Genomic DNA, 135,730 nt, shown 5'->3' with positions numbered 1-135,730 from the left:
TGTATTTTGCATCTCTTCTTGTTTAAGTTTTATATCTTGTATCTCTTTGGTCACTGTTTCCTGTAAGGTATCCATCTTTGCCTCCAGTTTATTTCCAATGTCTTGCATCATCTTCAGCATCAACAATCTAAAGTCTTTTTCCTGGTTGCTGAGAATCTCCTCATCACTTAGCTGTTTTTCTGGGGTTTTTCCTTTCTCCCTCATCTGAGTTATAGTTCTCTGTCTTTTCATTTTTATAGGTTTTTGGTGTGGTGACCTTTTTACAGATAATAGAGTTATAGCCTCTCTTACTTCTGGTGTCTGCCCCCCTTGTGGCTGAAGTCAGTGTAGGGGCTTGCTGTAGGCTTCCTGATGGGAGGGGCTGATGCCTGCCCCCTGGTAGGTGGAGCTGATTCTAATCACTCTGGTGGGTGGGGCTTTGTCTGTGGATGGGATTAGAGGCAGCTGTGGCCTGAGGGGTCTTTAGGCAGCCTGTTTACTGAGGGGTGGAGCTGTGATCCCACCTGGATTATTGTTTGCCTTGGGGCTTCTCAGCACTGACTGATGGGTGGGGCCAGATTTTCCCAAAATGGCCACCTCCAGAGAAAGGCACAGCTGCTGAATACTCCTGAGAGCGTTGCTTTCAATGTCTGTCCCTCACAATAAGCCACCTTCACCCCTGTTTTCCCAGGATGTCCTCCAAGAACAGTCAGGTTTGACCCAGATTCCTATGGAGACCTTGCTTTGCCCTGGGACCCAGTGCACGTGAAAGTCCATGTGCACCTTTTAAGAATGGGGGTCTCAGGAGTTCCCATCGTGGCGCAGTGGTTAACGAATCCGACTAGGAACCATGAGGTTGCGGGTTCGGTCCCTGCCCTTGCTCAGTGGGTTAACGATCTGGCGTTGCCGTGAGCTGTGGTGTAGGTTGCAGACACGGCTCGGATCCCGCGTTGCTGTGGCTCTGGCGTAGGCTGGCAGCTACAGCTCTGATTCGACCCCTAGCCTGGGAATCTCCATATGCCGCAGGAGCGGCCCAAGAAATAGCAAATAGACAAAAAAAAAAAAAAAAAGAATGGGGTCTCCGTTTCCCCCAGTCCTGTGGAGCTCTTGCTCACAAGCCCCACTGGCCTTCAATGCCAGATGCTCCAGGGGCTCTTTCTCCCAGTGCCAGATCCCCGCATGCGAGGATTTGATGTGAGGCTCAGAACTCTCACTCCTGTAGGTGAGTTTCTGTGAACCAGTTAGTTTTCAGTCTGTGGAGCTTCCCACCCGGAGGTATGGGGTTGTTTATATCACAAAATCACCCCTCCTACCTCTTGATGTGGCCTCCTCTTTTTCTTCCGGAGTAGGGTATCTTTTTTAAGGTTTCCAGTCCATTTGGGTTGAGATTGCTCAGCCTTTAGTTGTGAATTTTGTTGTTTTTAGGAGAGAAGTTGAGTTCCAGTCCTTCTATTCCGCCATCTTAATCCTCTCCTGGTCTATTTTCTTAATGGTGTCTTTTGAAACACAAAGCTTTTAAATTTTAAATCCAATTAATCAGTTTTTAAATTTTATGGATTGTGCTTTTGGTATCATCTAAAAAGTTGCTGAAACCCAAATCATCAAGATTTCCTCCTATGTTTTCTTTGAAAAATTGTATTTTTAGTTCTTATATCTAGATCTGTGCTCTATTTTAAGCTAATTTTTGTGTGTGATGGAAACGGTCTAAATTTATCTTTTGGTATGTGGCTAATTATCTTAGTTCCATTTGTTGAAAAGATAATCCTTTCCCCAGTGAATTGCTTTAGTACTTTTGTCAAAAATGAATTGACCATGGAGTTCTCTTATGGTGCAGTGGGTTAAGGATCTTGTGGTGTCACTGAGGTGGCTTGGGTTTCTAGTGCAGGTTCAGTCCCTGGCCTGGGAACTTCCACATGCCATGAGTGTGGCCAAAAAAAAAAAAAAAAAAAGAATCGTCTGTATATGTAAGCATTTATTTCTAGACTCTCAGTTCCATTCCATTTATCTACATGACTACATTTAAGCCAGCACCACACTGCCTTGATTACTGTAGCTTCACATTATGTTTTGAAATAGAAAATTGTAAAGCCTTCAGCTTTGTTCCTTTTCAAAATTGTTTTGGCTGGATATTTTGCAGTTCCACATAAATTTTAGATTAACTTATCAGTTTGTTCAAAAGAGACAATTGGTATTTAAAAAAATTTTTTTGTATCCAATCATACCTTTTTAAAAATTTTAAATTTTATTCAAGTATAGTTGATTTATAATGTTGTGTTAGTTTGAGGCTTACAAAGTGATTCAGTTATATATTCTATTTAGAGATATATATTTTCAGATTCTTTCTCTTATAGGTTATTATAGAAATATGGAGTATAGTTCCCTGAGCTATACAGTAGGTCCTTAGTGATGATAGTTGCTATTCTGATAGGGATTTCGTTGAAGCTATAAATCAGTTTGGGGAGTTTCCCTGTGGCACAGCGAGTTAAGGATATGGTGTTGTCACTGCAGCAGCTTGTGCAGCCATGGCATGGGTTTGATCCTTGGCCTGGGAACTTCCACGTGCTGTGGGCATAACCAAAAAATAAAAATAAATACGTAAATAAATTTGAGGTGAATTGTCTTCTTAGCAGTCTTGACTCTTTCAATTCATGAACTTGGAATCTCCCTCTATATATTTCAGTCTTTTAAAATATCAGCCATGCTTTATAGTTTCTAGTGAACAGGTCCGATACTTCTTTTGTTAAATTTATTCCTAAGTATTTTATTGTTTATGATGGTCTAATGAATGCAATTGTTTTCTTAAATGTATTTTCAGTACTGCTGGAAATAAATAGTATATAGAGATACTATATACCTAAATAGTATGTAGAGATATAACTGATTTTTCTCTGTTGGTCTTGTATCCTATAACCTTGCTGAACTCACTTATTAGTTTTGGTAGCTGGGTTTTCTTTTCTGTGTCTCAGTTCTTTTTTTTGTTGTTGTTGTTGTTCCTTTCTTCCTCCTTTATGGCTTTCTTTTGTGCAAAATAGATAAGTTATAGTGTACCATTTTATCCCTTTCTTTGTTTTTACTATTTTCTTGAAAAAAAACAATTTTTTTTCAAGAGCAGTTTTAGATGCACAGCAAAATCAGGAGGTATAGAGATTTCCCATAGACCCCCATCTCCATACATGCACAGCCTCCCCCATTATCAACATCTCCCACCAGAGTGGTACATTTGTTACTCTCAATGAACCTGCATCAACACACCTTTACCACACAACATGCATAATTTACGTTAGGGTTCACTCCAGATATTGTACATTCTATGGGTTTGGACAAATGTATAATAACATGTATCCATCATTATGTTGCCATACAGAGTATTTTCACTGTCCTAAAAGTCCTTCGTGCTCCATCTTTTCACATGTTCCCTCCCTTCAACACCTGGCAACCACCGATGTTTTCATTTCCATACTTTTGCCTTTTCCAGAATGTCAAATAGTTGGAATCATATTATGTGTCAGGTTGGCTTCATTAACTTAGTAATATCCAATTAAGTCTCCTCTGTGTCTTTTTTGAGGCTTACGCTCTCATTTTTTTTTTTAAGCACTAAATAATATTCCACTGACTGGATGTACCACAGTTTATTGATCCATTCACCTACTAAAGGATATCTTGGTTGCCTCCAAGTTTTGGCAGTTATGAATAAAGCTGCTATAAATATCCACCTGCAGGTTTTTGCATGTACGTAAGTTTTCAGCTCCTTTTAGTAAATACCAAGGAGCGTTACTGCTGGATCATTTGGTAAGGGTATCATTTGTACACTGAAACGTCTTCCAAAGTGACTACTGTTTTGTATTCCTACCAGCAGTGACGGTGTGTTCTTTTTGCCCCATACTCTCAACAGCATTTGGTGTTGCCAGTGTTTCAGATTTTGGCCAATGTAATAGGTGTGTAGTGGTATCTTGTTTTTTTTTTTTTTTTGTCTTTTGTTGTTGTTGTTGTTGTTGTTGCTATTTCTTGGGCCGCTCCCATGGCATATGGAGGTTCCCAGGCTAGGGGTTGAATCGGAGCTGTAGCCACCGGCCTACGCCAGAGCCACAGCAACGCGGGATCCGAGCCGCGTCTACAACCTACACCACAGCTCATGGCAACGCCGGATCGTTAACCTACTGAGCAAGGGCAGGGACCGAACCCGCAACCTCATGGTTTCTAGTCGGATTCGTTAACCACTGCGCCACGACGGGAACTCCGTATCTTGTTTTAATTTGCATTCCTCTGATGACACAGTGCTGTGGAGCATCTTTGCATATTCCTATTTTTCATATATAATCTTTGATGACGTGTTTGAGGTCTTTGGCTCATTTTAATATCAGATTGTTTTCTTATCACTGAGTTTTAAAGAGTTCTTTGTATATTTTGCATAACAATCCTTTGTCAAATGGGGATTTTGCACATATTTTTTCCCATTCTTTAGCTTGTCTTCTCATTCTCTTGACTTTGTCTTTTAGAGGTAAAAATTTTTAATTTTAGGCCTTCCCACTGTGGCACAATGGGATCAGCAGTGTCTCTGGAGTGCTGGGATGCAAGTTTGATCCCTGGCCCAGCACAGTGGGTTAAGGATCCTGCATTGCCACAGCTATGGTGTAGGTTGCAACTGTGGTTCAGATCTGTCCCTGGCCTGGGAACTCTGTATGCCATGGGGTGGCCAAAAAAAAAAAATTTTTTTTTAATTTTAATGAAGTCCAGCTTATCAATTATTTCTTTTATGGATTGTGTCTTCGGTGTTATATATAAAACCCACAATACCTAAGGTCACCTAAGGTTTTCTCCTGTGTTACCTTCTAGGAATTTTATAGCTGTGTGTTTTATGTGTTTTGTAGTTTAGGTCTGTGATCTATTTTGAGTTCATTTGCTGTGAAAGGTGTAAGGTCTCTGCCTAGATTCTTCTTTTCTTCACATGTGGTTTTTTAATTGGTCTGGCACTATTTGTTAAAAAGACTGTCTTTACGTCATTGTATTGCTTTTGCTCCTTTGTCAAAGACATGGTTGACTATATGTGTCTATTTCTGGGCTCTCTGTTCTCTTCCAGTGACCTGTTTATCTGTTCTTTTGCCAGTATCACTCTGTCTTGATGACTCTAACTTTATAGTAAGTCTTGGGATTCCCATCGTGGTGCAGTGGAAAAGAATCCAATTAGGAACCATGAGGTTGCTGGTTCATCCCTGTCCTCGCTTAGTGGGTTAAGGATCTGGCATTGCTGTGAGCTGTGGTACAGGTCAAAATTTTGGCTTGGATCTGGCATTGCTGTGGTTGTGGTGTAGGCCGGCAGCTGTGGCTCCAGTTGGACCCCTAGCCTGGGAACCTCCATATGCTATGGGGTGCGGCCACAAAAAACAAAAACAAAAACAAAAACAAAAAAACAACCAAAAAATAAAACCTTAAAAACCAAAAAACTTTATACTAAGTCTAGAAGTCAGGTAGTGCCAGTCCTACAACTTTGTTCTTCTTGTTCTTCATTACTGGGTTGACTATTTTTCTGTGGCCTTTCCCTGTCAATTTTAGGATCAGTTTGACAATGTCCACAAAATAACTTACTGAGATTTTGATTGGGATTGTCTTGAATCTATTGAACAAGTAGGAAGAACTGACATCTTGTCAGTATAGAGGCTTATCCATGAACATGGATTATCTATTTATTTAGTTTATTTATTTATTTATTTTTTTGGTCCTTTTTTAGGTCCGCACCTGCGGCATATGGAGGTTCCCAGGCTAGGGGTCTAATCGGAGCTGTAGCTGCTGGCCTACGCCAGAGCTTTAGCAACGCCAGATCCAAGCTGCGTCTGCAACCTACACCACAGCTTACGGCAACACCAGATCCTTAACCCACTGAGCAAGGCCAGAGATCGAACCTGCAACCTCATGGTTCCTAGTCGGATTTGTTTCTGCTGGGCCACAACGGGGTCTCCTAGTTCTCTGATTTTTTTCATCAGCTTTGTAGTTTTCCTTATATGTGTTTTATACATATTTTCTTGTATTTATACGTAAAATTTCATTTTGAGGTGCTAATACATGGTATGGTGATTTTCTTTTTTGCTTTTCAGGCCTCACCTGCAGCATATGGAGGTTCCCAGGCTAGGGGTCCAATTGGAGCTACAGCTGCCGGCCTACACCACAACCACAGCAATGCCAGATCCAAGCCAAATCTTTGACTTGCACCACAGCTCAATGTACTCATGCAGTGAGACCAGAAAAACGGATGAAAGGTATACAGATTGGAAAGGGAAAAATAAAACTGTGTTTGTTTGCATGTGACATGATTATCTGTGTAGAAAATCTGAAAGAAGTGACAATGACAACAAATCTTTTTACTTCTAGTACATTGTTGAAAAGGAGCAGTGAATGGGGGCATCCTAGTGGAAAGCTCTTCCTCTTCTTCTTTTTCTTTTTCTTTTTTTTTTTCTGTCTCTTGTCTTTTTAGGGCCGCATCTGTGGCATGTGCAGGTTCCCAGGCCAGGGGTCGAATTGGAGCTGGAGCTGCTGGGCCTACACGTACACAGCCACAGCAATGCCGGATCTGAACTGCATCTTCGACCTACACCATAGCTCATGGCAACACCGGATCCTTAACCCTCTGAGCAAGGCCAGGGATTGAACCTGCAACCTCAAGGTTTCTAGTCGGGTTCATTTCCGCTGTGCCACGATGGGAATTCCATTCCTCTTCTATCTTAATGATAGAAAACTTCATGTTTCTGATAATTAAGTATGATGCGAGCTGTAGAGTTTTTTGTAGATTTAAAAAAAAAATCTAGTTGAAAAAGTCCTCCCTCTCTTCCTAGTTTACTGAAAGTTTTTACCATGAATGTGTAATATTTTTTCAAATGCTTTTTCTGCATCTATTGATATGATCATGTGATTTTTCTTTTTTAGCTTGTCGAAGTGATGGATTACTTTAATTTTCAAATGTTGAACCATCCTTGCATTGGATAAATCGCAATTTGTTGTGGTGTGTAATTCTTTTATATATTGTTGGACTTGATTTTCTAATATTTTATCAAAGATTTTTGCATCTGTATTAAGAGAGATAGTGGTCTGTAGTTTTCTTGTAATGCCTTTGTTTTGCTTTGGTACTAGGATAATGCTGTCCTTATAAAAAGAGTTAGGAAATATTCTTTCTTCTTGCCCCTTTCCTCTTCCCTCTCCCCACTGGTGACTATTAGTTTGTTTTTTGTATCTGTGAGTCTCCTTCATTTTTGTTGTATTAACCAGTTTATTTTTCATATTCTACCTGTAACTGGTAACATGCAGTATTTGTCATTCTCTGACTCATTTCAGTAAGCATAACTCTCTCCAGGTCCATCCATGTTGTTACAAATGGAAAAATTTCATTCTTCTTTATGGCTGAGTACTAATTCGCTGTATATATACCACATCTTCTTTATCCATTCCTCTGTTGGCAGACATTTAGATTGCTTACATAACTTTGTTATTGTGAATAATGCTGCTGTGAACGTTGGAGTGAGTGTATCTTTTTGAATTAGTGTTTTCATTTTATTTAGCTATATACCCAGGAGTGAAATTACTGGATCATATGGTAGTCCTATTTTTAGTTTTTTGAGGACCCACCATACTTTTTTCCACAGTGGCTGTACCAGTTTACATTCCCACTAACAGTGTACAAGAGTTCCCTTCTCTCCATGTTCTCACCAACATTTGTTATTTATGTTATTTTTTAAATTTTTTTATTTTTTGTCTTTGGAGCTGAACTGGCAGCATATGGAGGTTCCCAGGCTATGGGTCGAATCGGAGCTGTAGCTGCTGGCCTACACCACAGCCACAGCAACGCCAGATCCAAGCTGCATCTTTGACCTACACCACAGCTCACGGCAATGCCAGATCCTTAACCCACTGAGCGAGGCCAGGGATTGAACCTGCAACCTCATGGTTCCTAATCGTATTTGTTTCTGCTGCACCACAATGGACTCCTGATAGTTTGTTATTAATGTATAGAAGTGCAACAGATTTTTGTAGACTAATTTTGTATTGTGCAACTTTACTGAATTCATTGATGAGCTCCAGTCGTGTTTTGGTGAAATCTTTAGGATTTCCTATGTATAATATTATGTCATCTGCCCAGAGGGTCAGTTTTACTTTTTCCTTTCCAATTTGAATTTGTTTTACTTCTTTTCCTTGTCTGATTGCTGTGGCTAGGACTTCTAATACTATTTTAAATAGGAGTGGACATCCTTGTCTGGTTCCTGATCTTAGAGGAAATGCTTTCAGTTTTTCACCATTGAGTATGGTGCTATTTGTGGGCTTATCATATATGGCATTTGTTATGTTGAGGTATGTTCCCTCTGTACCCATTTTTTTTTTTTGGAGAATTTGTCTTATAAATGGGTGTTGAACTTTGTCAAAAGCTTTTATGCATCTATTGAAATGATCATATGGTTTTTATTCACTTTGTGGATGTGGTATATCCTATGATTGATTTGCAGTTATTGAACTGTCCTTACATTCCTGAGGTAAATCCCACTCGATCATGGTGTATGATCCTTTTAATGTATTGTTGGGTTCAATTTGCTAATATTTTGTTGAGGATTTTGGCATCTATGTTCATGAGTGGTATTGGCCTATTAATTTTCTCTTTTTTGTGTGGTGTTTTTGTCTGGTTTTGGTATTAGGGTGATGCTGGCCTAACTGAATGTGTTCAGAAGTGGCAGAAGTGTGGATCAAACCCTTCCTCTGCAGTTTTATTGGAATAATTTGAGGATAAGTGTTAACTCATCTCTAAATGTTCAGCATTATTCACCTGTGAAGCAATCTGGTCCTCGACTTTTTATTTGTTGGGAAGCTTTTAGCTTCTGTTTTTTTGTCTTTTTGCCTTTTCTAGGGCCGCTCCCATGGCATATGGAGGTTCCCAGGCCAGGGGTCTAATCGGAGCTGTAGCCCCTGGCCTACGCCACAGCCACAGCAACATGGGATCCAAGCCTCATCTGCAACCTACACCACAGCTCACAGCAACGCCGGATCCTTAACCCACTGAGCGAGGCCATGGATCAAACCCACAACCTCATGGTTCCTAGTCTGATCCATTAACCACTGAGCCACTACCAGAACTCCTAGCTTCTGTTTTTTAATTATTACTTATTCATTACTGGTAATAGGTCTTTTCATATTTTCTACTTCCTTCTGGTTCAGCCTTGGGAGATTGTACATTTCTAGGAATTTGTCCATCCTTTCTAGGTTGTCCATTTTATTGGCATATGGTTGTTCATAGTAATCTCTTATGACCCTTTGTATCATGTGGTATTGGTTGTAACTTCTTTTTCATTTCTGATTTTATTGATTTGGGCCCTTTCTCCTTTTTTTCTTGATGAGGCTCACCAAAGATTTATCAATTTTGTTTATCTTTTCAAAGACCCAGCTCTTTTCTCATTTATTTCGGCTCTGATCTTTATGATTTCCTTCCTTCTATTGATTTTGGGTTTTGTCTTTTTCTAGTTCCCTGAGGTGTAAGGTTAGGTTGTTTATTTGAAGTAAGCTTGTATCACTACAGACTTTCCTCATAGAACTTTTTTGTTATTTTGGATCGTTTTCATTTTCGTTTGTTTCCAGGTTTTTGTGGGGTTTTTTCTTATTTGATTTTTTTCAGTGATCCATTGTAATATAGTTGCATATTGTATAGCCTCCATGTTTGTGGTTTTTATAGTCCCTCTCCCACCCGCACCTGCATCTGCATGGATGCTAGTCAGGTTCTTAACTATTCTGCTAAGTCACAACAGGAACTCCAGAATTCTGCTTTTTAAACATTCATCTGGTTCTGTGTTATATGGGGATGGGCACTTTTAATATTAAGACTTTTCAGAACAACAACAAAAAAGTCCAATCTACTCAACATTGTCTCTCTACATTCTATCTCCTGTTTAGTTATATGTTGGAATATTTGGACATATCCCTGTATCTTTTAGCTTTCCTTGATACTTTCTCCATCTGTACTTCTAGGCTGAGTAATGGGAAGCATGACTTGCGATCATCCCGCTCACAGCTTTGCTCTTAAGCTGTTAATTTTTTAATTTAATGGCTATAATATCTACTGTGTCCTTGGGATATCAGACACACTTGCTTGTTATATCTTTTTTTTTTTTTTTTGTCTTTTTGCTATTTCTTGGGCCGCTCCCTCGGCATATGGAGGTTCCCAGACTAGGGGTCGAATCGGAGCTGTAGCCACCGGCCTACGCCAGAGCCACAGCAATTCGGGATCCAAGCCGCGTCTGCAACCTACACCACAGCTCGTGGTAACGCCGGATCGTTAACCCACTGAGCAAGGGCAGGGACCGAACCCGCAACTTCATGGTTCCTAGTCGGATTTGTTAACCACTGTGCCACGACGGGAACTCCTTTTTTTTTTTTTTTTTTTTGGTCAATGTTATATCTTTCTTATGTGGATTTTTTTCTTTTGAAAATTTTCTTTGGGTTTTTCTTGAAATATTTTGGTGATTCATACTTGTAATTTGTTTAGTTGCTCATTTTTGTATTTGAGAGCCTATTTTTGTGGATGTTGTTCTGTTTATCGAATCCAGTGATGGGAGGGGCGGGCTATGCTACCAGGTAAGGATATGTCATTATTTTTGATTCTGGGTATAGGCGTCTCTTCCCTGGTGGGGGCACTGCCCTGCTTCTCCAGCTCCAGTGGCTTCATGCAGTGTTACATTATAGACTGTATATAGACACCCTATCTGCCCCCAAGTCAGCCCATGGGTGGGGGGTGGGACTTGCCTAGCTATTCCGTCAGCTCCTTAATGAGTCACCCTGCCCAAAAAGAGTCCCTGAGCCCCCAGCATCCATGGGTATCCTGCTCTTTGCATCTATTAATTCTGGGTTCCAACACATTCCTTCCTTTGCAGTAGTCTACCTGTTTTGTGTTGTGATTTCCTCCCATTTTATTTGCCTATATCTTAGATCCCATCTGCTCTCTATCTTTCTGGCATTCCCCAAAATTTCAATTCCATTGCCAGCCCTCTCATTTCTTAGTGCCAAGGCAGATTTTCATATTTTTCCTCTACTTTAGCCCCTTATGGAATTTAGGTTTGAGTGAGATTGTAGATGTTTCAGTTCCATATGCCATCTTGATTCATTCTCACTAATACCGTGTTAAAATAACAGAACAAAAATGTTTGTAGCCTTCTTCTTATTTCAGTTAATTTTCTTGAAGAGAACTAGTGTTGCAGTGGCTCCTGGGCTGGTCCTGTAGTTACAAAATGTGCTGTACTACTAGCCATAAACAGGATTCTTTACAAGGAATTATTGAAATAGCAGCTCTTTTCTCTGCTTCCTAGTATGCAAAATTTTGTAATGAACTTACTGAAGAGCAAATCCTAGCATTGAATACTCTTAACGGTCACAAAACAATATTCAGTAATAACCGATTTTGTTGGCATTAAAAGATTAGGGACAAGAGAATTATTTTTAAAACTACTCAGTTGGGTAGCATCGTGGCAGTGGAAGATGTTCCTCCTGTTGTCCACCCTTTAAAACAATGAATTAGACATCAATCCACAAACGAAAGCACTGTTGTGGGAACAAGCACCATATGCCAAGGGACCCATGAGGAGTCTCACCTACCTGTTAATCCAGTCACAGGCTCTTGAATGAGCAGAACTGTTCCAAATCCTCATGTCCCATTCCGAAAAAAACTCTGGAGAGTGCTGACAGGTAAACATGGGCAGGTAAACATGGATAGGAGAAAATATGCAGAAATCCAGACTTCCCACTGGGAGATACCAGCCCACTATCAAGAGAAGAAAAACAAAAACAAAAAAAACCCCGAGTTTGTTGACAGTAAGAGGTACGTTCCTAGTGCTGTCCCCTACCTTCAAGGCAACACCATGGAGGGCTGAACTATCCAGGAGTGGGAGCATCTCCTATTGGGGAAAAGGGGAGCAGTGAGTGAGTGCCCAGCTACCTCAGTGATAGGGGACACAGCTTAAGAAACTCATTTCTCTCCAGCAGTACCCAAAGTACTGAGCAGGACCTCTATGACTAAGGGTTTATCAGGAAAATGGCAGGTGTGAATATCAAAAGGCATTAAAGGAATGCAATTTCTTTAGACTTTAGCAAAAAAGTCTACCCACAAGCCCCTGGGAGTGCCACAACCAACAATCACCCCACTGGGTCCACAGGTATCCATTCCCATTGTTCCGGGTGCTAAACTCAAACTTCCCCCTACTCTGTGGCCAGCTCCTTGTGCACTCTTGGGGTGCAGCTGCAAGAGCAAGTCCAATGAACACTATCAGAGAAAAAGACTAGGATCAGTGAACAAGGGAGAAACGACAAACCTGAGCTATCATGCCACCTTCTGGAAACCAAAAGAGAGATTTCCAGTGGCCAGTCTGGTGAGTGGTAAGAACCAGAGAGGACATAAAAGCTTATCAATTTTGCCACAAGAGGGAGCAAGAAGAGGGCAGCAGGTATTCCTATAAAGGCAAAAAAATCCTTAGATATAACAGTACCAATGAATATTATACCCCATCTGAAGCCAACCTCTAAAGATTTAAGATGTCAGCTACATCAAATGTGAAAGCAGTAATGCCAAACTATAAAGAACATGAAAAAAATTAAAGAAAATTTGTTGTCATCAACAGATAACAATGATTTTTCTAATAACTGAGCTCAAAGGTATGGAATTTTGTGATCTAGCCGATAAAGAATTCAAAATAGCTATTTTGAAGAAATTCACTGAGCCACAAGAAAACTCAAGACAATTCAATGAGATGGGGGAAAATATACGAACAAGATGAGATACTCACCCAAAGGATAGATATTATAAAAATAAATTCTGGAGCTGAAGAAATTCAATGAAAAGTGAAAAATGCAATAGAGAGCATCTGCGTCAGAGTGGAGCAAATTGAAGACAGGATATATGACCTAGAGGACAGAAACTTTGAAATAACAGCAAAATAATAATAATAATAATGATGAAAAAGAGTAAAGAAAGCATATGTTATCTATGGGATTCCATCAAAAGAACAAATAAAGGACTAATCGGGTTTCTAGAAGAAGAAGAGAAGGAGAGGGGGCAGAAAATATATTTTAAAAAGTAATAGTTGAGGAGTTCCCGTCGTGGTGCAGTGGTTAACGAATCTGACTAGGAACCATGAGGTTGCAGGTTCGATCCCTGCCCTTGCTCAGTGGGTTAACGATCCGGCATTGCCGTGAGCTGTGGTGTAGGTCGCAGACGCGGCTCGGATCCCACGTTGCTGTGGCTCTGCTGTAGGCCGGCAGCTACAGCTCTGATTAGACCCCTAGCCTGGGAATCTCCATATGCCATGGGAGTGGCCCTAGAAAAGGCAAAAAGACAACAAAAACAAACCAAAAAAAGTAATAGTTGAGCATAAACCTGGGGAAGATTTGGATATCCAAGTTCACGAAGATAACAAGTCAGTCTATGATCTCAGTGCAAAAAGACCTTAAGACACATTATAATAGAACTATAAAAGAAAATCAGAGAATTTTTTTTGTCTTTTTTTAAAAAAGGGCTGCACCTATGGCATATGGAATTTCCCAGGCTAGGGGTCAAATTGGAGCTGTAGCTGCCGGCCTACACCACAGCCACAGCAACGTGGGATCTGAGCCATGTCTACGACCTACTCTACAGCTCATGGCAGCTCTGGATCCTTAACCCACTGAGCAAGGCAAGGGATTGAATCTGTGTCCTCACAGATACTAGTTGGTTCGTTACCACTAAGCCATTACAGGAACTCCAGAAATCAGAAAATTCTAAAAGCATCCAGGGATAAAAAAGATTGTAACCTACAAAGGAACCTGCACAAGGCTATTAGCAGATTTCTCAGGAGAAATCCTCCAGATTACGAAGAGTGAAATGACATATTCAAAGTGTTCATTGAAAGAAAAAAATTGTCAGTCAAGAATTCTCTATCTGGCAAAGTTAGCCCTGAGAGATGAAGGAAAAATACTTTCCCAGATGAAAGCTGAGGGAGTCATTGCCACAGAACTGCCTTGCAATAAATACTGAAAAGAATTCTTCAAAACTGACATGAAAAGATACTAGTCAGTGTTATGAAAACATAGGAAAGTACATAACACACTGGTAAAGACAAATACAGTGTCAGGAAATCCTAGTTCTGTAAAAGGATAATTTGTTAACCATATAATTACAGCATAAAGGTTAAAGGAGACAAGCATGAAAAAGAACTATAGTTATTATAATTTTTAAGTAAATATACAATATAAAAAGGTAAATAGCATCAAAACTATAAAAGGTGGAAGAGGGAGTAAAAGAGTAAAGCCTTTGAAGGTGATTGAAGTTGCTGTCAGCTTAAAATAGACTTGCATCTATGAGATGTTTAATGTAAGCCTCATGGTAACCACAAAGTTAAGCAAAAACTTAGCAGCAGATTCACAAAAGACAGTGAAAGGGGTAATAGAGCATACTGCCCTGGAAAATTACCACTTTACAAAGGTAGACAGTAACAGAGGGAAAAAGAAACAGTGGAAATACAAAACAACCAGAAAACAATGAATAAGATGGCATCAGTAAACCTTTACATATCAATAATAACTAAATATAAATGGATTGAATTCACCAATTAAAAGGTACAAAGCAGCTAGACGGATAGGAAAAAACAACAAAAAAAAGGACCTAACTATATGCTGCCTACAAGAGACTCACTTCAGCTTGACGGACACAAAGGTTCAAAGTTGCAGGATATAAGGTAATAAAATCAACATGTAGAATGAGTTGCATTTATGTATACCAACAACAAACATCTGCAAAAGAAAGAAAACGATCCCATTTACAATAGCATCAAAAACAATAAAACATTCAGGAATAAATTTAACCAAGGAAGTGAAAGATCAATGAAAACTACAAGACATTAATGAAAGAAACTGAAGAAGTCACAAATAAATGGAAAGATAGCCTGTGTCTACGCATTAGGAGAATATTATTGTTGAAATATCCATATTATATAAAGCCATCTATAGACTCAATGTAATCTCTTATCAAAATTTCTGTGGCATTGTCCATAGAAATAAACAAATCCTGAATACTATATGGGATCAAAAAAGACCCCAAATAGCCAAAGCAACCCTGAGAAAGAAAAGCCAGAGTTATAACACTTCCTGATTTTAAAATATACTACAAAGCTATAGTAATTAAAATAGTAGAGTAAAACAATACGGTAATTTTTACTGGCATAAAAAACAGACACATAGACCAATAGAACAGAATAGCCTAGAAATAACCCCCTGCATATGTGTTCAACTAATATTGGACAAGGGAGCCAAGAACACTCAATGAGGAAAGGATACTTTCTTCAACAAATGGTGTTGGAAAAACTGGATAACCACATGCAGAAAAATGCAATCTTATACCATTCACAAAAATTAACTTGAAAGGGTTCAAAGACTTAAATATAAGACCTGATCCCATAAAGCTCCTAGAAGAAAACACTCAGAAGAAGCTCCTTTATATTGGTCTGCACAATGATATTTTGGATGTGACATCAAAGGCACAAGAGGAATTCCTGTTGTGGTTCAGTGGTAATGAACCGACTAGTATCCATGAGGATGCAGGTTTGATCCCTGGCCTTGCTTAGTGGGTTAAGGATCTGGTGTTGCCACGGGCTGTGGTGTACATCACAGATGTGGCTTGATCTGATGTTGCTGTGGTGTAGGCTGGCAGCTACAGCTCCAATTCAACCACTAGCCCAGAAACTTCCATATGCCACAGGTATGGCTCTAAAAAGAACCCCCCCAAAAAAAGGACAAGCAGCGAAAGAAAAATCAACAAGTGGGACTATATCAAACTAAAAAGGTTTTGCACAGCAAGATAATAAAAAAAGAAAGAAAGAAAAACAAGGAAAGAAAAAGAAAAGGCAATATATGGAATAGGAAATAGTATTTGCAAACCCTTTATTGAATAAGAGGTTAATATCCAAAATATATAAAGAAATCATACAACTTAATGACAAAAAGTCAAATAATTTGATTTTAAAAATGGGTATAGGAACCAAATACACATTTTTTGAAAGAAATCACGGCCAATAGGTGCATAAAAAGGTGCTCAACATCACTAATCAACACAAAAATGCAAAACACTTTCTGAAGGGTTTTTATCAGAAATGGGTGTTGGATTTTTGTCAAAGTCTTTTTCTGCATCTATTGAGAGATTCATATGGTTTTTATTCTTCAGTTTGTTAATGTGGTGTATCACCTTACACCAGCCAGAATGGCCATCATCAAAAAGTCTACGAACACTAAGTGCTGGAGAGGGTGTGGAGAAAAAGGAACCCAGTACACTGTTGGTGGGATTGTTAACTGGTGCAACCCTGTGGAAAACAGCATGGAGATTCCTCAGAAAACTAAAAACAGAACTACCATTTGATCCAGTAATCCCACTCCTGGGCATCTATCCAGAGAAAACCACGACTCGCAAAGACACATGTACTCTGATGTTCATTGCAGCACTGTTTGCAATAGCCAAGACATGGAAACAACCTAAATGTCCATTGACAGAGGAGTGGATCAAGAAGATGTGGTACATATACATGATAGAATATTATTCAGCCATTAAAAGGAACAAAATACCAGCATTTTTAGCAACATGGATGGACCTAGAAGTTATCATACTAAGTGAAGTCAGCCATACGAGACACCAACATCAAATGCTTTTGTTGTCATGTGGAATCTGAAAAAAGGACAGAATGAACTTCTTTGCAGAAAAGATACTGACTCACAGACTTTGAAAAACTTCTGGCTTCCAAAGGAGACGGTTTGGGGGGTGGGGGGATGCGCTGGGGTTGTGGGGTGGAAATCCTATAAAATTGGATGGTGATGATCATTGTACAACTACAAATGTAATAAATTCATTGAGTAATAAAAAAAACCCCTCATAACTGTTAGAATAGGTGTTAACAGGAAGACAAATGATAAGTTTGTGAGCATGTGAAGATAAGGGAACCTTTGTACACTGTTGGTGGGAATGTAAATTAGAGCAGCCATTATAGAAAAAAGTATGACAGTTCTTCAAAAAATTTAAAATAGTCCTACCGTACAACCCAGCAATTCCACTTATGGGTATATATCCAAAGAAATGAAAACAGGATACTGAAGAATTATATACACTTTTATGTTCATTGCAGCATTATTCACAATAGCCAAGATATGGAAGCAACCTATATATAATACGTATTACATGTAATAATATATACCTATTTATATAATATGTACTTGTACTGTATATATTATATATGTAATATATGTATTATATATACACATACACAATGGGACATTATTCTGCCATGAGAAACAAGGAAATCCTGCCTTCTGTGACATGTAGCAACTGCTACACTTATTTGGAACAGAGGACTTTGCTGTACAGTAGATGGGACTCCTAACTGGTCAAGCAGAAAGCCTCGTGTAGTAAAGCAGAAGTGTCAGCTTGTTTTTAACCTCTAGCAGCCAAGAGATAGAGCCTATAAACTTGGAGCTAGTGAAAAACAGTTGGCGGAACTCTGGGAAGTTATCATCACTTCCCCTTATAGCAGTGCCTCATAATTGCACAGTGCTTCATTTTCACAAATATTCTGGGTTAATTCTATAGCAGCCTTGTGACATGGTAGATGAGGAAATAAGCTTACATAGATGAAGGCATTTTTTTCAGAGGTAGGGTTAACTGAGTTTCAACAGAGTTGACTCCAAGATGCTTTGAATTAGACATCTCAGGACCCCCATGTTTTGAAAAGGATTATCTACCAACCAAATATTAGGATTTACTAGTCAGTGGTTACCTGTGAGGTAATATAATTCCAACTAAAACATAACATCCTGATATTCAATTAATCTTTTTCTATTTCTTTCTTTTTTTTTTTTTGTCTTTTTGTCTTTCTAGGTCCACACCCACGGCATATGGAGATTCCCAGGCCAGGGGTCTAATCAGATCTGTAGCTGCCAGCCTACACCACAGCCACAGCAATGTGGGATCTGAGCCATGTCTGCGACCTATACCACAGCTCATGGCAACGCCGGATCCTTAACCCACTGAGCAAGACCAGGAATTGAACCCGAAACCTCATTGTTCCTAGTCGGATTCGTTAACCACTAAGCCACGATGGGAACTCCTCGATCTTTTGATTTATGTGGATGTATTATCCTGGTTACTCTCCTATAATGATGATATTACAGATACCATACCCAAATTTGCTCTGCTTGCTGCACAACAGGCTAGTAATTCTGGAGTCGAGTTGTTGGCCTACCATGTAGCAAGTAGAGTGAACCTAAGTTCAGTATCAATTTTTGGTGAGCCATCCAGGAGCCTTGCTGCTTGTGGCCAGTTGGCCCTGGTTGGGGAATTTTGGGGTAAGGTCCTAGGAGCTGCCAGGACCAACTGACATGAGGAGCTTCCCTTCAAAATTCCCTGAATCAGCATCAGCTGCCCCCGTGCTTGACAGTTGAAGCAAGGAATCAACATTTGGGAGCCAATGGGCTCCTTAGAATAGGGTAAGTGGCTCTAATGTGTATAACCAGGAACATTCTCCTGCATTCTTGAAAGGGAAAGCCAATTTGTTTTGCATTTGATTAGGGTAACTTCTTGGAGAGGGGAATTGTTGTTGGATTCTGCCTGATTTGATTTGTGAACTGGTTCATTTGCTTTTATTTTGCATTCATCCACAATGGAATCTCTTTGTGCTTTTGGTATTGCAGTTTGTGCTTTTTGTTTTTCATTGTTCTTGAATTTATAAATATGGGAAATACTCTGACCGTAAGGAAAGCCCTTTGGGGCATACCTTAAATAAATGGGCAAAATATAGCTATGGTTAAGAAAGATTATATTCTATTGCAATGGTGTGTGACTCCAATATATGTTAGGATCAGGAGAGAAAAATGCCCTTGAATGGCTCAATTATTATATGATCTGACAGTGAGAACTGGGTAAACATGATGAGATTCAACATGTAGAAGCATTTATGCTATTGCATCAGGAGGAAAAGAAGTCAGATGGCTGCTGCCTCATGGTACAGCAGTCTGAAGGGAAAACCTGCTCTACAAGAGGGAGAGGGAGAAAATGAGAGTGAGGATGCTGGCTGAGTAGGCTGCACCAGCGACTGTTCCAACCACCCCCACGCCACTAGCTTATGTACCATCTCTTGTTTTCCCTCCCTATGGGGATCAATTAGAAAGTTCTATGCTAACCCCCGGGGCACAGGGGCCTGGTTTGGTGTCACCATCTAAGATCTGACTGGGTACACAATTTGGACTGGGAACCACTTTCGGAGCAGGGCAGTTTCCCTAGTGCCAATATCCTGTAGGAGGCCTTAATGCAGATGGCCAACGAGCTAGGTTTCTATGGATGCACGAGCCATTCTCAACTTCAGATTTGTTTAAATGGAGAAATCATAATCCTGTTTACCAAGAGGATCCCCTCCACAGGACTGAACTTTTCATACCTATCTTTGCCACTCACCATCCCTCCTGGGAGGCCATGCACACTCTCATAAACATGATGCTTGCTGGGGATGAAAGGAGGATGGCCATTGACAAGGCTAGAGAGGAAGCATACCAGTTTCATCTAGCAGATCCAGATGGAACACCAGAAGCAAATCTGGCAGTTCCCACTGCTGAGCCTGATTGGAATCCTAATAATGGAGATACGTAACCCCTACAGCACTATAGAAAGTGTATCTTAGTGGGTCTTCGAAAGGGGGTATGTGGTCAAAAGAGCTTAAGCAAAATTCAGGAGATACACCAAGAACCCAATGGGGATCCATCAGAGTTTCTAGAGAAAATTTATCAAGCTTATAGGCACTAAACTGATGCAGACCCTGAGGCCCTCAGAAAATTGACAATGTAAATATGACTTTCATTGGGAAAGTGCACCAGATATAAGAAGGAATTACAGAAGTTAGATCTTGCATGTGGAATGATGCCTTCTAAATTGGTAGATGTTGCTTTTAAAGGGTTTGACAACAAAGAACAACAATAGAAGCAAGAGAATGCAAGACAGAGCACTACTTTTCTGGCAGCAACATTCGATTCCTGGAAGGCAAGTAACCTGAAGAGCGGTAGTCCACCATTAGGGAGAGTTTTAAAAAGTGCTTACTGTGAGGAAGGGCACTGGGGGAGAAAGAAGTGCTTATGCTAAAGAATAAGACAAAAATTAACCCAGACACCTATGGTCAATTAATCTTCAACAAAGGAGGCAAGAATATAAAATGGGGAAAAGACAGTCTTTTCAGCAAGTGGTGCTGGGAAAACTGGACAGCTGCATGCAATTCAGTGAAACTGGAATACACTCTCACACCATGCACAAAAATAAACTCAAAATGGCTTAAAGACTTAAACATAAGACACTGTCAAACTCCTAGAAGAGAACATAGGCAAAACATTCTCTAACATCAACCTTACAAATGTTTTCTCAGGTCAGTCTCCCAAAGCAACAGAAATAAAAGCAAAAATAAACCAATGGGACCTCATCAAACTGAAAAGATTTTGCACAGCAAAGGAAACCATAAAAAAAAAAACAACAACCAAAAAGACAACTTACGGAATGGGAGAAAATAGTTTCAAACAATGCAACTGACAAGGGCTTTATCTCTAAAATATACAAACAACTTATGCAACTCAACAGCAAAAAAGTCAACAACCCAAATGAAAAATGGGCAAAAGACCTGAATAGACATTTCTCCAAAGAAGATCTACATATGGCAACAAGCGGATGAAAAAATGCTCAACATCACTGATTATTAGAGAAATGCAGATCAAAACTACCATAGGTACCACCTCACACCAGTCAGGATGGCCATCATTAAGAAGTCCACAAATAACAAATGCTGGAGGGGGTGTGGAGAAAAGGGAACCCTCCTACACTGTTGGTGGGAATGTAAATTGGTACAACCACTATGGAAAACAGTATGGAGGTACCTCAGAAAACTATACATAGAACTACCATATGATCCAGCAATCCCACTCTTGGGCATATATGTGAACAAAACTTTTCCTGGAAAAAGACACATGCACTCATGTGTTCATTGCAACAGGATTTACAATAGCTAAGACATGGAAACAACAACAAACATGTCCATCGAGAGATGAATGGATTAGGAAGATGTGGTATATACACAATGGAATACTACTCAGCCATAAAAAACCAAAATAGTGCCACAACACAATAATTGCAGCAACATGGATGGAACTAGAGACTCTCATACTAAGTGAAGTCAGTCAAAAAGAGAAAGACAAATACCATATGATATTACTTATATCTGGAATCTAATATAGGACACAAATGAACCTTTCTACAGAAAAGAAAATCATGGACATGGAGAAGAGACTTGTGATTGCAAGGGGGAAGGGAAGGGAGTGGGATGGACTGGGAATTTGCGGTTAATAGAGGGAGACTATTGCCTTTGGAATGGATAAGCAATGGGATCCTGCTGTACAGCACTGGGAACTATATCTAGTCACTTATGATAGGACATGATATGTGAGAACTATAATGGAAAAGAAAATCATAAAAAAAGACAAAAATCAATAAAAGAATCAGGGAAAAAGTTAACAGACATTCTCCAAGAGCTGGAAACACCCCTTCTTATGTAAATATATTCTCATGTTTGTCCTTCCTCAATCTGTAATTTTCAATATGAAGTATGTTTGGAAAGTTGCTCTGTTTCTCTCACATAATTAATTTTATTATACTGCAAGTAATAATATGTGGTAATGAGATTCAATTCCTGAAATAAAATTTTGACAATGTACTGCAAAAAAAAAAAAATCAATAAAAGACAGGAGCCTCTCATATGGTAGAAAATAAGGAACACTCTTCTGATCAATGAAGAGGCCCAAGGCTGCCCTTGGACTTGAGGCTCCCAATTCCAGTTTCCCCACAGGAGAAATTGATTGATTTTCTGATAGATATGGGTGCAACATACTCTGTGGTATATACCAAGGTGGCACAGAAAACATCCCAATCCATCTTGGTTATAGGAGTTGCTGGAGAAGTACAAAGTTGTCCTTTCTTAACCTCTAAAATGTCAATTAGGGGACCTCATCCTGAAACACAGTTTCTTTTTTTTGTCTCTTTGCCTTTTCTAGGGCCACTCCTGCAGCATATGGAGGTTCCCAGGCTAGGGGTCGAATCGGAGCTGTAGCTGCCGGCCTACATCACAGCCACAGCAATGTGGGATCTGAGCCACGTATGCGACCTACACCACAGCTCACGGCAACACTGGATCCTTAATCCACTGAGCAAAGCCAGGGATCGAACCTGAAACCTCATGGTTCCTAGTCGGATCCGTTAACCACTGAGCCACAACGGGAACTCCTGCAGTTTCTTATATATGCCAGCATGTCCAATTCCTCTTTGGTGCTGAGATCTCCTTTGTAAATTATATGCTTCAATGCTTAAATTTTTTTGCCAGAAGAGCCTGACATCAGAGCCCCACCAAGGACTAGCAAATAGACATTACTCAAATGCCTCAAACCACAAGAAATTTCAGATACCTGGTGCAGTTGTGGACACTTTTTTTAGGATGGGTGGAGGCATATCTTGACCAGGACAGAAAAAGCCTCCAAAGTGGTTAAAGCCCTCCTTAAGGAAATTATCCCCTGATGTGGACTGTCTAACTCCCTTCAAAGTGATAAAGAGCCTGCTTTTGTCTCTAACATAACCCAACAAGAGTTTAAAGCACTGCAGATTAACTGGAAGTCATCTTCGTTCTGGAGACCACAATCCACAGGACAGACTGAGAAAATGAATCATACATTAAAGAGGAGCAATACTGAAATACGTCAAGAGATTTAATTTAACTTGGGGTAAGGTGTTGTCAGTTGCCCGGCTACAGGGTCTGAGTGGCTTCCAGAAGCAGGCTTGTATTAAACCCCTTTGAAATATCATATGGTAGGCCATTCCAGGTGTCTGCCCATATGGGGAAATCTATAAATGCTCTAGCGGTTGCCAATTATGTTAACACTCTGGCCACTATACTAACTTCTGTTCATGAGTTTGCTTCCAACAGTTGTGTCTATTCAACTGAGGTACCCTTACGCATCCTTTCCCATTTGAAGTCCGAGTCTTCCTTGAAATCTAAAGAGCTGACTTCAAGGCGGTTAGGACCACATGTGGTATTACTCACCATGCACTCATCTGTCAAATTAGCTGGAGTAAAGCCAGGGATTCATCACACACGGGTAAAAGCAGCCCCACTGACACCAGAAAACGACCCAACTCCTGAGAGGCCTAGAGAGCCATGGGTTTGTGAACTCTTAGGAGACTTAAGTTTGCTCTTTAAAAAGATAAGTATTGAGACTAAAATTTCATTACAGAAGGAATTTCACCAAATTTAAATAGCTGTAGATAAAGATACGTATTACTTCATATTGCTGGCCCGAGCCTGCTCAATTCTGTTTTATGATCACCCCGTCATCGCCCACTTTCAGCAGGAAGTAGCCAGAAAGATTGTTGCCCCTTTTGTCACAAGGTTGTGGAATGTATACAGACCATGGGGGCTGTGAGTGAGCAAGCATTAGTGAGTGCCCTTTAATGGTCCTGCTCAGCACTGCAGCGGGCCCTTCCCCCAAGCAAGCAACAGTGAGTAACCACTGACCCTGTCCTTCCCCTTCCCCTGTATAAAAGGAGCCTGAATGTGGACTGAGGGAAGATGGGGTTTTTTGACACACTAGTCTGCCATCTTCTCAGTTGGCTAGCTTTCCTATTAAAGTCCTTATTGCTTGCTTCAACAACTCGTCACTGGAATTACTGGCATGCTGTGCGACCAGCAGCGTGAACTTGGGTTTGGTATCATTACCGCAGCATCTACTGTACAAGAGGATGAAGGTATAGAGAAATAAAGGACTTGCCTAAAATAAGGAACAGGTAAATCCAGAGTAAACCCATAGTCTTCTATGAATCACACTGTACCCCTTATCTGATTTTTAGCACAAAACACAAGAGTCCTTTTTTTCAACTGATACAGATTCTACTCAAGCTTCTGAGTTTCAGTGGGGCTAAAGCCATTTCTTTTCCCTTTGGAAGATGAAGGTCCTCCAGATCCATCTAATGACCCTCAATGTACAAATTCATGACTGTATCAAACATTATTGGAAATGAGGCCCATTAGGAAGGACCTAGTCATTTTACTAAGTCTCTCGCTCAATCGGTGTTCATTAACACGTCAGGTTTTGCCTTACTTCTGGAGATCACGTTTTAGCTATGATGAAACAGCAGAGATCTGCCAATCTAGACATGAGTTAGATAAAAACTATTCCTCCAAGACTAATTTTAGGGCTTTCTTTAAGCCTGGCAACCACACAGAGGTCAAGGACTGAAGCGCCTCTTTTTAGTGACCATCTTCCTACAATAAGCATGTATCGTTTCCAAGGGAACTGACCCTATGGAAGAAAGATGGGTACTTTGTAAGTTTTAACAGTTGAGTAAATGCTGTTCCCTAGAATTTTGTATAAATGACCGATTCCAGTTCTGCTACTGCTTAGCTGGGTACTCTTTGAATCAAGTCTGTTCTCTCATTGATTTGAAAAAGAAAAAGAGGTTCCTCCTCCTCTTTTCTAAGGCTTCAGGTATTGCAATCTATGCATGTAATTAACATAAGAGCAACAGCTGAGTATAGGTTGGAAATTGAGTGGGTCATTTTTTCCCCTACTTATGTAATTTATAATTTTACTAGAGAATATGATGAGAAAACATTCCCACGAAAAGTAGCATTGATTAAGAGAAATTACTATTTTCCCCTCAGTTCACTGCTATTCCCAAACATCTTGAGGGTTCAAATTGAGATTTCTTAGAATTAAAAAAGAATTTTTTTTCTTGAACACAAAGCCACTTAATCCTTAGAGGAATTAGCTTTTGTTACATTGCGCAGATGGCTGCACAAAATGGTTTCTGTCCATTCTTGTATTCTTTAAAAAAAAAAAAAAGAAAATCCCTTATTTGTATGGTACTTCATAATTTACACATCTTCACATACGCAATATCTCATGTAACCATCACAGCAAGCAAATATTTTCATTACGTAACAGATGAGAACATTGATCCTTGTCCCAGAGAATATAATGGGTAATGAGGAGTACCATAAATACAACTTGGGACTTTAAAGCCCAGTGTTTCCCCCCCCCCCATATTATACCAAGCCACTCAAATATAAAAGATTTTGTTCTAAAGCATTTCTACTACTTTGGGGGGAAAAAAGTTTTGTTTTTTTTTTTAATCTAGTACAAAAATTCACAGAAGAAAAAATTACTTGCCATCAAAGCCTTCCCGTTGGTATACTGATTTCCAGAGTCACAGAGTCGAGTCTCTGCATGTTCAGCACCATGTAGCTGTGTTCTACACCCTACACAATCACTGTCCCTCAGCCTCCCAACCAAATCAAGTACATTAAAAGAGAAGGATAATACAGTACCACAGACATGAATAAATGACCTCACAAAGTGAAACAGACCTTTCTGAAAGCTTACCTGAGTGCAAGCTGTTCCATCCTCTCACTGAGAACTGGTAATGGAATATTAAGAAGCCAAAACTGAGATTCCTGCTATGAAACTAACAACACAAAATACTGTAATTTTAGAAAAGTTTGTAAAAGATTGCTGATTGGCTATGTTGAAGCTATCAGTGGCTAGAAGCTACATATTGAAAACTTAAATACCACCAACTCCATTTGAACTTTAAGAAGTTTAGGGACTGTGAACATGGCAGGCAGAAAGAGAATCTATATATTTAAAGTCCAATAAAAGGTCTGAGAGCATTGGCCTATTGAGAAAGGCATTACAATGTGAAGACTATTCAGTCTTCCAGTTGGCAATCTAGATCCTTCTCTAAAATGTGTTTCTTTTTGGTTTTTCTTTTCTTTTTTCTTTTTTTTGGCTGTGTCTGCAGCATGCAAATGTTCCTGGGCTAGGGATTGAACCCAAGCTACAGCAGTTACAATGCTGAATTCTTAACCGCCAGCTAGGCCACCAGGGAACTCCTAAAATGTGTTTCTTCTATGTGAAAAGGACTTTAAAATTGTAAGTGCAAGGAAATTATTACCTTCTTAGGGCATTAAAATTGAAGAAATTGGAAGTTCCCTGGTGGTCTAGCAGTAAAGGATTTGGCATTGTCACTCCTGTGGCTTGGGTTACTGCTGTGATTCTGGTTCCATCCCTGGCCCGGGAACTTTTGTATGCCGCAGGCACAGCCAAACGACAAAAAAAAAAAATTGAAATTGGTTCAAAGAATGGTAGTTGTAATCCTCTATTTCAAAAGAAATAATGAATATGGGTGTTCTTTTCCTCTTGCCTTTTGAGCAACTTTCCTATTCTTTGGTAGCACTAGAAGCCCTCAGAATCTGTAAACCAGACTTCTCTGTAATTGCCCAGTTTTTTTTTTTTTTTTTTTTTTGGCCTTTTAAAGCCACACCTGTGGCATATTGGAAGTTCCCAGGCTCGGAGTCGAATTGGAGCTAGAGCTGCCAGCCTACGCCACAGCCACAGCAACGCAGGATCTGAGCTGCATCTGCAACCTACACCACAGCGCACAGCAACACCGGATCCCCAAACCACTGAGCGAAGCCAGGGATCAAACTCGCACCCTCATGGATACCAGTCGTATTTGTTTCTGCTGCCCCACGACAGGAACTCCTCCCAGAATTTTTTAATGAGTCAAAAATAAGATTCCCAGGTATTTCCCCCAAACCTATGAAGTCCCTACAGCTGCTGAGAAATCAGAAAGATGATAGCAGGAAAGCAAGAACTCCATTCCAGCCTCTATGTAGCTTGGGGGAAAAAAAACCCCAATGGGAATGCCATCACTAAATCATCAAATGAGGCAAAGCCGATGGCTTTTTACCTAAACTTATGCCCAATATTCAGGCATAACACCACCCTGGCTGTTATGTCATGTTTGAAACAATCCTCACAGCCACCAAGCAGCTTTAATTGGGGCTCCATTCCCTCCAATATATTTAATTGTATATAAAGCTTTTTCCTAGTTATAAAATATCACAATGCCAATGTTGAAATAGAAGGGTTGTAGGAAGGACATTTAAAAAGCATTGCCTGACAGAATGCAAAATCATGTACTTCACACCAGATTTTTACTCACTCACTCAGGCCCCTCCTTTCCATATGGTTCAAGTGGTAGAGGTTACTGTCTATCAGTACTGGTAGAAAACAGAATCAACATTTGTACAGTATTAAAAATCTACGATCATCCCTAGTACTACTTTCCTTTAGTTCATTCTCTTAAATTTTAAGTCATCCGGAGTTCTCGTCGTGGCTCAGTGGTTAATGAATCTGCTAGGAACCATGAAGTTGAGGGTTTGATCCCTGGCCTTGCTCAGTGGGTTAAGGATCCGGTGTTGCCGTGAGCTGTGGTGTGTAGGTCGCAGACAAGGCTTGGATCCTGCATTGCTGTGGCTCTGGTGTAGGCTGGTGGCTAAAGCTCTGATTAGACCCCTAGCCTGGGAACCTCCATATGCTGCAGGAGTGGCCCTAGAAAAAGAAAAAAAAAAAAAAATTAAGTCATCCATTCTTTCAATATACAATATCTCAGCATTATTACAATATTTTATACCTAGAAATTTTCTAAACTTTGTAGGGAACTGCATCTATAAACTGGAAGATGTCTTCTACCAATTAATTTTTTTGGTTCAAATAACAAAAAAATGATCATTTGAGATTTATTGCAAGTTAATTATTGTCTGCAAAACTGAGTATTCTTCCTAAACACAGACAAGGATAACCAATAGTCTTTAACTTCTCATTCAAAAAGAAAATAACCAAACAATAAACACAAAGTCAGAAATTAGCCAGAAAACTGGCTTGTTTCCAACTAAAAAAAAAAAAGTGTAACTGGGAACAAATAAGGTACAATTTCTATAAGCAGATTTTTTTTTTTTTAAATTATAAGGTTTTCCATTTTCAAAAGACTGAAGAGCTGTGCTACACTTTTCTAGTCAGCTTAATCTTTCAGATGAGTTCATATCAACATTGACGGCACAGTCCTTTCTTTCCTGCGGTCAATGTTAAAAGGCAATTCCTCACGTTAAATTCATGTCTTCCTAAAAATGTACATTACAGTTCAAGGGGCAAAGGCGAAGAACCACACTGCATTTTGGGGTGGAAGAGGGAAAGTTATCTCCAAAAAGCATAAACTCTTTTGTGATAAGTTTTTTACTTACCAATTTTATTCTTTCACAATCGGATACATCAACTTGAGTCCAACAAGCCATCTGAATTTGCCACATCTCATGATTTCCAATGTTCTGTTTTCCCTTTATCTAGTCATTTTTACAAACAGAAGGCAAGAATAAATGTTTTAGTGATTACATGAATTTTTCTATACTAAGACGTGGGATCCTGCTGAAATTGAATTCTTTACTCAGACATTGCTACCATGCGATAACGTATTTGCCTGCTGATATAAAAAGTTATCTTCAGTATAAAATATGTGATTGTGGGATGTCAACTTATGAAAACCAAATCTGTAAAAATAGAGATTTTCCTTAAGTAATTATAATGAATAAATTTTAGAGCTGAAAGATAATTTAGAAATCATCTAATCCAAGCTTAATTCTCAGATAAAAAAACATGGAAAGACTTGGTTGGCTAAAATCACACTTCTCTTGTGTTCCAGGGCAGAGTGAGAATTTGGGTCTATTACTCCAGGTCAATTATCCTTTACACTATATGGTACTCTTAGTTTACAATAAATTACTTGGAAATTTATTTCCCAATGGATTTTTGTTAGATTAAAAAAAAAAAAAAATCAGGGAATTCCCTGGTGGCCTAGTGGTAAAGAATTCAATGTTGTCACTGCTGTGGCTCAGGTGCGACCCTGCAACCCTGGCCTGGGAACTTTCGCATGCTGTGGGCAAGATCACCAAAAAAAAAAAAAAGGCAAACCAAATTGCTCAAAATATGATATGTAGCCTCCCTTCCTAGTTCATGTTGTCGAATAAATGAGAGCTAAACTTGAGAAGGACAAAAGGTCAGGATCAAGGAAATGGATAATTTAAGGATAAAATCAGTATCTGAGCATAATTCTTTCCTCTAGTCCTGAAATAGGTTCAACACAAATTCTTTTTGGGGGGGTGGAGGTGTCAGATGTGGGGGTCATTACAAATTTTTAGATATTTACCACTTACCTTTCAGACTTGTAGACAAAGTTGTGGTAACATGTCCTTTGAGAACTTTCCATCATGGCTACTGCAACCATGAAATCAATTTCTCTCAAAGGAGGTTTTTATCTCAGAGGGCTCATATATATAGTAATCTCAATCAGTGAAAATGAGAGGCAGATTTCTGCTTATTCTTTAAACTAACTATATCTTAGATAGAAAGAAAATACGGAGGTAAAACAACAGTTAACCTAGGAGTAATCTGTTCACTGGCAGAAAGTATCTAAACATCAGCTCATAACGTCTTGGGCGATCTAAAGTATACTGTATGGTATATGTAAGGCACACAGCTTTACAAGATTTGAGGTGGCTGCTTACAAAAGAAGCTTAAAGATATAAAATAAAGACACTTTATAGATGAGACAGAATTTAATAAAATTTTAATTGTAAGCAGTAAGTCAAAATGGAAATTCAAAAAGTTAAAGCATATTTGTTTTTTATTTATAGATAGTTACCACATGACTTATAAAGAACAAAATATCAGAATGGAATTGAATAGATGTATGCATGCTATGACTAAGAATAAACAATGTTCCTACATAGTATGGTTAGTGAGAACATTATCAGTATAACAGTGAATTGTGATTATTTAAAAATAAGCAGAACTTATCTAATCTGTGCTTTAGAAATAACTGTATATAGTGTTATAAATTGAAAAGAATTCGAAAGAATAATACCAAATATACACCTGTGTATAAGAATTCAGAAAAGGTTGCATTCTTTTAAGTAAATTAGCTGTATTAAAAATGACACAAATCCGAAATAAGATGTGTTATATAAAAAAGGACACTGTAAGATTTGCTTGCTGCATTAAATCCACAGTTTAATCCACGAAACTTCCTTTTAATTATTTAGACAGAAGCATGCAAATAGTCTCAGGATCTATGTAGAGTCTTCTTCCCCAAATCCACTAAGGCTACACATTCCCTTTTCAGGAGCTAAGCAGGTATTCGGGTAGCTGCTTCCTCCTCTGCATCTGCTCGGTTTGCGTTAATTTCTGCAAGTGTTCGGCCGAACCGTGCCCATTCATCATTTCGAGGGACAGCAATCTGCTGTTAAAAGAACACAATGTTTTATGTACACTGAAAGAAAAGATCACTTTGCCCACTATTAGTTTGTTTTCAAATAATTTCTCTGTTAAAAAGTAATAATTGACCTCAATGGCCTTTCCATAATTACAGAGAATATACCAATGATTTATAACATTTCAAAACAAAAGACAGTGTTTGTGAAGTACGTTGTGACAGCCTCAGAAATGAGTTTGCTATTATCATCATCCATGCAAAAGAGAATGACAATAATCCTTCTGTAAATATAACTCCTATGCACCATCTCATGGATATTGCTGGTGGGCAGGAATTCCTTCAATTTTTAAAATTCTTGCACCATTCCTAGTATGAACAGTTTTTGAAGGACAGCTAGTAAGGGCTGGTTTCTTATAAATGGGCTGGTTTCTTATAAATGTACTTATTTTTGTTTGGAGCATAAAGAGAACCTTTCTTGATAATCCCTTCATCAAAAGGTATGCTACTTCTTACCCCTTTAGTGATGTACCAATAGCAAAAGAGGAAAAGAAGATCGTGATGCTTTTGCCTCACTAAAGCAGTCAAATGGCCAACAGTTTTTAACAGCTGTCATTATCATACTAGAGAAATCTGACAGTGCCATATTAGAGCACAAAGAAGTCAGTGTGGCAAATGGATGCGTCTACCTCTTAATCTATTGTATGACTTCAGACTAGACTAGACAGTGATATCCAATATGGGAGCTTTCAAACAGATATCACTATTTACATTTAAATTACTTAAAATTAAATAAAATTGAAAATTCAGTTTTTCGGATGTTCTAGCCACATTTTAAGTGTTTAATAGCCAAATGTGGACAGTGCAGATACCATCTGTAGAGATCGTTCAACTGGCTGTTCGAAGTGATTCAATCTACCTCTCTCCAGACCCAATTGCTAAAGGCTGTGGGGTTTCTAGAGAGGATGGGGAATCATAAGGCACTAGCCAGGGCTAAAACAGAGGAAATCATTCCTGGGGACTGTGTTCAGTCAACCCAAGCAGTAAAGATGACAGAGCTATAACTAAACCTGTTGGGTTTAATGACGATGGCTTTGCAACAAGGCTCAAGGAGTCCACATTCACATTTCACACAGTCATCAAATAACTCTCAAAAGATACTACTTTTGATTTCTACTACCAGGCCCAAACAAATCTATAAATATAGAAAAATAAAATCTTATCTCAATATCAATTCTGTAAAGCCCCAAAGTCTAACTGTAAGTTTCTCCCCCTGCCTGAAGAATTTCTAATTTCTAGTGATGAATGCTTGACGATACTTCCAACATATGATATGACCCTCGAAATCTGTTGCATGGGGATGCAGGACACCCAGTTTAGAAAGAAAATTAATCTCAAGAGTTGCTTCTGTGGTAAAAAGTAAGTTTTATCTTTACAACCATACGGTTTATACAATTCATGAACCTCAAAGACTAGTTTTAGCCACGAAGATACTGCCATACGATGCTGGGGAAGTTAAAGAGATGTGTCAAAATTACAGGCGGTGAGCCCCATACCTCTCCCACATCATATATAACAATCTGCCCTTCCGAATCACCCACGGCAATCTCTCTTCCAGAATGGGTCCATCTTACACGATTAAGAGCGGGATTACCCTCCACAGAAATGCTGGCTGTTGGCACCTGGAGTCATTTAAAATATAGCGCAGTGTTAAAAGTTTCATCAGGATTTCTATAAACATGTAAAACAGTAATTCTTCTTTCTTCCAATCTGGCTACATTTTTTAAAACAAAGGTGAAAACAGATAAAGAATTTTCCCAACTTTCTTCCTGTTCAGTGATATATTCTGAATGACATTATAGCAATCCTTGAAAATGGTTTTGGAAAATAACTTTAGCCCTTATATAAGAAATTTTCACATGACTGAATACATCATTTTGAAAGATCCTCTCTCTAATAAAGGATTCTTTGTTGTTTTAACTTCTTTAAGAAGTCAAGCTGTTTGAAAACAGATGGCCAAAACCTTATTTAAAGAAACAACTCAAAAAGCCCTCATAAACTAGATTATGGTTCAAATTTTAGAGGATAGGAATTACTTCTTGCATCTCTGTCAGTCAAAGCCTGTTACAGATCCACAGTTCCTAGAAACAATCCACACTAAAGGTGCAGTGTGGGTCTTTCAAAGGCTCCTGTTCCTATGAACCATCTGGAGCAGGTTCTGGACGAGGGCACCAATATAGGGCCCCAGTTCTTGGAGTCGGACCATACCCTTTCCTGGGCTGAGGGAAATGCAGAACAAACCTTCAGTGTTTCACTCAGACTAGAATCACAGTAACATTTAAAAATGTTGGAGACCTGATTAAAAATAATCCTTATAGTTGACATCAGTCATCCCAAATGATTAATTTAACCCTCTAGAATGCCAAAATTGTTATTATAAGAGAAAAACTGTAACTTATATATAGTCTTTGAGTTAGTGGTTACAGGAGAGATCCAAATTTAATTGTAACCACAAATATCTAACATTAAAATCCAAATTAAGAAAATAAAATTGGTACCACTGGAGGTAACTAGAAATGTCCAATCATCTTGCGAGGGCTTAATACCTTTCCCTAGCAGTATCTGAATGTTCCCTCTCAAACTAATATACCAATAGCTAGCACAGTGTTAAAATTTTTACATTTCCAATATGTAATTTCTTTGTCCTGCGCAGTCAACAATTTTACTTCAAGGAATACTGAATGCTTGTGACTGGAAATATGAAGAGATCAGGGAAAGACAGGACTGTGGGGGAAAGCACCAAGAGACTTTCTCAACAACTTTTACTGATAGAACTGCTAACGCTACTTCTTATCCATACATAGCAATACAGAAGTCTAAGAACACTTTAAACCTTTCTACATTGGTAAAGATAAACATGGTTAAAAATAAATAATAGCTGCGGTTAAATTTCACTGCCCTCAAGTGAGTGATTTTAGTGTAACAATTAGGAAATTTGATGGTTTCTATGTTCATTTTACAAGCAACACTCTGTTTTCAGTCTTTCACAGAACAAGTCACTAAAACACATTTTGCTTCATTCAAATAAGTCAGGTTAAGATTAATATTTATGGATAACATACAATTCTATCAAGGTTAAGAGATAATTCAGAAATTCAGAATTAAGGTTAACATACATCAATAGTCTGAAACTATCTGCCTTCTAGCCTATGAATGAAAACTATCCCAGTTGCCTTATGAATGAAACTTTGCCAGGACATTAGAGACATGATAGTGCTTTTTAGAAGTAAAAGAAAATGTGCCAGTGCTTTTGGCAACATTATTTCTCCCTTCAGTTCTGCACAGCATGCTGTTTATCATTTAGGGTACAAAGCTTATTTAGTTTCTTTGTGATGAAGCTACAATCACAGAGTCCTTTTACATTCCTTGGGATAAAAGGAATTTCACAAATTATTCAATAAATCTCCAATTTTCTATTTTTCAGTGCAATTTTTGTTATTTTCTGGCTCACCTCTGTGTCATTGTTGAGATTCCACAAATCCAGCCTACCCATGCCATCCACACAGGCAAACAGGGCCGGGTGGGTGGGTGACCACATGACATCATAAACATAGTCCGAATTATCTTCAAATGAGTACAAAGGCTTGTTATTCTGAAAGGGAAAAGTTGATTTTTAGCACAGTCAAAATATGACACACATTCAACATGTATGATAATATTTTATGATACTTAACCTAGAAAAAGTTCCCGTAATTTGTTTCACTACAGAATTACCTAGAGCTATGAAGTAAGAATCAACAACTAGATTGCATTTTCTTTTTAACTTGTAGACACCATACTGCTTTTAATAAGGAACAAAATGTGCTTTACAAATATTTCAATGAGAGAACTCTGGGAAGATGAGGTAAAGGGCAGGATACTTTTTGAATCTCCACTAAATCTCCCCATAAACCCAAACAAAGCAATGAGGATAGCAAAATCAAAGATTCACAGGCAACATCTACAACAAAATTGGGAGACAGAGCTCCAAATATAAGCAGTGGAAATAAACCTCTGGCCACTATGAGACAGGCCAGTACATCTGTGTGGGAAGAAGTACAGGAAGGCATGAGAGCTTCTGACAGCCGGAGAACAGAACGGAAGGGCCCACAGTCAACAGCGGATGCTCCCTGCACAGAGCAGGGGTCAGACTGAGAACAGCAGCAGAAACTAGGAGGGAGTTGAACACAATTCCATTTATACGTAACTGTAAGCAGACTCCAGTGTGATATAAGTGAGGAATAATAGGGCTGTCTGAGCCTGATAAACTCACAAAAGCAACAAACCAAAACTCACAAAGTCTCATCAAAAGATACTGCTGGGAGTAGAATCTAAGTTCTAGAATGTGGCATAATAGGGATGAAGGAAAGAGAAGGTTCAGATAAAGCTGGTGGAGAGGATGGAAAAGGTACATCTCAAAAAGCACAAGACAGAGAGAGACATACCCACTCGGCAAAGAACATGGAAGAGAGAGCCTTAACCTTGACTATGAAACTAGAAAAACTATCCTCGCCCATTCCCTCCCTCCTAAAAGTAGAGAAAAACTCCTTTCACTACTAGACAATAAGTAACAAAAAAGGATCTCAGTCAAATCTCACACAAAATTATTGCAGCAATTCTTTAATAAGGGAGTCATGACAATTAGATGGGAAAAGAATAGTCTCTTCAACAAATGATGCTGGGACAACTGGATATGCACATGCAAAAGAATTAAGCTGAACCCCTTCTTCCTCACACCATACACAGAAATTAACTAAAAATACATCTCAGATCTAAAGAGAAGAGCTAAAACTATGAAACTTAGGAGAAACATTGGAGTAAATCATTGCGACTTTGGACTTGACAATGATTTCTTAGATAACAAAAGCACAACTGACAAAAAAAAAAGGTAGATAAACTGGGTTAAATCAAAATTAAATACCCCTGCGCTTCAAACAATACCTTCAAGAAAGTGAAAAGACTACCTATGTGATGGGAGAAAATGTTTGGAAATAATATATCTGATAAGTGATGTGTATCTAAAATTCTTACAACATTTTAATAAAAAGGTAAATAACCCAATTAAAACTTGGGCAAAGTTTTAACAGACATTTTTCCAAAGGAGATCCTCAAATACAAATAAGCACTTGAAAAGATGGCTGACATCATTATCCATAAGGGCAATACAATCAAAATCACAACGAGATATCATTTCATACCACTAGAAAGACTATAATAAAAACCCCAAACCACTGATTTGTACATGTTATAAGGGTGGATCTTATGTACATGAATTATATCTCAATAACATTGTTATTCCAAAAAAAGGAGATAAAATGAATTTTTAAAAAGTGACAAAGAAGATTAATAAATATATATCTATAATGAAAGACACTAAAAAAGAAAACCAAAGCAATACTACTGAAAAAATATAAAAATAATAATTTAAGAGAACTCTACTAAATAAAAGATAGCTTGAAACTTCACATTAAAAAATATCCTGTGGGAGTTCCTGCTGTGGTTCAGCGATTAACAAATTTGACTGGCATCCATGAGGATGCAGGTTCCATCCCCGGCCTTGCTCAGTGGGTTAAGGATCCGGCGTTGCCGTGAGCTGTGGTGTAGGCTGCAGACTCGGCTTGGGTCCTGCATTGCTATGGCTGTGGCACAGGCCAACAGCTCCAGCTCCAATTCCACCCCTAGCCCAGGAACCTACACATGCTGGAGTGCGGCCCTAAAAAGAAAAAAGGAAAAAAAAAATTCCTGTGTATCTAGGACAATCGACCCTTTAAATGGGGGGGGAAAAAGATTTGATCACCTAGATTTTTAAAAATCAAGTCATGAGTAAAGAAAAACATCAGTTTTCATCAGACTTTCTGGCAATGCTTCTGCCAGAAAACAAAAGAGTAACATATGTAAGGTAATCAAAAAATGTATACTGTGGGTTTTATTATATACAACCAAACTGACATTCATAAACATACTCTTGTGAATATGGGCACCTCCTGGGTATCACCACAGAATATGCTTCAGATGACCAGAAAGACTGAAGAGCTGTCAACATGGACTGAGTGACACCAAGTGATTCATAAAGCTAAGTGTCTCTTTACAGAATTATAAACGATCTACGACTATATACAATAAATAGTACAAACACACCATAAAAATGCAAAATCCACACTGTGGGAAACTAACAGGACAATGAACCTGGTTTCTTCTTCAACAGCAGTCAGCATCAGAATGGATAAACACATTATGGTATATTTATATAAAGGGATAGTATACAGCTGAGATTCTGAACAATCTACAACTATATTCAACAATATGACCCTCACAAATATAATGTTGAACAAAAGATGCCAGATACAAAATACGTTCATAATGACTGTTTCTTTATAAAATATGAAAAATGTTACACATTAAAACTTACATAAAATTATATTTAAAATGAAAAAGACTGATAAATATCTCAGGAAATTATTAAATGTTTCATTGATTCAGTGGACTATGCATCATGCAGCCAGAGAAAAAAGCAGAATGTATTCTATCTGGGTAAAAGATTATATTAAAAATAAAAATACAATCAATAGTAACATGTTCATGCTCCCAAATTTTAAAAATGTGATTAGAAACCTTTTGTAATTTTTTCCAAGTTTAATAAACATACTATCCAAGGAGTAACAATTTTTCTTCCTCAAAGAGAAAGAAGCATACATACAATACTAAACATTGTTTCATAATATATTAAATTTTTTTGGCTATGTCCACAACATATGAAAGTTCCTGGGCCAGGGTTCAAACCTGTGCCAAAGCAGTGTCAATGACAGATCCTTAACCCATGAGACCACACGGGAACTCCCATATTAATTTTATATATGACGCGTCACGTTAAAATCCCAAAGGGATCATTTAAAGTGCTTTTTTTTTTTTGTGGCCGCACCTGCCGCACATGGAAGTTCCCGAGCCAGAGGTCAAGCCACAGCCACTGCAGAAGGAATGCTGAGCAGCCATGCTGTGAGCCACATGGGAAGTCCTAAAACGCTTTTTTTTTTGGTCTTTTTTTGTCTTTGTTGTTGTTGTTGTTGCTATTTCTTGGGCTGCTCCCGCGGCATATGGAGGTTCCCAGGCTAGGGGTTGAATTGGAGCTGTAGCCACTGGCCTACGCCAGAGCCACAGCAACGCGGGATCCGAGCCGCATCTGCAACCTACACCACAGCTCACGGCAACGCCGGATCGTTAACCCACTGAGCAAGGGCAGGGACCGAACCCGCAACCTCATGGTTCCTAGTCGGATTCGTTAACCACTGCGCCACGACGGGAACTCTGTAAAACGTTTTTTAATAGTAGTATTTTTCTTAACTTGAAGAGAACTTCTGTCTAGATAGCAGAAAGGAAGTGGGAAAAAGTTGGAGAGGGGCACACGATCACATGATCTGGACTTTTTTTTTGGTCTTTTTGTTTTTTAGGGGTGTACCTGCAGCATATGGAGGTTCCCAGGCTAAGGGTCCACTGGGAGCTGTAGCTGTCAGCCTATGCCACAGCCACAGCAACTCGGGATCTGAGCAGCGCCTGCAATCTACACCACAGCTCACAGCAACGCCAGATCCTTAACCCACTAAGCGAGGTCAGAGATCAAACCTGCATCCTCATGGATGCTAGTCAGGTTTGTCAACCACTGAGCTAAGACGGGAACTCTGACGATCTAGACTGTTATCTCAGGGCTACCAATAATTTAGCTTAAAGGCTTTAGAAAAGTCACTTTATTGTTTTGGGCCCCTATTTCCTTACTTATAAAAAAAGGTTTTGTATTAGTGATTCTGAACCTTTATTTGCAGTCCCCCTAACCTTGGAGGTATTTTCAAAATCATGTTGTTACCTAGGTCTCCTTAGGTATTCTGATTTAATCAGTCTGGGATGCCAAGTAAGCACTAAGTTTTAATAACTGCTGCGGTGATTCTAATGTGACCCAAACTGAGAACTACCAAACTAGGTGCCATCTAAAGGTCACTGCAGCTCTAAAATCCTTACAAAAAGGAGTTCCCATTGTGGCGCAACGGAAACAAATCTGACTGGGAACCACGAGGTTGCAGGTTCAATCTCTGGCCTCACTTAGTAGGTTTAAGGATCTGATGTTGCCGTGAGCTGTGGTATAGGTCGCAGACGTGGCTCAGATCCTGCATTGCTGTGGCTGTGGTGTTGGCTGGCAGCTGTAGCTCCCTCCAATTCAACCGCTAGGCTGAGAACCTCCATGTGCTGCGGGTGCAGCTCTAACAAGCAAAAAAATAAATAAAATAAAATTCTTACAAATGAAAGGGTTGCAAACATAACTGCCAAAAAAAAAAAAATGAATCAAAACAAAGGGCTTCTTTGAATGACAGACAGCATTTGAATAATCAAAGGTAGCTCATTCTAGTACAGTGGTGAAAATAAACACTGTGTGGTTGAGGGACAAACTATATTTTTTTCTGGGTTCTTTACAATTATCCAGTGTCTGCCCCTCCTCAACCCTTCCACCAAATTCAAGCCCATCTGGAACCTGTAAATGTGACAATATTGGGAAAAGGGTCTTTGCGGATATAATTAAATTAAGCTGAGGTTATACCACTTAGAATAGGCCCTAAGTCTAGCATGACTGCTGTCTTAAAAGATGAGAAGAATCTGGACTGAGACCAAGAGGGAGAATACCACGTGACGACAGAAGCAGAGACTGGAGGGATGCAGCTGGAAGCCAAACAGCACCAAGACTGTTGGCAACCATCAGCAACTAGGAAAGAGCTACAAGAAGAGGAACAGATTTGTCCTCAGAGTCTCCAAAAGTAGCCAACCTTACCAACACCTTGATTTCAGATATCTAGCCTCCTGTGAGAGCATAAATTTCTGTTGTTGTAAATTACCCAGTTTGTGGCAATTTGTTATGGCAGCCCCAGGAAACTAATACAGTAATTCTGTATTTTTCTGAGGAAATTGAGGAGTTCTAGATTAACAACCAAAAGAGTCTCTACAATAAATTCATGAACGTAACAGTGAGGTGCTTTCCAGTGAACTGGGAAATAATTATGACCTCAATTGGATGAGAACAGAAATAAACAGATTCTCATTAAAAAGAAATGATTCCAGGAGTTCCCATTGTGCTCAGTGTGTTAAGAACTCGACATAGTGCCTATGAGGATGCAGATTTGACCCCTGGCCTCACTCAGTGGGTTAAGGATCTGGCGCTGCCACGAGCTGTGGTGTAGGTCACAGACGCAGCTCAGATGTTGTCACTGTGGCGTAGGCTGGCAACTGCAGCTCCAATTCGACCCCTAGCTGGGGGACTTTCATATGCCCCAGGTGCAGCTCCAAAAAGAAGAGAAAAAAAATGGCTCAGCGGATTAAGGATCTGGCATTGCTGTGAGCTGTGCTGTAGGTCACGGACGCAGCTTGGATCCTGAGTTGCTATGGCTATGGCAAGGGCCAGCAGCTACAGCTCTGATTTGACCCCTAGTCTGGGAATCGCCATATGCCACAGGTGTGGCCAAAACAGATAAAAAAAAAATTATTCCAGAGTTTCCTGGTGGTCTAGTGGCTAAGGACCTGGTGTTGCAGCTGCTGTGGCCTGCTGGGCCAAAAAAAAAAAAAAAGATTTCCAGCTCAGAAATACCTTCCTATATAACCTGACAGAAAATATTAACTTTCTGAGAAGGATTGTATCTATTAAAAGCAATAGAAATATAGGAGTTCCCGTCATGGCTCAGTGGAAACAAATCCGACTAGGAGCCATGAGGTTGTGGGTTTGATCCCTGGCCTCGGTCTGTGGGTTAAGGATCTGGCATTTGCTGTGAGCTGTGGTATAGGTTGCAGACGTGGCTTGGATCTGGTGTTGCTGTGGCTGTGGTGTAGGCCGGCGGCTACTGCTCCGATTAGACCCCTAGCCTGGGAAACTCCATATGCCCCAGGTATAGCCCTCAAAAAAACAAAAGGCAAAAAAAAAGGGCAATAGAAATATAAAGAAGCAGTCTTACAAGAAAAATGAAGACAGAGCCAAATTCAAGTACTGTTCAGAAGAGAGAATCTCAGGCAATGGATTCTGAGGACTACCACCCATGGCAAGGTTATCTCTATGTGAAGATGAATAAATCAGGATATCTTTCCTTGATGCCATTAAACATTCAAATTAGAAAGCTTCTTTTGTTCCAATTCCTTGCTCACCGAGCAACCTTCTGATTATAATTTGGCTTCCCATGTGGGTTGTCTACAGGGAAACAATGAGCTGGTCAGGCAAGCATGAGTATCTAGGCCCTCTGGCAATTGTTTCTCATTGTAAATTAATAAATTGACCTTCTCCAAAGTATCAGTGTCTTGGAGGCCTGTGAGTTCCAGTCAGCACTCCCTGGTTAATCAACTCAAGTAGACTGACAAAACTGAGTTCTGAATATGCAAAGGACACGCTAGACACTGGCCAGTAAGTTACCACGGTAAATACTGCCATGGAGGATTCAGTCTTAATGGTCAGTCAGCATTTCTCAAGAGACATCCAAACTTCAAAGCATTTTTTTTCATTTTAGTTAGTCTAAGATCTGCACAGTTGCTAGTATAAGCATATAGTAAAATCTCTTTAACCCTGTTGTGATGCTGGTATTCTCTAAGAGTTAAATAGAATAAAGCTGTGTAAATAAGGGAATTTAAGACATCGGAGATTGTGAAAAACTTTTAAGGTGTATATGGACTACTAGAGTTTGAGAACTACCTATTCTAAGAAATATATTAAGGCGTTCCCACTGCGGCTCAGCGGTTAACAAATCTGACTAGCATCCATAAGGACACAGGTTCGATCCCTGGCCTTGCTCAGTGGGTTAAGGATCCAGCGTTGCCATGAGGTGTAGTGTAGGCTGCAGACATGGCTCGGATCTGGCATTGTTATGGCTGTGGTATAAGCTGGCTATGGCTCCAATTCGACCCCTGTCCTGGGAACCTCCATATTCTGCAGGTGCAGCCCTAAAAAGACAAAAAAGACAAACAAAAAGAGAAAATTAATGAAAACAATTTGATGATCCAGAACTCTATCACTGCATTATAAATTGCTGACTAGGCAAAAATTAGAAGCAGACAATAGAAGTAGATTACTTTAAATTTGAGGCAGAACCATACTGAGATTTTTTCAGCAACTTTTTTAGAGGACTTACAGAAAGGGAGAAAAAGAAATAATCTTGTTTCACTATTTTGGCAGAGGGAGATCTTAAAGATAACAGCAATATCTAATGATTCATTTATCTAGTTTGTGAGGGCTCAATTCCTAGAGGCAGAAAACACTTAAAAAGTAGAGGCAGAGAAAAATATTTAAAGTCTGTTAAATTAATGAATGTAAAGATATTGGTTTTAAAAGCGTAAAATCTAATTGGAACAATGTTTTTAAGAAGAGATTGTTTTTTAATACAACACTGTAAGTCAACTATACTCCAGTAAAATTTAAAAAAAAATTAAAAAAAGAGATTATTTTAAAACCTTGCCTATTACTCACTACCACTGTGTTGGAGAACACAGAGGCTCTACCAAGTTTTCAGGTTAGAAATGAATACCGGCAACTGAATTACTATAAAGTATAAATCCAAGATCAAAACAATGACACTGGGAGCCAAAATACGGCTAAATAAAAAAAATATTTATCGGTAGACTGTTGCTGTTTCATTCTTGATAGTATATCTATTTGTAAGAAGAAAAGTTAAAATAAAAGGTATCTTTTCTGATCAAGTTTTAGAGAGGCCTTGGGCATGTACAAAAACACCCTGTTCTGTGTTGGCCAACCAGCTGGCCACTAACATTGGAGAGGTATGCATGTGTCTTAGAAGGAGTGGAGAGCTCTGTATCTTGGTTGAGTGAATAAATGGGTCTTCTATATGAAGCTCACGAAAGGAAGCAATGCCTAGTTCAATTAGCAAAGAGATATGCCTGCCTGTCATTCTTATTCAGCAGGCAGTTCTATGTTGAAATACAGCAAAATACAAGAACAAAAAATATCAACCACTAATCAACCAGCTGTGTAGTACCACAAAAGCAAGCATCAATTAGTGTGCTATCACAGATATAAATTCTGTTCTTGTTTAGGCAAGATGAAATCTTCATTTTTCAATCCTATTTGGTAATATATATATAAGAATGGAAGCCTCAAATTTAAAGATAAAAGAAGGATGGCAAGCAAAGCCCTGAGATACTAAAAATAATAATAAATCTACAAATAGATAAAAGATTCAATTGCCAAAAAAGGAAGCTGACCAACAATCTAAGAAAGATGTAAAGTCTCCTGTGTCTATGTAAAGGATTACTAAGGTGAAAGCATATTCAGAAATCTAGCCACTTAGATGGCTGCCTGCAGCCTAGAGAGAATCGTTGGCTTCCAATTCTGTGTCTTGCTTTGGTTTTACTAGCTGCATTACATATTTCTTTGCTTGTGGTTGTGAGGATCTTCTACCTCTCTACTTTTTTTCCACTGAATAAATCTCAAAGAACAGAAATTCAAGAATAGTCCAGGCAAGAAAATAGATAAATGGCTAAATGCATTCAGGCGCTGTCTGATCCCCATGAAGGGAAAAGGAGGAAGTGAATGAACATTAAGTGCTTATCATGCTAAACATGGTGTCAGGCACTTTTTAAACATGTTTCCTTCATTAGACTTAAGTGCTATTTTTACGCCTGCTAATTAACCCCAAACCTGAAAATGCTCAATTTTAAGAGGCAAAGTTTTCTAACTCACTTCCTATTAGACTAAAAAAAGGCATCGAGAAGGACATGAGTTGGAGTTCCTGTCATGGCGAAGCGGAAACAAGTCCGGCTAAGAACCATGAGGCTGCGGGTTTGATCCCTGGCCTCGCTCAGTGGGTTAAGGATCTGGCGTTGCCATGAGATGTGGTGTAGGTTGCAGACACAGCTCAGATCTGGCGTTGCTGTGTCTGTGGTATAGGCCAGCGACTACAGCTCTGATTAGACCCCTAGCCTGGGAACCTCCATATGCCGCTGGTGTGGCCCTAAAAGGACAAAAAGACAAAAAAAAAAAAAAAAAGACACGAGTGAATAGTGAGTTCATCCCTGATTTCTGAGGCCAGCATTTGATTAAAATATATATATATGAGTTCCACTGTAATAATGACAAATATCTCTTAAGAGCACCAAGTTTTCTCAAAGAAACTGAAGAATCAAAAAAAAAGTTAGAATTAAGGCAGATGGAAACATTAAAAAAAAAGAGCTTAAAATTTAACTTAAATAAAATCTGATATTCCAAGTATACAGCTTTGCCAGCAACAATGTAATACTGTAGAAAAGCCATACAGCAGTCAAGGCACTTTCATTTTTTAGATGGGGTCATAGGAAACTACAAGGTCTATCCCAGGAAGAAACATTCTTTAACTGGATTTGCCTTGAGACTATTAATGAGGCAGGGCATCGTCACACTTACCTGGAATTGCTGGAAGATCAGGAAGCACTTTATAACATAAATGGCTTTCTTGACATTTACTGAAGCCCAAACAATTTAAATTATGTATTGTGGACAGCAAAAAATTTATATGCATCCATATATATTTATATAGATTTACACAATACTTTCTTTTTTTTGTTTTTTGTTTTTGTCTTTTTTTTTTTTTTACTATTTCTTGGGCCGCTCCCGCGGCATATGGAGGTTCCCAGGCTAGGGGTCCAATTGGAGCTGTAGCCACCGGCCTACGCCAGAGCCACAGCAACGCGGGATCCGAGCCGCATCTGCAACCTACACCACAGCTCACGGCAACCCCGGATCGTTAACCCACTGAGCAAGGGCAGGGACCGAACCCGCAACCTCATGGTTCCTAGTCGGATTCGTTAACCACTGAGCCACGACGGGAACTCCCAATACTTTCTTAATTCAAGTTTATGATGTATATAGCCTTAATGTATAAGACTTAATATACATCAGTTTTTGTCTTTTCTCCAGTGTCCATCAGCTCTGTGGGCCACTGTGATCTGAACAGCCTCTAAAAACCCTCCAAAGAGCAAATGCACGGCTTTTGCACTGGGCTGTATGGCAGCTACATGACTGCTGCCATGGGAGATCTTCAGGGGCTTCTTCCCCAACTCAGTTCAGGGTAAGCAGTTCTGTGCTTGAAAAGCCTAAAGTGTTGGGAAGACTGGTCTTGGTTATGTGTGGGGTTACCATATCTGTCAGCCTACTTTTAAGAAAACTTCAACATCTAGTTGCTCCCTCACGCTCTATGTAACTTATTAGATATGCTCTATCAGTAAATCATTCTATGCCATTAGAAGGCGTTTCGTCTTTCTTATGTAGTATTAGAGCACCACCTTGTGTCAGAAACCTGAGCACATGATCAGACATCTGTTTTTGGATACCTTAGTTGTCCAAAGTTTTACTGTCCAGTCAAATGATGAAGTGACAAAAAGATGTGAGAAGTCCACTGCTCCAACAGCTGCATGACAATGGATGCCAGTAATTGGTCCTTGATGTCCTTCAAACATCTCACTGATTCCAGCTTTGCTGTTTCAGAAGAGTGAAACAGGAAAATCTCTTAAGTAGATCACTTATAAATGTTATTACACGTTTATTTACTATACTTTGACATAATTTCAACAATCTCTGTGCTCATAACACATCAGAATAATTATGTTGAGTATTACTCCAGATTTGATAAACACTACTAAAGCAGTAAGTACATTTTGGAACCATAAACATCATGCTATTGATGAAAGACCTCAAAGCCCAATATCTGAGGTTCTGAGTTGGTGGAATAGAGACAAAGGGAAGCTACAAGTAAGAGACACAATCTGGGCTACTTTTAAATCAAAGGCTTTGAAGTGAAGGTGATCTGTATTTGAGACAAAATCTGAAAACAATTTTTTTTTTAAGGAAGCAATTGATAAGGTACAGCTAGACAATTTCAAAACAGATTGAACAGCAGGAGAAATACTAGCCAATTTAAAATGTGTACGTGACATTACTGTACAATTATCAGGAGGACTGAACTAAGGCTCAAAGTCCAAATAAATCGAAATGGGAAAACAGCTGAAAATCTTATTTATAAATTTAAAGGTCAGTATGTGGCATGTGCATTTTGTATTTGTAATTGCTGAGTGCTACTTCCTACTATTAACTTCTGTGAGCATGTCCACATATACAAAAATCAAAACACACTGTAACCCTCAAAATCCTAAACATATTATGATCCAAAATAACCTTTTATTTTATTTATTTATTTATTTATTTATTTTTGTCTTTTTGCCTTTTCTAGGGCCACACCCTCAGCATACGGAGGTTCCCAGGCTGGGGGTTGGATCGGAGCTACAGCTGCTGTCCTATGCCAGAGCCACAGCAATGGGGGATTCGAGCTACGTCTGCCACCTACACCACAGCTCACGGCAACACCGGATCCTTAACCCACTGAGCAAGGGCAGGGATCGAACCCGCAACCTCATGGTTCCTAGTCGGATTTGTTAACCACTGAGCCACGACGGGAACTCCAATAACCTTTTATTTTTTAAACTATTTACTTTAATTTTATATACTTATCGTAAATAATTTGTCACAAATAATGAGTAGCTCTAGGACAGATTTCTACTTGAACAAGTGGCAATTTGTTTTAATAAGATTATTCAAGGAGGAATTCTAAATAACTGCAAACTCCAGTTTAGGCTTACCTGCCGTGGCGACACGCTGTGTACACAGAACCTTCTTCACTCCCAACAACAAAGTTGTTGACATCTCCAACAGGGAAGGACATAGATGTCACAGCTACTGCCTTTGACTGTTTATGAACCAATTCCATGCTATCCTACACAGGAAAAATTGAGATTATTTTGTAAACATGTAATTTTAATTTTTTAAAGAAAAACTTCTAGTATTAATTGCTAATAAACAATTCTTTTACTATACTACTTAACATAAGTTTAGTTTGATAAGCCAGTTTGAAAATAAAGTATAGAGGGAGTTCCCTTGTGGTGCAGCAGGTTAAGGATTTGGTGATGTAACTGCAGCAGCTTGTGTTGCTGCTGTGGTACGGTTTGATTACTGGCCTGAAAACTTCCACTTGCTGTGGGCACAGACAAAAAAAAAAAACCAGTGTATACACCACAAACTATATTTAATACATGTTTAGGATTATAGACTATTACCATAATGCTATTATAGAACATTTATAAAAACATAAGCTGGGGTTTATATAGACTTAAAAAAAAAATCAGTATTTGTCTCAAAATTTCAGTTTTCCAACTTTAACCTACCTGTGGATGGGAAAGCATGTCCAGACTCCATGAACAAATTTTTCCATCAGTAGAGATACTAATCAGATTGTGAGCATTCTGTGTTCCAACAACATTTACACAATATACAGGATGCTAAAAAAGGAGATATTAAAGAACATTTTCTGTGATTATTTTGCCAAAAAAAAAAAAGAAACAATTTTTACTGGATAATCACAGGTATTCTGTTTCATATCCAAATAGTCTCATATCTTGAGGGTATTTTCAATGTGAAGTTTGATGCTATTCTGTTGACTAACAAAAGATTATCTCAGAAGGGATGAGTTTCTAATAAAAGAGTTTTCAAAAACAAACAAAGAAAAAAAAACAATCAGCCTTCATTCTTGGTGGCTAAATGATGAATTCATAAATCAAAGGAAACACATTTTAAGACTACTCTGAGGGACACTACTAAGTATTTAATGGTGAAGGAGTCGATCTAATGGAAATAGCCTCTTTACTTACTGTGTGTGCTGCAGCTGACAGTGGAGTTCTTTGCACTGGAGTTCTTTTATTGCTACGGTTATCCCACAGCACAATTTGGCCTGAATATGTACCACCAACAACTAGATTTGGATGAAATTTTGCAAATGTAGCAGACATAACAGCTGACTGCAAATAAGCAAGATTTTTTATATATAAGGTTCAAATGAAAGGAAGAAGTGTGACAAGTTAAAAAAATAAATCTAAACATTTTCCCCTTTATTGTAAACTATCAGAAATTATAAAAACCAGTAAGTATGCAAAAATTTCATTTCATTTTAAAATATAAAAATACAGCTTGAGAATAGTTTTGCTTAAAAGTCAAATGTAACAACTGTTTACATAAATGTTGAAGTAATTTATTGAAGAAAGCAAAAAACTGATTTGATTACAGTATTAAATCAAAAGATAACTTGGCTCTGCATTAGCTGCTGATAGTAATCTGACAATTAGAGTCTATGCTAGTTTTGATTCTGTTACGTGTTTTTTGCAGAATTATGATATTAAAAGATTGAACATGCAACTAGAAAGGCTTGTAAATTCTAACTTTCCACTAAATCTACTTTAAAAATCTGCATCTGTTTCCTACTTCAAACATATGTTTCTACTTAAAACTATCTAGTTCCAGCTCCTCAGGCTATGTATAAGTAATTCAGTGGGCCAACCATCTAATTGTATATTCAGCAAATAAGTTCCTGAGAAACTCCCTGTAGAAAAGACATTTTATAAAAGATTCCTTTCATACAATCAATCACAATAACATAAAATCACAACTGCAAAGGACTTTAGGTGTGATTAAACATAAGAGATGTCAGAAAAGCTAGAAAAGGCAGATCACGTTGACCTGAGAAGTCTGCACTTTTCTGTTAACATCTGTTTGCAAATATGAGGTGGTTTAGTAAATGCCAATCCAATGAAATCATTATGTTGACAAGAAAAGAAAAAAGGCACTTGTCTAAAGTCATTAGTGAATTCTTAAACTTGGGGAGGACTGCTAAAAGACCATCTTACCTGGCAGTGGAAGACATACTCTGGAGTAGTTTTTTTGTATTTCATATTCCATACAAGGGCCACACCATCAGGCTCATGGGGAGCATCTTCATTGTTATTGTAGGAAGCCACAAGTAACTCTGGATACTGTTTGCAAGAATCAAGTGGGACAAAAAATGCTATGCATGATTAAGAAGTGTTTTACATTCCTAGTTACTCAACTGTCTTTATCAAATTATTCTGAAAATACAAATTCCTATCACTTCAAGAAATATATCTCTACAGTCACGCTCACAGGGATATTAGTAAAACGTTAAATCAGTACAGTTGCTTATTTTAAATGTTTAACATTAAAACATTTTGTTAAACTATGTATTGTAATTCTATCCAAAGGATTTGGCAAACAACTGAAATTAGTAAAACCGGGCTATGGCATAAATAAAATCTTGAGTTTTAAATATAGTGCTTACAATCCTTTCTTCTTAAGTACATAATTATAACATTAGAACCATCATCCATTGTTATTTTAAATAATATATTGATTTAATTACAGTTTCCATAATTAAATTAAAACTACCTTATTATAATTAAAAAATGAGTTAACAGCAACCAATTTTGTTACAATTTACCTGAGATGACCAATCCAAACAACTAACAACTCGATGCTTTGACCAACGTTCATCAAAAAATTGTCGATTTAATGATAGTTTAGCACCTGCTTGAATCTCTCTACAGAAAGAGGCCAAACAAAAAAAAAAAAGAAAAAAACCTGTGTTATAACTTCCTGCTCTGAAGTAATTTAACAATGCAGAAGCCATAATTTTAACAATTAAACATTACCCTTCTTTGTCTTCCAAATCTCTTCCACTGTAGTCAAAGAATATGTTGATCTGCTCAGAAAGAGCTCTTTCTACAATTCTTGTAGAATGGTCAAAGAAACTTAAAAATTCCTCAGAGTGCAAGATTTGCTGCTTTTCTTCTTCAGTCAGCTCATGAGGGGGTGCTAGAAAACAGACTTTTTTTGAAGTTTGATTTATGCCATTCAAATCATGTCACCTCACTATTACAATTTGGATCAATGAATGCTGCTCTTTTTTTTTTTCAAGCAGATTAGACTCTGATTTAGAACATTTTGTTCTACTTTAATACATAATAATAAAGGCAATATTAACAGGAATCAATAAAATTTTCAAAGTTAAATTCTTTAGGATACCTTTACTATCACTTTCCTCATCTTTCTTTAAAGTTTTCTCTTCTTCAGGTTCAATAGGTGGTTTAGGAGTCACTACGTCATCTTCTTCCTCTTCATCTGAAAAAAATTAAATTATTTTTCTGAAACTGATGGCTCAAAGTAATATTTCAGAAAGCATCACAGCTCTTCAGCTAAAAGCAAAAATGAACCACTGATAAGACAGACGAAGTAAAAATAAATTTTATCATCACAATTTTAAAGAAAGAATTATTATAAGGGAACTTCTTGGTTTTTATACATACCTATGGGGTAACTCAGCAATAGTCACATCAAATTCTGTAGCTACATAAACTGAAAGATATATAAGCAACTATGATGAATTCCTCATGGAAATCTCTAAAAGCTTGCAAGCATTTATCACTCCAGACAGAACAACATGCAACTCCGACACAGTTTTACGTAGCATGCTGACACATTAATGCTATAAAATGAAGAAAATCAAATGTCTAAAATAGCCTATAGAGCTGGCTGCTTACTTGTGATCTGAAACCATCAGTGTCTAATGGGTCTTCATATGGCATAAAGATGGCTTACATTAACTCTCAGGTTGCTATTTGAGAGGCAGATTTTAAAGATAATAGCTATGAGACCACATTTTCTATTCTGTCATTTTAAATGCAAGCCTCATTATCTACAGTTATATGATGTGGCAATAAGCTCTTAATGTTTTCTTAACTTGAATAAAAATATATATTGAGATAATATACACTGTTTATAAGACTTTTAAAAAATTACTAAATCTTCTCTTATACCCCAAACCAGGAAATACCTTTAGATACGTATTTTAGAATATTACAGAATAGACAACTCTGCCTACCTTTTCTTTCACTAGGTACTGTGATAGATTTTTATGAAGAAAGCGCTTATTTTTATTGCCTAAACAGATGTGTCATTAGTCTATGAGGAAAAGGCAGCAGGCGTCTGCAGCAGAGTGCATCTCAAGTAATGAGAGCCCATTCAATGACGGGACTTTACTTGTTAGTTATAGTCATTTCCCTGACCCATGTTCAAAATTACCTAAAACACACATACATACGACATACACAAAAGAATGGTCAAGGATGGGAACCAGCTGCCAAGTCATGGTCCCAGCAGCCAGGCCAGCTGACTAGATAGCAACAACCAGATGGCACTGCTGGGATTGTGTCTTTCTGCTACAAGGTGGCAATGGGATGGCATAACATTCTTCCGCTTGACTGCTTCCAATCCTGTCTCTCCCCAATGGCGAGCTGGTGCAATTACTCGCACTCCAGGAGGCCTACAGATAAGCCTTTACCCTGCAAACAAAATGCAGCTTGTAGGCCACACCAGCTGCCAAACCACACACATAGTGTTAGGTTTGGAGAGCTATGAAAATCTTTCTAACTCCAGAGTATAAGCAATAAAAATATAACTGTACCTGTAGGAAAGAAAGCTTTAAATGACACTGTATAATGCATACAATGATACAACCTCCAACTTAATCAAAATGATAATGACGTATGCCAATCCTACATTACTTGAAATTGAGCGATTTTTACGTTCTGACAAGTTTACAGAACTAGGATAAATGGCAAGAATGATTTCAATATATGCTCATACTTTTGAACCAAATGGTGAAGGTTAAAATTTTTCCTTTCAAGGGCCTCAATCAGCCACAAAGGAAAACAGTAATCACTGTCTTTTCAGCCAGCCCAACCGCATTTGTCAGCCCTTTCTCCGTCAATGCAGCCAGAGCAATCAACCTGCCAAACATTCAGAATGGAAAAACAATCTGAAAATACAGGGTATAATGCACCTGCCAGTGAAAATGGCCATTTCAAGAAAAGCTAGTGATCTCAGTGACCCCGCTGAGGAGGCGGTGGTGCAAAGGGGAAAGAACACGTAAAAGAATTCTTAGTGATCGCCACTCTCTTGCACATTGACACTTCCTTACAAAGCATGCCAATTACAGCTTTTGTGCTACTTAAAAAAATGAAAGCTTTTTTTTGGGGGGCAAAATAATCACACAGAGAAACAGAAAGACAGTACTTCTTTTTAGATGAATTCTCATATACAATGGATTATTAATCTGAAAACAGTATAACTGGTAACAATTCTATATGGCACTGCTCAAACATTACAATAAAATTCTACCATAAAGTCACCTTCTGGTGTAATGTAATAAAATAATTTGATTATCCTTAACTTAAAAATTGACTTCTAGAATAATAAGATTTATCTCAACTAAAAATTAAAACTAAAAATGTGTATGTTTCCATTTTCTGCTAATACTGTCAGTTATTCTAATCAATTTTGTTTACCAGTAGGGCTCACTGTATGTAAATCCTAAAATCAAAGATAGAGAATTTCAGTCACCCTGGATAGGTCATTCTTAAGCACTGTGAATTATAAATTACAGCCTCCCATCCACATCATATTTTCCTCCCTCAACTTTGTTGCATTATACGGCTTCTAAGTACCATTTCCAATGACAGGTGTCAAATTCCTGTCATAATGCATATGGTCAGTACTTTAGTGCTAAGTGACCTCATAATCTACATATTTAACAGAAAAGATCATGCTTATAGACAATCTTTTCCTTTTAAAATTTAAAATGTAGATGAAGTATGGTAGACAGTGATCTATATCTGCCTACTTATACAGCATCTGCCACGCTTATTTGCTCATTTAGACTATTTTAATTGTAGGTGAATGATGAGTATAATCTATTTAAACACTTGTTTTCAGGATTTTATTTTAGAATTTGTGTACACACCTCTCTACATGAATTAAAAACTGATTTAAAAACTATGATAGATACTTAAACCCAAGCTTCATAAAAATAAAGCTAAATAAAAATTCAAGGAACATTAAAAAAATCTGTTCTTAAAAAGTACAAAACATAGTATTTTTATTATAAATCTGATTATCTTTATATATCAAATATTTGGCAAAAAAAAATGCCTAACATCAGTAATATCAGATTAGAGAATTTTCCTCTGAAACAAATACACTTCTCTCATAAAAAACTAATAGAATTAGCTACTAAAAAAACTATTAATATGACCAAAAATACAGTCTTCCAATTCTAAAGATTTTCTAAGCTAGTAACTATTACATGATAAACTATAACATATTTAAAACTGAAAAAGACTGCAACAGAGCAGGAAGACTGAAAAATGGGACAGCCATGTCACATCAATTTATTGATGAATATTCATTGCAATATGCTAAGTGGTTAACTCCATGCTTTCTCTGACAGGGAATTTAAGGTTATAAACTGAGCAGTAAAGAATGCATAAAAGTAGCAGTTACTTTTAAAATGACAAATCTCTTGCCAATGAACGCTAAAACTAGGTTTAATGAACCATTGAATTTTTACTGAGTTAACATCAAGATTGTGATGTATTTTGGTGAGATGGAAAGAAAAGCAGTCCCGTAAATTAAGCTACACCTAGAAATAACACCAAAGAATGAAATTCCAGTTGTTGGAATAATCTGTTAGAATGGAGTAGGTTAATCAAAGTTAAATCATCTGTGAAATGGGTGGCTTTTGTTAAGCTGAGGGAAGGAGTCTTCAGAGCAAGTTTTCTCATCTGTATGTCATATTACCTTTATAAGACCTCTAAGCTAAGAAATGAGACAAAGTACACTCTGAATTATTTTAAAATATTACAACACATTTAACAGGTAATATGCAAGATCCTAGAAAATTCTCCCTAAACATCAATACCTGAACCCTTATCACAATTCCCAATATAAAGTGAAAAATAAATCTCATCATTAGTGCCTTAATGTTTTTAGGAAATACATTTGTTGTCTATAAATTTATTAACTAGTTTCACCATACTGGTGTGCTACATTTTAAGGAAGTTAAATAACCTATGAAGAATTTACAAAGTAGTCTGATTACTCATGGTACAAAACAACTCACTACTGAGTTCTAAACATCAGGAAATGTGTTGCATATAAAAATATGACTTAATTTATAAAAATTCAACTTACAAATAACTTCACAAACAAAATGAGATTATTAGAGGGAAATGATTCAATCATCAGTTTAAAAATACATGTTAGAGATGAATGATTTTCCTTCAATATCTTCAAAATAATTTTCTTTTTTGGATCAACATCATTTTGAATTACTTCATTTCAATCAATTTGTCCATAATTTCATCTTCTTATACCTTACTCTTTAAAATCAATATTAAGAAAATCTTATCTATTAGGACAAAGATTCATGTATGTATCAATGGAATCCAATCCTTTTATTTTTTTACATATCTAGAATAAGATGCAAGGTCACCTGGATTTCCTTAAAAATTTAGATCTTAGACAAAAGAAAATCTTAATCAGGAATATTTTGAATACAGATCTAATGCTAATTTGGGGGTCAAATAAAAAAGGAGTGATACTTTAATTATACCATTTACCTTAACAGGGAATTTGCCTCTCTACATTGTCTCTTTGTATGTAAAATTCATATTTTATTTAGGCAGTATTGGCATCATTAACATAGATCCATTTATCTGCGATCTCATAAATATTACATTTTTCTGAGCCCACAATTTCCGATATGGTGATTAAAGTCTTTCAATCAAGGTTAAGAACAAATCCTTCAATTTTCAATTATATTTATATTCTCACAGATTCTCTGAGTTAAAACTAATTTATTAACTGTGTTATTTATCCTAGAATTTTTTTAAAAATCCAGTTTAGATGAGGGTAATGAAGGCCCACAGATTTAGTCTACTTGAGAAATGTGGATGCCAGATGTTAAGATCATGCAATAAGAAATCAAGAGCTATTTATATGTAACAGTTTTCTATACATTATAACTGCTAATCAACCTGTACCTGAGGTAAAATATCTGACTACTAAATCAATACCAAAAATAAATATAAAACACCACACATAAGAAAATGGAATGATATGAGAAACAGCACTTCACTGGAAATCAAAAGCTAGGTTTCTGGTTGTAGCTCTGATATTCTGTCATACTGTGACCGTAAGGTCAGCAATGAACTTCCCTGGGCCTCAGTTGCCTCAGATGTAAACAAGTTGATTGAACTTTGGAATTTCTTCCCCTTTAAAAATCTGTGTCTAAAAACTGCAACAACAACAAAAATCCATACTGATGGGATGAAAACAAAACACCATTTTCAAAAGCCTTAAAAACTTAAAAGATAAGAGAAAGAAGTAACTTTTCCAGGAGTATATCTATGGACACCACACTCCTGCCATGAGAAGTTTTTTTCCTGGGGAGACTGAAATTGACTGAGGTCATATGTTCCTAGTCAATTTCATTCACAGTAGGTGCTTTAAGACAGCAAAGCACCTCAGTTCAGAATTGGTACTACCAACTTACAGAGTAAACTTGAAAGCAAAAAGATGGCTAGAATGGGGGGTGGGGAAGCAGAATAAAAACTCCTTTTTACAAGAATAGATTCAGCTACTTAAAAAAAAAAAATGAAAGGAGTTCCTGCTATGGTGCAATGGACTAAGAATCTGACTGCAGCAGCTTGGGTTGCAGTGGGTTAAAGGATCCAGTGTAGGTCACAGCTGCGGCTTGGATTCAATCTCTGGCCCAAATATATTCATAAGCCACAGGTGCAGCCATTAAAAAAAAAGAAGAAGAAAAGAGTTAAGTCTGAGGCCAAATTTTCTTTTCAATTTGGTAACTCACATTACTTCTGCACTAATCACACTGCCTACCCAAGTTTAATTTACTGCCTGTTACACTCAAACTGATTTCAGCAATTTTGTTTCATGGTGAGTTTTGGAATTTGTTACATAATTCTTAAATGAGAGCCAATCAGGCTAAGTTTGAGAACCACTGTAATAGACCAATGAATATGCAGAAGTACAGTTAAACACTAATTGTTTTCATTATAAAAACTTAAGTTCAGAGTTTCTTTCTTTCCCTCTAAGACCTCCACAAATTGGGAAAAGAAACAATGTAAGAACCCTAGACATGAAAACAATTATGACATGGAAAGGAAATGATCTCATTTTTATAAACAGTTCCAAAGGCTAAGGAAGGCCCCATGGTACTGGGGTATGTTTCTTATTCTCCCTCACGTACATATCTCAACCTGAAACTACAAGAGCAAAGAAATAACCTGGTATATAGCATATATACTCATAAACGTGTTGAATGAATGAATACTTGTTAGGCTGCAAATGAAAAAATGTGGACCTTTATAAAACATCTAAGTCTAGTCCACACAGGAAAATTTTATTTATTTTATTTTTTTTTTGTCTTTTTGCCTTTTCCATGTGCCCTCCCACGGCACATGGAGGTTCCCAGGCTAGGGGTCTAATTGGAGCTGTAGCTGCCAGCTGACACCACAGCCACAGCAAAACGGGATCCGAGCCTCATCTGCGACCTACACCACAAGCTCACAGCAATGCTGGATCCTTAACCCACTGAGGAAGGGCAGGGATCGAACCTGCAACCTCATGGTTCCTAATCAAATTCGTTAACCACTGCACCACAACGGGAACTCCCTACACAGGAAAATTTTAAAGGTGGTCGTGCTGACACAGACATACTCAGCAAAAACTGGGCTCAGTTCACCCATCTTGCCACTTTCACTTTCATCAGGGAAGATAAAAAAAAATTTTATTTAAGACCATGGAAGATCAAAGGCATTTATTCATTACTCTTAGCCAATCACTATAAAATGCTATCCTGATGCAAATTTACCAATAAATAATTTAGCTAAGCCATGCTATCCTTTAGTGAAGTGTTTTTCAAACTACAGATCTAAACCAATAAATTTAGTGTGTTATGGTCAACACTGGAAAAAATGAAATACAGAGCTCTTATATACAAGAGCAGAGAAGCTGTTATTTCATAAAACTTTTGGGTCAGTTATAAGTTTCCCCCACTATCTGAAAGTAGAGAAATCCTACGAAGACTTTCTTAAGTTGAAATGGTGTGAAGTGGAGAAGTAATTACTTTAGGATACATCTTGTTAAACAGACACACAAAATAAATTGAGATATAGTGCAGATGCTCACAGACACAGTTCAAAGCTATGGTGGCTTTCTGCTGGGATGCTGAATGTAGTTTTCAGGGAAGGAGACTGGCAGTGCCACTCTCTACTCTGGGTGCTTGCCACCTCTATAACAGCTGGCTGTAAGACACATTGAATGCTTTTTTTTCCTGTATTCATCTTTTTTTGGTAAAATCGAAAATCCTCTATAGATTTCTTTTGATTAGCAAAAAACAGGTACTGATGTAGGTCTTTCATAAAAGCAAAATGGCATAAATTGAATTTCTAAAAATTGAGGGATATCTGGAGTTCCAGTGTGGCTCAGCAGGTTTAAGATCCTGCTTTATCAATGCAGCAGCTTGGGTTGCTGTTGTGATGCAGGTTCAGTCCCTGGCCCTTGAACTTCAACATGCCGTGGGTGCAGCCAAAAAAAAAAAAAAAAAACAGGGATACTTATATGTATTTGTATCTATGTTTGTGCTGGATTATAAAGTAAATTTGACTTTCTTACCATAGGTGACTACCCTAAAAGTCTGAAAGTGCTGCTTCAGTGGCAGCATAAGAGACAACAAACCTTGTAATCAGTCAGACTTAGTTTAGAATCTTGATAAACTCTTTCGGCTTCAGCTCCTTCATGTGTAGATAGAACCAATACTTAACTCTCAGGGTTGGGGTAAGAGCATTAGCAATAACACAAAGTGCCTTACACTATACCTGATATGTAGTAGGCACTCTTTGCTGTTAAAATTTTCAGCCGTCAATCTGAACATGAAGTTCAAAGAATTGTTACAAACAGCTAAGATAATTCACTTGAAAGATGCCAACAGGTTCGATGTTTTTCATGGCATTCAAAGGGATATATAGACAAAATAACAGCACATGTTTGTATCTACATACCATATCATCACAGAATTCAAGAAGGCTACAAAGGAGAATATATGTTTCACTTATGGATCTAAGAGCAAATAATGATTACAATATGATACGGGGAGTTCCTGTTGTGGCTCAGCGGAAACCAATCTGACTAGCATACATGAGGACATAGGTTCAATCCCTGGCCTCACTCAGTGGGTTAAGGATCTGGCATTTCTGTGAGCTGTGCTGTAGTTAAAGACATGGTTCAGATCCCGTGTTGCTGTGGCTGTGGTGTAGGCCGGCAGCTGTAGCTCTGATTTGACCTCTGGCTTGGGATCTTCCATATGCTGCGAGTGCTGCCCTAAAAAGTCAAAAGAAAAAAAAAAGGAATATGATACAGTCATATTAAAACAAAAAACTAAGACTACACTTTGTCACCCAATTTCATTACTAATTATATTGTAGCATTAACACTTGAAAATAACCTATTTTCTTAGTAGTTACCTCCAGAGTAAAGGCATGGAAAAAAAAAATCCCAAGTAAGTAACTCATTCTCCTCAGAAGGTAAAAGCAATTAATTCCTTAACCAAATATTTACTGAGTTCACACTTACTACACGCCATGCACTATTCAGGCATTATAGCAATGAGGAAGAAACAGTCCCTATACTCACGGAAAATTTGGCAAAGATGCGGAAGTGCAATGATCCAAGAGCCCTGTCCTCAATAATTTCAAACTAAAAAGAATACAGTTTATCTTGAACTTTTGGGTCAACAGCTTAGCTAACAAATCACAATCTTTTAAATTTTCCAATTACTTGGAAAATAAAAATGAGAAAAAGAATTTTTTGAAAACTGCCAATCTTCTACTGTGCAGCCACATACTGAAATAAGTTCAAAGACATTAAGTTACATGTTCTCACTTTAAAACATATATGTATGTCAGAAACAAGCATTTAAAAATGAAAATTCTGGGTAGGATATAAAACCATGTGTATGTATGTGTGTATATGTACACATATATAAATTTTGAAAAAATATAGAAAACAGGCTGAAATCAAAATATTAACAACAGCTATTACACAGTGGTATCATAGACATTCTTTATATATCCTTTCTGTCTTCTCTAAATTCTCTATAATACAGTACTATAAAATTAGAAAAAAATTATTTTTTCCTGCTGCATAGCACAGGCAACTACATCTAGTTACTTGTGATAGAACATACTGGAGCATAATGTGAGAAAAAGAATGTATGTGTATATATGTGTGTGTATGTGTGTGTGTGTGTGTGTGTGTGTGACTGGGTCACTTTCCTGTACAGTAGAAAACTGACAGAACACTATAAACCAACTATAATATAAAAAATAAAAATCATTATAAAAATTATTTTTTAAAAATGGAAGTCTGGAGCTTCCCCTGTGGTGCAGTGGGTTAAGAATCTGACTGCAGTGGCCTGGGTCACTGAGGAGGCATGGATTCAATCCTTGGATTGGTGCAGTGGGTTAAAGGATCTGGCATTTCCAGAGCTGTGGTGTAGGTCACAGCTGTAGCTCATATTCAATCCCTGGCTCAGGAAGTTCCATATGCCACAAGTGCAGCCTTTTAAAAAAAAAAGTCTTCAATTAAATATAATTATAGATACATTACAATAGGCATTACCCCATATAACTTCAGAATGCCTTACATTTGAAACAACCCAAAATTCATTTCATAAGTATACTTTTGAAATACTAAATCGCCAAATCATTAGAAGAAAAAAAAAAAAAAGCCTAATTTATTTTTTAAATGAGTCCTTGTACCCTCATTTTAGCTATTTTGCTCACTTGTTTTCATTTTTGTTTTCTGACTTTTTAGAGCCTTACCCACAGCATACGGAGGTTCCCAGGCTAGGAGTCTAATTGGAGCTGTAGCTGCTGGCCTAGGCCACAGCCACGGCCACTCAGGAACCAAGCCGTGTCTGTGACCTACACCACAGCTCACGGCAATACCAGATCCTTAACCCACTGAGCAAGGCCAGGGATCAAACCCACGTCCTCATGGATACTACTCGGATTCATTTCTGCTGCACCACAATGGGAACTCCCCATTTGGCCCACATTCTGAGTTAACATATCTAATAATGTATCTCCCAAGGACAGACACTACAGTACTTGAATATATTAGTTAATAAAATAGTATTTCTGGAAATTATGGAACCCTACAATATTAGTTTTCTCCATACTAGTCGTTCAGCACTTTAGCTTTCCTCTTTATTTTTTTTAAGTTGCTTATGCCTCAAACAAGTTTACCATTAGTAGCTTTTTTTCTGGTAAAATGAGGATTTTGCACCTATGAAAGCTATCTTATCAGTCAATGGAGCAGCAGGAGTGAAAAAATGTATCTAAAGAAATGAACAGTCATATGGTCAACTAAAAAAACTCTTGGATAAAAATGTTAGTTCTTGCTGTGGGGTGCAAGGGAATTGGCAGCATCTTGGGAGCACTGGGATGCAGGTTTGATCCCGGACCCAGCACAGTGGGTTAAGGATCTGGTGTTGCCACAGCTGCAGCTTACATCACAACTGCAGCTCCAATCTGATCCCTGGCCTGGGAACTCCATATGCCTTGGGGCAGCCAAAAAAAAAAGAAGAAGAAAAAAAAAGTTACCCTGATTTCCTCAAAATTTTCAAGTTTAACTGTATGTATAATAATATCAACTCCCTTTGGGAACAAGATGAAAGTGAAAGGAAAAGCTTAAGATATTTATTTCATGTCCATCCCCAGTGGACAGGGAAAAGACAACTGTTAAAGGTGCATGTGATGTGGAGTTCCCGATTTGGCTCAGAAGAAACGAATCTGACTGGTAGGTTCGACCCCTGGCCTCACTCAGTGGGTTAAGGATCCGGCGTTGCCATGAGCTGTGGTGTAGTTTGCAGACGTGGCTTGGATCTAGCATTGCTATGGCTGTGAGGTAGGGCAGCGGCCACAGCTCCGATTAGACCCCTAGCCTGGTAACCTCCATATGCCTCAGGTTCAGCCCTAAAAAGACAAAAAGGGCATGTGATGAGAGTTCCTAGGTGGTCTAGAGGTTAGGATTTGGCACTTTTACCAACACAGCCTAGGTTCAATCCCTGGTCTGGGAACTAAGATCCCATATCAAGCCACTGCACATGTGCCCCCAGCTCCCTGCCCCCCAAGAAGTATATGTGATGACCTACTCTTAACTCAAAAAGGGCTATAAATGTTATAATCCTAATTTTCTTTTGAGGAATATATAAATATAAAAATTTAAACATTTCATTGAGAATACCTACGGGTTTCAAAGATTTTTCCCCCCTTCTGCTTCCTTGTATTTTGTGGGCTTTCTGCAGTGAATACTACTTTTGCTTCTCCTTAAGGGAGAAATGCAGTAATTTAACTGAATTTTCAAAAATAAATCAAACATTTAATAAAGTTTTTGTATTGATATTCTATAATCAAATAGAAATGTTTTCCTAAGGAGAAAAAAAATGTTCTTTACGCAGACTGCTAGAAGGATAATTTATTACAGGCTCACAATTGCAAATATCATCAACTGTAAAATTCATAACTCATTTGGTGGTAAACTCTGACATGACCAGAGGTAAAGCTACCTATAATCATTATTTACCTCACTCAGTTTGAATATTCATATCTTTTGCTGAACTATTAATGCCCAAGATGCTGCTGGGGTATTGATATATAGGACATATACTCTACTACTTTCCTGAAATGTGAAAAATTTTATACACACACACACACACACACACACACAGCTTCAAAGGTTTCAGAGAAGAAACTGTGAATCTGTATTAGGGATCATAAGTAAACCTCTTTTATGTGTGACAAATTTATTAACATCCCTTAGAAACACAAGAACTATCATATTAACTTTATGCTTAAATCGTCTCTGATGAGAATTTTAAAAATTAGTCCCCAATATAAAAATAGTAACTCCTTCTAGTTTAGGAATCACAGGACTCCACATTCAATATAATGTATACACACTTCCATCCATTTCACACAGATTAAAGGCTGCTATGTAATCAACATAGCAGAGGCCTTAGATTATAAAAGAGGAAGTTTATGAATTAGGTCTAGATTTGTTCATTAGTATGGATAACAATGACAGTATATCAGAATACAGTATGTTCCACAGAAGATAATATACATGATTTCATTTACTATGAGATACAGTCTCATTTGGGGAAAAATTATTTTCATGACACAGAACATTCCTGAGCTTTTCTGCTTCTAAAGAAGCACCTATCAATAACAAAATGAAGACTGAAATATTTAAATTTATGTCAACAAAATTAAAAAAACATACATGCAGCTTATACTTTTATTAATTTCTAAAAGAAAAAGGTTGAAAACTCTAAAGACCAAATACAGAAATACAGAAACCCAAAGCATTAATTCTATGACATTTCCCCCATGAATATATGCCAAAAAACTAAAAAGGAAGAAAAAATGAAAGAATCCACATATTTAATATGAGAGCTTAGTGAAAATCATGTTTAGGACAGATACTCACCTTCTTTGGGTTGAGCCATTACTGGAGTCTGGGTTTCCTTTGTATATGTGACGATTTCACGAGGAGGAAAGTCAACTTGCGTAATTTTAGCCATTCCAAGTTTAATAGGTCCCCGTCTAAATAAAGTGAACACAAATGGTACATTTTAACTACATCAAACCATGTTATTTCAGAAAAGTAAGAATTACACATTGTATATCCAACACTGTAATTTAAGTTCTTGTTTTATTCAAGAAATTTTGGATGAACAATTAATTGGCTTATTTTAGCAAAAGAATTAGAAGGTAGCAAAAACAAAAAACATTTCTGAATCATTCAAGGTGTTTATTTTTCACTTTAAAAAGGCAAATAATTTAGCTTCCTAAAGCAATGTGTGGGTAATAACTGAGTAAGAGGGTAGGAATTTCAAAGGAGACTGCTGAATATAGTTGGTTATAAGAACTGTTTTTAGGAGGAATATGTTTCTGGACTTTTTTCAAGGGTCAAATTTATGGATCTCACTCAGACCACAATTAGTTCCCTTCATCATTAGGAGACTTCAGCTTTAAGAATGAAAAACAAGTTTCTTTTAAAAGCTGGTTTTTTGCTAGGTATATTTTACAGAAATCGAGAATCAAACAGTCCATTTAGATTTTAAAATAAAATATTTAAACTTAAAATTTTTAATCCCTGAGTTTCCTGGAAGCCTAAGCAAGTTTAGGATTCAGCATTGTCACTGCTATGACTCAGGTTTGATCCCTGAGGAACTTGCTCAGGCTGCCAGTGTGGTAAAAAAAATAAACAAACAAGCAAAAAAAAAAAAAATCTAATCCCTGCATGATCAGTATTGTCCTTGATTCACATATGGACAGACTACAGTGCAGATATTTTAGACCTAAACTAAAGCAACACATCTTCTGAATACCATGAAATAACTAAAGTCACTTCCGTTTTAAATAGGAGGGATTTTTTTTTTTTTTTTTCCCTGAAAAACAAAAGAGAGTTGTAGCTAAGGAAAATATACCGAAAGAAAAATATATTTTATTCTATGTCTGGGGGAATTTTTTCTTGGGTTATTATAAGTAGATGTCTAAATTCTAAACCAAATAAACATGCTTCTAAACTCCTAAAGATGTTCTAAAAAAATGAAGCGGTCTTAAAAGAATACCTAATAAAAACACTGCTGTAACTTCCAGAATATAAAGCAGGATAGCTGAAAGATATGTGTGTGTGTGTGTGTGTGTGTGTGTGTATCATATACATGTGTATACAGATATATAACTGGTAATATAACTGGTAATATAATAACTTCTTTCTTATATAAACATCCTTTTCAAAATCCTGTACAAAAATGTTTAATCAGAGTAGTATATTTAAAGAAATAGTTTTCTCTAAGGTTCCAAATGTGAGCCAAAAGAAATTTTTGTGTTTTCTACCTTAGGAGTATCTTAGTATCTTAGCTGTAAGGACAAAAAAGAAAAAAAGCATAATCAAAAAATTAAATGGGAAAATTTACGTACATCTGAAGTAATCTAGTACTCTAAGAATAAAATCTGAAATAAGAAAGTTTATAGCCTGATTTTTAAGATGCAAATCATATGAAAAAATAAATCACTCCATATTCGAAAAAAAAAAAGCCAAGCCAATATCATTACTAACTTGAGTACATACATAGTGTCTAATAGATCAAAATCACAATATTAGAACAAACAAACAAAATATTCTAAGATTTAGGGAGGTAATACTTCACTTATCCAAACCACTTTTACTGAGAATAAGCAAGCAACTGCGGCTAGAGGAGCCTCAAGGTAGCTAATAAAGAGGCCTTCAAATTAATGTACAAGAAGCTCATATACTTTTCTTATATGCCCTGATTCAAGGCTTTTTTACTCTTACTTTATACATAATTCTTAAAGGTACTGTTCGTATATTTTAGAAGCTGCAAATTATCAGGGGAAAAGAGCCAAGTCCGGCACAATGGCAGTGGCAAACATTTATAATTTGGATTGGAGACTAAAATAAATGAATGAATAAATGAATTAACAAATAAATGAATAAAATATAGCAATCTGGAACCAAACTGTAGAAACCAATAGCTCTGTTCCTCTCAAAAACTTAGAAATAATCAGGGCATTTTAATTTAGGAAAATAAAGTAACATTCATGTTCAGTAACCTAGAAAAAGTTCAATTATATATAGAGTATGTATTAGAAAAAGGTTGTAATACATTGTAGAAAAGGTTACATTAAAAAATATAGAAATAATAAAAGTAATTTGGACACTTAAATGGGTAGACTTAAGGTACCTATAAAATCAGATACATAAAATACTTCTTTCACTAATGATAGAGGATAAATGAGGTATCACGGTAAAATACCATTCTTTTCCTAAGCGTATACTGCATATTAGAAATTTAAGCAAAAATTAGGACAATTTCACCAAGAATCAAATTAATTATAAAAGAGGGAAGGTAATAAATCTATTCAATACCCCAAATCGGAATCTGAGTGAAGCTGAAGAACTGATGGATCTGTATCCCAATGCAGCGTCCTAAACGGTTGTAGGACAACCATGAAGCATTAGCAAAAAAGGCCATAAGTTAGTCAAGCAAATACATTCTATGAATAGCTAAAGCACTGTTCACAGTTAAAAACCACATGTTCTGGTTAGTACAAAAAAAAACACCAGGTATCACTCAACGCTCTAATGCATGCAATAAGCATAATACGGTTAAATATGTAAACAAACAACCCAGATTAGCTAAAAGACAGTATTTTTAGATTATGGGAAACTAATATTGCATAATAATGGATAAGAACAGCCAAAACATCCAACAACCAAATAACACATTATTTTGGGATGATAACAAGGTAGGTTATAAAAAGAGCTGAAATTTTAAGTTTTCTAATGAAAAAAAATTAGTAAAACCATCTTAGTTAACATATTATAATCTTGCCCAAAGCATTAAATGTGTGCAGGAAATTGTCATATTGGTAAAGGAAATGAGTCAACACATAAGCTTTTCGGTAAGAAAACCAAAGACTATTCCACCGGGATTCAAAATAGCTAGAGTTCCCAAAATGTGACCCTTACGTAATTTATGGGTTAAGCACTGCCTTGGGCTTACATGTCATTTGCTTTAGAAAGCAACTAAAAATTTCTGTCTCTAGGAAAAGGTAGAGTTTCAAGGATTTAGAAAAATTTTAAATTTCTAAAAATTTAGAAAAAAAAATGTTCTGAGGATTTACCTAAATTAAGCTTTTGGAGAATCTCACTCCTAAATAAATATTTGATTGTGTTTTAGACTTGCCTACTGGATAAATAACTTACGTGTGATCTTTTCCAAAAGATTTAAGGCAAGTTTGGTCATTACTAGAACAAAAGGTACTTTATCACATTGGCAATCTTGTAGGTTAGCAATATATAATATAATTATGTATAGTACTATAGTTGCAATTTAAAAATTAGGCACAATACACTCAGTACTACCATTTTTGTCAAATTTATTTGTTTCTTACTTACATAATAAATTAAGATGTGCTACTAAAACTGCTATAATAGGTGGTGGCACAGTGGAAACGAATCTGATAGCATCCATGAGATGTTCAATCCCTGGCCTTGCTCAATGGGCTGGGGATCCTGGGTTGCTTGTGGGAATTGTGGAGTAGGTCACAGATGTGGCTCGGGTCCCACACTGCTGTAGCTGTGGCATGGGCCAGCAGCTGCAGCTCCGTTTCGACCCCTAGCCTGGGAACTTCCATATGCTATGATTGCGGCCCTAGGAAAAAAACACTAAAAATATAAATATATATATTTAAATACAAGAAATGATTTCGATTCTTACCTATACAATTTATCAGTAGAAGCAATTAGATGATCTGAACTAGAGAAATCCTTCATTTTAAAAATATAAAGAATGGGTAAGCAATGGGACTCTGCTGTATAGCACTGGGAATTACATCTAGTCGCTTATGATGGAGCATGATAACGTGAGAAAAAGAATGTATATACGTATGTGACCGGGTCACACTGCTGTACAGCCGAAAATTGACAGAACACTGTAAACCAGCTATAATGGAAAAAAATAAAAATCATTTTAAAAAAAAGATTACGTAGATTGGCAAAGTGTTTAAGTCAACCTGAACAAATAAAATAGTTTGTTTTGTTAGGGTTAAAAAAATAAATAATAATAAAAATACAAAGAAAGATCCTGGGATTTAAACAGGATTGAGTGTATGCAAAGAAAGAAGAGGCCACAGTGGTTTACTTTGTACTAAGCAATGAACAGCAACAACCTTAGGCTTTGTTAGCCAGAAGGGGTTCTATGAAATGGCTCTTTAAGGAATGTTCTGTTCACAGCATTTACATTATATGAGAGCTCTAGCTACTACATTATATATAGAGCTCCTTGTTAAGGATGTCATCTTGACTAAAATCAAGTAAAACTCTACCTCAAAATAAAGCTAGTACTGAAAACACACTGTAGAACATATGGGATTATAATTTGTTAAGGCATCTGCAGACATATAGAGTAAAATTCCAATATAATCTTGAGACTTAATCAAAAGGCTAAGAGATAAACTGATCAAAAGTGGAAAAGAGGAACAAGAGACACAGATTACTTAACTAAATAACTGTCACCTAAGTTTTAGAGATAACAGAAGTGATTAAGAAAGCAAACTCCTTTTTTCTGAGGAATCTCCATACTGCTGTGGAAAGCAGTATGGAGATTCCTCAGAAAACTAAACATAGAACTACCATTTGATCCAGCAATCCCACTCCTGGGCATCTATCCAGAAAAAACGACGACTCGCAAAGACACATGTACTCCAATGTTCATCGCAGCACTATATACAATAGCCAAGACATGGAAACAAACTAAATGTCCATCGACAAGAGGAGTGGATCCAGAAGATGTGGTATATATACACAATGGAATATTACTCAGCCATTAAAAAGAACGAAATACCAGCATTTTTTGCAACATGGATGGACCTAGAAACTATCATGCTAAGTGAAGTCAGCCATACAATGAGACACCAACATCAAATGCTTTCACTGACATGTGGAATCTGAAAAAAGGACAGACTGAACTTCTTTGCAGAATAGATGCTGATTCACAGACATTGAAAAACTTATAGTCTCCAGAGAAGACAGTTTGGGGGGTAGGGGGATGTGCCTGGGCTACGGGATGGAAATCCTGAGCAATCAGATTGTTATGATCATTACACAACTACAGATGTGATAAATTCATTTGAGTAATAAAAAAAAATGAAGAAAAAAAAAAGAAAGTGAACTCTTGGAGTTGCTATCGTGGTACAGTGGGAAACGAATCCAACTAGGAACTATGAGGTTACGAGTTTGATCCCTGGCCTCGCTCAGTGGGTTAAGGATGTGGTGTTGCTGTGAGCTGGGGTGTAGGCTGCAGATGCAGCTCGGACCCCGAGTTGCTGTGGCTGTGGCTGTAGCGTAGGCTGGCAGCTGTAGCCAATTGAACGCCTAGCCTGGGAACCTCCATATGCTGCAGGTGTAGCCCTGAAAAGCAAAAAAAAATTTTTAAATTAAAAAAAAAAAAAAGAAAGTGAACTCTCAATGAAACGCAACTTCCTAATCTGCAATGCAGAAATAATTTCTCATGGCCTTTTACATATTTACTCATAAATTACGACCAGGCCCAACAGAAATTTCTGGCATTTAGAAATAGTGATTCAGATGTTTTGATATCATGCTTGGTAATGTCTAATATGTTTTTTTCTACTCCCCAAATGTAGTAATCTTAGATTGTCTTGGCCAGCTAATGGAAGTTAGTATATAGGTTCATACATCCCACATGTCTTCATGCATTTTCCTGTTTATTCTTTCGTTATTATCCTGTCTACTCAATTTGAGTTTATTCTGTTTCATTCACAGACCTTAGAAATTAAAAAGCCACATATTCAAAAATGCTACCATGGAGTTCCTGTCGTGGCGCAGTGGTTAACGAATCCAACTAAGAACCCTGAGGTTGCGGGTTCGGTCCCTGCCCTTGCTCAGTGGGTTAACGATCCTGCGTTGCCGTGAGCTGTGGTGTAGGTTGCAGACGTGGCTTGGATCCTGCGTTGCTGTGGCTCTGGCGTAGGCTGGCAGCTCCAGCTCCGATTAGACCCCTAGCCTGGGAAACTCCATATGCCGCGGGAGTGGCTCAAGAAATGGCAAAAAAAAAAAAAAAAGCTATTATTTCACTGCCAACAGCACCAATTAATCCACAATATTGGTTATCTCTCATATTATGGAACATGGAAACGATTTAATTCATAGCTGTTTACTCTGTGTGTATATATATATATATATATAAAAAAGTGAACACATTACTCTTGAAAATTAAAAATGAGTCTGTGCTCTCAAAGGAGATAATGTATATAAAGACTAAAGAGATATAAAGTTACCTCATTCAAAAAGAGAATTTTTTTCCTCTCCTGTTAAAGAAACTAATTTTGTACTCATTCTTTAATAAAAATAAATACCCCTAAAAATATTTCCATATCTGTTTTCTGGTTTTACACCTTACCACTTCAAATCTATACTTTAAACACAAGTTAGCACACTCTTCTTAAAACATTTCAATACAGTGGATAATATCTTTAATGATGTACATTAGTAAGGACTGGAATCCAAGTTCATGAAGGCAAGGACCATGAACATTTTATTTTCTGTGGTAACCTATAGCATAAAACATTACATCTACTATTTGATTAATATATATTCTAACATAATAAATATTTTTCTTAACAGTTATCTACTTCCTATACCAATTTACAACATTACAGTGCGTCTCCCTAATAATCTCTAGGTTTTCCAATAAAACTCAGGAAGATATATTTTAATTCATACAGGTGTTATATAGTAGGTAGATGTGAAAGAAAACTTGCTGATGCTGCATTAAAATAATCTATTCCTATTCAAAATCAAGAGTGAGTTCAGAATTAACACAGCACAGTATCTGCATTAAAGTAATATATATCAAATAAAGAAATTTATTTTTTATCTTGGGATGTATTTTTACTATGGTAATGTTGTATAAGAGGGAGAAAACCCTTCTCTTGAAAATATCACTTGCTCACTAGCAAAGGAATGCTATAACATATTTGTACAAAAATACAGAAATATGAAACAAATTTAGCCTTTAAAAATGAATTTACACTAAATAAATGTAGTCTTTAATCTACAATAATACTATTTTATAATGCAATATTATTTCTAAATAGAAAGTTTTGACTTTTCTTAAATGATAAGAGTTTTGTCATTTACTTCCAATAAGAGTATTACTTAGATTTGCAATTTTAGTCCTCTAAATGGATTTGGAAAAGCACATCTCAAATTCAAACTGGTGAGCTTTTTGTGTCTTCTAATTGTTAATGACAACATGATTATTCAGAAACTGATTAAAGTACTGAGTTTATGGATTACCTAGCTCCCTTGCTTTTTATCTGCCTTGTAGTTACATACTCATTATCATTGTTTGTAACTTCAATCAGAGGTGCTCAGACACAATGAAAATAAAACCTCTTAGTTTTAAAAGGTATGTTGAGGTTTTCCTGAGGAGCACATTTAACTTCCTAGCCCAAAATAAGGATTCTGAATAAAGATATTAACTAGCTATGTTTAATCTCATTTCAGCTGTCACAAGAAGTCAAAATGTAAGATGCTGTTAAAAAAAGACTCGTATGTATGTGTGACAAAGAGAAGTAATAACTCTTTCCTTAGTTCAATCTTTGGAAAAAAACTGAAATCTTACTCAACTTTTGAAAATCAAGTACTAACATGTGTGCAGGATCCTAAAACAAACATGAAATACTGTTTTACAAGGAAGATGCAAGTTCAGGAAAACTTGGCAGTAAACTTTTTTTTTTTAGTTGAGGTATAATTTACACATAACATTATTAGGTATATAACATGATTTAAAGATTGTATATACGGTGAAATGCTCACCGCAATAAGTCTAGTTAACATCCGTCATAAACAGTTAGGAATTTTTTTCTTGTGATGAGAACTTTTAAGACCTACTCTCAGCAACATTCAAATATACAATACAGTATTGTTAACTACAGTCTCCATGTTGTGCTTTACATCCTGACTTATTTATTTTACACTGGGAAGTTTGTACCTTTTGACGCCCTTTACCCATTTTGCCCACCCCTTATCCCCCACCTCTGGCAACGACCAAAAATTTAAAAAAATAAAATAAAATAGACCAATCTTGGAGTTCCTGCTGTAGTACAGTGGGTTAAGAATCTGACTGCAGCTGCTTGGTTGCTACGGAGGCATGGGTCCAATCCCTGGCCTGGGAATTTCCATGTGCCACAGATGTGACTGTAAAATTTAAAAAAAAAATTTTAATTAAGAAATGCAGGAGTTCCTGTCGTGGCGCAGTGGTTAGCAAATCCAACTAGGAACCGTGAGGTTGCGGGTTTGATCCCTGCCCTGGCTCAGTGGGTTAACGATCCAGCGTTGCCGTGAGCTGTGGTGTAGGTCGCAGATGAGGCTTGGATCCCGCGTTGCTGTGGCTCTGGCAAAGGCCAGTGGCTACAGCTCCGATTAGACCCCTAGCCTGGAAACCTCCATGTGCCGCGGGAAGTGGCCCAAAAAATGGCAAAAAGATAAAAAAAAAAAAATTATAAAAAAGAAATGAAAAAAAGATACAAACCAATCTGTTCACTATATCTATGAGCTTAATTTGTTTTTTAGATTTTACATATGTGAAATCATACAGATTTGTCTTTCCCTTTCTGATTTATTTCATTTAGCATAATGCCCTCAAGCCATAATGCCCTCAATGCCCTTTTAAAAAAATTTTTTATTGAAACCAGAAAATACTCTTAATAACAATACAAAGTTTGCTTAAATAGAAAAAAATTTTAATGAATTAGCACTTCTATTTTTAATATAAAATAATTAGCATAAAATCAGTTAACTAGTCAGTACTACGTTAATCAAGTGTGACAGTAAAACATTGTTAAAAAAATTCTCTCCCCAATAAACAACAATTTCTATGCCATTTAGATTTGAAAATGTTAGGCTTAACATAACTAGAGTCCCCTCTATGGCACTGACAGTATATGGGCATTAAATGCATTCTTACTCTTAAAATATTGAAAGAAAATTACTGTACCTAGATCCCACTGCGCCATCTCCAGAGTCTTGGCTTCCAGCTTCGCTTGGTGTGCTCACAGATTTGGAGGATGGAGACATAGGAGGAGGGACTAAATAGTGAAATAGACAGGTATCCGCTGTTACTACACGGAGAGGTTGCTCAGCTTATGACGTTCGTTTCAAAAGTAGTTTAACATGAAGTAATTAACAAAAAAGAAAAAATAATGGCAAACCAAAAAACAAAAGTATATGAATGAAAATGAATAGCAGAAAGAAGAGGAGAAAGACAAAGTTAACAATGCATGCTGACGATTCATGCAATTTCTCTGGCAAAATTCATTTGGGCTTTACATTTCAAAAAAAAAGCAAGATTATGGAAGGATGCATCGTTATCTCAGCCAACACCAAATGTGGGCACTAATTTTCAAAGGAGAGCATTCCTTCTTCCCTAACTTCCTTACTTTTAAGATCACCAGATCATTTATAATTGCTGTCAAATCAAAACTCTGAATTTTGTTTCAAAAGTCATTTACTCTCTGGTTTTCTGAGATTTATTTTAAAATGTCCATTTTTTGTAGAAAAACGTTTTTTTCCAAGAAGAAATTAATGTATTTAAAAATTTCATTTTTCCCCCTGCCAAAAATAAAAAGGGCCACTTTAGAGAAATGACTCTAACTAAAGGAATGGCTCCTTTAAAATGTCCATTAGTTTCCAGCAATTTGGGTGCAAAATGCAAACAGGCCATAAAACAGCATGCCTTCTGGACAAGATGCATAACATAAAGTGATGCATGCAACTTAAACAAGGCAAGACTTAATGGTAACTTCCTTACCCCAGTATTCAGAAAAAACTGAAGTGTACAGACAAAGATACAGACACCCAAAATATTCTTAATCCCTTCTTATAGAAAAATACACATTTTTCACAGTATATAAAACAAACAGCAAATGCTTTCCCCTAACTTGTCACTTTTAACATTATATACCAACAGCTGAACGTGCATACCTCATGCTATTATATTTGTAAAACTTTTTGATTACCATTACAGGGAGTATAGAAGGATCATCACTGCCATCTTCTGGTTAAATTTTACCACAAATGTCCCCAATCCCAATTATCTTTAAATTTTTTTTTTAGGACTGCACCTGTGGGATATGGACGTTCCCAGGCTAAGGGTTGAATCGAACCTCAGCTGCTGGCCTATGCCACAGTCACAGCAATGCCAGATCCGAGCTGCATCTGTGGCCTACACCACAGCTCACGGCAACTCCAGATCCTGAACCCACTGAACAAGGCCAGGGATCGAACCTGCATCGTAACCCCCTGAGCCACAATGGGAACTCCCTAAAATAATTTTTCAATGTACAATATTGACTAAAACATTTTATGTGGAGCTGCAAGTCCTTCTTTTAACAGTTTACTGAAAAGAAGGTAAATCCCTAGTTATATAGGAACCAATCTAAAGAAATACGTATTTAATTAAAAGTCTGTGTTTTTGGAATAATCACATTCACTGAGCCCTTAAAGTGCTGAAATGTTTATACATGCTTCAGTAAAAACAGTGGGTTTGCTAATCTGGCAAGTGTAAAGTATGATGAATCAGATTTTCAACATATGTACAAAACTGATTATCCTTATTTTTTCAATGCCAAATTCTATTTGAAACCAATAAGATTAAAAAAAAAAAAAAACAACATAGCCGGAACATTAGTTTCCTGAGATACAGTGGTTAATTCTTGCTCAAATTCAAGACTATAAAAATATTAAAACATTTCTAATTTCGTGATTAAATCTCTCAGAAACAATGCTAAAATCAGACTGCCTTCACTGTGCTCAGTGCTGCATATGTCACTCAGAGTAGCTAAACATGACTTGTATCTGAAGTAAAAGAACATTAATGTTCCAACTTCTCTTAGATTCCATTTCCTCATTCTTTTGTCTACCCCTCACTGTGAGACTGCTCCTGGTCTAAGTCCCAACTGATATAGGAATAGCCAGTAATATCTAACAGTGGTTTACCTACTGCACTATAAGCACAAATGCGTATTTATTACAGTGAGGTGAGATACTACAATGTTTTCACATTAAAAAATTTTCAAAGAAGAAATTTTGTATTCTTTAAATTACATGCTTAATGTCAGGCTTAGGAAAATAAAGAAAGATCTGAGGAAAACAGTAATATTCCTATCAATCTAATTATTTGTGATAAATTATAATATTTGTTTCCATTTTAATGTTTTTTCCTCTTTCTAGTGACTTCAAATATCAATGACTTCACTCAACAAGTTCATCACCAGTATCTTAGTTGGTTAAGACTGTATTTTTTTTTGTCTTTTGTCTTTTTGTTGTTGTTGTTGTTGTTGTTGTTGTTGCTATTTCTTGGGCCGCTCCCTCGGCATATGGAGGTTCCCAGGCTAGGGGTCTAATCGGAGCTGTAGCCACCGGCCTACGCCAGAGCCACAGCAACTCGGGATCCGAGCCGAGTCTGCAACCTACACCACAGCTCACGGCAACGCCGGATCGTTAACCCACTGAGCAAGGGCAGGGACCGAACCTGCAACCTCATGGTTCCCAGTCGGATTCGCTAACCATGACGGGAACTCCCAAGACTGTATTTTTAAAAAATGTTATCTCAAATCCTTCATGAAAAAAGGCTATATAGTAATTATACATAAATAAACATACTAAGCTAGTCAATTCTCAAATAAAAATTTCAGAAATAAAAATAAGTTACAGGGGTGATATAACCAAATTATCAGTTTCTCAGCCAGAAGCAAAATAAATCACCATAACTTCAAATTTGTAATTGGGTAAGAAGTCTCTACTCCAGAACTATATTCTTTTGACCAAAAGATAATGTTCAAGCCAGCTGATAAGAAGATTCATTAGGGACTCCAAGTTATTATCTGGCCTACCAAATTCATCTTGCAAATAATCTATACCACAGAAGGGACAAACCTAGATAAATTACTATCACTGAAAAAGGAGGAATGTTAGCAGAAAAAAAGAAAAAGGTAGTGTTATCTGGTGACTACACATTTTAACCCAATTAGTCCAGGAAAGTCAAACAATACAGTAATTGCACAATAAGACAATGCCACTACATTCCCAGACTCCAGTAAATGACCTCCAAGAATGAATAAAAGCATGCACTCAGAGACATTAGGAAAAAAAAAAAAAAACCTAAGTAATTTATAGCCTTTCAAATCTCAAAAAAGATTTAATTCTAGAATTCATTTTTAAAGATGCTTAAGAATCCAATCAGCTTTGGAAATAACATAAACTAATTATTAGTTTTTGCCAAATTATGAGTTGCATAATAAGAATAGTAATTCAATCAGATTACCTTCAGTTCTGTGAAAATGGCCTAAAACAAGGCTTTAAAATGATAAAAATAAAAGATTTATTATTAACACATATGAGTGAATCATATGAATCAATTTCAGTTTCTTAGAAGTTTAAAAGCAAAGACACTTGTTTGTTTCTTTGAAAACCAAGGAAGAAATGTGAAGTAAACTGAAAAATAAATCTATACCATGGCATTCCCTGATCATGCAAGTAATACTGAAAGGTTGTAACTCTTAGATTCTTTTGGATAAAAAGCTAACCAAGGAAGCCTTTCCTGTTAGCTTAGATCTTGGCCTTCCAAAGATATAAAAATAACATTGCTGCGTTTTGGCTTGTGAAGAAAAAACTAGCAAATTTGAAGCCACAAAGGACCTAGGAATGCACCTAGATTTAGAATCAGAGTTGTTTTGAGTCAACCACTCAGAACTATACAAAAGTCTCAGAGATGAAGAACGGTGCATAGCCCAATTATTTTTTAGGTAGAAGAAAGCCTCTTGCAAGAAGGGGCTACTGCCAGAAAGAAGAACCTAGAAAAGGTGGACAGCCAAAGAGAGTGAATGTAAGGAGTGGGAGTGTTGGTAGAAGATAGTGAAATGGAAGGAGTGAGCCTGAGATAACCAAAAGTTGTGAGGCCTCTTGCAGCTCATCTATCTATGACACTCAGCACTCAAACACTGTATGAGTTGCAAAGTAATGCCCCCTTGTGGATACAAGTGCTTCTAGCCTGGAATGTTAACTTTGATTGACTGTCTCTTTTTAAAGGCTGCACCTGAGGCACATGGAAGTTCCCAGGCGAAGGGTCCAATCAGAGCTGAAGCCACCAGCATACACTACAGCCACAGCAGCACCAGATCCAAGCCGTGTCTGTGACCTACACCACAGCAATATCGGATTCTAAACCCACTGAGCGGGGTCAGGGATCAAACCCGCATCCTCGTGGATACTAGACAGGTTTCTTACCACTGAACCACAATGGGAACTCCCTGAGAGGTTTTATTAGCTGTATCTTTTTTTAAAAAAAATTAATTCTTTTCAGTAGGATTTTTTTTTTTTTCTTTTTAGGGCCGCACCCGTGGTATACCCAGGTTAAGGGTCTAATCAGAGCTATAGCTGCTGGCCTATACCACAGCTACAGCAACACTAGATCCAAGCTGCATCTGCGAGCTACACCACAGCTCACAGCAACGCCGGATCCTTAACCCACTGAGTGAGGCCAGGGATCAAACCTACAACCTCATGGTTCCTAGTCAGATGCGTTTCCGCTGACCACAATGGGAATTTTTTTAAAGGAAAAAAGTCAATATTAGGTAAACCAAACTGATTTTTTCTTGTTGTTTTTTAAATTTTTATTGAAATATAGTTGATTCACAAGGAAGATTGGGAGTTCCTGTCGTGGCGCAGTGGTTAATGAATCCGACTAGGAACCATGAGGTTGCAGGTTCGATCCCTGGCCTTACTCAGTGGGTTAAGGATCCGGTGTTGCCCTGAGCTGTGGTGTAGGTTGCAGACGTGGCTCGGATCCTGCGTTGCTGTGGCTCTGGCGTAGGCTGGCAGCTCCAGCTCCGATTAGACCCCTAGCCTGGGAACCTCCATATGCCGCGGGAGCGGCCCAAGAAAAAACAAGGAAGATTGATGTTTTTAATAAACCTTCTTGAATATTTCAGTGTGTTTTTATACTTCTACAATTTAAAAATATTTAATAACTACATTTGTAGTGGAAAGAAAAACAAGTATCCATCCTGAGTCATTATATAAAATGTATTTTTTACTGCAGGTTACTGTCAAGAAAGTTTGACAGCCACTGCTTTCAACTATATCATGTATTCTCCAAGCCTAATTTTAGGCATCCATGAGAGAAAAGAAGGTGGAAAACACACAACTCATCTAATTATTTTATTTTAATAAGCCAGACAAAAGATAATAAAAGGAAAAAAACTGTAGACCTCTCTTATAAGCAGAGATGAAGAACTCCTAAGTAAAATATTAGCAATATATAAGAAAAATATTATCTCATAATTAAAAGGGATTTATTCCTGAATATAAGCATGCTTTTATATTAGAAAACCTACCAATATTAATAATCATAGTAATACATTAAAAGCAAAAAAACCATCATCATCTCAAAATATAAGGAGACCTATGAGTTTGTCATACAAATTTTGGTGATTTTAAAGAATGCTGAAACTCTTCATAATGTGGGCTGGACTTAGCGACTCTTCCAATAGACGGAATGTGGCAAAAGCAATGATCCCTGACTTCCAAGGGTAAGTCATTGAAAGGATAGCTTCCTTCGGGCTCTTTCTCTTCTGCTTACTCATTCTGAAAGAACCCCACTGACATGCCACAAGGATACTCATGTAGCTAGTTCAATGGAATGGCCCACATGGATAGGAACTCGAGCCTTCCAACTAACAACCAACACCAACCTGCCAGCCATGTGAATGTGCCACCTTGAAAACAAATCCTCAAGCCCCTAAGCCTTCAGATGACTACAGCTCTGACTGACGTCCTGACTTCAATCCAAGAGACCCTGAGCCAGAACCATTCAGCTAAGCCACTACCAAATTCCTGACTGGCAGAAATTGAGAGAGAATGATTATTGTTTTTAAAAAAATGAAACTGACACAAGAATAGAAAACTTGAATAGACTATAACCATTTTTAAAAAATCTGAAATGGTGAATAACTCCTGCTCTCCACTATCCCCTGGGGGAAAAAAAGCATAATCTGAGGCAATTTTACTGCTGGATTCCACCAAGTTAAGGAACAGGTAACATCTATCTTTTACAACTCTTCTACAAAATAGCAAAAGGGAAAGCTGTTCAATTTATTTTAAAACCATAACCATGGTGGCTACTGAACATGAGTGGCATAAGAAAATTAAAGCCAAATTTTATTTTTCTGTGCATATACATGAATCCTAAATATAAGCTAATCTATTTTTTAATTTAAAAAGTTTTGGTTTTTTAGGGACGCACTGCGGCATGTGGAAGTTCCCAGCAAAGGGTCGAATGGGAGCTGTAAGCCGCCTACCTACATCACAGCCACAGCAACGTAGGAACTGAACTGAGCCTCGTCTGTGACCTACACCACAGCTCACGGCAACCCCAGATCCTTAACCCACTGAGTTAGGCCAGGGATCAAACCTGTGTCCTAATGGGTACTAGTCAGATTCATTACTGCTGAGCCACCATGGGAACTCCTAGCTAATTTATTTTTAAATACATGTCAAAACTCATCTGCTATCTTTAGAGGGGACTATTATAGTAACTAAAGTGAAAAAAATGAAGTACGTCTTTTGCTTTCCCAAGGAACTACATTTAGGGTAATCAAGTAGCCCCAGTTACTGAAAGAAACTTCCAATTTGGAAAAGAATTTCAGCCAATAAATGTAGAAGGAATGATGGAATTACGAAAATAACTTTCCAACTCCTAATTAAATAACTGACTTAGGGCGTTCCCATTGTGGTGCAGTGGTTAACGAATCCAACTAGGAACCATGAGGTTTTGGGTTCAATCCCGGCGTTGCCGTGAGCTATGGTGTAGGTTGCAGGCGCGGCTCAGATCCCACATTGCTGTGGCTGTGGTGTAGGCCGGCTGCTACAGCTCCAATTCGACCCCTAGCCTGGGAACCTCCATATGCCGTGGGAGCGGCCCTAGAAAAGACAAAAAGATCAAAAAAAAAAAAGACTTGGATAAGAATCATCAATAAGTATTAAAACTATACTTGGTGAAGAGTTGATGGAGAAATGAATATCCACATGGTGCCAAAGTATCACCTCCCGATATTATTTGCTAGTCATGAGGGGGAAAAAATGTAACCATGATAGAGAAGCCTAGCTGTCACAATCGTAACCCAGTAATCAATCCAGGCATCACCAAATAACTCAACAACTCAGAAATTCGGGCTACTGATGGGCTGCAACATGAAATTCATAGAATCATCCATGAGATACTCTTACCAAAGATGCTCAACCTGAGGCTAGCTATGTTTTTAAAATCTAATTTCCAGTTTAGAGGAACAAAGCTTAAATGTGAAAAAACCCTCAAACAAACCTAGGAAGGTGAGACATTTTAGAAACCAACTGGCCCACTTTCTGCAACAAGCTGATGTCATGGAGCAAGACGTAACATGTGTGTGGAAGATCTTCTAGATTTAGAAAGACTGAAAACATATAACTAAATGCAACACTTAGTGCAGCTAGGTTTTCAGGGGAAACATAATTTTTTTGAGTGAAGTAAAATTTTGTGAAGCTAGCGCTATTTTGATAAAGGGGGAAAAAATGGGGGTAAGGAGTTCCTGCTGCGGCACAATGGGATTGTTGGTGTCTCTGCAGTGCCAAGGACATGGGTTTGCTCCCCAGCCCAGCACAGTGGGTTAAAGGATCTGGCATTGCTGTAGCTGCAGTGTAGGCTGCAACTGCATCTGGGATCTGATCCCTGGCCCAGGAACTCCACATGTGGTGGAACAGCCAAAAAAAGAAAAAGAAAAAAAAGAAAGGGGGGGGGTGATTTTCTTTCTTTAAAAAATCTTCATAGGGCTGCACTCACAGCACATGGAGGTTCCCAGGCTAGGGATCGAATCAGAGCTATAGCTGCTGGCCTACACCGCAATCACAGGAAGGCCAGACCCGAACATTTCTGCGGCCTACACCACAGCTCACGGCAACACCAGATCCTTGACCCACTGAGTGAGGCCAGGGACCAAACCTGCAGCCTCATGAATGCTAGTCAGATTCGTTTCTGCTGAGCCACAGACGGTAATTCCAAAAGGGGTGATTTTCTACATAAGAAATCAGGATAATACAAAGCCGTGGTAACTAAAACGGTGTTGATAGTATAAAATCAAGACAAATGGATTAGCAGTGAAAATAGAGAGCCCAGAGATGCCCATGATTGTATGAAAAATGACTGAATGACAAAGTTGGCATTATGTATCAGTGGGGGAAAAGATGGACTATTTAATATGTGGTATTGAGAAAAAAAGGTTAACTATAATGAAGAAAAATTAGGTTTGGTTCCTACCTCACATAATTCAAAATATAACACAAGTATCTAAAGGTGAAGGCTAAAATTACAAAGAAAATGTAGGAGAATATATTTACAAAGTAGGAAAGGGTTTCTTTAAAAGAAGACCAAAAAAAGGTTATAAGTGGTAGATCTAACCATTATCAAAACAAAGGATTTGATCATATCCAAATAAAGGATTTGGTTCAATAAAAGATACTATAAACAGACTTAATAGGTAATAGGAGGGGTTTTTTTGTTTGTTTTGTTTTTTCGGTTGTGCACATGGCATACAGAAATTCTGAGGCCAGAAAATGAATCTGTGCCACAGCTGCGACAACACCAGATACTTAACTGACTGTGCCACTAAGGGAACTCCAGGAGAAGGTATTTTAAAATAGACTAAAACAGACAAAGAAGTTCTCGCTAAAGTATACAAGGTACTCCTTCAGCAAGATAAAGACCTGCAATAGTAAATGGACAAAGGATATGAATATGCAATTCACAGAAGAGAAAATCTGAATTGTAAATAGGTTTATGAAGAAATAGTCAATTTTGCTGTAAACAGATAAATGTATATTAAAACATTTTGGCATATCACTATACCCAACAGGTAGACAAAAACTGAAAAGGTAGATAATATCAAGTGATGTGGAAATAGTGAAACAGTTACTTTCTCATACCCTGGGTATCAGGAGAATAAATTTTTAGTCATTCTTGAGAACCTAATAAATTTAAGTAAGCTACACACAATATACCAAGTCAATTCTTCATCACACATTCCAGAGAAACTCTTCCACAGTCCTTTCAAGGGGAAAAATATATTCTTTGCAGGGGTGCTTGCCACAGCAAAGTGAAGAGATGAGGCAATCAATCTAAGTGCCTATCACTTGGGAACAGATAAGCAAAATATGGCACATGACAGAATATTATTTATCAGTCAGAAGTGAATAACTAGATCTATATGTAGCAACATGAGTAAATTTCAAATGTAATGCTGCTTGGAAAAAACAATGAGACGTAACACAATGCCATTTATGTATATAAAACACACACATAGATATATGAAACTTTGAAAAATATAAATACACACTGGACAGATCAAAAGGACATTATGCTAAAAATGCAAGAATGGGTACTTAATGCAAGACTGAGAAAGAGAATGGAATTGGAGATGGGAAATGAGAGAAACATATACATGACACACAATACACACACACACACAAAACCAAAGAACAATCTTTCAAGAACAGATGATGGAGGTGGGCCATTAATTGAGAAATACGAGCAAGTGTATTTGGTAAAACCGAAATCCTAAAAAGAACAGAAATGAAAAAAAAAAAAAAAAAATCCTACAGGAGAAAAAAAAGCCAAAGACTCAGGAAAAAAAATGATCTCTTAAAGACTATATAGCTAACAAGCAACTCGGTTTAGTTACGTATTTTTTTTTTAACAAGATAAAAGTGTTCTGATTCATTTACTTTTCAAATGGTAATATGCAATGTAAGGTTATTAAATAAAGACATAAAAATTAAAGTATTTCAATCTTCAAATTTTACCATAAGGAAAAGGCAAAAAAGCTGAAAGAAGTAACAATAAAGCCAACCATGAAAGTAACCAGCTTTTTCATCTTGAAATCTTTCAGAAACAGTAGCTCTAGCACAGCTATGTTGCAGTTCACAACAGGCATACAACAGATACTATCTCTGCTATTTGTTCCCTGGACTAGATGGAATTAGTCCACAAACTAACTCTGAAATTTCAGTCCCTAAATGACAAAGGCCAGGTTAAACTAAAATACTAGGTAACAGCATCCAGCTCAGATTGTTTTGAGTAAAGCACTTAATGCTTTCTTAAACTGTCCTCGGTACCTCTACCATTTCAGCTTTTTGGTCTACTATTGCTATCAACACAAACAACCCAGAAAAAGAACAAGATTAAGTCAAATTGCTGCCCCCCCCAAAGCTACCAATATTATTTCCCTAAGTAGAGTGCAGATGGCTATAATCTCCTCCTCCTATACCTCTGAATACTAACATACGTTCAAAACTTTGATTCACTATAACTCCTTTTAACCTACAGAAAGGATTACAGAGTTAAGATCTGGAATAAGGTCATCTTTGAACTTATTAATACAGTATGGCATAGAAGTCTTGTTCAACAAATGTTTACTGAAATAAATTACTGATTCAACAAGAAAAGTCAATTGGCTTATGTTAATAAATATATTTAGTCTTGCAGTTCTTCTGAACAAACAAAATAACCATGTATTAGCACATCTGAAAAAAGTCAATCCCAAATAAATTATAAATTAACGATTTTTAAGAGACAAAAATAAGTATGCAAAATACATTAAGTCAACTCACTCATCACAGGTATGTCTAAGCTAAGTAAACTATATGTCTATCTCTTATAAACGGATATATTCTTATCCTTACCAATGGGGGATTCTGGAGTTAGCCCCATGCTTTGAAGCAATGCTTCAGCTTCTCTTCTTTTTTTTTCAAGATCTGATTCTTCTTGCACAGAAGTGACTGCTTCCTTCTTCTGATCAGTCTAAATTTTTTAAATGAAAAACTTAAGTTTACATGTGGTATGAAACATTTCTGTTCGCAAAAAATATATGTATTTTAAACAATCCGTTAACACTGTATACTTTCGCAGGTGGACTTATTTTTGAATACATATTACAGGCATTAAATGAGTCATTCTCAATAGCATTCTAGTAAGTAATCCTCAAATAATATATATTAAATTGATCCTTTTTTTTGGTTATGACTGAAGCATGTGGAAGTTCCCAGGTCAAGGATCAAACACATGCCATGGCAGTGACCCAGGCTGCTGCAGTGACAATGTCAGATCCTTAACCTGCTGCACCACAAGAGAACTCCCTAAATTGATCCATTTTTGTACATAATCAAGGAGTTCTCACAAAAATGTTCTGAAAAGATAAACTCAGAAAATATAGTCAAGGAGCTCTCTTGTGATGCAGCAGGTTAAGGATCCAGTATTGTCACTGCAGTGGCTGGCGTCACTGCTGTGGAACAGGTTCAATCCCTGGCCCAGGAACTTTCACGTGCTGTGGATGCAGCTAAAAACAAATTTTTTTAATTAGGAAAAAAAAAAGTGTAGCCAGTTTCTATTTATTTACAATACGAATACTGTAATGGTGTGGAATTATGGAGATCTCCTCACAAATATTTAAATGTTACAATACAATGAATTATTTAGGAGGTGACAACTTTTAAGTGAATCAACGATTTTTTTTTTGGGGGGGGGGCCTCGCCCGAAGAATGCAAAAGTTCCTGGGCCAGAGATCTAACCCAAGCCACAGCTGTGACAATGCCGGACCCTTAACCCTCTGAGGCACAAAGCAACTCTGATAATTTGATTTGTTGAAAAAGTATGAGTACCTCAAACTTCTGTATGAAGTCTTCATTGTCTTTATGGAACTTTATATAGAGGATGTTTGTCAAAAATTCACCTGGAGGAGTTCCCATTGTGGCACAGTGGTTAACGGATCCGACTAGGAACCATGAGGTTGTGGGTTCGGTCCCTGGTCTTGCTCAGTGGGTTAAGGATCCCGCATGGCCATGAGCTGTGGTATAGGTTGCAGATGCCGGCTTGGATCCCGCATTGCTGTGGCTCTGGCGTAGGCCGGCGGCTACAGCTCTGATTAGACCCCTAGCCTGGGAACCTCCATATGCCGAGGGAGTAGCCCTAGAAAAGGCAAAAAAAAGACAAAAAAAAAATTCACCTGGAGAAAGGTTTTTATTTTTATTTTATAACTATAGACCTTATTTTTATGATGATAAACATATTGTTTGGTTTGGTAAAATTAAAATTCACTCTTGCACAGCTATTGAAGAATTTTGCTATTGAAAATTTTCTCTGGTATTTTCATTTTTTAGTTTTTTTTGGCCACACCCATGGCATATGGAAGTTCCTGGGTCTGGGATCAAACCCATGCCACAGCAGTAACCTGAGGCACAGCAATGGTAATGCTGGCTCCTTAATCCACTGAACCACCAGGGAATTCCTATTACTAAAATTTTTGCCAACTTTTATTTCAGTCATTTATAGTTTTAGCAAAGCCTTCCAGTTAAACTAGATAAACCTCAATTCTCCTAGAAAATTCAAAACATCTCAAGTGAAATTTAAGCCTTCAAGGGAAACCCTCTAAGGTCTATTTCAGTTAGATAACTATTACTCATAAAATTGTCTGCAGTGAGTCTTATTAAGCATAATCTATGATATCATTTTTCACTTGAAATCATCAGAAAATTTCATCAAAACAGCCAAACAAATCATCAAATGGACACTTTACCTGTATAGAATTATATATTAATAGACTCATTGTTTAAAACTATTTAGTTGTATTTCTACAATTTAATATCTCTTGTAATGTTTTATAAACTTTCAATTAGATATAAATCATGTAACAGATATTTCTTAGGGCCACTTATGGCCATCTTTGGTAAACAAAAAACAAATTTGCTGTCAGCCCTAAAGAGTTTAAGGCTATAGAAAGTTCCCAGGTGGTGCAGAGGATTAAGGATCCGCGTTGCCTCAGTTGTAGAGGCCGAAACTGCAGCATGAGTTCAATCCCTGGCCTGGGAACTTGCACATACCCTGGGCATGGTCAAAAAACAAAAAAGAGTTTAAGGCTATAGATGCTAATTTGGAATGGCTCTGCCAGTCTGATTCATGCTATCAGCTTTTAATCAAATAGATAACTTACACCTCCAACCCTCTTATAATAATGGATCACAAAAAGGTTTGGAATCAACTAGAGAATCAATTCTTCAATTACAGGCCTTACACCATCATAGAAATGCTGCACATAAATTGTACCTTCAATTCTTCTGCTACTGATTTTTCTTTTTCCTTAAGAGATTCCCAGAAGTCCTGGCTACTGTTTAGGCTACCACATAGAAAAAACATGAGACTAATGTCACACTTAGGACAAACTATCTTAACAGTGCCTATTTAAAACAGTAATAAAAAAATATACAAGTATGTCTAAACAATTTCCAAAGGGACAAATGTACATTTCAATATAGGATCAAGTAAAATATCTCCAACTCAGGGTCAACGTACCTTTGCCACACATGATGAAATGATGCCCCAGATCAGAAGACATAAGTACCTAGTCCACCTTTATGATAGTATCAGACCCACCACCCATGCAGATATTTGCATGGATACCCATAAAGATATTTCAGTGACTAACTCATGATAATAATACCAATTAAACAATCCCCTAATTGATTAATAATGCATATTTCTCTTTGCCATTATTTATTCCAAGAAATTACCAGCAGTTCAGACTAGTAAAATATTCAGATAAGTTTGAATTCCAAACTAAGTTATGATACATATGACTTTTATTCTTTTTTCTTTTTTCTTTTTTTTTTTTTTTTAGGGACACATCTGCAGCATATGGAAGTTCCCCCGCCAGGGGTCTAACTGGAGCTGCAGCTACCAACCTACACCACAGCCACAGTAATGCCAGATCCAAGCTATGTCTGCCACCTACACCACAGCTCATGGCAATGCTGGATCCTTAACCCACTGAGCAAGGCCAGAAACTGAACCCACATCCTCATGGATACTAGTGGGGTCCACTGAGCTGAGGGAAATTTCACATAGCCAAGTTTTATAAGCTCTAACAAGGCAGTTGCTTCTTGCTCTATATAATAAACATACTCCTAGAAGACTAAATATGTACTTTGAACTTTTCATCTAGAGTGCTATATTTACAGTCACAACTGCTGGGATTTTTATCTGTACTCAAAGTATTATCTAGAGGTATAAGTACTTAAAATCCAATTATTTCATATATATTTTTAAAAAGTCAAACATACTTCCTTTTTCTTCCTTTCTTCTTCTTTCCTCTTCTTTTCCTCTCTGATTTGGGCCAATCGCTGCTTCTTACGTTCCAACTCTGCCTTTAATTCACTTTTGTCAGACATGTTTGAGACCTTAAGAAGCATATAATTTACAATCACCATTCCACTGGTAAAAGCAGCACTTTTTAAAAAAATTAGTCTTTAAGAACTGTCTCAAGAGACCATATAGTTCAATTCTGTCTAAAGAGAACACAGAAACTCTACTTTTAAAATAATGGAAGCATATATATTACTAACACCGGAAAAACACTATAAACAAATGTATATAAGAAATAAATATTCAGAGTTGAGCACGGTAGCTAGCACCTTTAATGTTCACATGCCCAAACGTAACACAATGTCTCTGGCTCTTAAAACAAATGATAAGGGGTTGGCATTAAAAGCTCCTAGGCTACAAAACACGGATCAAATCTATTACCAAAGTTTTGCATTCATTCCTAGAAACTGAATAAAACAGGCGGTGAGACAAAATTCCTATGAATTCTAAAACTACCGTGTAAAACTAATATTAAGGACAAGCAAACCCCCCAAATTACCATCAATAACTGTAAAATAAAGTATGTATGTTTTTAGTCAAATCCCAACAACAAAGTGACGGAATAACTGCATACAGCTGACAGGCCCCGCTCTATCTCACAGAGGCCGGAGCCTCAAGACTGACATGTTCACTTTCTTAAAACTCCAAGGAAGAAATAGTCTCTGGAATTTTGTGCTACAACCTCCGCGTTCGGGTACTTTGCAGCACAGACTGGGTGAGGGAAAACGCTGTCAACGCAAGTAGTAATGACTGTCCTTTATAAAATGGAGCAAGGGGAAAAGAAGTCACTTCTCCCCTGGGGTCATGGCCAAGAGGGCGCGGTCCACAACAGGGCGTCCGGGGGAGGGGGCCGCGACACGCCTCGAGGCTCCTCGGGGCACCTCCGTAGGGTCCAGAAGGGAAGGGGTGCAGTCGTTTTCCCCGGCCTTCCTGAGTCACCGCACCTGGCTCTTCCCGCCTCTCCCTCCGGGAACCAGACCGGGCGGCGCTGTCAGCAGGTACTGCCAAGCCGCCCCTAGAGTCCTAACGTGAGACACAGGAGACAGAAGGGCCCAGAGCGAAGGGCAGTCAACCCACCTGTCAGATGGCGGGGTGTGGAAGAGACCGCCTGCCAGCAACTTCCCCGTAACGTCCCCTCTCCTTTGCCTTCAACGCCAACAGTCGCCGCCACTAGCTCCACGGCTTGCCCAAGAACACAAAGAGGGATGGGCGGCGGCTGCTACGGCAAGAGAGTAGGGACAAATGGCTTCACCACAACGAGGTCGCTCCAAAAAGGAAGTGAGGGGCTCTGCTGTGGGGAATTGCAGCCCCTCTGCGACTTACCTGTGTGAAGATGAAGCCAAGAGATGAGACAAAGAAGCCACCCAGGGGCGCGAAGTGTTTCCGCTTTGCTGAAAACGAAAAGACTAAGCCTAATTGCCTGGGGCTGGGTAAGCAAACGCCGCCCTTGCCGCACAGATTGAAATGATCTGGGAGAACTACAAGCCCCAGCTTCAAGAGAAACCTGCGTGGGCAAGCAATGCACTCTGGGAGTTGTGGTCAATGGTAGTCGCAAAGTGTGCTGGGACATGTAGTATTTCTTAGTCTTTGGCTTGCCCATGTACAGGCCTTCAAGTTTCCCAAAAGAAACTTATCACACTTCTCTTTATTGTAGTCTCATCTGTTGGTCAGTTCTCCCAATGCTGTATGTGTTATATCTTAGGATCTTTGACTCTACAGTGCTAATTTTAAAAAATGTTATTTTCCAGTGGTGAACCTATGTATTACACTGCACATCTGAAGAACACTTTTTACAGTATGTATTATCAGTATTAGAAACAAAAAAACAAAAGCAAACCAACCAACCACGGTATAGAGGTTTCATGTGGCATCTTAAGCAAAATATAAAATATAAATTTTGAAAGTGTAGTGTAACATAATTCTGTCAAAAAATGTGAGAAATTGTGTTTAATTAGAAAAAGATTTGTCGGAGTTTCTGTTGTGGCTCAGCGGGTTAAGAACCCAACTAGTATTCATGAGCATGCAGGTTCAATCCCTGGTCACACTCAGTAGGTTAAGGATCTGATGTTGCTGCAAAGTACTGCATAGGTTGCATATGCCTCTCAGATCTGGCATTGCTGTGGCTGTTGTGTAGGCTGCAGCTTGGATTCAACTCCTAGCCTAGGAACTTACATATGCCACAGGTGTGGCCCTAAAAAAAAAAAGAAAAAGATTTATATATCCTTACTCAGTTTTTACTAGTGTTTGTGGTTGTAAATTTGCTTATTGGGAGTGTTACTGTTATGAAAATTATCAATAAAGCCTCTGATTCCTGTATTTCCTCTTAAATTTCAGCCTGTACACATGGAATATTTATTTGAGCTTGCAAATAAAATGATTATTGTTACAATCAATGAATCAGTAAGAATATGTTAATCAGTATAGCAAATAATAATTCCTCAGTGTTTTGTTGCAATGTGGTTGGTAGCATTTGGGTTTTCTCTCAAACAATTTTTGAAAAGAAAACGTTTCATACTATTGAAATCTAAACCAAGCAAGAATGTTCCCACCATTTTAGATTTTTTTGGTCTTTTTAGATTTTTTAATACACAAAGAAAGCAAAAGTTATAAGAATATGAATTTACTGGAAATATGTGGATTGAATCACATTTTAAAAAATTACTTAATTTAAAACATTATCTGGCAAGAATTAAAGCTTATACCAAACTAATGTTTTTATCATATTCTAGAAGGACATTGCCCAAATCTAGCGGTAATCCTTAGGATTCAAAATCTGAATACTTGGGCCTTTGTCTAGTCTTTACCTTGTCATGCCCTGCCTATATACAAGATAAATTTCTCAGAAATAAATCTGAGAAAGAATATCCTTCACATTCCAAGATTTTTCCCCATAACCTAAACTTTCAAAGAGCTTTATTACTGTATTACCTTTTTATTTTTTCTTTTTTCCTAATATTGAGATTCCATTTACCAATTTAAAAAATTGCTATTGATTACCCACTATGTGCAGGTACTATATGGATTAGTAAGTTTGGTGTCTAAATATGTGCACTTGGGAGTTCACACTGTGGTGCAACGAGACCTGCTGCATCTCCGGAGTGCTGGGACGAAGGTTGCAACCCTGGCCTGGCACAGTGGGTTAAGGATCCCGTGTTTCCGTAGGTTGTAACTGTGATTCAGATATGATTCCTGGCCCAGGAACTCCATATGCCATGTAACGGCCAAAAAAGATTTAAAAATAAATAAATAAATGTGTACACTTGATGTCCTTTGCAGTGTGGTGTGGCGCTGAGGAGAAAGACACGAGTTTGGGGTTGGCATTTAGGAGTCAGCTCTTTCTCTGTCACTACAATGTAGGGCAGAGCTCCAGGTATCTAAGAATTTTAAATTCAAACCCAGTCTTTGTCAAGATTGGAGGATGGAATACATATATTTTATTTAATTCTTTATTAGCTTGATTTTTAACTTTTAAATATATTTATATAGTATATAGTTTTCATTTATACTCTTTCCCAGGGTCCTAGAAATATCAGGGACAGGTCAAGAAGAGAAAATTTGTGTTTAATTGGAAGATAGTACTAAAGAAACTACCCAGAATGCACTATGGAGAAACAAAAACAAAAACAAAAAAACAATATGTAAGAAAGATTTAGAAACATGGGGAATAGGAGTAGGTCTAACAAGCACCTCACAAACTTCTAGAAAGGAAGGGAAGAGAGAGTAGGGCAGAAGCAATTACAAACAAAGCAATTACAAACATTTTTACCACAACTGGTGAAAATCACCAATCCACAAATTCAAGAATTCCAATTAGTTGCAAATAGGATAAAGAGAAATCCAGAACTTGACAAAGTTGAATGTAACTGAAAAAAAAAAACAAAAAACAAACACGCACACACAGAAAAATCAATCCTGGAAATAACCCTAATGCCCATCAACTGGAAAATGGATAAAATTGTAATATATCAATACTAGAGAATATTATTCAGCAACGGAGAGGAATGAACTATTCATATATGCAATGACAAGAATGAATCCTGAAAATAGCATGCTAAGTGAAAGAAACCAGACATAAATGACTATATACTGATTGCATTTCAATGAAATCCTAGATAAGGCAGAATCCAAGACAATAACAAAGGCAGATCAGGGATTGCCTAGGGTTGGGATGGAGAGAGCGACTAACTGCGGAAGACATAAAAGAGAACTTTAAGAATCACGGAAATGGTTTGATAACTGTGACTTTGTAGTAAGTTTTGAAATCAAGACGTGTGAGACCTCCAACTTTGTGGGGGGGTTTGTTTTTTCGTTTTTTTAATTTTAATAATTCCATGTGAATTTTAGGATGGATATTTTTATTCTTGCAAAAAAGGCCATTGGGATTTTGGTTGTGATTGTATTCAATTTGTACACATTTGGGGTGGGGGGGAATTGCATCCAGTGGCTGGATATGGGATCTCAGCTCCCAGACCAGGGACTGAACCCTGGACCACAGTGGTAAAAGCTGAGTCCCAACCACTAGACCACAAGGGCATCCCTGTATATCTTAATGTTTATAGTAAGTCTTAAAATGACTTCCAGTCTGTGATCATGGAATATCTGTCCACAGATTTAGTCCTCCTTTAATTTCTTTCAGTAATTTTGTTGGTTTTCAGTGTACAAGTCTTGCACTTTTGGTTAAATTTAACCTAAGTATTTAATTCTTTTTGATGCTATTATAAATGTATTTGTTTTTTAATTTCCTTTTTGGATTGTTCATTGCTAGTATAAAAAGTACAACTGAGGAATTCCCATTGTGGCAGAGCAGAAATGAATGTGACTAGTAACCGTAAGGTTGTGGGTTCGATCCTTAGCCTTGCTTGTGGGTTGAGGATCAGGCATTGCTGTGAGCTGTGGTCTAGGTTGAAGATGAGGCTTGGATCATGTGTTGCTGTGGCTGTGGCATAGGCCAGCAGCGGTAGTCCAATTTGACCCCTAGCCTGGGAACTTCCATATGCCTTAGGTGCAACCCTAAAAAGCAAAAAACAAAAAACAAAAAAACAACTGAGTTTTGTGTGTTAATCTTGTACCCTGAAACTTTACTGGATTCATTTATTTGCTCTAAGAGCTTTTTTGTAGATTCTTGAGGATTTTCTATATAGTATAAGATTATGTCACCTGTGAACAGTTTTACTTTTTTCTTTCCAAATTGGATCCCTTTTCTTTCTTTTTCTTGCCTAATTTCTCTGGCTAGAATTTCTGGTACAATGTTGAATAAAAGTGATAAAAGAGAATGCTCTTGCCTTGTTCCTGATCTTAGGGGGGAAAACTTTCAGTCTTAAAACTACTGCTTTTTTAAAAGGTCAGAATACCTCCTCCTTTCACTGGAAGAATAGCCAAGATTATTCTGTGGAGTCTGGTCTCTGTAAAATCATGAGAAATCCCTTCACTGTTATTGGACCCTACTCACCCAGGGAACTTCGTTAGCTCTGGGCTAGAGGGACTAAATTCTCCTGCTTTCAGGCAAGGAGCTGAAAGAGGTGTGGGAAATACCTAGATATTGTGTCATTTAATAGGGAATGACAGATATGTGAAATCCCTTTAATTAGTTTCCATCTCTTAGGGGTCTGAAGTTTCTATCTCACTGTGATTAAAAAAATTACTGGCCAAACAGGGATGCATCCTGTTTTTCAAATTTTAAAATTGGATTAAGTAAATAAAGCTACAGCCATAGAATGCAGTACCATGAAGCCTTTAAAGTTAGCATGATAGTTCTCCATGTGCTGTGGCAAAAGCCCTCCATTATAATTTATAATAGAAAAAAGGTATAGAATAATTTGCATAGAATTATTCCATTTCTGTAAAAAGAAGAAACATATCCACGTGTACCATTTTTGCAAGGATATAGAAGAAGTGAATAATAATGTCTCTAGAGAAGAGGGTTAGATGTCTTAGGATCTAGGGTAGAGCAAAGACCTTGCCCTGTGGCCCACTTGAATTAAAAAAAAAAAAAATGGGGCTCCCTCTTTGGCGCAAAGGGATTGGCAGTGTCTTGTGAGCCACTGGGACACAAGTTCGATCCCCTGCCCAGCACAGTGGGTTAGGGATCCGATGTTGTCGCAGCTTTGGCTTAGGTCTCAACTGTGGCCCCAATCTGATCCCTGGCCCGGGAGCTCCATATGCAGCTGGGGAGGCCAAAAATGACCAAAAAATAAAAAATAAATGTGTAACAACAAAAAAACCCACACAAGTTTTTGTTTGTTTTCTTTTCTTTTTTTCCTTTGTCTTTTCAAGGGCCACTCCCATGGCATATGGAGGTTCCAGACGAGGGGCCTAATCGGAGCTGTAGCCACCAGCCTACATCACAGCCACAGCAACACCAGATCCTTAACCCAGTGAGCGAGGCCAGGGATAGAAACTGTGTCTTTATGGATACTGGTCAGATTCACTTCCACTGAGCCATGACAGGAACTCCCAAGTTTTTTTGTTTTATTTTGTTTTGTTTTGTTTTTGGTTGAGCCTTTGCTATGCAGAAGTTCTAGGGCCAGGGATCCAACCTGTACCACAGAGCAACTCCAGCTGCTGCAGGGACAATGCTGGATCCTTAACCTGCTGCGCCACCAGGGGAATTTCCCACACAAGTTTTGGTTTCATTTCATGATTTTTTAACACTGTTTTTTGGGGGCTTTTTGTTCGTTTGTTTGTTTTGTCTTTTTGCCTTTTCTTGAGCTGCTCCCGCAGCATATGGAAGTTCCCAGGCTAGGGGTTGAATCGGAACTATAGCCACCAGCCTACACCAGAGCCACAGCAACGCGGGATCCCAGCCATGTCTGCAACCTACACCACAGCTCACGGCAACACCTGAGCAAGGCCAGGGATCGAACCCAAAACCTCATGGTTCCTAACCATGTATCCATAAAGACAGAATCTGACCAGTATCCATAAAGACACAGTTCCTATCCCTGGCCTCGCTCAGTGGGTTAAGGATCTGGATTCATTAACCACTGAGCCACAACAGGAACTCCTTAACACTTTTTAAGAACTCATTATCATCATTAATTAGAAAGATTGCAATGGCTGAGAAAAAGTCTATACTCCAGGTATTACTTAGTTCTAGTTCAAACCACTGTGCCACTCCTACTTCTTAGATTGGCAGGTCTGAGGAGGAGTCATAGGAAAGATTAGTGCTGAAGGGGTTTTTCGTTTTGGCAGGGAGAGATGGGGAGCTTCCATTTTAAATCTTCTCAGTATAGTTTGTAAGAGAAAGTAAAATAGACAAAAATTGCTTTCCCCCCTGAGGAATATGGAGGTTCCCAGGCTAGGAGTCAAATTGGAGCTGTAGCTGCTGGCCTATGCCACGGCCACAGCAACTCAGGATCCAAGCTGTGTCTGTGACCTACACCACAGCTCATGACAACGCCAGATCCTTAAGCCACTGAGCGAGTCCAGGGATTGAGCCTGCACCCTCATGGATGCTAGTCAGATTCTTTAACCGCTGAGCCACGACAGGAACTCCAAAAATTGCATTTGTTGAACACATTCATATCTAGAATTACACTTCAACTCAATATGCCAATGTATAGAAACTTTTTAAAAAGTAATATATTGAACACACTGTAGGATTTCATTTATATGAAAGTTTAAAGCAGGAAAAACGAATCTGATTATGTAAGTCAGAATAGTAACTATTAAGGTAAGGGGTATTGACTTGAAGGGGAAATGGGGGGGAGATTTGTGCAGTGCTGGTAATGTTTCATATCTGGGTGGGAGGTCACACAAATTGATACTGAAAAATTCACTGTAAAATTGTACATTGTAAAATTGTATAAATTTTATGCACTTACATAATCTGTAAAAAAATTCTACCTTAAGCAGGGTCTTCTTTACTGTATATAAGTTATATTAAATAGAGAAGAAAATAGCATATTAAATTGTGGCACTTAAACAAATTTACAAGCTGTCAGATGTGACGCCCAAATCAGAAGAGAAAGGAATTCGGGAGTTTCCACTGTGGTGCAGTGGGTTTAATTATCTGGCTGGAGTTCCCGTCGTGGTGCAGTGGTTAACGAATCCGACTAGGAACCATGAGGTTGCAGGTTCGGTCCCTGCCCTTGCTCAGTGGGTTAAGGATCCGGCGTTGCCGTGAGCTGTGGTGTAGGTTGCAGACGTGGCTCGGATCCCCAGTTGCTGTGGCTCTGCTGTAGGCCGGTGGCTACAGCTCCGATGAGACCCCTAGCCTGGGAACCTCCATACGCCGTGGGAACGGCCCAAGAAATAGCAAAAAAAAAAAAAAGACAAAAAAAAAATTATCTGGCTGCTCTCTGTGGAGGGCCCCAGCCTGCAGTGCAATGGGTTAAGGATTTGGCATTGCTGCAGTTGTGGCATTGGTTCGGCTTTGTCTCAGATTTGATCCTTGGCCTGGGAACTTCCATATGCCTCAGGTACAACTGAAAAAGAAAAAAAAAAAAAGAGGAAACTATTTGAGAGGATTAGAAATGTGTTAATGTTTTCTGTTACCCAGTAATGATCCAGGCACCAGAAAATATTCACAGGACTCCAGTAAGTCTTCCCCAAGTATCAATCTTCGCACTTAACAACAGTTGACAACCTTGGGAGACGTAACCTCATTGTACAAAGTTTATATTGACCTTATGTTGTAAAAAAGAAGTAGCCATATTAGTAATACATGAAGCTTTCTGGTAATTATACTTTCAGTATTTTTCTGTTACCTCTTTGGTTATAACTCTGCAAAAATGAAATGTACTAAAATTTAATATTATACATCGCTGTGACATTTTTATCAGGCAAAGAGCATACCTACCTCCCAGAATCTTTTCACAAATATTGTATCTTCTTACTTTTTTCCTCTGTGTTAATCATGGGTCCTATATGATTTCACTTTGGTTGTGTTCATGCTGTTTCCACCAGCCTGCATCTGGGCTTTGAGGGACTTCATCTTTTGCATGTTAACAACTCCTTCCAAGGCACTTGTGTTTTTAATCTTTTCTAAATACTTCCAGTCCATCTTCGGGAAATGTGTTTGACCTTGTCTTTTAGAAACATTAGCACAACTAACTATTTTCTTCCAACTTTGGGAATTACCTTAACTTTCCCATTTCCTCTCCTGCCAAGGGAAGCTCTTTAAGAAACTATCTTCACTCAGGGAAGTGTTCATGAGCTGACCAGCAAATCTCTCCTCATAATTTAACAGCATTACTTTCCTATTATCCTTATTATTGTTCTAGTCTGTATTTTTCCTTTGGAGTGTTTGCTGCATTGTTAACTTAATGTAGGGTTGTTTTTTTGTTTTTTTTTTCTTTCCTTATTTCCTCTACTTGTCTTGATGCACATATTTTCTCTCTTAGTGTCAAAATAAGGTGATGGTGAATTATGAGTCCCTTCTGAGCCGAGGATACTTTTGTAATCTGGTAACCTTTGGCAGGAAGTACATATCCTGGTGAATGATGGAGCACTTAAGAGTGATTCACCACCGAGCATTACAGAAAATAGGCTGCGGGTTCAAAAATTCAAGGCAAGTTTCTTCTCCTCAGCGTGGTGTATATACTGTGCTCTCACTATTCTACCCCCTATTATGTGGTTAAGAGAGAGGAGATAATGACGGCTTCTTAAAGTTACCTATAATGCACTCAAAACTCTGTTAGGTGTAATGGTTTTAAAAGGCAGAATGAAAACATAGCTAGGAGATCAACACAAAAGGAATCATTTTCTGATAGAGGCAGCAAGGCTTGTGTGCCTCTTGATACACACATGCAACTCCCATTAACGGTAATGGGAATTATGAGTGCCCCATTAAAGGAGCAGGTAGTCTCCCCATACCAGTGTGGTTGGGAGATATCTTTCGCCCCCCACACCTTCCTGTATTGATTTAGTTTCTTGTGGTAGACTCAAATCTTGCATCATTTTTTAGAAGTTCCCCCTGTGTATGCAACATGTTGTCTTTCTAATGTAGGGGCAGAAAAATGATAATTACTCATGGGCAAGTGGCATATAGTTAAACAAGCACAAATCCCATGTAAAGCCCAAATCAGACCCAGACTGATTAATTTTCAGGTTAGAAGCATTGATCTGTAATATTCCTCTTTGAATAAATATTTAATCAGCATCTGACCTTACTGACTTGAGAGGCACATTTCAGGGTGGTTAAGACTTTGTACATTAACATAGAGATGAGCTCCTAATTATACAGAACTATTGGTTAACAACATGTTCAGATTTGCATAATGGGAAAAGAATTTTGGTTTGCTCAGTAATTGTTCCAGCTATACATCGATATAGAAATCTTGGCCACTGACAGAGGAAAGATAGAGATAGATCACTATGAAATATATATGTGTGTATGTGTATATATATAAGGTATGATGTATATATGTGTAAAGTATGTGTGTGTGTATACATACATCTTTTGAGCTCCCAAACCCTACATCCTACTCTCCACTAGTTATATCCTAGAAATCTATAGATACCTTGAATTCAAGATGTCTAAAACTAACCTGTTATATTTCCCAGCAGCAAGTCAGTTCCTCCCCTCTTCTCCATCTCAAAACCACAATTCCTTCGATAATTCCACTCACAGTCCCGCAAAATCAGTAGATTTCCTATCTCCCACATCTATCACTGTTGATTTCATTCCCTAAGTATTTTCTGGAGGCAAAAAAGACATCTGTGGTGTTCAGTGGGCAGGTTGAAGCAAGTATGACTGTAACCAGTGTCAGATCCAGGCAGATGGCCTTCACGAGGGACATGTGGCCGCAGGAAATGAGAATCCAGCCATAGGGATTAATGTTGCTACGATTCAACCAAGACAGGGCAGACTCAGAGAACTAAGAGCTTAGGGGGGAAATTAGGTAGTGGTGAGGGAAGCCAAGGGTGAAGACACAAGATGGGGGGTTCCCAGAATTGGATGGCAGGCAGGGGCTTGGTCACACATGGTCTGAAAAAAAGTCAGTTGTTAAAAGACGTAAGGTAAGAACTGGATTAGCGTTAAGGGTGACTGAGCCAGAGCCACAGAGCTGTAGATCTCATAGTCCTGATGTTTCCCTGGCCTTGGAGCCAGTTAAACTCAGAGGCTGCAAGAGGAATGGAGGAACAAAGGGAGTTAGATCCCAACTTTTGGCTTCTCAGATTTTGGGGCCAGGGGTCATCCCATCAGCAATCACTGGGTGCTATCCATCACTCTCTCACCAACAGCCCCCCTCATTTTTTTTTTAATTTACAATCTAAGAAGCTTTTCTCTGAATAATTGCACTATCTCAAAGTTACAGTATTGGTGCTGTTGATTTGACTCTTCTCAGGTGTCTTTTAGATTATCAAAGTACCAAAAATAAAGACACCAAGCCTGTCTTGCTTGGTAGCTGCTTCCCATTCCTTAGAACAGTGTCTAGTCCACAGTGAACACTCAAGAAAGAAATAGTCACTGAATTTTGGATGATTATAGTTGCACTTATTACTTTGGACCTTACAGATTTACAATTCTAATCGTTCGACATCGCAAACTGTAATCTCACTTTTCAGATTGTAATAAAACGACAGCAAAAAGGAAATTTAGGAGCGATGCCCAATATATTGTTTCCAAGAAGCTTGGTAGGAAACATTTGTATTAAAATCAATGAATGCACTACTTTGAAATTATTTTTTGATATTCAGAGAACTCACAGAAATCACAGAAAAATTACTAGAAGACTAGGAAGTAAACAGGCAAAGAAGACGACAGTGTATAATAGAGTAACTACAAATGGATAATACATGTGAGAATGTCCAGTCCCTAGTAGTGAGGATATGCAAATTTAAACAAATATAATTTTGTAATTCAAGTAAGAAATTATTTAAAATTTCTTAATAATTTCTCACCAGGTAGACACTCTTAAATGCTTTCAGTAAGTATGCACATGGCTGCTGTCTTTAGGAAAATAATTTTAAGTTTGGAAAATTTTGCATTATTCAACAGTTTATTCAATACCTGAGAGTTCACTCCTAAAAATATAATGTTAAAAAGAATATTTACAGGGTTCCCACTGTGGCTCAGCAAGTTAAGAACCTGACTAGTATCCATGAGGATGTGGGTTCGATCCCTGGCCTCTCTCAGTGGGTTAAGGATCCAGTGTTTCTACAAGCTGTGGCATAGGTTGTAGATGTGCCTTGGGATCCAGTGTTGCCGTGGCTATGGGCTGGCAGCTACAGCTCTGATTTGACCCCCAGCCTGGGAACTTCCATATGCCACAGGTGCAGCACCAAAAAAAAAAATATATATATATATATATATATATATATATATATATATATTTACAAAGCTTTTCATACTTTTGAAACAATTGTGACCAATTAGAAACAATCTAGATGTCTAACAATAGGGGATAACTGGCATCAGTTGTGGTATAGGCAATAGGGTGGAAACATTTACCACTGCTAAAAATGATGCTTCGAAGGAGTGTGATGATAGGAGAAAATCCTTTGTTATCATGGCAAGTGAAAAATAAGAATATAAGTTTGTATATAGAGTATGGTTTCGATCACTCATAAACAATTACACAGGGTAAAAACTAGAGAGCAATTCACCAAAATGTTAATAGCTAGTGCCTTGGAGTGGTGAGAAAACAGGACAAGAAGAGCAGTTGGCAAAGGAGAGTTTGGATGGTCCTAGAGGGAAAAGTTTCATCAACAGGGTGGGGATGTAAAACTGCTCAAGGGAGAATGAAATTTTCCCAGAAAGCTTGTGTCCTCTACATAATCGACACAGGAGTGTGACCTTATAGAATGTGGTATTGTGATATCGTGAGCAGCTTTGAGACAGCTAAGGCTGAGAAAGGCATGCCTTGTGTGAAGAACTTGATGCTGAAATACTGTTTGTCAAACTGTGCCCCATAGAACCCAGAAGTCTGTATGTAATATCATTTGAGGAAGTCCATAAGCCTGTGATTCAAATTTCTTCAGTGTCTACATTGCTAAGAGAGCAACTGTCATCCATTCACCCCAGTTTCAAATGTTCGTTTCTCCAAAATGTACTCTTTGATTGACGTTATAAGTAAACGTTAAATGTTATAAAGCTGACTGCATAAAATAAATCTATGCTGATAAAATGTGGTCTTACCTTTCTTCCTTATGGGGTTTCCATTTTACTAGAAAATTTTATTGGAAAAGAAAGGTTCTGCTGTTTGTTTTGTTTGTTTGCGTCTTTGTCCTTTTAGGGCCACATCCTTGGCTCAAGGAGGCTCCCAGGCTAGGGGTCAAATCAGAGCTGTAGCTTCTGGCCTACGCCATAGCCACAGCAACGCCAGATCCGAGCCCCATCTGTGACCTACACCACAGCTCATGGCAACGATGGATCCTTAACCCACTGAGCAAGGCCAGGGATCAAACCTGCAACCTCATGGTTCCTAGTCGGATTTGTCTCCACTGTGCCACAATAGGAATTCTGGGTTCTGCTGTTTAAAAGCAAAAGTGAAACCTGCTGCTTTCTGGTTCCACAGGCCACATCTTGAAGCTGTCCACTGCAGAGAATGGTAGAAGTTGAGTCAGGGCTCACATAACAAATGCCAAAGAATTTCGTTTATCTTGATAGCAATGGAGAACCATGGGTACACATTTAAGCAGAAGGCTTATATGTTCTAATTTTAAGACATATTTTTGGTAGCTGTTTGAAGATGGATGGGTGGGCAAACCAAGAACAGGGGTAGGGAGACCATTTAGTAATTTAAGTGAGAGATGATGAGATGAAAGAAGATAACAGGAGTGTTGGGAATAGAGTTGAGAAATATTTATGAAGTAGAGTCAGTTAAGATTCCAGGGCATGGCACACATGAGAGTTCTGAGCGGTATAGTAATTTGGTTCAACATTTATTTAATGAGTTTAGGAACAAAGTGATATTCTGAGTACAATTTGAATATAAAGACAATTAAATGTAGACATTTGTATACTACTTGATTTTCATTGACTGAAGCAAAGTCAGTACGCTAAGAGATGACACGCTCAAATTAGGATAATTCAGGGAGAGTTTATTTACCATACTTTCCCAGGTTGGGGTGGGGAGCTATAAAAGAATCAGGAGTGATACTGCAGCGACCAGCATGGAGCTCTTAGCTACAGAGCTATCACCACCCCTGAGGCTTGAAAGATGTGGGGGAAGGAGAACAAGAGCATCCCAAGAGGAGAGAATATTCTAAGAGGTGAGCTGCTTTGAGAGGAGCAGTGACCCAGGACCCAGGCAGCTACATGTATCTCACAGGGAAGCAACTAGGGGATTAAGTATCCTGATGTCACCCTCACCCCGATCTCTGCCTGGGGCTGCCCGTTAGCCAACCCCACCCAGAAGCCAGAGAGCACAGGAGGTGATCCACAAAGGTCAGCCTCGAGGCTGAAAGCAGGGTGGAGGGTCAAAGTATCAGGGGGGGAAGAGTGCTGGATGACATGTTAAAGGGGTTTCAGTTCAAATAACAGAATATGAACGCTTGTTTCTGGTAGACAAGCTTGCACATTAAGTTTTAGATTTCAGCTATCTGTAGCTACTGGCTTCATCTTAGGGTAGGTACATGTCACAAAACACTCAATACAGATTAGAATGATGCCTGCAAGGAGTTGTGTGTGTGTGTGTGTGTGTGTGTGTGAACTAGTCAAGAGCGAAATTTTCCAGGAATGAAAACAATGCATATTTTGCCACTTAAATAAGAAATTGCATGTGGAAACCTGAGTTAATTGGCATCATATTTATAATTAATTCTAAGATAATTGTTAGGATCCTATGGGGCAATGTCTCAACCCTCCCTTTATTTTGAACCGATTGGATATAGAGGAGTGAAGGAGACGGAAGACTGTCATTCTTTAAAGGCATTGTATTTGATGGGGGTAGATCCATAAAACTTCTTTTTCTCCATCTAAATATAGACCCATTTAAGAGGGGTGGGGCAGAAAGAGAGACAGAGTGTGTGAGACAGAGACAGAGCCAGAGATGAAGTCAGGCAGATGGAGATCAAAGCATTACCTTATCATTGGTAAACTGGTGGATATGGTGGCATGGTGCTATTCACCTCTGAACAAGGCAGTCTTACCCACTTAGTCATTGGCATCCCTGAAGAGCACCAGGTCTCCTTGGGGAGGGGGGACTGCTTCTATAAAACTCACACCAGAGAACCGAGTGCTTTTTTTAACCACACAGACACCAAAGAAGAAAGGAGAGAGAATGGAGGAAGCTGAACAGACCCAATTTTTTCCCTCCCAATCTCACCAAGTAGATACTTCAGTGTTCCTCCTACAGGAAGGGCTGGAAAGAGGCCAGGGGTGCACTCTGAAAGAGATCCCACCACAAGGAAAGGTATGCTGAAGAGAAAGCAAACTTTTCTTCAATAGGATCCAGTATCTTGGCTAACTGGATGCCATTCGGGAATAGAGAAGAGGAAAATTGTGACTTAGTTTGGGAAATGTTTGACTTGAGAAACCAGTGGGCTTCAAGGTGGGGTTATACAGCAGCTAGGTGCATATATTGGTCTATAGCTAAAGAGGTATGTTGGGCTGGACACATAGATTTGAGAGTCATATACATGTAGTTGAAGATGGATATGGATAACAATGTCTTGGATTTAATGTCCATAAAAAAGGACGAGAGCTCTATATGGAACCCTGGAGAACACCAGCATTATAAAAAGGTAATGGAGAAAGGTAGGTAGGAGAAAAGCCGAGAGAAGGCGATGTTCTGTAAGACACAGATTTCAGAAGAAAGAAGCCACTACCTGCTAAACTAGGATGCTCAAAGTTGTGAGACTTTTTTTTGTGTGTGTGTCTTTTTAGGGCCACACCTGTGGCATATGGAGGTTCCCAGTCTAGGGGTCGAATTGGAGCTGCAGCTGCCAGCTTACACCACAGCCACAGCAACATGGGATCCGAGCTACATCTGCGAACTACACCACAGCTCACGGCAACACTAGATCCTTAACCCACTGAGCCAGGCCAGGGATCGAACCCACATCCTCATGGATGCTAGTTGGGTTCGCTAACCGCTCGCTGAGCCACAACAGGAACTCTGTGAGACCATTTTAGATTCCATTGATCATATCTAACTTGGTCAAGGTTACTTTAGTGAACTAAGTAAGTTCCCCACCCCCACCACACCAGAGGCATGTGGAAGTTGCTGGGCCAGGGATAGAACCTGTGCCATAGCAGTGACCCCAGCTGCTGCAGGGACAGTGCTGGATCATTAACCCACTATACCGCAGGATCACTCCCTTAGTGAACTGTCTTAAGAGGAATCCAAAGGCTCATTTGGGATGACCTAATACAGGTGAAGGTATTCAGAAGAGTTTCTAAGTTCAATTCAAATCAGTGGGTTTTTATTATACACACATGTAAGGTGTGGTGGTTGAGAGTGTAGTGGGGTAGGGAATGCAGAAATTAAGACGTGAGTATTTGCCCAAAGCTGGAAAGATACCTTGGTTTTATTTTTCTAGTCTCTCCTCAGACTCTGGAACCTCTGACAGTATCTGAGTGAGGGCATCTTTCGAGAGTGTGGCCCAGTCAGCTTTGGTAACTGAAATAGGATCCCAAACTTAGGGAAGATCCAAGAGTCAATGTCTTTAAACTTTCATCATAGAGATTTTTTGATTTAGGCAGATTTAAAGCATTAACTGGCAAACCATCAGTGGACCGAAAAGGTAAATTACCTATTATATCCAATTTCTCAACCAGACCAGTTTATTAAGATGCATTACTTCAAATCATAAATTTTAACACTGTGTTGCATTTTATTTAAAGAAAAATCAGAGGAAACATATATACAGAGTAAATGGATCATCATACACAGTCTCGGAGCTAAGAACTGAAAAGCATAACAAGGTCCACGCCAAAATACATCTGTCTCTCCATGTATGTTTCTTAAAATCATTCTTCGACTGACTTACGTATCTTCTAGGGTTTGAAGATGAAATAAGAAAAAAGAAATGCATGAAAAGTATTTGGAAAAGTGACTATCACATGGTGACTGTCCAGTGAGTGCTATGATTAACATCAGCGCTACTGTTAACACAGCTCCTCCTCTTTCGGGAAAATGGGGCTAGAGGAAGTGTGCATGTAGGCAGATTCTTCACCTATACCTCAAATGACAGTTTGAGATTTAGAAGCCTCTGGAGCAGTAGTTCTCAAACATTTCTAACTCAGAAAGCCTAATGAAAAACACAACCTCCCTTGGATAAATTCACCTCCACATAAAATATTGCACACAATTTTGCAAATGGGATAAGGACCCTTAGAAGGGATAAGCCCTCTTAGCATAAACTCTAGGCTTGACAGTGTCTGCAGAGCACTGCATGACCATGCAGATAGAACACACGCACTTCAAAGAGACTTTAAAACAGCCACTAACCTCAGGTAGCCAATGTTCAATGGAATAATAATTAATGTGTTGTCCAGGCCTCTGTTGAATATTCTGGAAAAGACAAAGATCTACACGACCCTAGATGTCAGGGTCTCAGATTCTTGTGGTGGAGAAGTACTACACCAGAGTCATGTTCAAGGTCCAGAGGCACAGGGCCAGGAGCCAGCTTTTTGGAAGTGGCGACTGAGTGGCTATACTCTTTACTGTAAAGCTGATGATGAATTAAAGACATATTCACTGCGCTGCTACAGTCAATAAAAGCACCAATTAAGGCACCATTAAGGAACTTAACAGTGTACTGGTGGGGAAGACATTCCTGAAAAGGTTTAATGATCTCAGATCCTGATAGAGCCAGAAAGTCATTAGTCATTTATGCCAATTCTGGATCCTAATTATAAAGTTTTCTGTAAAGAAACACTTGGCATTAAATAGTACACATTAAATCTGATTTATTTCAGGGAGTAAGATATACTTTTCAACCGTATTTTTTAATCTCTATGTTTTCAGGTAATAAAAGTGGCCAATTATAAGCCGATACTGCTGAGTGAAAATCCATAGCACGATAGTTTGCCAATTAGAAAAGTATTACCACTAAATTTTAAAAAATAATAGAAATGTAAAACTGTACATGGATTATGCTGATGAATAAGACCGTGGCTGGGCCTTTAAAGCAATTCAATTAATTCCAATTGTAATTTGTGGAAACTCCTTCAACGGATATCTACGCTGAATCTAGAGGAGAATTATGTAGCTAGAGTCTTGGCTTTCTCAGTATTCCTTCACTCACTGGTTCATTCAGCAACCACTTACTGAGAGCATCTGTGTGAAGCTTGGTCATGCACACTGGAAACAATGTGAACAATACAAGGTCCCTGTAGCACTGAACCATTTAATTCAAATAAATAATGATCAACTGTGACAAGTACTGGGAAGGAACAAACTTGGTGCAGATAAAAACAGACTGAAGATCTTTAAAAAGAAGGTGGTCAAGGAATTAGTTCAACAAAGACTTGAACCCTGAAAAGGCCAGTCTTGAAAAGGCAAGTCAGGGAAGAAGGAAGGGGTGGAAGTTTTTGGCTACTAAGCATCTGAAATCCTCTCCTGTTTGAGGACTCACCACCTTGGTAAGAGGAAGGTTCTCCAAAGCCCATCTACTCTACTTTTCTAGCCTTCCTTGCAGTTAGTTTGGGAATGTGACCCAGGCTTGGACAAAGTCATTTGCCCACGACAGTAAATCAGGAACTAGTGATACCAAGAAGCAGAGCGGAGGATTTCTTTGGGTGGCAATGAGTGTGGTAGCAACATTCCATTTCTGGAGGAGTACTTCCAGGATTCCCTTGTGGAAGGGAGCTTTGCGTTCGGAGGCAAAGGTAAAAGAGCACTCTTCAGACTGGGCTCAAATTCTGGGTGTGATTTTGCTTGAAGTTCAGTTTGCCAGCTTTGCTTTGTTGCATCCTGTTCTTCAAACTTGGTATCCCAGCCTTCCTGGAAATTCTATAAGACACCCAACACACTCCAATACATTTCTTTTAAATCAGTCAGATTACGTTTCTGGTGACTCCACCTAAAAATGCTGGTGGATTGGAGTAAGCTGACAATGCTGAAGACCATTGCAGGTAGAGGCATATGCAAAAGCCCTAAGTGGGGGAGGAGAGTGAGAGAGAGCTTGGAGTGTCTGAGGAATGGAGAAAACAACCCCAGTGGCAGCATTAGGGAGAAAGGTGGCAAGTGGGAAAGATGAGTCCACCGGCAAGCCAGGTAAGAGCCTGAGCAAGTAGGTATTCACAATAGCAACTGGGGATGCACCGAGCCTAGCCTTTCTCAGGAAGACTCAACTAGCTCGTGTGTGCTGATCATATGTGTCTCTACTGGTCTCTGAGGACTCTGAGGCAGGCTGAAGGGCTCTGTGGGGTGGTTGCCACTCTGCTGTGCCAAGGAATCCCAGCCCACGCTCTGCTCAGAAGGCTGAGCCTGTGACCTGCCATTTCCAATTCTATGAGACCTCTCTCTTCCTCTCCCTTGCTCTCCTTGAAGTTCCATGATGTGTGTCTTTAAAGCCATTTATGGCATTAATTTGGTTTTATGTTTTTGAGTGTTTGTCATACCCATCATTAGAGAGTAGCTAACTCCCTGGGATTACATTGAAGAGGTAGGATGATTACAGACTTTAGAGTAAAACAGATCCAGATTTGGCGGGGGGTGGGGAGGACTTGTCGATAACAAATTATGTGATCTCAGACAAGTTGGTTCACTTCTCTGAACTGCAGTTTTCTCACCTGGAAAATGAGGATACTAGTACCTCATTGAGGGTTACACGCGTTATCAATCACCACACAGTGCCTAGCACATAGTAGGCACTTTGTAATGTTAGGCTTTAGTTCCTTGGTATTTCATTGAACAGACACTTCTGCAGCTAGGAAAGCTAAAAAATCTTTGCTTTTTCTGCCTACCTTATTGTAAAGTGCTAACTTAGAATAAATTTACATTGCTTTCTTAGTTCAGAATTTGATTATGAAAATTTCCTTTTTCTTAAAAATCCCCTAATGAGTTATTGCCACTTATTCAGCTCACTCCAGCAAAATTACTAACAAAAAGACTATTCTTTTTCCCCTTCAAACATCCCTAGATAAATGATGTAGAATATAATTAAAACATTGTGTCCAATACCAGAAGGTAGATATTCAAGAGGAAGGTATTATTCAAGACCTGATTGTCTTAGCCAAAATATTTCCTTATGTAATATTCCCTGGACTTGAGTCTTTTTCATTTTAAGAACTTGAAATTGTGCATGCTCTATAGGTTTGTCATGACTTGACTAAATACATAACTCAGCTCTGAAGATATTAAAAACTTAAAAACACTACCAACAAAACCCCTAGAGCCCCCAAGCCCCTTGTTTACTGACTTGCTTAGACACTTCAATTTAATCTAATGAATTGAGAGTCTTTTAAAATTCTTTCCTCCCATGCTCCTGATCCTTTAACATACATTTTCTAATCTCCATCTTCCTCTGATTGCTTTCTTCTGTTTCCTTGGGTTTTGGTGTAGCTTCTCTTTTCGTGCCTGGGGCCGTGTAGAGACAAAAAGGTTGCATTGTAAGTACATGATGTTTCCCTTCAAATGGCAAATGAGAAAAAGCAGCCAGGACAGAGGATTCCTTTTCCTTTCTTCCTCTACCTCCGGTAAATGATAAGAACTTGCAACCTGTGAGAAGCCAGACAAGGAAGGTCTTGATTTACATAAGGGGGTTGATAATGTCATTTTTGAAAACCTACACTCCTCTCTTTAAAAATTCCCATATTCTTGGCAGTGCAGTGGCACTCCTAGCACTGAGAATTCTTACGCAGCCTTGGTGATTGGAGCCTCAGGTGAAAACATTATCACAACTTCTCACAGAGGGAGAGAAAGAAGGATTTACTGCACCTAGGTACAACTGTGGCAAAATTTAACAACTGAAGAATATTCTTACAGGATAATCAGGCACCTGTATCATTTCGTGGCCTGTTTGCCTTGGAATTCTAATCACTAACAACAGTTCAGATTCTCAGAGAAAAGATTATACACCTGTGAATACCCATAGGCAAGACAATTAAAATGCTTGTTGCAAAGAAAAGCAAAAATACAGCAAGGTACATAAGCAAGCAGCAGATGAAAGGAATGCATAGGTGAGCCCTGGAATGTTCTTTTGTTATTGGTTTTGAGGCATAATTGTTTTAGGAGTATTTAACCAAATCAACTTTCAAAGTATCTTGTGTCATGGGAAGGTTAATCTTACTTAATAGGAGGAATCAATGCTCTGTTCTGCTCTTTGGTATAAATTTTATACACAAATAAGTAATTGATCTCCAAAACCAAACTCTAGTTAATGAGAGGAAGTGAAACCCCTGACTTAACTAACTTAGGGGACTAGCACAATTATTCTGTCTCTGTTTAACTGTAGTTTCAGGTGGCATGATCAATGACTCAGAGAAAAGTGTGACAGCATCAAGAGATTTTAGCATATTTGTTCAGATACTTAAAACTCAACCAGGTTAGGAGTTCCTGTTGTGGCGAAATAGAAATGAATCCGACTAGGAACCATGAGGTTGTGGGTTCGGTCCCTGGCCTGGCACAGTGGGTTAAGAATGTGGTATTGCCTTGAGCTGTGGTGTAGGTCACAGACTCGGCTCAGATCTGGTGTTTGCTGTGGCTCTGATTCAACCCCTAGCCTGGGAACCTCCATATGCTGCGGGTGCAGCCCTAAAATGACAAAAAGACAAAAAAAAAAAAAAAGAACCCAAAAAACTCAACCAGGTTAAATGTGCACTGTGCCAGATTCTCACAGTACTTGAGCTTCCTTTGAGCACTTCCCCAGGCTGGCTAGTTCAGTGCGAGTGTGTGTGTGTGTGTGCGCGCACGCGCACCTTTATGTCTATATGTGTAATGGTTAATGGGAATGGATGGAGTTAAACCATTTGCTTTCAATTTAAAAGTTTGAGGTCCATTGCTTAAGAAAGCATACCTAGACCATACTTCTAAAAGTGATAGCTGTTTTAAATGGAACATTTAGCAAAGCAAGTGAAATATAGAAAATAACGACCCAAATTCCACTAAAATTCACATCTGATTAGTGTGTGGGCCTCTTTGAGACATCAAATTTAATGCGTCTTGCATAGTGCTTGGCATCTTGTACATGTTCAATAAATGTTTGTTATATACTTGCCTATCTCTGAATTTCTTTTAGCCTTTTGCAATTTTGATAAGAATTGCATACTTTAAGCTTGTAATAATTACATGATCTTATTTGATGAAACTGCTAATTGTGTGTGCCTATTTGTCTTTTCTTGTATTTGTTTCTTATTGCTGCTATGACAAACTGCCACAAATTTAGTGGTTTAGAACAACATAAACACAACATTGTAAGTCAACGGTACTTCAAATTTTTTAAAAAAAGAACAGCATAGATTTATTATTTTATAGTTCAGAGGTCTGGAATGGGTCGCAGTGGGCTAAAATCTGGGTATCAGCAGTGCTGTTCTCCTTTCTGGAGGCTACGGGGGAAAATCTGGCTCCTCCTCTTTTCCAGATTCTAGAGGCTGCTCACATTCCTTTGTTCTTGGCCACTTTTCCCCTTCAAAATTAGCAATGGTCAGTCAAATCTTTCTCATGTTGCATCCCTCCAACACTCTGACCTGCTGCATCCCACATCCACATTTAAGGACCTATGTGATTTCATTGGGCCCACTCAAATCACATTGTCCTCATTTTCTTCTTTTAAAGTCAGCTGACTAGCAACCTTAATTCCATCTGCAACCTTAATTTCCTTTTGCCACTTGACACAACATATTCACAAGTTCTGGGAATTAGGACATGAACATCTTTGGGAGGCCCTTATTCTGCCTACTGCACTTCTCAGTCACACTGCAAACTCTTTATGTGTGTTAGGTTTTTCTCTGTCTTCTCATAGTAACAAGACTAGATCTACTATGTGTTTTGGTTGATTGTGGAACTACAAGAGTAAATGTTCTCAAGGAGTGGTCTAAGGAGCTTGGGTGATCTTTGACTTTTAGGTATTATGCAGGTTGCATTAAAATTCAAGTCTGAAAAATATACAGCTGAACAACAACTCCAACAAGTAATTTCCATTGCCTGTACAAGTTTATAATATGAAAGGAAGGAAAGAAGGAAGAAAGAGAAAGAAAGAAAAAGAAAGGAAGGAGTCTGACATTGCTCTAAACAAAGGAATAAGCCAAGAAAGAAGAAATAGGTCTGGGAAACAGGGGAGGCAATACAGAACAAAGGAGAAAGGAGTTCCCAGCATCTAGCAAGACTGGACACAACCAAGCCAAATGGGAGTTGGAGAATGTGAGACTCAAGTAGGACGTCTGTAAAATAATTAAAATCGAACTGTGGGAGTTCCCACTGTGGCTCAGTGGTAAGGAACCTGACTATTTCCACAAAGATGTGGGTTCGATCCCTGGCCTCGCTCAGTGGGTTAAGGATCTGGTATTGCTATGAGCTGTGGTGTAGATCTCAGTCGTGGCTCAGATCCCTAGCTGCTATAGTTGTGGTGTAGGTGGCAGCTGTAGCTCTGATTCAACACCTAGCCTGAGAACTTCCACATGCTGTGGGTGCAGCCCTAAAAAGCAAACAAACAGACAAAAAAATAGAATTGCTAGATTTGGTGTGTCTGAGTGCACTGAAGGATATTTACACTTCTTCCAGAGAGTCTGGGGATGAACTGCAGGAAATTAACAAAGTGGGGTTCTTGTCGTGGCTCAGCGGAAACCAATCTGACTAGTAACCATGAGGATGCATGCTGAACCCCTGGCCTTGCTCAGTGGGTGAAAGATCCGGCATTACCATGAGCTGTGGTGTTGGTCGCAGACAGGGCTTGAATCTGGCGTTGCTGTGGCTGTGTCGCAGGCCTGCGGCTGCAGCTCTGATTAACCCCTAGCCTGGGAACTTCCATATGCCACAGGTTCAGTCCTAAAGAGACTGGAAAAAAAAAAATCAAGCAAGTAAAAATATGAGGGAATTATTGCCAGAGAACACAAAACATTATACCATTAAGAAAATGTTTGTAGTATACTGTGTAGCTTAGCTGTGAATAATATTAACAAAATGATGATAATGTAGCATTGAATACTGATTGAAGGAAAATTATTAGAAACATAGGAGAATAAAAAGATAGAAGAATATGTGGTAAGAATTAAATTCTCATCTTCCAACAGGAGGTCAGACAAAATCTAAAACTGAACAAAACAACCAAGAAATAGTAGCCTAAGAATATTATTTGAAAACAAGGATAAACAGATAAAAGAGCAGATATTACTGGTGGGGAAGTTTGGAGCAGAGCCCTTGTATTATTATTGACTGTTTCAATTTCATATGTGCATTAGTTCATTAATTAAAAAATTAAAATGAAGACAAAATTTGCCCACACTTTGAAAAACATAAAAGAAAAACAGAGAGATTAGTTATAAAGACAAAATTCCTGTACATGGTGACCTCTCTTTGTGTGTCTCTTTGTCTCTTTGCTTCTTTTGCTTATGACAAGTAGTCCACAGGAACTTTCATTCTAATCATAGTGATATTTGTTTTGTTCCTTGCTTCTAAAAATTGAAAGACTGCAAAATGATTTAATCTATTAATAAACCACTACGGCAGGCCAAGTTAAAGTCATCAAGTGGTGCCTGTACAAAGTGATGAGGAAGAACTATACCAGGAATGGCAGGGTATTTCAGGAAGAATGTCCAACAGAGATGAAGAGAATACTGCTAAGGAAACAATCTGGCTTATGTTTCCGTCAAACTGAACTCTTCTTGATTGCCTAAGTGGTTCTTCATATACATTTATAAACCAGCCATAACTAGTTTCATCCACTACTGATGTTACCTTGGATATCAGAAGATGCTGAGCTACCGATGCAGCATTATTAAGCCTTTTACCTTATTCATGGGGGGCTGTCTATACTTGCTTGGTGGGATCTTAAATAATTCTCAGAATGGCGTATCCAGAGGAGATAATTTAATTCAATTAATAATCTCTGGCAAAGCCTCTTCCCTCTTTCCTGCCATCTTACTTTTTTCCTCTACCTTCCAGTCTAGTTATAATGACCACATAGTTAGGCAACGATTGACGGGAGAGTGAGACAAGATTTTAAAATTTAGAACTGGCTCTGGGATTTCAGCAAATATAGTTATTCCTGGTTCTTAATGTTGTAGTCATTTTTGTTGTTTTTTACCAATGTTGTTGTGCAAAATGATCTATTTACAGGTTAGTTTTCTTCTCATTTTCTAAGTTAAGAGGTTCTAGTCTTCATTACGCATTTTCCCATTAAGTTGGGCAGTGTGATGAGTTGGTTCTAGGAAGAGGGGTTTGGAAGCTGGAGGAGCTGGAGCAAGGAGCCCAAAGAAGTCAGTGAAAGAATGGCCGGCTGTGGATATAGCCAGAGGCAAAGCGGCAGTGTCCCTTCCTGATACTGACAGTGTCCCATGACAATGGCACTGTTCTGTTATAGTTCATTCAATATTTACTGAGCATCCCAGTGCTTGCCACTGTTCTCCATCCTGGGGATACAGCTGTGGACACAGTGTCATAATTCTGCCTGATTGTATCTTTTTCAGATGCTACCATGCAAATTAGAAAGAAGACAGTTGAATTTTCTACCCTCTAATCAAAACCTAGTCCAGGGTTTTTTACCTGACTTCACTTGACCAAAAATTTCATAGAAAAGAGACTTTCTCATGCAATTTGCAGTGTTCCCAGCTTCCCATCCCTCAGCGGGAAGGAGCTTTATTTCTGCAGTAGTTTGTCTGCTACAAAGTGTTCTCCCACCACACCACCTCTCGGATAAAGCACCAAATTCCAAGAAAAGCCACAGCTACCCCGAAGGAGAAATCAGCCCCTAATGATATTACACTTGCACAAATGGAAATGGGGTTAAAAGCTCAGATTGTGGATTCTTAGATTTCTTGCTAAGCTGGAAGCTTTTATGGGCTCACTTGAAATTGAGAGGCAGAGTTTAGATCCTTTTGTTACTTAAGAGACTGAGCAAATTAGCAAGTCCCAGGCAAATCTTTTTTGATTACTGAACTATTACAAATGCCTCCTGGCCAAAGAATAACCTCTCTCTGGAGGGAAATGTTCAGCGGGACCTTTTGCTTAAATTCATAAAATCTGTTAAAGCAAATCTCTCACATTTCCATTAAGTCGGTAAATTACTTCTAGGGGAAAAGGATAAAATGCCGGCACTAAAATGGCTGGACTATATTAATGATGGGAGGTGGGGCTGCAAAGGTGGAAGAATTGATGCTACATTTACGGTGCAGAGAATTTCAGGCTTTTTCACGTGTTGAGCTAAATGTAAATGATGTCACCTTCTCCTCCCCTAGTGAGAGGCAAAGTTATCCGGCTGCAGAGGCTTCACCGAATGCGTTGTGCAGCTGACATTAAAATGACTACAAGGTTATTTTTTCCATATCTATTCCTTTGGAAAAATTTTCAAGATTTTATTGTAGATGGGAAAAATGCATAATGCTACAGGAAACAAAGCCCTCACTACATTCTTGCTACTGGATTATTGCCATTCTATCTCAATGCTGATTGAAATCCAAGATTTGGTATCAGAGCCTTAATGAGATGCTGGCAAATATCTTTCTGCCCCACTGGAAATGTAATCTTTCTATTGAACATTTTGTCCCAGTGAATTTCATCTGCAATAGCATTTTGCATTTGAATCAGGGAGGTCAGCGCTTGATAGCAGACCATGTGCTGCTGGCTCTGTTCACTTTTGGGCGAAATTGATCCCTGAAGGTGTTGCAAGTACAGCACTGAGTCATTATATGTAATTATCTCATTGTTTCATCCAGATGATTAAAGTCATAGTACTGCCCAATTTGCTGTATTTCTAAAAATCAGATTTTCCTATAAAAATTAACTGCTAATTCTCCTGTCCACGGCACTTCCCAAGTATATGGAATTAGCATATTGTCTCAATGCATCTTGTATACAGGCTTTACATTTACTTAGAGAAACTCATATGTCATAAACAGTTGTCCCTAGAAGGGTCATATTTTTCTACATTTTTCTCAGTTTTGTGTGAGTGAAGTAGTTCATGCTGTGAGCTTAACCTAAAATGTAAAGTTAAAATACTCTGTCCCTCATTTAAACATCAGCATTTTCTGAGCCTTCGGGCAGAGTTAATCATCAAGCAAAGTGCTAAATTACACTCTTGTTTGCTAAGGTTGAGATAGCAGAAAAGGGAGCTTCTAGCTAGTGGTGTTTTACACAGATTAAGAGCAACAGCACAACACATTTGTACATATTTGGCTTGGTAGTTAAATAATTTACTCCATATCTGTAAGCAATAAAGCACACCCCTAGAATGCATGTACACACATATATGCATATTTTTAAAGTAAATGCATGCTACCAAAATATAAAAACTGTTGCTTTTCATGCTGTGCTAATATCAAAAGACTGAGCATTTAACTGCTAGGGGGACATGTCTTTTAACAAGTAAATTTGCACATCAAAAAGGTCTAGCATATTCTCATTTAAATTCACTTAATTTAAATAGTGACAGCTTATGGTTCTCTGCAATATGATCAATTTAATAAAAAATGAATAGAACTACTAGAGAGATTTGCCTATATTAGTAGACCAAAAGATTGGCTAAAATCTAGTTATTGAAATTTGAAGCGCAGAAAAAATTTAAGAAAGTAAGTAGCTGGTAAATGAAAGAATTTTAACTAAGTAAAAATTAGACCTAGTACAATTTCAGAGTAGTAAATTCATTGTCATCACAATGTGAACTTAACATAGAAAAAAGAAGTGAAAATTTTGGTATGATGACTTAATAGACCAATACATTTTTCTCTAAGTAGAGAATATAATTCATAAAAATATTTAAATGTGCCTCAAATTTCTGCAATATGTATTTAAAAACTTATCATTTTACAAACACTTTGAACCAACAATTCTATTTTTCAGAAGTTATACTAAAGAAATTAGGAGTTTAATAAGGATACTTAAAGGAATTTAGTAGCAATTATCATAGAGCTGTTTATTATAATAAAACACACACTGGAAAAGCCTAAAAAATTTTATGCTAATGATTTGGTTGTATACATTATTTCGAATATAGAACATAGATTCTATATAATGTAATACTATGTAGCTATTAAAATTATGTTGCAGAAATATAATTGTAGAAATGTATTTGTTGATATGGAAATATATTTGCGATGTGCTATGTTAAAAAAAGTCTAGATTATAAAACAGTATATAAGTATGATCTCACATATAAGAATATATGTGTAGTGTGTGTTTGTTTTCAGGAAAAGTCATCACCAAAATGTTAAGAGTGGTGATCTCTGAGTGGTGGAGTATGTGTGATTTTTTATTTTCATTTTGCTTCTCTTCTTCTGGTGTTTTGTTTTTGTTTTTGTTTTTTAGGGCCACACCCGTGGCATATGGAAGTTCCCAGGCTAGGCATCAAATCAGAGCTACAGCAGCCAGCCTATGCCACAGCCACAGCAATGCCAGATTCGAGCCTATCTGTGACCCACACCACAGCTCACAGCAATGCCGGATCCTTAACCCACTGAGAGAGGCCAGGAAGCCAACCCGCATCCTCATGGATCCTAGACAGGTTCGTTACTGCTGAGCCATGAGGGGAACTCTCTTTTGATTTGCAAAATTTATTTTTCTTTCTTTCTTTCTTTCGTCTTTTTAGAGCTGCACCTGAGGCATATGGAGGTTCCCAGGCTAGGGGTCGAATCGGAGCTGCAGCCACTGGCCTACACCACAGCCACAGCAATGCAGGATCCAAGCTGCATCTGCAACCTACGCCACAGCTCACGGCAACACGGGATCCTTAACCCACTGAGCGAGGCTAGGGATGGAACCCAAATTCTCATGGTTGCAAGTCAGGTTCGTTAACCACTGAGCTGTGATGGGAACTCCTTGATTTGCAAAATTTAAAAACAGAACACAGTAAATCAACTATAATGGGAAATGTTAGTTGACACACACCAGGAATAGATTGCTCACAGTGCCAGAAGTGTTCTGTATTATTCTAGCTGGAATTAAATCTTGCTTTACCATTCTCTTAAAATCAAGGGAATCCCATCTAAGTAATTTTCCAATGCCCTCTCTTCTCTTAAGATTATAAAAGAACCCCCCAGGAAGCTGGAAAAGGGTCTCTGCTCTTCAGGTCACTGTGGTTAGCACCCCCGGCCCTCTTCACCAAGGCAGCATGCTCATCCGAAGGTGAGTGGTTTGCCTGGTGGCCACGTGCTTCCTGCTCAGTGTGGCCACAGGGGTCTTCTCCGGGATTTAGGGCTTAGTCCCAAGGCATCTACTGAGCCTTTTAACTTCATAGTGGTGCTGGTAGAAGCCTGGGAGGAGTCAGTCTTTCTCCACCCACCCCCAACTTAACAGTATTCAACAAACAAAAACAAAAAGGAATTTTTTTTTCAATTTTACTTATATATTTATTTATTTTGGTCTTTTTGTCTTTTAGGGCTGTACCCACAGCATACAGAAGTTCCCAGGTTAGGGGTCGAATCAGGGCTGCAGCTGCCAGGCTATACCAGAGCTCACAGCAATGCCAAATCCTTAACCTATTGACTGAGGCCAGGAACTGAACCCCTGTCCTTGTGGATGCTAGCTGGGTTCGCTAACTGCTGAGCCATGATGGAAACTGACAAACAGACGTTTTGTTGTTCGTTTGTTTGTTTTTTAAACAGATTTCATTCACAACCATTGAAATCGGGGGAAAGAGACATCAGTTTATTTTTATTTTTGTCTCTTTTTTTTGGCCATTTCTTGGGCTGCTCCCGCAGCATATGGAGGTTCCCAGGCTAGGGGTCGAATCCGAGCTGCAGCCACTGGCCTACACCACAGCCACAGCAATGTGGGATACGAGCCACGTTTGCAACCTACACCACAGCTCATGGCAACGCCGGATACTTAAACCACTGAGCAAGCGCAGGGATCGAACCCGCAACCTCATGGTGCCCAGTCAGATTCATTAACCACTGAGCCACGAAAGGAACTCCCAAAAAGGAGTTTTTAAAAAGGAAATTACCTTGTTACACCCTTTATTTTCACAATATGCCTACTGCCTTTATTTTGAAAATAACGGCATTTAAGTCTTACTTTTAAATTTATAAGAACAACTATTCTTAACACTTTCAGGCAATGAATGATACCAGTGAAGACACAATACTTGTCCTCAAGAAACATAATTAAATTAGCCATTTTTTTCTTACTGCTTCCTGGAGAAAAAGAAAAAGTAGCTCCGGGAGTTCCCATCATGGCATGGCAGAAATGAATCTGATTAGGAACCATGAGGTTGCGGGTTCAATCCCTGGCCTTGTTCAGTGGGTTAAGGATCTGGCGTTGCCGTGAGCTGTGGTGTAGGTTGCAGATGTGGCTCGGACCCCGAGTTGCTCTGGCTCTGGTGTCGATCGGCAGCTACAGCACCAATTGGACCCCTAGCCTGGGAACCTCCATATGCTGCAGGTGAAGCCCTAACAGACAAAACTTTTTAAAAAGACCAAAAAAAAAAAAAAAAAAGATCACAAGTTATTTGGACATAAGACAATTAGTTTATGGTTTTGGTTTTAGATATTTAGTTGAGATTAACAAAGGAGACCCCTAATAATGACCTTCCAGCATGTAATGGATTGTTTCACAAGCAAGAAGTGATCAATTGTCTTCCACCCTCACTAAAGACAGGTTGAGAGCCTGAATTACAGTCTGAGAAAGTTCAGTTGCCATTTCAAAGAGCCAGTCACCTAGGAATCAATTACCTTTGTTTCTCCTTAGTGTTACAATGTAGTCTCTTTAGTACTTACAGTGCACCAGGTTCTGTGCTAAATATTGAGCATATATAAATATGCTCTTTTCACTTTTTTTTTTGGTCTTTTTTTTTTGCCTTTTCTAGGGCCACACCCGAGGCACATGGCGGTTCCCAGGCTAGGGGTCTAATCAGAGCTGTAGCCACCGACCTACACCAGAGCCACAGCAACATGGGATCCGAGCCTTGTCTGCAACCTATACCACAGCTCACGGCAACGCCAGATCCCCAACCCACTGAGCAAGGCCAGGGATCAAACCCGCAACCTCATGGTTCCTAGTCGGATTCGTTAACCACTGAGCCACGACGGGAACTCCAAATTTTTTCACTTCTAAATTCATACAGTAACTCTGTAGAGTAGGTATTACATACCTCAATATATATGTGAAAGAACTGATGTTTAAAGACATTCTTTTTCAAGTTTACATAGAACAAGTTAAATTATGGAAACAGATTTGTCTGATTTCAAAGTCTTACCCTTAAACATTTAAACCATTGAGGATGCTTTTGGCTGCAAGTAATAGAAAAACCCCAACCCAAGTTGCCTCAAACAAGGAAAATGTCATAACTAACATAACCAGGGGTCCAGATGGAATGCGACTTCAGGGCAGTGTGGCAGGGGCCCAGCTCCTCTTCACAGAGATTCCCTTGGCTCTGCCACCTCCCACCCACAAAAACACCCTGATTTGGCTTCATTCTCAAGGTGATACCAAGCAGGCTCATCAGTTCCAGGCATCATATCCAGGCAAAACAACATCCAGAGGAAGAAAGGGACCAGGCATTTTTTTTTTTTTTTTTTTTTGCTTTTTTAGGGCTGCACCTGCAGCATTTGGAGGTTCCCAGGCTAGGGGGCAAATCGGAGCTATAGCTCCTGGCCTATGCTACAACCACAGAATTCAGGACCCGAGCCACGTCTGCAACCTACACCACACCTCAGGGCAACCCTGGATCCTTAACCCACTGAGCGAGGCCAGGGGTCGAACCAGCAACCTCATGGTTCCTAGTTGGATTTGTTTCCACTGTGCCACGATGGGAACTCCCTTTTTTTTGGTGGTGGGGGGGGAGCCAGGCATTTCTTGCCTCTTCTTTAAGAATAAGAATGAGGAGACCTTTCCTGGAAAGCTCCCCCACCCCCAGAACTTTCTCCTGAGTCTCTATTGCCAGACATAGGCCATATACATTCCCAATCCACTTCCAGAGAAGAGGAAAAGGATTACCATAGTTGACTTAGATTAATCACCTGTGGTGAAACAAATTCTGACAAAAGTTGGGAACTTGGACCACTCTATTATAGCTGTTTTAATTAACTGGAATGCTCAGAACCACATCCTAGGTCTGCCACTAGCAATATCATGAACACTTAGGTCATATTAACAGTACCTCAAGCTTTATCTTATATTCTACTTCAGTTTTCTCATATTCTGATTTTTCAATATATTGAAAGATGTGTTTAATTATATATGACCTCAAATCCTTTTTAGAATGAGGTGGAGTAAAAACAATAATGATTAAGTAGCTATTTAAACAATTACATTTTAAAATAGTGCTGATTTTATTTCTAAACTGCTTTATTATTTGTGAACTTCTTAAGAAGAAGCAGGACTAGTATAAATTATGTGCATATTTATGACCTTTTGGGGTTATTTTGCAAGGCTGGGTTATATTTTTAAGAGGAACTCTTTGACAGTGATCATTGTTAAGCCCTGGATTTGAGTGATGAAAGAGATTACTGGATTTCATCTAGCAGTCTTTGCATAAAAAACTAGGACACTAACTACCCACATGATTGAAGCAGTTTTGCTGGATGAAGAGGGCTTGATCAGTCAATTATTTATTCAAAACTCATCTCTTATTTTTTCAGACACTGAGCAGGGTGGAAAAGTATGAGATTCAGATTCTGCCCCAAAGGAGTTTAGCAACTAGATGGTGAGAAAACTGCTCCTACGTAAAAAGAAGCAGATAAAATCACTGTGTGGTTCAGGCAACTGTGGGATGAACGCTGTTCTCCCATCTGTAGTGAAATGAGGTTGGGCTACCCAACTGCTTGGTGGTTTTTTTTTTTCTTTTAGGGCTGCACCTGCAGCATACGCAAGTTCCCAGGATAGGGATCAAATCAGAGCTACAGCTGCCAGTCTTCTCCACAGCCATAGTAGCACTGGATCCAAGCCACTTCTCTGACATATGGCGCAGCTCACAGCAACACAGGATCCTTAACTCACTGAATGAGGCCAGGGATCGAACCTGTATCCTCGTGGATACCAGTCAGGTTCTTAACCCGCCGAGCCACTACAGAAACTCCTGACAGTGCTTTAATCTTCTATAATCTGTGATGCTTCTAATGCTATGAATCTGTCATTATTTCCCCTTCTTTCCTATCTCCATACTGAGATTTATGGTTAAGAGGTTATGGTTAACCTCATAAGGTTAAGAGGTGGGACTAAAACAACACCAAGTCTAGAATCAAAGCAAACCCTTATAGATCAGGACATTCAATTATGGATTTTATGAGATTCTTTGTAGGGGGAAATTGAAAATCATAGCAAAACAAGCTTATGCCATGCTGGAATTTACTTGAAACAGAAGAGAACTTCTTAGACAAATTGTGAGATATTCTCCTAAATCCTTAGTATCTGCACCTAACAATGAGGCCCCAGGATGGTCAGCTTTCGGTGATAAGAGATTCTGATTTACCAAAGAAAGATTCAAATGGAGTTCATCGTGACTTAGTAGGTTAAAGATCCAATGTTATCACTACTGGGCCTTGGGTCACTGCTGTGTCTTGGGTTTGATCCCTGGGACAGGAACTTCCACATGCTGCAGACATGGCCAAAAAAAAAAAAAAAAGAGTCAAGTATGTTCACCGTGCTATACTTATGAAAGAAATCGCCTGGCACATAGTAGGTGATTAATAAATATTTATTGATATAATTAAATAATTTGAGTGAGCAAATGAATGAATAATTTTTATCAAAGAGTTTCAGGCTGATGAAGATGTGGTCTATATACACAGTGCAATAAAGAAGATGTGGTCTATATACACAGTGCAATTACTCAGCCAAAAAAATGAAATATTGCCATCTGCAGCAACATGGACTGACCTAGAGATAAAGATGGACCCAAGTGAAGTGAGTCAGACAGAGAAAGGCAAATATCATCATGATAGCACTCATATGTGGAATCTAAAAAAATGATTACCGGAGTTCCTGTTGTGGCTCAGTGGTTAACAAATCCGACTAGGAACCATGAGGTTGCGGTTCAATCCCTGGCCTTGCTCAGTGGGTTGAGGATCCGGCATTGCTGTGAGCTGTGGTACAGGTTGCAGATGCGGCTTGGATCTGGTGTGACTGTGGCTGTGGTGTAGGCCGGTGGCTACAGCTCCGATTCGACCCCTAGCCTGGGAACCTCCATATGCCGCGGGAGCAGCCCAAGAAATGGCAAAAAGACAAAAAAATAAAACAATAATAAATAAATAAATAAATAAATAAATAAATGATACCAATGAACTTATTTACAAAACAGAATTAGACTCACAGACATAGAAAACAAATGTATGGCTACCAAAGGGGAAGGGGGTCGGTGTCCGTTGTTTTAAACAACTCAGTTTGTAGCAGTTTTTCTTGCAGCATCTCTAGGAAACTAATACAAAGTCCTTCTTCCTGAATGGGGATCTGGGTACTCATCACAGGGATAACCAACACTAGGATTGCGAAAGATGGAGTTTTCGAAGGTTGAACCTATGGACACTCAGAAATCTATTTTTGAGTGTTCTAATTCAGTTAAGGTTTTTTGAGGAGGGACTGCTCTTGAGAATTGATACAAAACAGACATTAGTAATCTTAACAATCAGAGCACGTGACTACAGAATTACTACAGATTCTGAGACTGGTGTATGTTCTCAGTATAAAATGACCTAATTAACTGGCAGGATCCCTGTAGAATTCCCACAGAGGCAGGCTGGTATTCTTTCAGAAAGACCTACTTATTCCATATTCTTACCTAGAGATGGTATTTTTGCTCTATCTTATTTCCAAAAAAAAAAGCTATAATATTTCTTATTCTAATGTGGTAGCTGTGCATTTATAGACTTTATACAAAAAAATCCAAATTATACACATTATGTGATGATAATTGCTTATAAACTGTGTATGCTATAATTTAATTATATTTTGAATAAGAGATTTGCATTTTGTAAGAGCATTTGGTATTAAGCCACTAAGTCAGTACAAGAAATGAAATCGAACTGATATGGAGGGTTTAAAAATATTTACACTTCGACTAAAATAAAGTGGAAAAAAATTCCAGATTTTTCTTACAGAGAATTAATCTTTACCATTCAGAAATTACGTTCCATCAAGAAAACTGCATTTGCGCAATTTGAAAGGAGAGGAGAAGATATATATCTATGAAATACAAAGCACAGAACTGAAGGTTTATAGAAAAACCTGGAAAATCATCACAGCTTATTTGTGAAAAGCTTGCCCCCATGAAATTTTGATGTGTTCTTTACATAGCTGAATGTTTCCCTTCATTGCTGAGTGTCACAAGGCAGAGAAGTCTAGAATTACCATGTTATGAATGTGACTGAATTGGTTTCAAAAATATTTCAAAATAGGTAGTTAACAGAGGATTGAAATTCTCATTTAACAATCAGTATTATTTTAAACGCCTGCAAGACTTTTTTTTTTTCTTCACATCTAGGCAGTACTAATTGGTCACACTGAACACAAAGAAATGTTCTATTTGGAAATGTTAAAAACATCAGTTAAAAATATCTTGATACTTGGGCTTCAGCCCAATTTCCTTGATGCTTTTAAGTCAAAGAAACTCTTTCAGGGGAAAGAAAGTTACTACTGCAGGAGGGAACAAACAGAAGAGAAAGACTAGAAAGATGGGATGAGAAGAATTAAAAAAATTTTTTTTTGATTACTTTTTTTTTGTCTTTTTTTGCTATTTCTTGGGCCACTCCCGCGGCATATGGAGGTTCCCAGGCTAGGGGTCGAATCGGAGCCGTAGCCACAGGCCTACACCAGAGCCACAAGCAACGCGGGATCCGAGCCTTGTCTGCAACCTACACCACAGCTCACGGCAACGCCGGACCGTTAACCCACTGAGCAAGGGCAGGGATCGAGCCCGCAACCTCATGGTTCCTAGTCGGATTCATTAACCACTGTGCCACGACAGGAACTCCAAGAATTAAAATTTTAAGCTCATAGACGAATGGGACAAGCACTCAAGGAAGAGCTTTCCAATCTTAAACTCTTCTAGAGAATAGAAAAACAGAGAATACCCTTTAACTCGTTTTATGAAGCTAGCATACCCTTGATACCAAAACCAGACAAGCGCAGCATAAGAAAGAAAATTTACAGGGCAATGTTTCTCATGAACATATAGATGTACAAATGATAGGTAAAACATTGGCAGCCTGGATCCAGAAATGTATGAAAAAGAGAATAAACCATTAATGAGGTTAGGCTTATTTCAGGAAATAAGAGTTAGTTTAACATAATTTTGTTATCATTACTGTATTAACAAACTAAAGAAAGAAAAGCACATAAACATGTTGATCAATACAGAAAAAAAGGTTTGATATACAGCAAAAAGGATTCATGATTTTAAACAATGCTCAGCAAACCAGGAGCAGGAAGGAACTTTCACTCTGATGAAAGGTATCTACCAATTGCATAGAGTGAGCATGAAATATGAAATAGTAAAAGAGTCATTCTCTGTAAAAGTCAAGAATAAGACAGGGGGAGTTCCCCCTGCGGCTGAGTGGTAACAAACCTGACTAGTATCCAAGAGGAAGCAGATTCAAGCCCTCAGCACGTTAAGGATACAGCATTTGCTGTGAGCTGTGGTGTAAGTCGCAGATGTGACTTGGATCCAGCATTGCTGTGGCTGTGCCATAGGCTGGAAGCTGCAGCTGGGAACTTCCATATGCTGCAGGCGTGTCCCTAAAAAGACAAAAAAACCAAAAGAAAGAAAAAAAAGAGTAAAACAGGGATGCCCATTATTATTACTACTTCCAGTTCAATATTGTATTGGAGGTACATGGGAGGAGGAAGGGAGAAAAAGAAACTAAATTGTCAATATTTTCAGGTGATATAATTGGCTACATAGAAAATCTAAAAGAACATACAGATGAGTTATTAAATATCCAGACCCCTTCCCAAAGTCGACATATTTCTAGACTCCAGAGACAGACATAAAATGTATTTCTAAAAATGTTTAGTATTTAAAATATTGTTTTAAAAAATACCTAGAAATAAGAACCATGAGGTCGCGGGTTCCATCCCTGGCCTCACCTAGTGGGTCAAGGATCTGGCAGTGCCGTGAGCTGTGGTGTAGATTGCAGATGCGGCTCGGATCTGGCGTTGCTGTGGTTGTGGCATAGGCCAGCAGCTGTAGCTCCGACTGGACTCCTAGCCTGGGAACCTCCATATGTCATAGGTGCGGCCCTAAAAAGCAAAACAAACAAACAAACATGAAAAGATACCTAGAAATAAATCAAACATAAATATGTAAGACTTATATAAAGAAAGTTACAAAAATTAGTTGAAATATATTAAAGATGATGGAAATATATGGAGAAATACATTATGTTAATCAAAAGACTCAAATTTACAAAATGCTTACTCGACAAAGATTAATAGATTAAAGAAAAAAAACCATATTATATTGAGAGATTGGAAAAAATCAATAAAATTCAGCAGCTTTTTGTAAGTTAAATAAGTCTTAGCAAAGTAGGAATAGAAGGAAACTTCACTAACACATAGAAAACCCCACACTCAATAGTGAAATAATAGAATTCTCTGTAAACTGAGAACAAAATAATGATGTCACCACACTGTTCCACAATGTACTGGAGGATATAGGTAACAGAAAGAAAATGCAGTAAATTACAGACACATTATTACATGAATCAGAGTTTAGAGGGGTTGTTTCATACAAGATAAATATAAAAGCAGAATTTTTATCTCTATATGCCAGTATCAAAGAGAAAAAAATGTATCTGAAGAAGAACAAATATAGAAAACCTAGGAATTAACTAACAATATAAGTGTAAGATTTGAATAGAAAAAATTATGAAACTCAGTGGAAAGATATTAAAGAAGACAAGTAAAAAGAAGAGAACTATGATAATCATAGGAAGAGAGATTCAGTATCATAATGGTATAAATTCTCTCCAAATTGATCTAAAAATTCAATTTAATTTCAACTAAAATCCCAACAGAACTTAGCAAGCTGATTCTAAAATCATATTTAGAATAGCAAAGGTCAAGAATAGCTAATATATTCTTTTTTTTTTTTTTTTTCCTTTTTAGGGCTGCACCTGAGGCATATGGAGGTTCCCAGGCTAGGGGTCTAATCAGAGCTACAGCTGCCAGCCTACACCACAGCCACAGCAGTGCCAGATTGGAGCCACGTCTTCAACCTACCTACACCACAGCTCATGGCAATGCTGGATCCTTAACCCACTGAGCGAGGCCAGGGATTAAACCTGAAACCTCATGGTTCCTAGCAGGATTCATTTCTGCTGCGCCACAACAGGAACTCCAAGAATAGCTAATATATTCTTGAAGAATAACAAAGTAAGGAGACCTGCTGTACTCAGATTTCAAAATTTAATATAAAGTTATAGTAACTAAGCTACTATGACATTGGTGTAGGGGTAAAGAGGATGGAGAGCCCAGAAGCAGACCCATATATATGTGGAAACTTGCTCTAGTACAGAGCTGGCATTGCAGACCACTCAGGAAAGGAAGGGTTATTTGATAGACAGTACTAGGAAATTGGATCTCCATATGGGAAAAAAAAATGAAACTGGACTCAATATCCCCTATCATACCCCAAGTCTCAATTTCAATTTGGATTAAAGATTCAAATGTAAAAAAGCAAAGTTTAAAATTTTTATTCATTTACTTTTTAAACTTTATCATTATTATTGTCTTTTTAGGACTGCACCTGAAGCACACACAAGTTCCCAGGCTAGGGGTCGAATTGGAGCTGTAGCTGCCGGCCTATGCCACAGCCATAGCAATGCAGGATCCTTAACTCTCTGAGCAAGGCCAGGGATTGAACCCGCTGTTCTCATGGTTCCTAGTCGGGTTTGTTACTGCTGAGCCATGATGGGAACTGCTTTAAAATTTTTAGAAGAAATTATGGGAGAATATTTTATTACCACAAGTTTTAAAAATAAAATACACAAAGTTTTAATGGAGGAAATTTGAAGAATTTTATTGCATAAAAAATTAAGAACTCCTGGAATTCTCAATGTGGCGCAGCAGAAACAAATCTGACTAGGAACCATGAGGTTTCAGGTTCGGTCCCTGGCATCGCTCAGTGGGTTAAGGATCTGGCATTGGTGTGAGCTGTGGTATAGGTCGCAGAAGTGGCTCCGATCTGGCATTGCTGTGGCTATGGTGTAGAAGGGCAGCTGTACCTCTGCTTGGACCCCTACCCTGGGAACCTCCATATGCCAAGGGTGCAGCCTTAAAAAAAAGGCAAAAAAATTAATTAATTAATTAAGAACTCCTGATATCAAAGACCATCATCAAGAAAATGAAAAGAGGAGTTCTCATGTAGCTCAGCAGGTTAAGAATCCTACTAATATCCATGAGGATGTGGGTTTGACCCCTGGCCTTGATCAGTGGGTTAAAGGATCTGGCATTGCCTAGGAGTTCTGCCATTTCTCAGCAGAAATGAATCTACCTAGTATCCTTGAGGATGCAGGTTCAATTCAGGGGGTTAAGGATCCCGTGTTGCCGTGAGCTGTGGTGTAGGCTGCAGATGCAGCCTGGATCCAGCATCGCTGTGGCCATGGCATAGGCCAGTGGCTACAGCTCTGATTCAACCCCTAGCCAAAAAAAAAAAAAAAAAAAAAAAAAAAAAAGGGTATCTGGCATTGCAGGTGCAGCTCGGTGTTGGCCAGGAGCTTCAGCTCTGATTCGACCCCTGACCCAAAAACTTCCATATGCCGCAGGTATTTCCCTAAAAAGAAAACGAAGAACTACCATTTGATCCAGCAATCCCATTCCTGGGCATCTATCCAGAGAAAACCAAGACTCGCAAAGAAACATGTACTCCGATGTTCATTGCAGCACTATATACAATAGCCAAGACATGGAAACAAACTAAATGTCCATCGACAGAGGAGTGGATCCAGAAGATGTGGTATATATACACAATGGAATATTACTCAGCCATTAAAAAGAACGAAATACCAGCATTTTTTGCAACATGGATGGACCTAGAAACTATCATGCTAAGTGAAGTCAGCCATACAATGAGACACCAACATCAAATGCTTTCACTGACGTGGAATCTGAAAAAAGGACAGACTGAACTTCTTTGCAGAACAGATGCTGACTCACAGACATTGAAAAACTTAGGGTCTCCGAAGGAGACAGTTTTGGAGGGTGGGGGGATGTGCCTGGGTTATGGGATGGAAAGTCTGTAAAACTGGATTCTTATGATCATTATATAACTACAGATGTGATAAATTCATTTGAGTAAAAAAAAGGAAATGAAGACAAGTCATAATCTGGAAGAGAATGCTTGCAACACATAACAAAGAATTGTTATCCAAAAACATATAAAAAATATTTACAAATATAAAGAGGAAAACCAATCCAATAGAAAAATGAGCAGAAAGCATAAATGGGCCTTTCACAAACAAGAAATACAAATGCCCAATAAATACATTAAAAGATGATTTATCTTATCAGTAATCAGAGAAACAGAAAGCAAGATCACAAGGAAATATTATTTTACATCCACTATAGTGGCAAGTATTTAAAAACTGGAAAATACTAAATGCTGGTAAGGATATGAAGCAGCAAGAACTCTCATACACTACTGATGGGAATATAAATTGATACAGCTACTCATGAAAACCATGTGCCATTATCTAAGAAAGCTAAAGATGGGCATACTCTGTGATTCCTCTCTCTCTGGGCTCCACTGGATCACTTCTCTCTCCTCAATACCTAGCAACCACTGATCTGGTTTTTGTCTTCATAATTTTGCTTTTTCCAAAATGTCATATAGTTGGAATCATAGAGTATGTAGCTTTTGCAGATGGGTTTATTTCACTTTGAAATATAGTACTATGAAATTAAGATTATTCCATACTCCATTTTTTTTTTGACTTTTTAGGACTGCACCTGCGACATATGGAAGTTCCCAGGCTAGGGGTCGAATCAGAGCTACAGCTGCTGGCCTACACCACAGCTCACAGTAATGCCAGATCCCTAACCAACTGAGCAAGGCCAGGGATTGAACCCGCATCCTCATGGATAGTAGTCAGATTTGTTTCCACTGCGCCACAATGGGAACTCCAGATTCTTCCATGTCTTTTCATGGCTTGAGCACTCATGTCTTTTTAGCACTGAATGGTATTTCACTGTGTGGATGAACTTGTTTATCCATTCACCACTGAAGTCATGGTTGCTTCCAAGTTATGGCAATTATGAATAAAGCTGCTATTAATATCCACAGGCAGGTTTTTGTGTGGACATAGTTTTCAAATTTTTTTTTTTTTTTTGGTAAATACCAAGGACTGTGATTTCTGGATCATATGGTAAGAGTATGTTAAGTTTTGTGAGAAACCACCAAACTGTCTTCCAAAGTGACAACCATTTTGCATTTCTACCATCAACGAATGAGAGTTCTTGCTACTCCACTTCAATGTCAACATTTGGAGTCGTCACTGTTCAGGATATTGGCCATTCTAATAGCTATGTAGCATTGTTTCACTGTTGTTTTAATTTTCATTTCCTTAATGACATATAATGTGAAGCATCTCTTCATATGCTTCCTTGTCATATGTATATCTTTTGGGTGAGGGGGGTCTATTATGGTTTTTGGCCTAATTTTTAATCAGGTTGTTCTCTTATTATTGAGTTTTAAGAGTTCTTTATATATTTTGGATAACAGTCTTCTGCCAGATGGGGCTTTTGCAAATATTTTCTCCCAGTCTGTGGTTTGTTTTCTCATTCCCTTGACATTGTCTTTCCAGAGCAGAAGTTTTTTTATTTTAATGAAGTCCCATTTATCAATTATTTCTTTCATAGGCTGTGTACCTTTCATGTTATATCTGAAAAGTCAAAGCTCAGCTTCCAGGTTGGTGAATACATGGAGACTCCAGGACAGTGGGCACCTGCAGAGGGTACAGAAGCTCCTTGCCCCTTCCCATATACCTTGCCCTATGCATCTCTTCCACCTGGCTGTTCCTAAGTTATATTTTTGCATAATAACTTTGCTCTTCTCCCTCAATATTGTGTTGGCTATTCTGGGTCTTTTGCTTCCATATAAACTTTTTTTTAACTCAATGAATTTTATTACATTTATAGTCGTACAACAATCACTGCAACCAAATTTTATAGCATTTCCATCCCAAACCCCCAGCCCATCCCCAATCTGTCTTCTTTGGAAACCATAAGTTTTTCAAAGTCTCTGAGTAAGTATTTGTTTGGCAAAGAAATTCATTTGTCTTTTTAGATTCCGCATGTGATAGCATATGATGTGGGTGTCTCACTGTCTGACTGACTTCACTTAGCATGATAATTTCTAGGTCCAGTCATGTTACTGCAAATGCCATTATTTCTTTCCTTTTCATGGCTGAGTAATATTCCATTGTGTATATGTACCACATCTTCTTTACCTACTCCTCTGTCGATGGGTATTTAGGTTGTTTCCATGTCTTGGCTATTGTATATGGTGCTGTAATGAACATTGGAGTACATGTATCTTGTTTTTTTTTTTTTGTCTTTTTACCATTTCTAGAGCCACTCCCACTGCATATGGAGGTTCCCAGGCTAGGGGTCACATCAGAGCTACAGCTGCTAGACTACACCACAGCCACAGCAATGTGGGATCTGAGCCAAGTCTGCAACCTACACCACAGCTCATGGCTCCTTAACCCACTGAGCAAGGCCAGGGATCGAACCTACAACCTACACCACAGCCATAGCAATGTGAGATCTGAGCCGAGTCTGCAACCTACACCACAGCTTACTTGCTCCTTAACCCACTGAGCAAGGCCAGGGATCGAACCTGCAACTTCATGGTTCATAGTCGGATTCGTTAATGACTGAGCCACGACAGGAACTCCACATGTATCTTTTTGAGTCAGGTTTTCTCTGGATATATGCCCAGGAGTGGGATTGCTGAATCAAATGGTAATTCTTTTTTTTTAATTTTCTGAGGAATCTCCATACTGTTTTCCACAGTGGTTGCACCAATTTACATTCCCACCAACAGAGCGATAGGGTTCCCTTTTCTCTACACCCTCTCCAGCACTTCTTGTTTGTAGACTTTTTGATGATGGCCATTCTGGATGGTGTAAGGTGGTACCTCGTAGCAGTTTTGATTTGCATTTCTCTAATAATTAGTGATGTTGAACATCTTTTCATGTGTTTTTTGGCCACCTGTATGTCTTCTTTGGAGAACTGTCTGTTTAGATATTCTGTCCATTTTTTTTGAGGGGGTTGTTTCATATAAACTTTAGAATTAGTTTGTATAATAACTTGCTAAGATTTTTGACAATACATTGAATCTATATATCATGTTGGGAAGAAGTGATATCTTGACAATATTGGGAGTTTTCCTTTCCATGACCATGGAGTATCTCTTCATTTATTTAGCTCTTCTTTGATTTATTCATTCATTCAATTTTTTTCACTCATTAATTTTATAGTTTTCATCATTTATTACCCATACATATTTTGTTAGATTTGTACCTAAGTATTTCATTTTGAGGGTGTGATTACAAGTGGTATTGTGTTTTTAATTTCAGATTCTACTTGTTCATTGCTGGTATGTAGGAAAGTGGCTTTTAAATATTGTGTATCCTTAAACTTTGTAATAAATTGTTTATTAGTTCCAGAAGTTTCTTTTTGTCAATTCTTTCGATTTTCTATATTGCCAATCATGTCATCTGTGGTGGAAGGGAATGTCTTTACCTTGTACCTCATCTTAGTGGGAAAGCTTCAAGTTTCTCACTATTAAGTATGATGTTAGCTATAACATCACTTATATTACATATTAAGCTATGATTTCTTATAGATATTCTTTATCAAGTTGAGGAATTCCCCTCTATTCCTAGTTTACAGAGAGTTTTTACTATGAATGGGTGTTGAGTTTTGTCAAATGCTTTTTCTGCATCTATTGATAACAATCATGGGATTTTTCTCTATTTAGCCTGTTGATGTTACAGATTAAGTTGACTTTTGAATGTTGAACCAACCTTACACACTTGAGTCACTGGCACATTTTAACACTGATTAGCTAAGTGTATTCATTAGTTGGTACCTTGGACCTGGGGAATATGAAAGTTAGGGTCGGCTAAACCAGGAAGTGGTGCAGCAGGGAAAGAAGAGAGCCTGGGACGATGGGCATGAAAACTCCAGGCTAGGGAAGTAAGAGGTATGATGAGAGAGAAGAGGTGGGGGTACCTGGAAATCCATCCCTAGAAATGGAAGGGATGGTTTTGTCCAAGATCAGAACTAAACCTGAAAACAGAAAGAAGTAGAGAAAGGAAAAACAGATCATTGCTATGTCAATACACACTCCATTTACTCTGTGTGCTTCCTTTATGAGATTTTATTATAAAATGGTGATAAAAACTATAGAAATCTAATATCTACCAAAGGTGGGATCATAAGATTCCCTTATAAGTGGTACGATTTTGGAGGACTGGTAATGGCCCCACATCTTGGCTAAAAGTATCTCCATAATCCCCATACCAGATGTATGAAATTCTGTTATAGTATATCTTCGTGAAGATATATCTTCTCCCTCTGCTAGGGAAAATGGCAGATACTCCTTTTTTAGAAGTGCTTTTCCTTTGAAGGTGTAAAGTTTTATGGGCTGACCTGTGGACTACAGCCTGGAAACTAAGTCCAACATAAACTGTGAGGGGACAGATCATAATGCCATCAAGCTTATTAAGAAAATTTTCAATACACAGACCCTCTCTTCCAAGAAGAAACTAGCACAAATGGAACCAAACTCACAGGAGGAAACCAGCTAGCTTCTTGCCATCACTCTACCACTACTGTCCCTGATCTGTCTTGCTCCAGGTCCCTTGGCAGACAAAATCCACTAGATATTTAATTTGTCATATTAAGGCTTTGTTCTGTCCAGCAAAACTTTTTTTTAGAGATCTTTGTTGAAAGATTAACATATTTAAGAGAAAATTTACTTTTGGCATCTTGGTGAGGATGAGCTGATTAGATTCATTCTTTCTTGAAAGCCAGCCAAGAGCAGGGCACAGAATGAATAGGAGTAGATTTGGGGAGTATGGGAAAGAAAGGCATTAGCTTTGAAATGCAGGGCAAGGTCCAAAGGAGGAGGTCTTCTTTTTTTTTTTGTGTATATATATATATATATATATATATATATATTTAAAAAAAATATATACACACACATGTATATTCTTTTTCTTATATCATCCCCCTTCATGTTCTATTCCAAGAGACTGGACACAGCTCCTTCCCTCTGTTGTGCAGTAGGATCTCCTTGTCCACCCATTCTAAATGTAATAGCTTGCATCTACTAACCTCAAACTCCCAATCCATTCCACTCCCTCCTCCCTCCCCCTTGGCAATCACAAGTCTGTTCTTTATGTGTGTGAGTCTCTTTTTGTTCTGTAGATAGGTTCATTTGTGCCATATATTACATTCCAGATGTATGTGATATCATATGGTATTTGTCTTTCTCCTTCTGACTTACTTCACTTACTATGAGAGTCTGTAGTTCCATCCATGTTGCTGCAAATGGCATTATTTTGTTCTTTTTTATGGTTGAGTAGTATTCCATTGTATACATGTACCACATCTTCTTAATCCATTTATCTGTCATTGGACATTTAGGTTGTTTCCACGTCTTGGCTATTGTGAAGAGTGCTGCAAGGAACACAGGGGTGCATATATCTTTTTAAATGAAAACTTTGTCTGGATATATGCCCAGGAGTGGGATTGCTGGATCATATGATAGTTCTATGTTTTGTTTTCTGAGGTATTTCCATACTGTTTTCCATGGTGGTTGTACCAATTTATATTCCCACCAAGGTGTAGGAGGGTTCCCTCTTCTCCACACCCTAAGGTCCTATGTAACGCAGAGATGTTGCAGGGTTTTGGTATCAGGAAGGCAAATAATGTCAAGAGAGTCTGGGAGAGGTCCACCCAGGGAACTTGTTAAGAGGACCTGAAGACAAAACTATATGCCACAGTGTATTTCTACCTTAGTCCCACGGACATAAGGCCTCCTGCTCAATGATCTGTGTGGCCTCTTGAATCTTGTTAAATAATTTTATATACATTTGTCTACATAAAGCAAAGAAATATGGAGGAATATACACAAAGTACTGTCAATATATATTGCTTATTTCTAGGGAATTTTCAGATTCTCCACTGTTTATTTCTTCATGGTTGAATTTCTTTCTCTTTATTTTTTGGTCTTTTTAGGGCTGAACCCACAGCATATGGAGGTTCCCAGGCTAGGGGTCACATCAGAGCTACAGCTGCTAGCCTACATCACAGTCACAGCAACACAGGATCTGAGCCATGTCTGTGACCTACACCGCAGCTCACAGCAACTCTGAATCCTTAACCCACTGAGTGAGGCCAGGGATTGAACCCATGTTCTAATGGATACTAGTAAGGTTTGTTAATCGCTGAGCCACGATGGGAACTCCATGGTTGAATTTCTACAGTGACTACCTAAAGTCATCACTTCCTAGGAAGCTCCTTGACTCTCCCACATTTTTTCTTTTCTAAGAATAGCCCCAATACATAGAGGTAAGTGCCTGGAGATTTTGACTGTACTATGTGACCCTGTCTCTCTTCCACTGCTGATAGATCCAGGGGTGAAAATTAAATCAGGCTAGGTTAATCAAACTCTTTTTCTGTAAGTATTAATTAGGATTCTTTGGGCTACAAAATAACAGCAACAACAACAAAAAGCCCAAGTCCACTGCTTTAAACATTAAGGACAATTATTATCTTATACAACAGGATCTTCAGATGTAGAGTAGCTACATAATGACATCAAGGAGGCAGAGATATTCCATAATGAGATCAAAGACCCAAGATCCTTCCCATTTTCAATTTGGATATGGTTATGTTAGCTTTGATTTTGGCTAGCATTCCTCATGGCTGCAAAATAGCAACTATAGCTCCAGGCATCACATGCAGACATGGCAACATCCAGTCCAGTGTAAGAAAATAAATGATTATCTTTTTGGTTTCTTCTTTCTAAAGCCACCCAATAGACCTCCTTTCACATATCACTGGCCAGAACTGTGCTCCATGGATGAAATTAGTGACTCTCACACTAAGTGAAGTAAGTCAGAAAGAAAAAGACAAATACCATATGATTTCACTTATATCTGGAATCTAATATACAGCACAAATGAACCTTTCCACAGAAAAGAAAATCATGGACTTGGAGAACAGACTTGTGGTTGCCAAAGGAGGGGGGAGTGGGATGGACTAGGAATTTGGGGTTAAGAGATGCAAACTATTACCTCTGGAATGGATAAGCAATGAGACCCTGCTGTATAGCACTGGGCACGATATCTAGTCACTTATGATGGAGCATGATAATGTGAGAAAAAAGAATGTATACATGTATGTGTAACTGGGTCACCTTGCTATACAGTAGAAAATTGACAGAACACTGTAAACCAACTATAATGGAAAAAAAATAAAAATCATTAAAATAAAAAAAGAAATAGTCAAATAAAGGTGATCTGGGATTTAACAAAAAGAACTGTGCTCCATGCCAGTGGTAAACCAATCACTAAACCAATCACAGGCAAACAGCATGGGATCATCATCTGGTATGGACAGATCAGAACTTACTCCTGAGTTAGGCTAGGAAGAGGGGGACAGCCAATGAAAATGAGACTCTGCCATTATAGAAGAATTACTTTCTGGAGTTCCTGTCATGGCTCAGTGGTTAATGAATCCGATTAGGAACCATGAGGTTGCAGTTCGATCCCTGGCCCTGCTCAGTGGGTTAAGGATCTGGCATTGCCATGAGCTATGGTCTAGGTTGCAGACGCGGCTCGGATCCTGCGTTGCTGTGGCTCTGGCGTAGGCCAGCGGCTGTAGCTCTGATTGGACCCCTAGCCTGGGAACCTCCATGTGCCATGGGAGCGGCCCTAGAAAAGACAAAAAAAAAAAAAAGAATTACTTTGCTCCTATGCTTTGAAGGCAATGTCCACCAGTATTTGCTGTTGAATCTCTGGAATATCCCTGCTTCCTGTATCTCCCAGGTTTCACTGTTAGCTGTTCCCTGAAATCAAGAAACTTCCGTGGACTATCTCTAAGAGATTTATTCTCTCTGTTGCTTCAGTCAGTCCATGTTGGTTTCAGTCCATGCCGGAGTCTGCTCTTTGAATTGAAAGTACCTTACCTAGTTCACTAAGCATTTTATAAATTAGGCATGTAATATAAAAATGAATATTTTGTAAACAGTCAAAACAAATACAGAAGCCAAAACTTTTATTTGGTTAGCATCAAATTTGGAAAGGACCATTAATTATTCCAGTGGATAATCTATCGTCTTAACCCAAAATTGTGCCCATAATTGAAAAACCATGGATGCATTTATGAAGTAGAATGGTTCAAATCATGGTGGATGTGGAAAATAGATGTATGACTGTTGTAATTAACCAACATTGACTGACTGTGTATTTCCTAGAATGGTGCTTCTCAAAAATCAGAGTAATAAAAGGCATGGGAAGTATTTTGAAAATGTACATTCTAGACCCAATCTCTAGAGAGTCTCATTCAAGGGGTATAAAAGGAAGGTGCAGGGATGCAACACTGACCTGAAATATCTCCAAAACAACAGACTCTGCATTACTGTTATGTAGGTTCACACAAAAGGGTACAGACAATTGCATATGTGCCCCTGGTTTTGCAACTGAAATCCAAAATGTTCTGCAAACCAATTCCTTTTGAATACCTTCAAACACTATACAGTATGGGCCAATCCTAAAATGGTCTGGAACATTTTCCCTCTGAACCATTTCATTAAATTACCAGCAACTGACCCATTAGCAAACCAATAACAGAGAAAACATTCTTATTTTATGTAGGCAAAGCATAAAAATCTTCTCGGATACAAGGGGAAAGCTAGCATCTGGGTGCCACTTGGTTGCCCTCAAAGTTAATTCACTCATACACATTATTTGAAAGGCCACACTGAAAAAGAAAATATTTTTCAAAGAGTTCTTTTAGAATAAATTTTACAAAGCCACTTTGGGGTGCTTTTCTAATTTTCCCAGATGGCCCTCAGACTAGGTGAAAATAAAACCTGGAAATGCAGATATATGATTAAGGTGAATAAAACCAGCCCAGCTCCCCCACCCCACCCCCATGCCCATGTCACATGGAAATTCCCAGACCAAGGATCAAACCCGCACCACAGTTTCAGCCTGTGCCACAGCTGCAGCAAGGCCAGATCCTTAACCTGCTGCTATACCAGAGAACTCAGAGCCCAGCTTTAATTGCAAAGGAAAATTAGAGTCTAAAATTGTCTTATATTAAAAAAGCAATAAATTTATATAAATCTTAAATACATTTGGCAAGAATAAACATCTACTCAAAACCTGTGTAGAATTCTGTGAGGTATGGTTGTTTTGGTAACATCCCATCTCGCCCACGCTCCCTGAAGGCAGAAAAATGTCTGTTCCCCTAGCAAAAGCCAGGGCTGCTTTTGTGTGTGTGTGTGTGTGTGTGTGTGTGTGTTTTTGCTATTTCTTTGGGCAGCTCCCGCAGCATATGGAGGTTCCCAGGCTAGGGGTCGAAGCGGAGCTGTAGCCACCGGCCTACACCAGAGCCACAGCAACGCGGATCCGAGCCGCGTCTGCAACCTACACCACAGCTCACGGCAACGCCCAACGCCGGATCGTTAACCCACTGAGCAAGGGCAGGGACCGAACCCGCAACCTCATGGTTCCTAGTCGGATTCGTTAACCACTGCGCCACGACGGGAACTCAGGGGCTGCTTTTGAACAGTTGACAATAACCGCTGGAGTTATGGTAAAGCAAGGGTGTGAGAGGCAGCCCTCAGTCACAGCGGCCCATGCTCATTTCCTGTGGGCCGCAGCACAGTGCAGTGTGGCCTCATTCCTCCTCACCACAGCAGGAGTGAGCCGAGGAGAACAATGCACAGGCCCTGAAAAGGGTCACCCAGAGGCTCTAAGGCTACAGTCTCTAATCCAGGTGCGTACACCACTGTCTGCAATCCAGGTGAGTATAAAACACGAAGGGCCTACAGATGCGGCTGCAGAAGGCCACTCCAGGCAAATACTGTTCAACAAACCAACAAACAGAACAAAGAGTGCGAGGCCGTGTGGGCCAATGCACTGTTTTCCATGTCCCCCCTCAGCAGTTTTTCTAGCACCAATTCAGACACCTCTCAGAGCTGCCATTTGGCATAAGAGTGGAGGTTTCTTCTTGGGTTTTCCAGTTCCTCCCTGGTTATGTCTGAGAGCACTCACTTTTGGTTCCAGGTCAGCACTTTCTACCTTGACTTCTATGTCCAATCAGTGCTTTATACTGAGCTGCTGACCATTCATAACCACTGTTGTTATCTGCTTTGCATGATAAATCATCACCATTTCTTCTTTCTTTTCCAAAGAATGTGACTACACTTAAGAGAGCATTTAACTATCATTAAAGCAATTGATATCTATTTTAATAACATTAAATTGGCATTCAAAAAAGAAGCTAATGCATGTCTTGGCTGAGGTTAGAAGTCAGAATTTTTCAATGTCACTGATAAAGGCCCAGCCTTCACCCACATTCCCCCTTCTGCCCAACTCTCCCCACCACCCTCACAAAGGTTTTTTATAAAAACACCTCTCAGATGGCTGAGGTTGGTTACAGTGCCCTCATGTGTCTCTGCCTTGCAATGTCATTTTAAGCCTTTCAAAGGATGTATTATTTTCATTCACAATGTCATATAATCGGTAATGACATTTTTAACCAGTAGAAGCAAGTCTAAAATTCTCAAAATGTGCATACAAGGCTAGATAAGCTTTGAAGAGCCATAAATGGCTCAGATCGGTCAC

At 38.4% G+C, this 135,730-nt stretch overlaps 1 protein-coding gene across 9 annotated transcripts; it reads right to left on the bottom strand.

Annotated features, from left to right (window-relative positions):
- Window positions 1–29,575: 29,575 nt before the first annotated feature.
- DYNC1I2 (dynein cytoplasmic 1 intermediate chain 2) lies at window positions 29,576–86,418 on the bottom strand. 9 transcript variants are annotated; one of them, XM_047772870.1, is made up of 18 exons: window positions 86,260–86,418; window positions 86,014–86,155; window positions 84,855–84,971; window positions 81,426–81,543; window positions 70,654–70,744; window positions 63,996–64,055; window positions 61,527–61,642; window positions 49,137–49,232; window positions 48,764–48,926; window positions 48,553–48,652; window positions 47,945–48,070; window positions 46,916–47,062; window positions 46,433–46,546; window positions 45,851–45,984; window positions 44,549–44,693; window positions 33,690–33,830; window positions 31,735–31,860; window positions 29,576–30,208 (listed from the first exon to the last, which is right to left on the bottom strand). In XM_047772870.1, exons 3-18 carry the CDS (start codon window positions 84,960–84,962, stop codon window positions 30,095–30,097), a joined length of 1,899 nt encoding a protein of 632 aa, XP_047628826.1. In that variant the 5' UTR covers window positions 84,963–84,971; window positions 86,014–86,155; window positions 86,260–86,418; the 3' UTR covers window positions 29,576–30,094. The 9 variants fall into 9 exon arrangements, with proteins under 9 accessions (XP_047628826.1, XP_047628830.1, XP_047628827.1 ...); XM_047772874.1 differs by having other exon boundaries at window positions 29,576–30,205; XM_047772871.1 differs by having other exon boundaries at window positions 86,014–86,182; window positions 86,260–86,416.
- Between the last annotated feature and the right edge of the window lie 49,312 nt (window positions 86,419–135,730).

The sequence above is a fragment of the Phacochoerus africanus genome, chromosome 3, assembly GCF_016906955.1.
Source record: "Phacochoerus africanus isolate WHEZ1 chromosome 3, ROS_Pafr_v1, whole genome shotgun sequence".
Taxonomy (NCBI): domain Eukaryota; kingdom Metazoa; phylum Chordata; class Mammalia; order Artiodactyla; family Suidae; genus Phacochoerus; species Phacochoerus africanus.
Note: the sequence above shows the minus strand (reverse complement) of the source record. Positions and strands in the feature narration are given on the sequence as shown.

What these genes read in the sequence shown, in the direction of transcription:
- DYNC1I2 (XM_047772870.1), bottom strand. Translation starts at nt 84,962, where the DNA reads ATGTCTGACAAAAGTGAATTAAAGGCAGAGTTGGAACGTAAGAAGCAG. An exon ending in GATTTGGAAGACAAAGAAGG is followed by an intron (nt 48,653 to 48,763) that starts GTAATGTTTAAT and finishes CTCTTTCTGTAG; the next exon opens with AGAGATTCAAGCAGGTGCTA. An exon ending in TGTCAGCTGCAGCACACACA is followed by an intron (nt 46,547 to 46,915) that starts GTAAGTAAAGAG and finishes CTCCTTTTTTAG; the next exon opens with CATCCTGTATATTGTGTAAA.